Below are 125,993 nucleotides of genomic sequence, written 5' to 3'. Positions count from 1 at the left end.
CTATAGCTTCTTTCTAGAAAAGAGGCAAACATGCCTTGAAAAACCAGAGCTGCTCATAATAAAAGGAATGAGTTTAATACTTTAAGGAAAAAACTTGAGTTTAAATGAACCATGTGACCTCTGATAAGTCATCTGAACTTGTGCCTTGGTCAGACTCACTGATTGTAGGTCTATAACACATATGTGTATTGTACATAACTCACACACAGTTGTCATTCATGAGAACAGAACTTTATCGAGGGCTAGAGGAAGGATTTTTACCAAACATGCTGCCTTTAATTGATGTCCTGTTTCATGTGGCTTTAGCAGTACATCAGGTCTTTATCCACAGTGTTTATTTGTAGTCTCCTGCTCACAGTCTGATATTTTTAATAATGAAGCTAAAACTGTCAGTTTTATTTAGAGAATCATCCTTTATTTAACTTTATACATGACTAGTCTGGTAGCTTTAAAATATCTTTGGCTTAGTAAGGACCAAGTCCCACGCAAGTATGCCTATATAATATCTAGAAAATATCAAAATTCTTTATTTACCTTGATTGTATGATAAAAATTTTTGTCTATCAGTTGCCTTTTCCTTTGTTTATCATGGTGAATTGTTGTGGATTCTAAAGCTTCATACAACTTGCCTGCAAGTATTTATATAAGCATTCAGGTATATGAGCCTTAATTCTTAAGATAATTTTTTTTGTTGTGGGAGGGAGGTAGGGAGTTTTAGGCACATTCCGAGTGTAAGTTCTATATTCGTGAAATATGAATGGATGGTGGAAAAAAGTCTTTTCTAGTCTGTCATATCTTTATCAAAGAGTATTTTTCTTGACTATTTTAACACTTTACCACTCAAGTATTTTTATAAGTTTTGAATTAATTCTAAGTGTTTAATGTATTTTTCATATTTACATACCATCTGGCCCTGAAGTTCTTGCTATTTTTTTCAGTCATGGTTAAATTTTAGAAAAATTCCAACTAGTTCTAAAAACTGTTTACTTGCATATCAATAATACTTAGCTTTATTAAATTAAAACCTTAGTTTTGAAATTTTGGTGCATTTTCAGGTGGCCTGTCATCTTCCTGAAGATTAATACTTATTTGCTAAAGGCCTTACAGATGTTGACATACTTAGCTTTTAATGCACTGTGTAAGCATGTTTATAGATTTCAGAAGAGTTGTCTAGAATTATCCTACTTCTAATGATGAGAAAAGGATGCTGTTTAAAACTTACTTCAATACTAAAATACTAGATTTTTAAAAAATAAAAAAACAAGCAATCATGTATGATTTAATGAAACCTTAGAATTTAGTTACTGTTTAAATTCACCAAATTTCTGTTATGATCATAAAGGAATAACTTTGTTTAATTACCCTGGGGAAGCCTTTTTTTTTTTTTTGGTCTTACTTATTCTGCCTCTGGAAATTGTTTATAGTTTTCTCAGTGGGGATTTTTATGAGTTTCCTTTGGCCTCTTTTTTTTTTTTTTAAAGAGAATTGATGACTTTATATCAACTTTTCCAGTAAAAGGTGCATTCTCATTGCTGGCTGTAAGTAGTCCCGGGGAGGTTTATGACCAGGTTGCAAAGAATGCCTTTTTCCTCTTACCTCCCCTCAGCTGTTGGTTTGTGGGTCAGGGATGTTACTTAGGACCATGAGGTTTTCCTGGTGTTTGTTTCTCTGCCACTTTTGCCTTTCCATGCAAGCATTTTTAGTTGGCACATTCCTACTAACATATAAAAGGTTTTCAGAATTTTCTATGAAAAGAATTCGTTATCAGTTCAGTTCAGTTCAGTTCAGTTGCTCAGTCGTGTTGGACTCTTTGCGACCCCATGAATTGCAGCATGCCAGGCCTCCCTGTCTATCACCAACTCCCGGAGTTCACTCAGACCCTTGTCCGTCGAGTCAGTGATGCCATCCAGCCATCTCATCCTCTGTCGTCCCCTTCTCCTGCCCCCAATCCCTCCTAGCATCAGAGTCTTTTCCAATGAGTCAACCCTTCGCATGAGGTGGCCAAAGTATTGGAGCTTCAGCTTTAGCATCATTCCTTCCAAAGAAATCCCAGGGCTGATCTCCTTCAGAGTGGCCTGGTTGGATCTCCTTGCAGTCCAAGGGACTCTCAAGAGTCTTCTCCAACACCACAGTTCAAAAGCATCAATTCTTTGGCGCTCAGCTTTCGTCACAGTCCAACACTCACATCCATACATGACCACTTAGGAGAGGTTAAATGTTAAGTTGTTGTTTTTAATACTTCCAGTTAGCTTCTAAGTAAAAATAATAAAATTTCAGTTCTTTCACTGAGGACTCTTTCTAGATTGATGTGTAGACAGAATGAGGGAAAATGATCATGTAAGATGATGAAACAGCCTCAGAGTCATACCTTATTTTAGCAGTATCCCAAGAAAGCTGTCACGTGGAGATCTCTGTGGTTTCGCACTTGGTGGAGTTGCTTATGAGTATTGTCTTTGTTTTACCTGGTCTTTCCTTTTTTGCTCTTTCATGAAGTAAAATGCTTTAGGTGAACAAACAGACAAACTGCCTCGTACTGGCAGTGCATTTAACAGGCCATACCCAGCATTCCACCTGGCTTATGAAAATGGTGTCTTGGATAAGTATGTATGAGTTACAGAAAAATTACGTGGTTGATTTAAGTCCAGGCAGAAGTGATTAAAAAACAAATAGTTCTATTTTTCCCTGTTTTTTTAAACAAAAAAATGTAACTTGTATGGATATCTTAATAGAGCTATTTTGTTCCCCCATGGAACTATTGTATTGAAATGTAATTTAGGATTATTTAGAATGGCTGCCATCTAAGGTAGCCAACACAGGTTGCATCAGTTGGCTTAATGTTTAGATCCATCAAAATTTTAGTCAAGGAATAGGAGTATGGTGAAGAAAAGCTTCAGTTACTAACATACCAACTGTTTGTGTAGGTGGTGGTGTAAAATGACATTCCGAAGCCCATTTGTAAGAGACCGTTTGCAGTTGAATAGTTTTCCTTCTGTGAAGTCATATTGTAGCTGTGTTTTGAATGGTGGCTCTCTTCTATCTTGACCTGCATAAAACAACCCTGGGAGGCATTCAAATTGCTAGCTTTGTACCCAGGGATTGTCTCCGTGGATCTGGGTCTGGGTTGTGGCCCTGGAATCACCACTTTTAAAAACAGCATCACAGGTGGTTCAGAGAGCGCAGTGGGAAAGACTGCTCTGAGGGAAAGTGCAATTCAGTGCTGCCTGGAGGCAAGTGGGCCCCTTTTGCCTGAGATTCAGAATAGGTGGTCTCCTGCCAGATACAATCACTGAGAGTTTAGTGTTAGGAGTAATAAGGATGCGTTTGGTCCAGAGGATTACCCAAGCTCTATGAAAATGTTTCTCTAAATTAGAAAGACCTAGTGCCTTCTCTGAAAAATGAATGGACAAGTATCCTATTTACCAACAGGTGTACTTAGGATTAAAAAAAATAGTTTGAAAGTTGTTTTTCTTTGAAAAAGCAAAAATTTAGCACTGTGACTTGAACCTCTGAATCTTTTCATGCACAGAAAACCGTACGCCATAAGTAAAAATGAGCAAAAAGGACAGAGAGGGTCATCATTTTGAAAATTAGTGACAGAGTACCCCTTATGAGGGGCCTTCAAAATTAAGGGCAGAAAGATGTTAGAAGAAATGTTTCTTCTTGGGAAAGCAGTCTCACATGCCAGAACTAAAATTATAGTGTTCTTATGACCAGGGGAAGATGCATCTGATTCCCAAAATGTTCCAATTACATAAATGCTGTCATGGACTTAAGCCTTAAAGGAGTTAATACTAATTTTGAGCATATACAAAATTTCTTGTCTGATTTCTCTTTTCTTTAAGAAAATGATTTGTTAAAAGCACTTTCTTCCTCCTAGACTTTTTGAATGGCTTTAAAATTTAATATACTTTTTAAAAAGTGCAATGGATTAGATTATGCTATTAGTATATCAAAAGCATGTTTCTGTTTCTTAGTTTTAAGGTCATTTAATGAAATAAAGATCACAGCACCGTGTTACTTGTGTTTTTCCTTTCTCTTTAATACGGGAAGATGTGTTAAGTAGATTTGGGCTTGGTAAAGTGAATAGGGTTTCTATGGGAATGAAAAATTGGTGTCAAAGGTGGCAGTGAGTCAGCTTTCTCTGTCCTGCAAAATAATACCGCACTAGTATCTTAATCTCTAGCATAATGCCAGAGAAAGCTGTGCTGTTGACAGTATTGTGTAAAATGGAGCACAAATTTTACAGTTACATGGACTTGTGAGGACCTTTGAATTTGGAGCACTTTGATTTAGTTGCCCGATCTGGAGCCAGCTGGTTAAATGGTTCGTCTCTGGGAGTGGGGTGAGGTAAATACAGCTCTACTGAAAGCTGTCCCTTTTCACTGGCGACCTTGGAGGCAGTGAAGAAGTTGTTTGAACTCAAATATTGACTGATCACTTTACATAGCTCATTCAGCCCTACAATAAAAAGATTTCTTTCCTAGTTGGAAACATACACTGGGTGGGGTCAGTAGCCCGCCATCCCTGATCATACCAGGCTGGGTGTTGCACTGAGTTCACAGTTTAGTAGGAAAGGGGCAAACTCACAAGTTAATGTAATATGGAGTAAGCTGGGGGGGAAGAAAGGAGCAGGGTGGGGAAAGTGGTCATGGGTGAGTGAGAAGTCAAGTAAACTATGACTTCTCTGGTGCATTGATAGACACTTTGCCTTTGATTACTATAAACAGTTTGCCAAAGTTAAGTCCAATGCTGATTAGTTTAATAAGAGAATTTTTTAAATGAGGAAGCATTTGCTTGTAATTGGATGTCTAGAAGTTAGACTGGAATGAATTCAAATGTCAACAGGACTATTATTTCCTGTTTGCAGTGACAGGACTATTATTTCCTGTTTGCAGTGAACGTGAAGTTGCCTAGTCATGTCCGACTCTTCGCAACCCCACAGACTGTAGCCTACCAGGCTCCTCTGTCCATGGGATTTTCCAGGCTAGAGTACTGGAGTGGATTGCCATTCCCTTCTCCAAGGGATCTTCCCAACCCAGGGCTCGAACCTGGGTCTCCCACATCGTAGACAGACGCTTTACCGTCTGAGCCACCAGGGAAGTCCCTGTTTGCAGTGGCTGCATCGTTTGCTCTTGAATGTAGATTTCTTCCACGCTGCTGGGGAGGGCAGGAACAAAAGGTTCCAGGCTTACAGCATTCCAATTGACTGTCCCCAGAGGAAAGAGGCTTTTTGACCCATTGCCTATTACAAGGTTTGTGTTTATTTTATATACATACAAACCTCCATCCTAGAGGAAGATTCTGACTGGTCTGCCTTGGGTCATATGCTCCTTCCAGGGTCCCTGGCTGCCTTGAGGGCTGGGGCATGATAATGAGCCAGATGTAGGTCACGTGTGTCCCTCCTCAGGGTGATAGGGGGTAGTGTGACTTGTGGCTCCACCAGAACCAAGCAGAGTCACCAAATGAGAGAATGCGGGACAAAAGCAAACATCCTCTGCAATTGTCAGTTCCCCAGACTGGCCATTTAGTGGAATGAGAGCCTGGAACGTCCCGGGAATGTGCTTTTAAGGGGAAATAGAGGTGGTTATGCTGCACAGTTACTAGTGGAAGCTCTTCAGGGCCTCTCAATAGGGGTTTATTTTCACCTCTCCAGCAGGGCTTGAGGGGTTGCAGACCTAGGCAATTCACGAAGAAGTTACACTTCACCTTTCCTAAAAGCCTGATTTTTCTGGTCAAAACGAACTGTCAGTCAGTGTACTTACATCGCCTGCCCCGAGTGCCCTGGATACAGATCACAAGCCTATTCGCTTGGCTGGTGGGGTACCTTTCCCCTGAGGAGCGATCTGGTTTGGATTTGCCTCAGAGCTTTCAAGTCACATAACGCTCTGTAGATTCTGCTCCCTTACATGCGGTTTGTCTGCCCACACTTCCTCCCCTCCTGCTCTCCTCTTGCCCTGGCCTTGCTTCTCATACCTGCCCCATCTGCTCAGAATCCCTGCAGAGTCTTTTAGGTCTGCTCTGCCTGGCGGTCTGTAGTTGCCAAGTCATGTCCGACTCTGTGACCCCATGGACTGTACCCCACCAGGCTCTGTCCCTGGGATTTCCCAGGCAAGAATACTGGAGTGGGTTGCCATTTCCTCCTCCAGGGGATCTTCCCCACCCAGGGACTGAATGCGCATCTTCTGCTTTGCAGGTGGATTTTTGATCGCTGAATCACCAGGGAAGCCCTCTTGGCATGTAACCTTGTGCCATTTTCTCAGTTACTTCTTCCTCAGAGACAGCACAACAATGGATTCTCCTGGAGGAGAACCCTCAGAAGACAGAGAATGGAGAGATGGCAAAGAATGAAAAATTAATATTTCCCACCTGTCACACGAAGGATGCGCCTCCATAGCTGTGGCTGCAGAAAAGACTGGAAGAGGCTTTGTAGGCAGATAGCAGTTTAGTCCTGGCTGTTTTGAACTTGGCCGTCCACCCACATCATGGTGATGGACTTGGAATGGGGCTTCAGGACGGACTGCTTTGCTGATGATGGTGGTGGAAACACATGGTAGCTTCTCTTGGGGCCTTTCCTACAGAGCTCCACTTTTGAGAGCTGTGTGAAAGGTGAAACCACACTTCCTGACATCCCTGCCCCTTAGTGGGGATATTGTTTTTCCTGGCACAGTCGGTGGGGGGGTGGGAGGGGGGGAAAGAAAGTAAAAAAAAGTGACATCTGGGCTGATTGAAAGCAAAGATTAAGGAGAGGCAGGAATAGGTGTGGTTTCCTCAAAACCAAAACTTTCCATTCTGAGTTTGGATGGCCTTTCAGATAATCTCTTGCTCAGTACACATAATATGATTTGTTAGGTGAGTAGTATGCCCATAAAACTTTGGTGTTTATTTCAGTGCTTCTGACCTCCCTGCTGGGAAGCTGGTTTGTGGATAAGCATCTACCTTTACTCCTGTTAACAACAGCCAACAGGTCCCCAGTGAGGACTTGCCCCAGGCCAGACATCAGGCTCCCACTTTATAAGCCTGGCTTCATCTGTTGCTCTCCGTTTGGGGAACATATTTTTATTGTTACATTGTGTACATGCTCAGTCCTGTCAGACTCTTTGCAACCCCATGGACTGTAGCCCCCCAGGCTCCTCTGTCCATGGAATTTTCCGGGTAAGAATGGGAGTGGGTAGCCATTCCCTACTCCAGGGGACCCAGGTATCAAACCTGTATCTCCTGCATCGGCAGGTGGATTCTTTACCACTTGAGCCACCTGAGAAGCCTGTCTGAGAGCAATGCTGTGTATATTTTTATACATTATCTTACATATTGTACAATATCATCAGCACTCCAGTTTGCAGATGAACAAACTGAGGCTCAGAGAGGGAAGGGTGCTCTTGACCCTGTAGGTAGCCAGGTTCAGGATTTGGCCTGATTCCAAGCTCAGTGCCAGCAGCGAAGGGTCAGAAAGTAGTGGTATACCAGAACTACTTTTACCCCTGCAGAGTCACAGCCCAGTGCACAAGAAGGGCCTGTGTTTGGTCATTCATTCCTTCATTCATGAAATGCCTACCATGTGCCAGGTTGGTGCCAGATTTGAGGGACATCTGATGGCTTCGGACCCAATAGTTAAAAATACTTTCTCTCTGCTAGGCCCTTGCCTTTAAATGGCCTTAAAATTTAATATACAGTGCCCCCTTATCCTAAGAGGATGTGTTCCCAGATCCCCAGGGAATGCCCCAAACCGGAAGTCCGGAACCCTAAAATAATCTTAGCTTATCCATAGTTCTGTCTCTCCTTGTTTTTTTTTACCCAGCAGAGGGCAGATAGAGAACTCGTGGATAACGGAGGTCTGCGGTAGTTTTAAACTACAGGATAAGCCCACTTGAGGGGATGAGCAAACTGATTATTCTGCAGTGTGATATGTATAGATAGGTATGCTGCTGCTGCTGCTAAGTTGCTTCAGTCGTGTCTGACTCTGTGCGACCCCATAGACGGCAGCCCACGAGGCTCCCCCATCCCTAGGATTCTCCAGGCAAGAACACTGGAGTGGGTTGCCATTTCCTTTTCCAATGCATGAAAGTGAAAAATGAAAGGAAGTCACTCAGTCGTGTCCGACTCTTCGCGACCCCATGGACTGCAGCCTACCAGGCTCCTCCGTCCATGGGATTCTCCAGGCAAGAGTACTGGAGTGGGGTGCCATCGCCTTCTCTATAGATAGGTATACGAGATCTTAAAATATTGCGCGGGGGTGGCCCGGAGCTGGGTTCTCGGGGCTCCTCTTCTCAGGGTAGTGTGTGTGGAGAGGGTTCGCGGTGAGCGGAAAGCATCCTGGCCTGTCTGCCCCAGAGGCCGGAGCAGGCTGTCCCTGTCACCCTGGGCGTGAGCTCTGCGAGGCTCGAATCAGCCACACGGGGAGGGGCCGAGTGACCTCATGCGGGCCTGAACTCTGCGGCCATTTAACTGGTTCCCTTCCTGGTGGAGGCCGCTACTGCCTTCTAAGTTCGCGAGGTGGGTGGAGCAGTAATCCCAGCTCGTAAGGAGGGTGAGACGCTTGGGGTGGCTCTCCCGGTGTCCCAGGCTGTGTAGGGGATGGAGGACTTGTGTGAGACCGGAGTAAACAAGTTAGTTCGGTTTAGCTGAGCGCAGCGGCAGGGAGGAAGGGCCGCGCGGGCGCGGCGCCGCGGACTTTCTGGGGCGCTGCCGCCCGAGCAGGTGACACCGATCGCGCTCCCCGCCGCTGCACCGCCAGCCTCTCCGGTATCAGGTGAACCTTCCTGCCCGCCCTGCGAGGGTTCATGGCCAGGTGCAGGGGCTGGGAGGGGACCGGCAAGGAGCTGGAATGCAGTGAGCCGGTCGTTGCGCGAGAATTTGGAGATCAACTGGGCACGGTCTCCTCCGCCAGAAGTCACTGGCCCCTGGGGTCTTGGGGAGGCGGTTTCTTGTTACTGACGGTGACTCCCCGCTCCCTCCTGCCTCAGGCATTTACACAGCTGATAAAGTCAACTCCAGCCTGAAATCGAGGGCCGCCATCACCCAAGAAGATGCGTGCACCCTTTGTAAGTAATCCGGGTGTGCGTGGGCTGGGGGTGGGGGCCGTGTCTGGGTCGGTCTGAGTCATCAGAGAACGGGTCCTTGAAGATGTGCGGGCCACACCTCCATTGGCCGGTGGGGTGGGCATCAGGCGTGAGACGGTCAGTGGTTAGAATTGTCTTAGTGTGAGTACTTGTATGGGCAGGTCCTGTTTGCCTGAAACAGGAGCCGGGGAAGGCAGGGCCAACCGGAGCTGGGAGGCAGCAAGGAGAGACTTGCTCCGCCAAGGTCCTGTCTGCCTTCCTGAGTCAGACCAGAGCACCTGGAGGGGCTCCTGGGGCAGGATGTCTGGGCTGCACCTGCTGCACCCCACCCCGCCCCCACTGCCTGGGTTTGACCACAGGGGCGTTTTTCTGGCCTCAGCTGAGACGCTTCATGGCGCCCTGCTAGCAGTTTCCCAACTTTCACTTTTCCTACCTCTAATCTATGATGTGGTTCAGAAATCATAAAGGGGCTTAGTACATGCTTCCTTTCAACCTATCAGGACCCTCTGCGGAGAGGTTCTGAGCCCGGCTTTTGAGGAAGACACCCCTGGGATCATGTTCACCATCCTGTTCCCTAGCTGTGGCACGTTGATCACGTTTCCAGTCCCAGAGTGACGATTATGTGACTTAATACTTCTGAAGGGCTCAGAACGTGCTTTGCACACATATTAAGTGCTCACCTGTAATTCATTGTTCTGATTATGATTATGGTTTAATCCGTGTAAAGAGCTTAAGGCATGCGTGGTATTAGGGTGTATCTGGCATATTTGATGCCGGGAGTGGTCATTTAAAAACATCCCTCTTCCTTATCTAACAACATTATTTTCAATAATAATCATGAAATAAATATTTAGTAATGGCTGGAAAAGAAACACAGTAAAGTTGCTTCTGTTGAGCTTTGTATATGAAATCATGCCAGTGAAAAAATAAAAATTGAAAAGTAGGGTAGATGTTATAGAGAAAAATAGAAGTAATGGGTTAATAGTTTTTAGTTGCATTAATGTAGTTTAGAAGAAAACTTGTTCTTATAGTTAGGTTGGTTATGGTCATGAATAATGACAACGTTATAGTTTCTGTTTTGGAACTTCTTCTGAAAAGTTGTCCTTGACTTTGAGAAAACTGATCTTCTTTGCATATGCAGCTCTCAGTAGAGGCAGACTTGTCAATCTGTCTTGGCTCACAGTTGACTGAAGAACACTTTTTATTAATTTCAAAAGCTTCTCTCATATGAAACAACAGATATACAAATAGGAAAAGCCTTAAACATTAGAATCGGTTTGTCAGAGATTAATAAAAATCCCATTTTGTAATAAATTCCAGAAACTGCAATGCTGCCTATGTCTTAAAAAATTAATTCTAGTGGCTTTTATTTTTAATTTATGTTTGTTGATCTCTAGGTTTTTGGTTTGTTTTGTTTTTTGTCTGTGCCATTCAGCTTGCGGGATTCAGTTCCCTGACCAGGGGTAGAACTCAGGCTTTAGGCAGTGAGATCGGAGAGTCCTAAGCACTGGACTGCTAGAGAATTTCTGATTTTTTATTTTTAAAATTGATTTTATTGGAGTATAGTTGATTTATAATGTGTTAATTTCTGTTGTACAACACAGTGATTCAGTTATATATATATACACACATATATTCTTTTTAATGTTCTTTTCCATTATAACTTATCACAGGATATTAACTATAGTTCCCTGTGCTATACAGTAGGACTTCGTTGTTTATCCATTCTAGTGGCTTTTAAATATATCCACATTTAAAACATTTTGACTAAAACATCTTCACCAGAAAATCCATCATAAGTTTTTATTTGGTAAAATTCTCCCAAGTTTTTCTTCTTTGGCAAAAATCAGAGAAAATGGCTGAATGATGGCGAACTTTGACATTTATTTAATCCATTGCTTTAGAATGAGAGTTTAGTTCCCAGTGAAATTGATTCAGACTTTCAGACACTTCTCTTTTAGTCTCTTTTCTTCTGGTGCTGGGAGCGCAGACGCTTGTCTTCTGTTTAAACACAGGAAAATGTAGGGAGGGATTGGTAGCCCAAACTGTCCTGAAAGTGAACTTGAACCATTCTGAGCCATTCAGAACTTACTGTTGGAGCAGACACATGGAGCTGAGTCTGTGTGTGCTGGAGGTTCATTGTATAGCTAGGTGTTCTCTGATTAGACTTCCACATAGAAAACTAAGCTTTTCAAAGAATAGGAATGTATGCTTACTTAAAGCTCGCATGCATGTTATTAAATCTTGGCAGGAACTGCATGAGTTAGAACTTAGACCATTATCACTGATACTGTTTAAAAGTGTCAGCATATGGTGATAATAAACAGCAGACTGACTCTTGGTAGGTCTTATTGATTTAAAATTCTCTATGGACAACTCGTCTATTTGTCTGCACCCAGAGGATGGGTGTACTTTCCTACTCTATGTATGCCACTGCCTGGCTCTTGTGTGTGTGTGTACATGTGTGTGTGTGTGTGTGTGCTTTGTCGTGTCCGACGCTTTGCAACTCCATGGATTATAGACTGCCAGGCTCCTCTGTCCATGGGATTTCCCAGGCAAGAATACTGGAGTGGGTTGCCATTCTCTTCTCCAAGGGATCTTCCCAACCCAGGAATCAAACCTACATCTCCTGTATGGCAGGCAGATTCTTTGCCACGGAGCCACCTGGGAAGCCTGGCTTTTAGGACTTGACAATTGTTAGTTATTCTGATAGAAGCTCTCTGAATCTCCCTGGGTTGGAGAGGCTGCATGTCTACCATATGGGCCCACATTTCTCCAAGCCCTTCAGTCCAGTCCTGAGGCCTCCAGGTCAGTGCCACTGTGTTCTATTAATACATTTGCTTAGGAGGCGTGGTCCAAGAGCTTTGCCTTCTCTTCTCCATGCACCCTGTCCTTAAACCCGTGGCTTGTTGAGCAGCTGCTGCTGGGTAAGTGAAGATCCAAAGGGCCTCTGAGGCTCCAGATATGGAGAAATTAAAAAAAAAATTATTTCAAGCTGGAGGATAATTGCTTTACAGTGTTGTGTTGGTTTCTGCTGTACAACACGAATCAGCTATAAGTATACACACATCCCCTCCCTCTGGAGCCTCTCTCCCACCCCGACTCCCATTCCACCTTCTAGGTCATCACAGAGCCCTGAGCTGAGTTCCATGCACTACAAAACTGCTTCCCGCTAGCTTTCTATTTTACACATGGCAGTATACGTAAGCCAGTGGCACTCTCTCAATTCATCCCACCCTCCCTTCCCCTCCTGTGTCCACAAGTCTGTTCTCTACATCTGCATCTCTATTCCTGCCTGCAGATATGCAGAAATTGATGAGCCTGCTCTGGGCTCTGACTTGAGACTCTCTTATGGACCTCTTCACGACCCTCTAGGTTTGCCTGACATCCTGACAGATCTCTGTGGAGCTAGTTAAGGTGCAAAGGGGAGGAGGGAGAAGTGGATGCTTCAGGCAGGGCAAGGGTTCATCTGTACCGTGGAGGGGGCTTGAGCAGGAAGCAGAGTGTTCCTCTAGCCCACAAACCTCTGCTGAGAACATTGTATGTGCCTGGCTGGCTGCCCAGTGCAGCTGGTGGGCTGGGCAGGGAAACTGATTGCTCCTTTCCCCGGGGCTCAGCCTGACAATTATAGTCATCATTATAGACAAAACGGGCTGTGGCTGATAAACCCTCTCTACAGGGAAGTCAGGGGAAGGCACTGAGGAGGCAGAGACATGAAGGATGAGTGGGGATTTGCTAGAAAACAGTCAAGGGCCTTGTGAAGCAGTGGCAAAACTCACCATGGGGGTGGTGAGCAAATGTCAGAAGCTTCGTGTGAATTACTGGGTGCAGCGGAAAGAACTTGGCCTTTGGGTTCAGGAGGACCTGTAGTGTAATCCTGGCATCACTTCTTTTTAAAAATAATTTAGTTAATGAATTTATTTTTGGCTGTGCTGGGTCTTCATTGCCGCGGGGGCTTTTCTCTAGCTGTGGCGAGTGGGGCCTGGTGTCCAGTGGCAGTTTGCGGGCTCCTTGCTGCTGTGGCTTCTCTTGTCGCAGAGCGCAGGCTCTAGGGCAGGCGGGCTTCAGTAGTTCAGCCTGGCAGGCTCCCGGGTTCTAGAGCACAGGCTCAGTAGCTGTGGGCACGGGCTTAGTTGCTCTATGGCATACAGGATCTTCCCGGATCAGGGATTGGTCCCATGTCTCCTGCATTAGCAGGTGGATTCTTTACCACTGAGCCAGCAGGGAAGCCCCCTGGCACCACTTCTCAGGAGTTCTCTTGGGCAAGTTACTTTCCATCTTTGAGCTGTTTTCTGGTGGTTAAAATAGGGCTGCTGTAAGGATTCCAAGTAACTTGTGAAAACTCCGAGGGGTGCCCGGTGGCAGCGGTGGTGGTTCCCAGATGAGTTCAGGGGAAGTCCTGGTTCCTGTGGGCTGAGGTTCAACATGTGGAACAGGTCTGGAGTTTGTGGGGGTCAAGAGCCTGGGAAGGCAGATGAGTTTTGCCTCCTTTTTCAGAATACCCATGACCTTTGGGCTGCTGGGGCTGGACTGGTGCCCGATTGGAGCTGCTACTGTCCCTCTCCCAGAGGCTGGGAGGGAAGAGGTGATGAGTCAACCCAGGCCCTCCTCTACCTTCTTGCTGGGCCTGAAGCTGGGGAGTCTGGCCTCCCCCTTCACCCAGTTCCCTGCACCCACCCAGCCTGGGGCATGAGTTTGGGACTCTCTAACAGGTGTTAAGTGGTTTTTAGAGTTCTCACCCCCATTATCCCATTATTCCTAACACAAACTCTGCTGGAGAAGCTCAGAGAGGTTAAGTGATTCCTGAAGGTCACACAGCAATGGAGCAAAGGGGCCTCAGTCTTAGGTGGACTGGGTTCTGCTTCTGAAAATGCAGTCTCAGACAGACAGTATTGAGGGTGGGCTCCTCCGGGGTTTCTTTTCTTCCTAAAGTCTTTGCATTAAAACTCCCAACTCTCTGCCGGCAAAATACGTTCTCAGCACCCTCCCCAGACTTCAGGGTTTTGCTTTTGTTTTGAATTACATGCCTCTCGAGGGTTTCCCCAGAGTATTGGAAATGGAGTGGGTGAGATGAGGGGTTTCCACACTCACCACAGCATGTGATTTGGGAACAAAGAGGGTTTCACAACCTCCAGAGTGTCTCCAGTTGGTCCTGGAGCTGTCTGTGAACCTTCCAAATTAAGAATAATAAAACATCCCCAAGAACAGTGGCAGCAAAAACTGACATTTACAGAATGCCACCTATTTGCCAGGGCTTCCCAGGTGGCGCTAGTGGGAAAGAACCCACCTGCCAATGTAGGAGACACATGTTCTATCCCTGAGTCAGGAGATCCCCTGGAGGAGGGCATCGCAACCCGCTCCAGTATTCTTTGTTAAAAAATTAATTTGTTTATTTTAATTGGAGGCTAGTTCCTTTACAATATTGCGGTGTTTTTTGCCATACATTGGCATGAATCAGTCATGGGTGTACATCCAAAACCCCCTCCCACCTCCTCCCCATCCCATCCCTCAGGGTTGTCCCAGTGTACTGGTTTTGAGTGCCCTGCTTCATGCATCAAACTTGGACTGGTCATCTATTTCACATATGATAATATACATGTTTCAGTGCTAGTCTCTCAGATCATCCCACCCTCGCCTTCTCCCACAGAGTTGAAAAGTTTGTCCTTTATATCTGTGTCTCTTTTGCTGTTGTGCATATAGGGTCATCGTTACCATCTTTCTAAATTCCATATATATGCATTAATATACTGTATTGGTGTTTTTCTTTCTGACTTACTTCACTCTGTATAATAGGCTCCAGTTTCATCCACCTCATTAGAACTGACTCAAATGCATTCTTTTTATTAGCTGAGTAATATCCCATTGTGTACATGTACCACAGCTTTCTTATCCATTCGTCTGCCGATGGACATCTAGGTTGCTTCCATGTCCTAGCTATTGTAAACAGTGCTGTGATGAATGTTGGGGTACACGTGTCTCTTTCAATTCCCACTCCAGCAGTCTTGCCTGGAGAATCCCATGGACAGAGGAGGCTGGTGGGGTACAGTCCATGGGGTCGCAAAGAGTCAGACTCTACTGCAGTGACTGAGGATGCACCTGTGTACCAGGTAGTGTTTGCTTTACAGTACTAACTAATGTCCTCAGGACAGTCTTCTGAATTGTGTGCTGTAATTACCCTTATCTTAGAGCTGAGGGAACTGAGGCTGGGAGTTAGGTAACGGTGACCACGGCTATTCAGCTAATAAGTAGTACAGCTGGAATTTGAACGAAGGCTGTAATCAGTATGCAGTTTCTAAAAACCAAATGCATCCTGCTTTAAACACAGCAGTCATGCTCACTAGCCTACTTTCTGTGTTTTTTGTACTCCTGAAATATTTCATTAAAAAAAATCAACATTGACTGCCACTTCAATAAATGGCGCTGGGAAAACTGGACCGCTACATGTAAAAGAATGAAATTAGAACACTTCCTAACACCATACACAAAGATAAACTCAAAATGGATTAAAGACCTAAATGTAAGACCAGAAACTATAAAGCTCTTAGAGGAAAACATAGGCAGAACACTCGATGACATAAAGCAAGATCCTCTAGGACCCACCTCCTAGAGTAATGGAAATAAAAACAAAAGTAAATAACTGGGGCCTGATTAAACTTAAAAGCTTTTGCACAGCAAAGGAAACTATAAGCAAGGTGAAAATTCAACCCTCAAATGGGAGAAAATAATAGCAAATGAATCAACTGACAAAGGATTAACTTCCAAAATATACCAACAACTCATACAACTCAACACCAGAAAAAAAAAACCCAATCAAAAAGTGGGAGAAAGACTTAAACAGACGTTTCTCCAAAGAAGACATACAGATGGCTAACACATGAAAAATACATGAAAAATGCTCAACATCACTCATTATTAGAGAAATGCAAATCAAAAGTACAATGAGATAATCACCTCACACTGGTCAGAATGGCCATCATCAAAAAGTCTACAAACAATAAATGCTGGAGAGGGTGTGGAGAGAAGGGAACGCTCATGCACTGTTGGTGGGAATGTAAATTGATACAGCCACTATGGAAGACAGTATGGAGATTCCTTATAAAACTAGGAATAAAACCACCGTATGACCCAGCAATCCCACTCCTAGGCATATTCCCTGAAGAAACCAAAACTGAGAGACACATGTATCCCATTGTTCACTGCAGCACTATTTACAACAGCTAGAACATGGAAGCAACCTAGATGTCCATCGACAGATGAATGGATAAAGAAGTTGTGGTACATATGCACAATGGAATATTGCTCAGCCATAGAAAGGAACGCATTTGAGTCAGTTCTGGTGGGGTGGATGAACTTAGAACCTATTATACAGAGTGAAGTGAGTCAGAAAGAGAAAGATAAATACTGTATTCTAACACATATATTGGAATCTAGAAAAATGGTACTGAAGAATTTATTTACAGGGCAACAGTGAAGAAACAGACATAGAGGATAGACTTATGGACACGGGGAGAGGGGAGGAGAAGGTGAGATGTATGAAAAGAGTAACATGGAAACTTACACTACCATATGTAAAATAGATAGCCAATGGGAATTTGCTGTGTGGCTCAGGAGACTCAAATGGGGGCTCTGTGTCAACCTGGAGGGGTGGGATGGGGAGGGAGACGGGAGGGAGGTTCGAAAAGAAGGGGATATATGTATATCTATGGCTGATTCATGTTGAGGTTTGACAGAAAAGAGCAAAATTCTGTAAAGCAATTATTCTTCAATAAAAATAAATTAATTAAAAAAAAACAGATTGCAAACTTCTGACAAGGGGGCTAAATGGGGCTGAGCGTGGGTGGACTGGAATGCTTCCTAGTGGTCTTGAATGAAAGAAAAACATTGCTTTTGCTTTGTTTCAATCCTTGGGTTAAAAATTCTTCTGGAAGTGCCTTTCCTGTGCAGTGCCCGCACCTGAGGGTCTCACACTGGCTCTGAGTTGCAGGAGTGAATGTTGGTTATCATTCAGGGGCAGATGGCGAAATCTGCTAGAGGGCTGGGTGGTGTCCCTCCTCCTTGTGGTGGGGACGAGGTGGGGTTCAGGTTCCTGATTGGCTACTTGCAGGCTGACCCTGGGTAAGTGACCTCATCTTAGTCTCGGTTTCCCCAACTGCAAAATGAGGTACGACTGCCCCTCTCTGTCTAGCCTTCTCTGCCCTACGGACACCCTCTCCTGTGGTTCTTCCTCTGGGCTGCACAGTAGAATCACCTGGAGGCTTAAAAAAACCCCCAAAACACCAGGCCTGGGTCCACCCCAGGGATCCTGCTTCGGACCCAACCCTAAGATCGCCCTGAGATGCCCGCACTGCTGTGCTTTGGCTCCTGTCTGGCCCCACCCCTGTTCACCTGTCTCCATCTGTCTGCTCTCCATCTATTTGCTTTTCTGCCTCCTCTGATTGCAGCGGAGTGTGAGAGTTAAGAGTGAAGGATTTGGGGGACTTCTCTGGCAGTCCAGCGGTTAAGACTCAGCGCTTCCACTGCAGAGGACACAGGTTTGATTCCTGGTCAGGAAATCCCATCTGCCACATGGTGTGGCCAAAAAAAAAAAAAGGGCAGGATTTGGGTTTGAATACATGCTCCCCCTCATTTTTCAAGACTTCAACAAAAATCTCTGATGCTGCCTTTCCCAGGAGGAGGTCCTCTCCTCCTGGTCTCTCTTATACCCATTTCAGCCAGATTTTTACCTCCAACTCCCAATAGGAGCTGTTCTAAAGATCAGCAGTGACCTTCACCCCAGACCGCTCCTCTGACCTCCAGACTCACACATGCAGCTGCCCCGTTCCAGGTGGACATTTCACCCCAGTGTACCCTCCCCGCCAGCAGCCTGCCCATTCAGCCTCCTGGAAACCTTGAAGTCACATTTCACTCCTCTCTCCTTCAAATCTTCCCTCATTGCAAATCTTGTTGAGTCCACCTTCAAAGAAGTTCAGAATCCATTATTTCTCATGCCCTGCTCGCCCCATCTTGTCTGAGCCATCAGCTTCTCTCTCCATCTTCCATCCTACCCTCTCCTCCTCCCCCCGCACTCCAGCCACGCTGGCCTCCAGGATGTTCCTCAAACACACGCCTACCTGGGGCCTTTGCTCAGGTTGTCCCCTTGGCCTGAATGTTCCCGGTATCTGCGGGGCCCACTCTCTGCCTTCCCTGACACCCTTAGACTGTTGCAGCCTGTGTTCCAACCCACCCCCCCCCCCACCACATTGTGCTTCAGACCACTTAATCCTGTTTTACCTTTTCTTTCTTTTTGTTCTTATTTGATATCTCTTCTATTTGATAACATCATTTACTGGGGCTTCCCTGGTGGCTCAAACGATAAAGAATCCTCCTGCAATGCAGGAGATCCGAGTTCGATCCCTGGATCAGGAAGATTCCTTGGAGAAGGGAATGGCCACCCACTCCAGTATCCTTGCCTGGAGAATCCCATGGACAGAGGAGGCTGGCGGGCTACAGTCCATGGGGTCACAAAGAGTCGCACATGACCGAGCAACTAAGCACACCGACACTGAGGCTTTAAATGCATTTGAAGAATTTCTTTCTCTCTCTCTGATACTGAACAAGAGCTCTATGAAGACGGGTATCTTGGCTTTGTTCATGGGCGTAGCCCAGGTACCTGGCTCTGTGAGCCTCTGTTGAGGGAATGAGCAAACGAATGAGTCCTTTGACCCTCCCAGGCAGAGGCGAGCATCCCCAAGGGGAAAGAATTCTCAAGGGGTATCGTTGACCAGTTACACCGCTTCCCTGAGGTGGGAGAGAGTGTTTGTTAAGGGCAGGGTGATTCTGCATGCATGCTGGCAGCCTCCTCCCCTGTAATTTGGGCAAGGCTCGGGTCTGAGACCACAGCTCGGGGTAAAGGCTGGAGGCTTGGGGTCAGGAACCCAGTGAGTTCTGGAGCCCGTCAGCGGGAGAGCACGTCACATGCTTGTTTTGCTGCTGTTGTCACTGTTGCCATTGTCCTGGGCGCCCCAGTGCTTTATGTCTGCCTTTCACAGACGTTTAAAAGGAGTGTAAAGATACATACAGTTGGAATGAATAGGTGGACATATTTGTGATAAAGTACATACAGTAACACAATGGTAGAATCTAGGTGGTGGGTATATGTTCATGAAAAAAAGCTTTCAATTTTGAGCATTTGAAAAATTTTCATAATAAAGTGGAGAAATAATAAAGTTGGAAAGTATGCTATAAACTTACAAATGCTCATTGCAGAAAAGCTGCAAAATGCAGAAAAATAGAAGGAAACAAAATAATCACAACAACCACCCTTAGCCTGAGCACCTGGAGGGAATCTGTTAGGATGTTGGTATATATCTTTCTAGTCTTTTGTGTATTTCTTTTGTTACATAATAGTAATTGTAGGGATTACCCCAGATTGAGCACACTGATGTTTATCAAACCTTACATTGTTTTCTGATTCTAAAGCAAATATATATGTATTTACACTTTTGGAAAACTAGAAAATAATTAAAAAGAAAATTAATATCCCAAATTCCACCACCTAGTAATAAACACTGTTTACATTTTGGTGTACTTCCACAATTTTTTTTAATGTGTTGGTTTTCCTTTTGAAACAAAGTTTTAAAAAAATACCATTTTGTGTAAAGGTTTTTTTCTTTAACTTAAAAAATTGAGTTATCCTTGATTGTAAAGCTTTTTTATTAACCATTATGTTATGGTTATTTCTTGTCCTTAAGTATTCTTTTAAAATATAACTGTACAGTATACTATATAAATATGGCAGAATTTAACTAATATCTTTATGTAGAATATTTAGGTATCTAATGTTTTGTCATTAGATGTGAGTTTGTGACATCTTTTATATGCGTTTCAGGTTATTATTAAGAGCTGGTCTATAAAGATGTGAGCCAGAGAATACGAATATATTTAAGATTGTGTGCAGGCGTGCATACTAAGCTGCTTCAGTTGTGTCCGACTCTTTGCGACCCTGTGAATCATAGCTTGCCAGACTCCTCTGTCCAAAGGATTCTCTAGGTTGCCATGCCCTCCTCCAGGGGATCTTCCTGACCTAGGGATCCAACCCACCTCTCTTATGTCTCCAGCATTGGCAGGCAGGTTCTTTACCACTGGAAGCCCATTTTTAAGGTTAGTGATACAAATTGCCAAATTGACCTTCAGAAAAGAGTTGTATTGATTTATACTCCTATCAACAGTGACTGAAGGTATCTGTTTACCTGCATCTTTTCTTATATTTAGTATTAGTATTTCCCCTGAACCATTTTTTAAATTTGCTTTAATTTGATTACTATTGAGATAGAATAAGTTTTCTTGTGTTAGTGGTAATATATATTTCTCTTTTAAAAATTAGTTATTATACTCTGTCTCCATTTTTTCTGTTTCAGTGTTTTTTTCTTGATTCATGAAAATTCTTTATATATTAAGGCTGTCATTTTCTTCCAGTTAGTCATGGTAGTTTGTCTGTGGTGTTTTTTCAGTGCACAGAATTTTCTGGCCTGGTTCTTTTGATTACAAGCAGCCCACTTAAGCTAGCTCAAGTAAAGAAGGTTTATTCTAAGGACATATGTAGAGGCGTAAGGGGAAAACTTAAGTACAGGAGCTCTAATAAAGCTGGGCCTCCCAGGGGCTGGGAGACAGTTCAGGATCATGGTGATTCCAGGCACTCCGAAGCTGAAATTTGTGCATCTCTAATGGCACCCCACTCCAGGACTCTTGTCTGGAAAATCCCATGGACGGAGGAGCCTGGTAGGCTGCAGTCCATGGGGTCGCTAAGAGTCGGACACGACTGAGCGACTTCACTTTCACTTTTCATTTTCATGCATTGGAGAAGGAAATGGCAAGCCCACTCCAGCAATCTTGCCTTGAAAGTCCCATGGATGGAGGAGCTTGGTGCAGACTATTACCCATGGGGTCACAAAGAGTCGGGCATGACTGGACGACTTCATTTTCACTTTCAGTGCTCCACCCGTGGCGTGACTGAGCTAGCTGTTCTTGATGAGCCTGCTTCCTTCTCTCCCACTGTCCACAGGGGTCTTCTGCTTGGTCAGAGTGGGTGTGAGAACTCCACCCCTTGGTTTGGCCTGTGCTTCACTGGGGTCTCTCTTGTCTCCTCCATGTCATGATTTTTCAATTTAGGCTCTCGTGTCAAAAGCTAGTTTTAAAAATTACTTGATTCAAATTTTTGAGAGTGAGAGAGAGGACCATGGAGGATCACAGGACACTGACCTGCTTGGGGTCCGTGCCTTTTTCTAGTCCAGCTGGTGGAGGCTGAGATGCCGTGGTCACGTGGCATAAAATATGGCTGCCGGGGCAGTCGGGATTGTGGGTGGTCATTTTCTCTTAAGAGGGAGTGTGAACATAATAGGCAATGATAGAAAGTTGAAATAAGAAGAACTTTAACATTTTTTTTTTCAATCATAAAAACTTTCCCCCCCAAATGTTTATTATTTATTTATTTATGTTTGACTGCTGGGTTTTCATTGTTGCGAGGGTTTCCCTCTAGTTGCGATGAGCGAGGTCTACTCTGTAGTTGCAGAGGCTTGTCTTGTTGCTGAGCCCGGGCTCTAGGGTGCGTGGGCTTCAGTAGTTGCGGTGCCTGGGCTGTAGAGTTCAGGCTCAATAGTTTTGGCACACAGGTTTAATTGTTCCAAGGCGTGTGGGATCTTCCTGGATCAGGGATCAAACTTGTGTCTTCTGCATTGGTAGCTGGATTCTTCACCACTGAGCCACCACGGAAACCGATAAAAACTTTCAATCTTTTACTTTATGCCTTTTTCTTTGGACTTTATCTTTAGAATGTCCATCTCTATTCTAAGATCTGACGTGTATCCACCTATATTATTTTAGGTTTTATTTTGTGGTTTTATGTGTTATTGACATATTTAAATGTTAATGATTTTTAAGCATTATTAACATGGTAATATTTACAGGATTCAAATGAAAGATGGTTTTAGGAGGTTTTGGTGACAGAGAATATTCACCTTTTCCAATTAAAAAACTGCAAGGTCATCAGTATGAAGGATTTTTTCCCATCTAAAATTATTAAAAATTTTTTTTATCATAAAAGTAATTCACATTGATTAAAAACAATAGAATAATATAACATAAAATGTAAAAGTCTCTGAATCCCAGTCCCCCACTGTATATAGTATATAACAATTTGATGTATTTTCTGTAGCTCGTACATAGTGTATAATATGTTTTGCTTATATGTGTACAATGTTTTTTTTAAAATAATTTTTATAGGGGTATATTTGATTTACAATGTTGTGTTAGCTTCAGCTATACAGCAAAGTGAGTGTGTTATACGTATACATACACCCACTCTTTTAGATTCTTTTCCCATATAAGCCATTACAGAGTATTGAGTAGAATTCCCTGCATTATACAGTAGGTTCTTATTAGTTATTTATTTTATATGTAGTGATGTGTATGTGCCAATAAATTCTTCCAATTTATCTTTCACTACTCCCCTCCCCCCAGAGCCATAAGTTTATTTTCTACATCTGTAACTCTATTTCTGTTTTGCAGATAAGTTTATTTGTAGCCTAGTTTTAGATTTCACATAAAAGCAATATCATGTATTTGTCACAATGATGTTTTTTAAACAAAAGTGGGGTAATGTTTTCCAACTTATCTTTTCGATTGCTTCTGTGTCTGCTCATGTAAAACCAACCTGTTCTCTCTATTGGCTGTATATACATACACATATAAGATAATTTATTTCACTGGTGCTTATTAGTGGTTGTCTAGGTTGTTTTTCCCATATGAATTGTGGAGGCCAGACACGGTTCCCCATTTGCTTGCTAAGGAAAATGGCTGTTACACAGCTCAGTATAAGCTGTGCTTTTGTGGAGAGGATAAAGACCTTTTGTTCTGAAATCCCGTGGGGGCAGAGTCTCAGCTTTGCCATTGTCATTGCCTGCGTTGTGTGGGAGAGCCCTGGTTACTGCGCTCGGGAGAATTGCTGGCTTCCTGCTGGCTCCCCTGTTCCAGGGGGAAGATCACCTGGCATAGCATACCACTAGATTTTGGAGCTGGGGATCAAGCTGAGTGAGGGATGGATCACTTTCAATCCAAACTTAAGGGCCAGAGAGGGAACATTTTACTATGTCTGGTCTCTGTTGCCATAGAGAGAAAACACCATTGGCCACAACGTAAATGATGGGGATGCCAATAAAACTTTATAGATGCTGGAGTTTGAATTTCATATAATTTCTTGTGTCACAATATATTCTTCTTTTGACTGTCCCCCCAACCATTAAAAAATGTAAACATTACTCTTTGCCAGCAGACAAAAATAAGCAGAGGCACACAACGGGCCCAAGGACTGTAGTTCCCATATTTCTAAATTTATAACACGATTTCTTGAGTTTTTAATTTTGATTGAGCAGAGTTGGCTGTGTGTATCATTGAGCAGTTGTTTCTCCAGTTAGAGTTTAGTGAAAGAGGGTGCATTATTCATGTGTGTGTTCATGGCAACCTGTCCTCACTGGTCCTTGCAAGACCCCTTGTCTTCTGTTTACTTTTAAGTTCCATTATATCATCATTTTTCTCTCCATCTTCCCAATGGTTAGCTAGCATCCTAATATGTTTAATATATGTTCTTTAATTTCTAAAATGATGTGTGTGTTTTTGAGATTCTTTTGTTGTTGCTTTTTAAAAATAACTTTTTGGGGTATGGTTCTGATAAGACGTGTATTATTGGTTTGTGTGTGGGCGTCTTTAATTTATATAAGTGGTATTTTGCAGAGCTCAGTCTTCATTTTTCCACTCAGCATTGTAGCTAAGATAGCCTGTGTTGTCACGTGAACATCGAGTCCTTGCTTCTAACTAGTGCACAGGGCCCCACGGCTGAATCCATCACCTTCAGATCATTTTTAAAAAGAAATTTCCTTGAGTGGTGACATGTTTTAAGCTAGTTCATATTTGGAAATATGTACCTTTTGCCGTTTATAAGAGAGGCAATATGATTGAATATTTAAAAAATCACAGCTTTTTTGCTTTCAAACTGTAGAAATCCATTTTTCAAAGTTAAAAAAATTTATTAATTAAAAAATTAAGGTCGAATTTACTCCATTTGGTGTTCAGTTCAGTGGGTTTTGATAAACACATACAATTGAGTAACCATTCACCATGATCAAATACAGAATAGTACAGAAACTTTCATTGCTCCAAAATTCCCTCATACCCCTTTCTTGCCCACCCCTTGTAGCCCCTGGCAATCATGGATTACTTTTCTGTCCTATAGGGATGGCTGTTCTGGAATGACAAATAAATGGAATCACACAGTATGTAGATTTTTACTGTAGGTAGGTTTTTGGTATGGCTTTTTTCACTTAGCATCAGTATTCAGTGTTACAGAGCTCGAGTTTCTTCGTACATATTTTTGTTGCTGTGTGTGTGTGTGTGTGTGTGTGTGTATCTATAGTAAACATGTTTCTCTGCATTGGTCTTCTTTCATTGTGATTTGCTTGGGACACAGTGAGCTCCTTGGGTCTGCGTACCTACTGGCTGCTTATTACTTGACAGCATATTAAGTGAAAATGTTAGTTGCTCAGTTGTGTCTGACTTTTTGCGACACCATGGACTGTAGCCCACTAGGCTCCTCTGTCCATGGAAATCTCAGGCAAGAATACTTGAGTGAGCTGCCATTCCCTTCTCCAGGGGATCTTCCTGACTGAGGGATCGAACCTGTGTCTCCTTCATTGCAGGCAGACTCTTTAATGTATGAGCCACCAGGGAGGCCCTCATATTACTCAAGTCCAAAATGTCTCCTTTTCTCATCTTTAGGCTCCCTGAGGGCTGGGTCTCTGCTTTGCCTTTATGTCCCGGCTTATTCATGGAAATGCCCACTTAATTTCCCTTCTGGGGATCCTTGAAGACCTCCTAACTCTTACCCAACAATTAATAAACATTTTTTCCCTTTGTTTTGGAAAACAAATGGGATTTGTAAGTTGTAACCATTGTCCAGTGTTCTGAAATAGATTCTCAGTAAGGCTGAGTGCCTTTTTCTGGGAAGATAAATTATAATTGCTGCAATAAGACAACATGATTTGTCTGTATACTTCCTGCCACATGGGGTGCTTCTTGGCAGTTTTAATACTTCTATAAATAGAAATGAACTGCCCTTGATCCTGCTTCACAGCCATTGTAGAGTGGTGATGGGCTATTCCCACTGCCCATCATTGCTACCCCAGGGGAGTCCATACTCCCTACTCATCTTTGATGGAATCTCTCAGTCAGGCCAGAGTTTGGAGGTGGGATGTGGACAGACCCCTATGGGTCTGTCCCTGAAGAGCAAGGGGTGAGCAGGAAAGGACAGAGGGCTGGAACAGCCTCTGAGGAGCTCTGTCTCCAGGTGTCCCAAAGAGATTTATGGTTGGTTTGGATGAGAGAGGCTCATTACCCCAATTCTGGCCCAGAGCGGAGTGCCCCCACCTACAGCTCTTAGCACAGTGTCTGGTACTGGGACCTCAATACATTGAAGACAGTGATCTTGAAGCTCTCCTGACTGTTCTCATGCTCTGGGCCACTGCTCTCATCACAGGGCGGGGCTCTGAGGAGCGTTTCAGCATCCTTCCCACCTTTCCCTGCAGATGCACGCACACCCTCACTCCCACACATGCTCACTGTGATGTAATGAGAAATGTATATTTAGTCTTGGTCCCAGGTTCCTGCCACAGAGCTTGTAAAACCCGAGTAACTTCCTGAGCGGTGGGGGTGAGAGGAATGCATTTCATCATTCAGAAGCCTCTTTCAACTGACCAGCTGATCAAAGAGCTGGAGGTAGCATTAATCACCAGTGGGCAAAGTTCTCATCAACAGAGCTCACATAATGAAGCCTCCATAAAGGCCCTAACATGGGGTGTTGGTGAGAGCATGGAGGTGCTGGAGAGCAGTGGTCCCCAGAGGGAGCAAGGAAGCTCCGAATCCCTCCCCCTACAGCTTGTCTTCTGCATTCCTGGCCATTCCTGAGTTGCATATTTTCTAGTGAACGGGTCTTCTAGCAAGTAAACTGTTTTCCTGAGTTCTATGAGCTGTTCCGGCAATCCATTGAACCCAAGGAAGGGGGCTGTGGGAACCATCAATTTACAGCCAGTTGTTTAAAGCGCAGGTATCAACTTCAACCTGCACCTGGCATCTGAAGCTCAGTCTCCTGGGACTAAGCCTGTGGGGTCTGCACTGACTCTGGGCTGTGAGTGTCAGAACTGAGTTAAACTGTGGGACACCCAGTCAGTGTGCACCGAGGACTGAACTGGTTAGTGTGGGAAACCCACACATCCGGTGTCAGAAGTAGAGGAGTGAGCACAGTGCAGAGAGAGTTTTCTTTGCTTGTCACACACACATGCATGCACTCTCACCCTCAGGAGGAGCAGCCAGGAGCACATTACTGCCAGAAGCTGACTCCACCTGTCTGCCAGGCTCTGGGTCAGGGAGGGGCGTGTCTGTGGAATACCGCACCCCCCCCCCCCCCAAGATTTGGCGGCCTCTGCAGGGCCCCCAGGTGGGCAGCTCTAGTCAGATAACCCTTGTGCTTGCCTGATGGTCACTATGGCGGTCAAGATGATGGCCTGGGAATCAGGAGGCCTAGCGCTGAGTCCTGGTCACATCACTCAGGGGATGCGAAGTTTTGCAAAAATTTCTTTCCATCTCTGAGCCTTAATTTCCTCTTTCATCACACGGGGTTCACAACAGTGCCCACCTCATAGGAGGGTTGTGTGAATTTATTGAGCTGCACCTGTGAGACACTTAGCAGAGTGCTTGACTCAGAGTTCAAGTTCAGTAAATAATATAAAGGGTAACAAGAAGATAGACGCCCCAGCAAATGAAGAAACCCTTTAGGAGTGCACTTTGCAAGTCATAAAGACAGATGGGCAGGCCCGTAGTCCCTGCAGTTCTGGGACACAAGCGTGTGAAGTGGGCTGGGCACTGGTGTGGCCGGGCAGGCTCGGGAGGACGTCCTGGAGAGCTGTGAGATGAAGGCCGCTGAGCTGCTCCCTCTGGGCTGAGCGCCGCCCTGGTTCCCAGCTCTTCCATCACCTCTAACAGCCTTCTTCTTGGTTTTGCAGCCTGAACCCCAGCCTGGAGACCTGATTGAGATTTTCCGCCCTTTCTACAGACACTGGGCTGTCTACATTGGCAACGGATATGTGATCCACCTGGCTCCACCAAGTAAGGGCACCCAAGGCCTCCACCATGCTGAGGCTGGAAGCAGAGGGGATGGGGGAGGTGTGGGTAACCAGGGACCCCAACATTCTTCTTGCTCCCCAACAAGACTTCGGCCACACTTTTGCTCTCCCTTCTGCTTGTGATGCTCTTTCCTGGCTCTCAGCACAGCTGCCTCCCTTTCATCATTCAAGTCTCAACTCAAATGGCCATTCCTGGGCGTGGCCCTCCCTAGCCTGAGCGAGGGCAGCCTTCCCTGGTCATCGTCTCCTGGGTGACTTCACTTAATCTTCCCCACAGCCTTTTCAAACCCTGAAAGTATCTTATTTTTTCTATTTGTTCATTGTCAGTGTCCTTTCACCAGAGCATAAACTAGATGAGGGCAGGTGGGCTGTCTAGTTCATGTTCCTCTTCAGCACCTTGGACAAGGCCTAGAACATAGTAGGGCTTCAGTATTGAGTGACTGTGCTGAGTGGGTGTAACTGCTGGACAGGAGACAGGGAAGGCATGACAGGGATCTGGGTGGACAGTGTGACAACCGTCACTGGGTGAGCAATGCTCGTTAAAGGGAAAAGATGCTTCTATCTACATCTTCTCATTGGAGCTTCACAGGAATCTTGCAAAATAGGTGAGGCAAGGGGGACTGACCTCATACTACTGAGAAATGGTGCAAGTCAGAGCTGGAAGGGAACTTAGAGAACAACCGAGTACCAACGAGAGCAGACACTTGCTGGGCACTAACCCTGTTCCAGGCACTGAGGGAGGCACCTTACTGAGTCAGTTTCTTAAATCCTTATAGCTCCCTGGCCACAGCTGTAGGCACAGGTGGAACTTATTGGGCATTTTCTGCAGGGAATGGGGTGCAGAGAAGCTAAGCAACTTGTCCAAGATCACATGGCAGGAAAGTCCTGGAGGTGGGACTCAAACCCTGCCTCTGACTCTCTATTTGCTGCCTTTAAACCTGATGCTCTGCTGTCAAGTCTGAGGTTCCCCCCAATTCAGTCATCGAGTGTTTGCCTCATCCAGGTGCCCTTTCTCCAATTGTTTAATTAGTATTTTGTTTAATAGACTAACTTTAAAAAGTAAAATAATTCTTTTAAAAGGAACTTTTACATTCCTACATTGATGTGTGTTCATGAATCCATCTTAGCTTGTATTTGTGGATTCCCAGCACTGGGTCAGCTAAGTGACATGTCAAGACTATGCGGTGATGGAACCCGAATCAGCACCCATTGCTTCTGCCTCTGAGCCTGTGCTCACTCTCACCAGGGTGGCACCCAGCGTGTGGAGTGTAAGGAAGCCCTCACTGTTGGGTGTTGACTCTGAACTTGCACTTCTGGGGCTGGAACCTCCTGAACCTCTGGGCTGGAACCTCTGGGCTGGAACTTCTGTGCCCTAGGCACCTAGCTTGCCTCTCCCTAGTCCCAGCCCCCTACTGCCCACCAAGGGGCTGAAAGTAGATGGGCCTCTGGAGCTCCCCTGATCCAGTCCCCACGCTGACCCTCTCCACAGACTCAGGGCTCAAACACAGCACCTTCTTATTTATTTCACTGAACCCGTTAAGCACCTCCTGCCCTACTAGGAGGAAATCTGAATTCCTCTGATTTTCCAAGTCTCATAGTTGTTCTCTGGGCAGAGGGGTTCAGTCCTCTTTGGAAAGCCAAGCAGAACAGGACCTGCACTCTGATCAGACCCTCTGGCCATTGCTTGTTGCTGTCACATGGCGTCACAGCGCAAGATGTGTCCTGCCCCATGTAATGGGATGCTTCCCCTTCTGGGAGAGACCTGGGGGCTCCTGATCATGGCAGGGCCACAGAGGCTCTCTGAGGGACATGAGTCGCCTCTGTGATGTTCCCTGGGGCCCACCTCTTAAATGCAAGCCCAGTTTTCAGTCATCATACCCTCCCTACATGATATAAACTGGTGACCTCAACAGGGATCTCTGTGTGGGCACCAGCTTTTGCTCCACATCATCCTGGCCCCTGTATTGGCCCCAAATCCCTTTCTTCCAGGCAGTTTCGCTTCTGGAAATCTGTTGCACCTTCCAGCCCTTCAGCATTGGCCAGGGCTGTGCCAGTGTACCCCTTGAATCTCCCTGGTGTCATACCTGTAGGAGCAGCTGTGGGGTTTTGGTCCCTTTGCTCCAAGGGGAATGGGATCCGTTCCCCAAATCCATCCACCTTTTCTGCAGTAATCAACTTTGTGTGTGTCAGGGAAGTGGAGTCTTGGCAGGATGACAAAAAATGCACATTTTATTCTCCCAGGGAGGTGGGTGTACTCAGAGTCTGTATTTGCGCAATTAAGAGGGCCACTGGGGTGTCACAGGGTGTGTAAGGCCAGCTTCTCTAGGTTAAAAAAATCACAACAAATTATGGAACTTCACTCCTCATTTCAGGTAAGGAAACCAGGGACCAGAGACCACAAGGGTCTTATCCAAAGCCACACAGCTCTGACCCTGACTCATCTGCTTATCCCCTTGTGGATGTGGTGGATGCTAGGCTGGGGGCGGGCCCAGGACCAATCGTGTTCCTCATCCTGAATCCACAGGCGAAATCCCAGGAGCTGGTGTGGCTAGTGTCATGTCTGCACTGACCGACAAGGCCTTAGTGAAGAAGGAGCGGCTGTGCGACGTGGTTGGGAGAGACAGGTACCACGTCAACAACAAGCACGATGGCAGATACTCGCCATTGCCTCCCAGCAAAATCGTCCAGCGAGCAGAGGAGCTGGTGGGCCAGGAGGTTCTCTACAAGCTGACCAGCGAGAACTGTGAGCACTTCGTCAATGAGCTGCGCTACGGGGTCCCCCGCAGCGACCAGGTGGGTCCTCAGTGTGCCCCCATCTCCGTCTTCTCAGCTGACGCGGGCATCGGTGTGGACTTGGCTGGGGTGGAGACAGGCGCACAAACACGACAGGATAGCAAAGACAGAACTCTCCTCAAGAACATCATAGTCAGGCTGGGGACAGGGGTGAGGTGATGGGCACCGCAGACAGTTGGGAGTAGGGGATGCTGGCTGAAGGCTTGAGCACAGGCATCACAGTCAGCCCGGTTGCCCAGCCCTCCCTGGCCGCCTGGCCCTGACATGGACCCTTCCCACAGCCCCAGAGGCAGGTTTCATTGTCCTGCTTTACAGATGCAGAAACAGCCCCAGAGCACTTATTGGTGGCCTTTCATGTCATCAAATAAATCTGTGTTATCTCTTTTCCTGACCTGTTTCCAGCTGTGCTGATAAGTAGCAGAGGTGAGATTTGAATCCCAGGTCTTTTTGACACAGCTTTTCCTGCTTATAAAAAGCACTGTGCCCAGTCCTGCTGTAACCCAAGGGGCACTCCAGGGGCCCCCAGGGGATGTTTATTTCCTTAGTTGACTTTAGCTATGCTGCTGCTAAGTCGCTTCAATCATGTCCGACTCTGTGCTACCCCATAGACGGCAGCCCACCAGGGTCTCCCGTCCCTGGGATTCTCCAGGCGAGAGCACTGGAGTGGGTTGCTATTTCCTGCTCCAATGCATGAAAGTGAAAAATGAAAGTGAAGTTGCTCAGTTGTGTCTGACTCTCAGTGACCCCATGGACTGCAGCCCACCAGGCTCCTCCGTCCATGGGATTTTCTAGGCAAGAGCACTGGAGTAGGGTGCCATTGCCTTCTCCGACTTTAGCCATGGCCACTCTCTTTTTTGAATCACTTCTCCTGGGAAACTAACTTCCTCCTCATTTTCTCTCACTTCCTCCCCTCCTTTTCTGGCCCTCCCCCTCCTTTTGTATGTGTGTGTGTGAGACAACATTATTTTTTAAAGTTCTTAGATACCAGTTGATGCAAAGGAGTATGATTTTTCTTTTTCTTTTGAGGAAAGGTGAGGTTAAGATCCATCAGGTTGTTGATATTCATTACTTTTTAGCTTTTTGAGATTTGGTCTCTTCGTGGTTGTGTGGAGGTCAAGAGTGTAGCCTTCTGGAGTCAGGCAGACCCGGGCTGGATGTGAGCTCTGCCTTTTGTCAGCTTTATGACCTTGGGGATTGATTCAAGTTCTCTCAGGTTAAATACCACTCTTGGCGGTTTAGCCTCTCAGTCGTGTCAGACTCTTGTGACCGCATGGGCTGTAGCCCACTAGGCTCCTCTGTCGATGGGATTTTCCAGGCAAGAATACTTGAGTGGGTCACCATTTGGTAAAATACAAGTGATGATATTGATCCTGGAGGGTTATTGTGTGAATTAGGTAAGAGCATCCTTTTGCTTAGCATAGTGGCAACTAAGAAAATTCTCTTAATAAATCGTGGCAGTTGAAGTAGTCATAATGGCCCTCATTTTCATTCTTTCTCTTGGTTCACCCAGTGTCTTGTCCACTGGCCTGTCTGGGCCACAGTGACATCCTTAGGAGGCATTCACCAGCAAGGATCATGCTCAGCCTTCTTCCTCATACTGCTGATAAACAGCGGTGTTTACTACACTGACCTGTATGCTGATTAGTTCATCCCTATATATGTACATATATACAATAAATATATAAGTATGTATATGTGAATGTGAAAGACGATTCATATAAAAATCGAGGAATATCAAGTACACCCCTACCTAGGTATGGACAGGGTAATACTGCCAATGTTTGGTGAAGAGTTCCAGAATCTCTGGGTCACAGTCTGGTGTCAACTTCTCTGACAGTTTATAAGAGCCTCCTTCTGGGAAAGTCATTGGGCAGGTCCATGAGGGGAACCTCGTTAGGTTACAAAGGTGATGCAAACAGAAGGGATCTGGGGGATTATGGCATCAGCACATGTGTCTGTTGGGGAAAATGACCTTCGCAACCTTTGTCCTGAGCCACATTCGATGCATACTGTCATCCTAGTGTCTGTCTTTACTAGCAGCCTTTAGAGACACCCTTCAGTTTTCTCCTGTATTAATGCTTTTACCCTCTGTAGCTCACATCTTTCCCATTCTTAGATTACTCTCTAGTTTTGGTGGAATACCACTTTGAATAGGTTCTGAGAAAGAGTGCATTTTAAAAAGGCTGCGTGCCTGAAAATATCTTCATTGTCTCCATTTGATTGATAGTTTGACTGGGGATGGAATTTTAGGCTGAAAAAAAATGTTGCCCCAAATTTGAAGGTATTGCTCCATTGTTATGTCATTTAAGCTATTCTTGTTGAGAAGTCTGAATTCGTTGTGATTTTTGAGCCTTTGTATGTGACCAATTTTATCTTTCTGGAAGCTTATAGACTCTTCTCCTTATCTTCAGTGTTCTGAAAATTATCTATGATAAACCTTGCATGGATCTGTGTTTATGAATTGTATTGGGAACTTGATGACTCTTTTCAGTCTGGAAACCCCAGTTCTCCAGTTCTGGGAAGTTTTCCATTTTCCCTTTTTTTAAAATTCCAGAGGTTGTATCCCTAGACTGCTCCTCTGTTTTTCTGTTTTTTTAACTTTTATTTATTCATTTCTGACTGTGCTGGGTCTTCGCTGCTGTGTGGGCTTCTGATTGCGATGGCTTCTCTTGTTGTGGAGCATGGCTCTCGGGCACGTGGACTTGAGTAGCTGCCGCAGGGGGGCTCAGCAGCCGCGGCTCCCGGCTCGCAGCACAGGCTCAATAGCTGCGGTGCACGGGCTTAGTTGCTCTTGGCAGGTGGGATCTTCCCAGGTCAGGAATGGGACCCGGATCTCCTGTACTGGCAGGCAGATTCTTTGTTATTGAGCCACCAGGGAAGCCCTCCTCTGATTTCCTAATCTTCTCCCTCCTGTTCTCCAATTATTTATCTTTTTAAATGAGAAAACTAACATTTACTGGTATATTTAGTATAATAGAAGTTTTTTAAAAGTAGCAGTGATGATGTCAGAATAAAGAGAAACTTACGCTAAAATAAATCTGATTTCGTAATTTGTGGTACTGCATAACAATTGAGGTCCCAGTTAGACCTGGGCTTCAACTTCAGGTAAATGTCCACCCTCCTATGCAGCAATAAAATGAAAAAAGAGATTACTGTACACATGTGGGAAGTAATGCATTAAGGGTGTTGTATTAGGAAGATTTGGGAGATTTATAAAATATCTCTCAATCATGTCAGTTTTAATTTCCTTTAGTGGTTATTAATAGACTGAAGGACAAATTCATAAGTTTATACAAGTAGAACATTTGATTTCAACACAGTATTGTTACGTAATCTAGTAAAATACATTTGTCAGTACACAAAAATAATATTTAGAGCATTTAAATACAATTCCAAATCTTGAGACAGTAAAAGAACCAAGAAATATTTGTTTATTGTTCATTCTTTCTACAAACATCTTCTTGAAAAATGAAGCAACACTAACTAGACACACGCCATTTCTCTTCCTGAGCCTTTAGCCTGATGCACCACTCATACACCTGAAAAAGGCAAAAAGCATCAGCAGTTCTCCTGGACCCCCTTCAGAGAACACGAAAGCAGGATCCAGAGCAAGAGGAGGCGCCATGTGAACTGTTCCCAAAGATTTCCTCTTTCACTTCTTGGCCTAGATGAGGGTTTCTCAGCCTCAGCACTGTTAACGTTTTGGGCCATTAACGATGAAGTGAAGCCTTCCTTGTCCTGACTTGCTCTGTGCATTGCAGGATGTTTAGCGGCATCTGTGGCTTCTACCCTCTAGATGCCAGTAGCCTTCCCACCCCCAGGTGTAACAGCCAGAATGTCTATAGATATTGACAAATATCTCCCAGAGGCCAAGCCCGTCCCCTCCTTGAGAATCACTGGCCAAGGCAAGCAACGATCATAATACACGGTGTGGCCAAATTAAAATGCAGCTTCCGCACTTGTGCCATCTCACCAGAGAGGGTGAAGTAGCGGGTGCTGGACAATGTCCAGCAGTAGTTTTCTTTGTAATCGCTGTCAAAGCAGCAACTCTCTTTCATTGAACTCATGAGGACATTTGTGTTTGTGTTAAAAGAATCTGATTGGTCATTATGTTTATTTGTGTTCAGCTCTTTAAAGCAGACTAGATTTTCCTTCAACAGACTACATGTGACTCGTCTAACTTTCCAGTTAGAAAGGGAAGCAATGGATTAAACCTAAAATGTAGTCTGTGCTTTCCATGCCCGAGTATTCTAAAACAGATTCTCCTATTTTCCATCTACCTACCTAAAAATACTCAGGTTTCAAGAAATGTATACTTAGTAAGCTTTTGTAAACAAGCCTTCACATTGAATAGTGCGTTTTAAAAGAAGCAGCTAGGAGCTACACACTCAGGCTGAAGTCTATTCTGTGTCAGATAAAATTTTAAGATAAGTAGAAATTGAAGATTTGGCCAATGGTAATATGTATATTTCACAAACCTGGATAAATTGCAGGGCATTATTTAAAAATTACTGTAAATATTAAAGCCAACTTGCTGTCAAATATTTGATAAACATTCTTAGTTTGTAACCACTCATAGTCTAAATTCAATTGCTCTCTGAGTAATATTACCCTTCTTATATCTACTTACAACATCGCTGAAAGTAAAGAAAGCACATTCAAACTGTCTTTTTCCTAGAAACAATTCCAGGGCTTAACTCAGAGTGGACATTTCAGCATAAGCAGCTAGTTGTCTGCAATCTGTTATAATTACAGTTTGCCCGCTTTGAAAAAAAAGATAATGAAGGAGAATTTTTCTCTTTCATAATATTCTGATTGAAGACCTCTGATGCACACCATGTAGCCTATTTTCATGTTCAGAACTCCTGCAATTTCAGCGCAGTGGCTGGGCTGGACCCAGCAGCCTTGCAACAAGAAAATCATCAATGGCATATGAAGGGAGCACTGTTTCTCCCAGGAAGATTATTCTTTCTGTAAAATTTGCACCCTTAGAACTAACTATTTACTACTTTTGTATTTAATGACATACTTTGTACAAAGCATGAGCACAAACAATGAGGCTATTGTTGTTTTCCTTGACCAAGTACCTTCTGTATGAACTGGCTCCATCAGCATTTCTTCTCACACTATGAGGTTTTGTAAAGAACTGGGGGCTTATTGTTCTTACTCCACTATCTGCAAACCATTTCTCCCACCCTAATGCCTAGCTTAGCAAGGAAAACACTGGATACAAGTGGTTATATGCAGGTTCCCTAGCAAGAGCGAAACAGAGCCACGGGTGCCATAAAGCCAGCCTAATTACCTTTCACAGGAAGCTCTAAAGACTGACGGACTGCTGCTGCTAAGTCACTTCAGTCGTGTCTGACTCTGTGCGACCCCATAGATGGCAGCCCACCAGGCTCCCCCGCCCCTGGGATTCTCCAGGCAAGAACATTGGAGTGGGTTGCCATTTCCTTCTCCAATGCATGAAAGTGAAAAGTGAAAGGGAAGTCACTCAGTCGTGTCTGACTCTTCACGACCCCATGGACTGCGGCCTACCAGGCTCCTCTGCCCATGGGATTTTCCAGGCAAGAGTACTGGAGTGGGGTGCCATTGCCTTCTCCAGACGGACAGTGCAACTTAGGTCAGTTACTTCATTCAGACTTCTGTCCTCATGTGTTCTGCTGCCAAGTATGCCAGTTCTGGGTACCTTGTGATGTTAGTTACACTGGTATATTTCCTGGAATTTCGTATAGCTTTGCTGGACACATTTATGACTCAGATAAGCCTGGACAGGGCCAAGATACATATTTTTTAACCACTGAAGCTTTCCAAATTGTCCTTCATGTTGGGCATGTGTGAGTATTGCAGCCACAAAATATACAACCTAAACAAGCTTTGTGCTTTGGGTACCAAGGGCAGAGTTTGCGGGTCATGTAAGTATGTGGATTTTGGGTTCCAGGTCCACATTTTCACCCTTTATATTATTGAGATTTCTGATAGATTGTCTCATTGGATTTCTTGGCATCAAACCATTAAGAAAATCTTTTCCTTTTTGAATCTTGATTCTGCTTAAATGCCTGGTTTGGTTTCAGGGGAGATTTCTTGATCCATGTTTATGATGCTCTTTTAGTTGGGAGAAGTACAGTTTTGCTGATTGGGGCATTGTGCCTTCATTGCCATGAGTGTTCTCTAAGTCCTAGTGAAATTATGCCTAAAACTAATGATTTACTGTATTTTCAGTTGGAGTTCAGGAAAGAGTGAAATTTGACATATGTTCAGTTTTTACCATGGAACTTACTCTTACTTTTGCCTCAGTGTGTTTTTTTTTCTATTATAAGCAATACAAGTCAGATATCTTAATAGTTTATAACATCACTACTCTTTTTCATAGTTGAGTCATATTTTAAGAGCATGCAAAGGTCAATGGTTGGCTGGACTGCGCTCTGGGGATTCAGCAAGGGTGAAGATAAGTGAGGGATTTGTAGGACAGAGGTCAGAGTTTCTTGAGGATTCAATAGCAATTCCTCTTCAACTTTACACTTATTTCAAGAGCTCCCCGTTGGCCAGCCAGGATTTCAACCATCTGGCTTCGTCTCCCTCGTCCTTTCTGCAGCCACCCTCTGGGGCTCTGTCTGCTTTGAAAACTCACAGGGTCAAAGGAGTTTCCCTCTTCATGCCTGTGTACTTTGTTGGCAGCTGGCCCCACCCACCAATTGCTTTCCCATCCTGCCCTTCTCTCCCCATTTCCCTGCCAATATTTGTTGACTCCTGAGTTTGTCAGGGAAGCTAAGGGGCATGTCCAGCTCCCTGAGCTGGATGTCCTTGTTGAATATACAGTCTGTTCTCAGCTTCCTGACACAGAGTCTGACTCACTGTCCTCTCTCTTGCAGGTGAGAGATGCCATCATGGCAGTTGGCATCGCGGGAGTGGGCCTTGCAGCCATGGGCCTCATTGGAGTCATGTTCTCAAGAAACAAGAAACAAAAGCAGTGACTTTATACAGTCCTGTCTGCAGTGACTTTATACATTGAGAAGGTCTTGTTTGCCTAGTGGGTTTCTGCTTTGGATTGTAGTTTTCATTCTATTTTACAATAAGGTTTATTTTCACAAGAATAAAATGAAGCCCAGTAAGGAAAGATTTAATTGGGATTAATGCATCAAGAAGTGCCTGGCATGAAGTCTGTTCAGGGTGCAGCAAGGCTCTGTTCCTGTGCCTTGGCTCTTAGGTGATTTTCTCTCACTTTCGATTTGTGGGCTATGTTCTTTACCTGCAGGAAACAAAGTCCAGCTCTGATTATCTCCATAATGGGTGTTTCCAGGTGTGTAGGTACGGGTGGGCAGCAAGAGAGACAGATAAACTTGACTGATATGCAAGAACAAGAACCAAGGGAAACCAGGACCCTTGACCTGGAACTAGACCCAGGCTGGCTTCCAGGAGTCAGCAGCTGGAGTCTGTAGATATCCAGTGGGGCTCAAATCAAACCAAACCACAGCCAAAATGAAAATTATATGCTCTGGCCAGTCTTGTTTAAAACTTCCCCTGCTCTCCACAGCTTTTCTCTGCCTTATCACTTCCACCCTGCAGTGATCCTGCGTCTTCTCCTCTTGGGGCTTGTTATGATCCCCAAGTCTCTGACCCCACACCCACTTCTGTGGCTTCTCTTCCCATATCTGTTCCGCTTCATCCCTCTCAGTGGCCTGCAAGGGGCTCCTAGCACAAGTTCCTGAGAGAGAATCTGATTGGCTCAGTCACCACACTGAGCTGTCTACTGGTTGGTTGATAGCATTGACCCACTAGACCAATCAGCTCTGCCCAGTGCTGCCAGGTCACCTGGTACAAAGGCTGCCTCAGACCTTATGGAGTGTGGGTGTGGATGGTCTTAGTCCCTGACCTGCCTGCTGCTGAGGCCTCTGGGGAGGGCTTAGGGAAGGAGGTATGACCATTCGTGATTGGTCCCTTGGGGTCTGCCTCTGTTACTAGCTGGGCTTGGCAGATGTTCAAAGTGACCAGTTTCCTGAAACGGGCTTTTGTGGGCTCCTCGGAAGCTCCTTTCTGGGGCCAATTGTCCTTCCCTCCACAAGGCAAGTCATCTCCTCCATCTGGTTGCCATTGTTTCCCTTGGCAGCCTTGGTTGTCTGGGGACCATCTGTCTGTGGAATCCCGGACAGGACTTGTAAACGGCTCCTTTCTCGTTCCCTCCTGCTTGGATCATACCTGGTCTAGGAAAAGCTCATGCTCATTCTTTCCCCAGTGTTGACATAAGCATAGTTTTCTCCCAGTTAGTTTCTTTTAGTTTTATCTTAACTCTATTGATATAACATCTCATGCCTGTTTTCAAGTTTGCCAAGCTCAAGGGGCACAGGCCAGAATTAAAGGGGAGTCTTTGAAGGCCCTTCTCTGACATTGGGCAGAATGTGATGTGGACCCATGGAGTATTGATCTTTAAATTAATCATGGAATAAAAAGGAATGAGGTAGACTAAATATAAGAAAGCAAAAGCACCCCGTTCAATTACAAAATAATGAAACATTACATATAGAAAGTGAGATTTGTGGAAATGATCAGATAAGATGGAAGAACTAATTCCAACTATATTGATAGTGACCATAAATATAAATGAACTAAACTTGCCAAGTAAAAGACAAACATTATACTGGATTAGAAAAGGAATCCAGGGAATACTGTTACAGCAGATACCATTGAAATATAAGGACATAAAGGCTGAAGTTAGTAAGATGGACAGTTTATGTGACCAGTCGTTTGACATCTTGAAAACATTAATGTTGTCAAGGAAAAATATTGAGGGTATGTGTAAACTGTCCTAGACTGAAAGGCATGTTGGAGACCAAGTAACTAAATGTGAGAAAGGACTATGCAAGCAATTTGGGTTTACTGGGGAAATTGGAATGTGAACTGGATAATGAAGAATATTACGGAATCATGAATCTTATTAAGTGTGATAAAGGTATGAGGCTTATGTAAAACACATGGCATAAAAAATAGATGCAGATAAAGCCAAATGACAATCAGATTTTAACCCATGCATTAGGTATATGAGCGGCCATTTTACTACTACTTTTGTATATTAAAACATTTCTATAGTAAATACCTTATAAATAGCTGCAACTTGAAAATTTAAACAAAATAAACTTTCAAAGTTATTTCAATACATTTTACAGTAATATTTTTAATAAAAAGATATACTAGGCAACTACTAACTGAAAACTGGTGAATTCATTGATATGAATTAACTGAAAGCTGGCATAACTATATTGATATCAGAAAATATAAGCTTTAAACCAAAAATGATTACTAGACAGAAAGGCTGAAAAGTGTGGCATAATAAGAAATACACTTGGTCTTTGTCCTTGGTTCTGGGCCAGAGCTCCTAAAACCCTCAGAATTTCCTTGTTGATAGGCTTTATGTTTTGCTATTTCTAAGGAGACCCCTTTGATCAACCTGAGTTTGTACTAATGGGGTGACTTAGACCCTTAGATAGCCTTAGGATGGGGCTGGTCATCAGAAAGCCCCAGTGATCAGAGGGTTGGAAATTTCAGGCTACTGATCTCTAAGAAGGGAACGTGGGAGGGGGTGCTGAAGATTAAGCTCTATAAAAACTGTTCAGCGAGGAGACTTGATGAACTTCCTGGGCGGTGAATATACCAAGGTATCGAGAGAGTGGCTGCCTGAAGAGGACAGGGAAGCTCCTTGCCTCCTCTGCCCCCACGCCTTGCCCTCCACCTCTCTTGCATTTGGTTGCTTCTGAATTGTATCCATCCCAATAAATTGGTAAACATTTAAGGTGCCTTTCTGAGTTCTGTGAGCCTTTCTGGAAAACTACTGAAACGTAGGAGGGGTTTTGACAAAAGGACAGGTGAGTGGTGAAGGACATCTGATGTGAAGGAAGACAGTCTTGGGGGACTGCGCACATAGGCTGTGAAGTCTGTGTTTAGTGTCAAAATTGAACCGATTCAGTGAGCACCCAGTTGATGTCTGGAAACTCAGAGAATTGACTGCTGGTGTCGAGAAACACTCCACAAAGATTCTGATAAAACTTTCAACTCCCTAGGAAGATATGATATTAGTAATTCTAAAATTGTTCGCATCTAATAAAAATCCTAAAAGAGATATTAAAACTTTTGGTCTGTTGTAAGGAGAAAATGACCAGTTCACCCCAGTGAGTGATCGACCTACGCCTCTGTCAGGATCTGATAAATCAGGGGACACAAAAGTCAGTTAAGACACAGAAACTTTGCACAATGTACTGACAAGCTGATTCAGTGAGCACATAGACTGTGAGATACAGAGTCTTTCTGACCACACGCAAAGGAATGCTTACGAAAATTGCCCATGCCTGGGTAGGAGGCGGGTGGCCCTTTAGGAGGCATATCAGACCTCCTGGGAGTCAGGACTCACTCTCTGACACACACATACTCTGCACATACAGTGCACTCACACCCAGCTTGTGTACATCACTCTGACTCACTGCCCTGCTGCATGTCCACCCACACTGCCTTCCGGACCCCCTCTCCGTCTCGCCTTTGTCCTCTAAAGAGCGCCTTTCCAGCCCAGTCATCCCAGTAAAGAGAGGGACTTCTCACCAGTGCAAGAAGGACTCCCAACTGTTGACTGGAGGTGATGAACAGAGGGAGTCTGCAGGCTGGACTGGGGCTCTTTGAGGGTCAGGTTCTAGGACGTTCCCTGCCAGGGCTGCCCTCTGCCTGTCTCTGGTTTTCGTGTCTCAGGCCAAGCCAAGACTGAGACTTGGAGACCTGACTGAGACTCCTGCCTCTGGCTGTGAACACTGGGCCTTCTCTGTGAGCAGGGGCTGTGTGAGCCATCTGGCTCCCTCAAGCAAGGACGGGTTTTCTGTTTAAGCCCCAGGGTTGAGGTGGAGAGGGGGAACAGTTGCACCAACATGCACTGGTTCTCCCTTCAGTGCCTGGCACAACAGGCACTCAAGGGCCATTTGCTGACTTCATCATGCTCCCCACCCCCACAGTGTACCAAGGGCTCGTCTTCATTAGAAGTGAGTTCATGGGCAGACTGTTGACTTTATTCCATTGGAGAGTGGGGTTCAGTTCAAGCCAACCCCCGGTTCTTGGGAAGCATCTCATCTTGGGTCCAGTTGCCTACATATTAGTTGTTTTGGAGGGATGAACAGGAATAAGACACAGTTACTTCCTTTCAATAGTTTACAACTGGCTGCACAGTGTAAGGAAAGGAGCTTGGGCCTCCCAACTGGAGAGAAGCAGTTGGGGATCCTTGGTTTCCTGTCCCTGAGTGTGCAACTTGCACACGTGACTTCCCCCACCCCCCTGCTGAGTTCAGCTGCACTTCCTGCAGAGCAGATAATAATCCCTAACCTCTGGGCTGTATAGGGATGGAGTGAAAGCATGCTTGGGAGGCACTGGCGCAGGCTTGCCCGAGTCCTGGACCAACTCCTTACTGCCTTCCATAGCATCAAAGCATTAAAGAGAATGTTCAAACCCTTGAAACCGCTCCAGGTACCGGCCAAATAAAATAGGTGTCTGCATTTAATGGCATGTTATTCAACCATTAAAACAGATGGACAGCATGTGTGTGTATACACATGTAGGCATATGTGTTTATATATATATGTTTATATTCAAAATAAGTATAAAAGTTAGACTTATTGAGGAACATTTACTAATAGTAAATTGACCCTATTTAGTATATAGTTCTTTGATGTTGACACACTCACATACCCATGTGACCACCAGGAGAATGCAGATCACAGGAGAGTCACTTGCCCCTAAATCTCCCCCACGCCCCTTTGTTGTCAGCCAGACGCTCCCCCCAGCTCCACACCTCAGCTCCTGTGATCTCTTTTCTCTCCCTATAGCTTTGCCTTTTCTAGAATGTCAGAGAAATGGAATCATACAGAAGCTTGCTTTTTGTGTCTGGGTTCTTTAACTTAGGAGAATGTGTCTGATGTTCACTTATGTTGTAGCACGTGACGGGCTTTGTTCCTTGTTACTGCTGAGTGGTATCATGTGCCAGCCTTTCTTTATTCACCAGCTGAAGGACATTTGTGAACTTTTTGATATTTGACAATAATTATTACAGCCACTATAGACCTTCCCATACAGGTTTGTTTGTTTGCATGAACATGGATTTTAAATTCTCTTGGGTAAACACTAGGTGTAGGATTGCAGAATCATAAACTAAGATTATGGCATCCAGTCCCATCACTTCATGGCAAACAGAAGGTGAAAAAGTGGAAGCAGCAGCAGATTTTATTTTCTTGGGCTCCAAAATCCCTGCAGACTGTGACTGCATCCATGAAATTAAAAGTCACTTGTTCCTTGGATGGAAAGCTATGACCAACCTAGACAATATATATATTAAAAAGCAAAGACATCACATTGCTGACCAAGGTCCATATAGTCAAGGCTATGGTTTTTCCAGTAGTCATGTACGGATGTGAGAGTCAGACCATAAAGAAGGCTGAGTGCTAAAGAATTGATGGTTTCTAACTGTGGTGCTGGAGAAGACACTTGAGAGTCCCTTGGGCTGCAAAGGAGATCAAACCAGTCAATCCTAAAGGAAATCAATGAACATTCCAGTGACTATTCATTGGAAGGACTGATGCTGAAGCAGAAGCTCCAATACTTTGGCCACCTGATGCGAAGGGCCAACTCATTGGAAAAGACTCTGATGCTGGGGAAGATTGAGGGCAAAAGGAGATAGGGTGGCAGAGAATGAGATGTTTAGATAGCATCACTGACTCAGTGGACATGAATTTGGACAAACTCCAGGAGTGGTGAAGGACAAGGAAGCCTGGCATGCTGCCGTCCATGGGGTCACAAAAAGTTGGATGGTACTTAGATACTGAACAACAGCAACAATGGTAAGTGAATGTTTATTACAAGAAATGACCCAGTTGTTGTCCAAGTACCTCACAGCACTACAGGAGCGCACACCCCTCTACTGGGGAAGGAAGAGGCCCTCGAGATTGCAGGAGGCACTCTGGGGTGTGTGTGGTCCCTTCATCTGTTCGTTTTCCCTGGCCCTGGCAGGGAACTCTTTCCACTGAAGGTAACTCACTAACTTGCCTTTCTTTCTCCCCCTCACCCCTCCCTTCTCATCACACTGTTTCTCTAGAAAGACTCTCCTCTGTCTCCTTCTCTCTAGGTAAGAACGTGGGCCTGTGAGAACAGTGGAACTCGAGCCACAGAACACGCATCCAGACTTTTGCACCAAAGGGACCGTCAAACTCCAGCAGGGTTTCTGGCAACAGGAGGCTGTGTCTGCAGGATGACCCCTCAGATGCCGGCCTGAGAAAGCTCAGCGCTGCCAGGACCTGAAGCCATCCCTTTGAACGTGGTTCCCAGGAAGGGTGGGGCCGCTGTCTCCAAGTCTCTGTTGGGTATAGAAGCCCAGCTTCCAATCTTACCAGCTGTCCACCCCTGTCCATGTCACCGTGTCGGTGAGCAGAGTGGAGCTGGGCTGAGTACACTGCTCTTCGGGGATCATCCTCACATATCTACTGCATCCTTCTGTGTTTCCCGAGTATCCACGTCTTTATCTAGAACCGTTTTCTGACCAGCACTGTTGGGACTTGGGGTGGACTACTCCCAAATAGATTACAATGGAACATTGCTTATTTTGAATTAAAGTTAAGAAATGGCCAAGGCAAGAGGGATGCTCTGACTCTCCTTTCTGATCCCCTGAAAGCAGGCAATACACCCCTCATGTGAAAGGTGCCCTCGCTGCACCTGGAGGTAGAAGGACATCCTTATTGCCAGGGACAGGGCATCCGGGGGAAGAAGCCTGGATAAACACCTTGGTACTTCTTTTGTTTACCACCACAAGTGCGAACTCTGCTTAGATTTCTCCCTAATTGAACACTCAATACCTAAGTTTTGGGACTTCTTTGGTGGTCCAGTGGTTAAGAATCCATCTTCCAATGCATGGGACTCGGGTCTGATCCCTGGTCAGAATACTAAGATCCCACCTGCCTCAGGGCAACAAAACCCGCGCAGTGCAATGAAAGAAAGCCTGCAAGCAGAGCAAGCCTTCAGTCAGAGAAAACCTGTGCACTACAACCAGGAGCCCTTGCTCTGCAACAAAGACCCAGGGCAGCCAAACAAACAAACAGGCAAACAGCCACAATAACAGCAACAACAAACCACCCCATACTCAGAACACATTTGTTTCTTTGTCATGTCAATTTCTCACAAATGTATTGTTTTCTGTCTAAAATGTCTAAAAGCTGCCTGCTTTGGCTACTTCTTAGGGACCATTTCCACGAGGCTCTGTGTGTATGCATTAAAATGGTTTTCTTTTTCTCGATGAGTCTATCTTGAGTCGATTTTATCACTCAGTTCAGTTCAGTCGCTCAGTCATGTCCGATGCTTCACGACCCCATGTACTGCAGCATGCCAGGCTTCCCTGTCCATCACCAACTCCCGGACCCTACTCACACTCATGTCCATCCAGTCAGTCATGCCATCCAACCATCTCATCCTCTGTCATCCCCTTCTCCTCCCGCCTTCAGTCTTTCTCAGCATCAGGGTCTTTTCCAATGAGCTGGTTCTTCACATTAGGTGGCCAAAGTATTGGAGTTTCAGCTTCAGCATCAGTCCTTCCAATGAATATTCGGGACTGATTTCCTTTAGGATGAACTGATTTGATCTCCTTGCAGTCCAAGGAACTCTCAAGAGTCTTCTCCAGCACCACAGTTCAAAAGCAACAATTCTTCAGTGCTCAGCTTTCTTAGGTAGTCCAACTCTCACATCCATACATGAACTACTGGAAAAACCATGGCTTTGACTAGACAGAACTTTGTCGGCAAAGTACTGTGTCTGCTTTGTAATAGGCTGTCTAGGTTGGTCATAGCTTTTCTTCCAAGGAGCAAGCGTCTTTTAATTTCATGGCTGCAGTCACCATCTGTAGTGATTTTGGAGCCCAAGCAAATGAAGTCTGTCACTGTTTCCATTTGTTGTTTCATTTTATCATTAGTTTTATCATTAGTTCAGCCACAGTAACCCAAGGGGCACAGAGGGGGAAATTTCCTCTCCCCAACAGTACACAACTGAGAGAATATTATTTCATAAAAGCAGAACCTCAGTGCTACCCAGAGTTCAGACATTTGTTCAACAGGTCAATCACAAGCCTGCTATGTGCCTGGAGGTGGCCAGGCACCTGGGACACAGGGCCATCCAGGCGAGCTTCCTGGCCACAAACTCTGGGCAGCGAGAGGCCACGGGGTGGTTTCCTCCGCTTTACACTAGCTTCCAGGCTCCCAGTTGGTCAGCCCTGACCTATGTCATCTAGGCACCCACGCCCTCCAGGGGTATTACACCCACAGTGCCGTTGAGTTTCCGTCCTCTGATCCCTCCCTTCTCTGCATTTCATACCTGCGGCTCCTCCTCCCACTTACTCTTTCCCCTCTGGCCAGCCAGTTTCTCCTCCTGGGTGGCCTGCTTTCTCTGGATGTCCCCTCTCATGGCTGTATTTATTCCTGCTGGGGTTGCTTTGAAGAGGACCAGACCAGATGGGTCTTCCCTGAGCTGAAGGTTCTTGGTGTTCTGTGTATCCGTGGTCAGACCCCTGGTATTGAGCGCTACCCCACTTCTCTTGCTGCAGGTCACTGATGTGCTCATGACACAAGGTGTGACAGCAGGTGTCATCGGAGAAGTGGGCCCGGCCCCTGCCGCACTGCCATCCTGCAGAAGCAAGAGGGAAAAGCAGTAAGTTCAAGGAGTTGTCATGAAGGCAGCCAGTTACTATAGGGGAATCTTGCTTAGCTAGCAGGCATGGAGTTTAGTTTATTGATTTCCCTGTTTTGTGATCATTTAGGTTTATTTTAATGGAACTAAATATAAGCAGAGGAAGATTTTATTTGGGGAAATGCAGACTAGCATCATTCTATTAAAGACACAGTTGAGGACTTCCCTGGTGGTCCAGTGGTTAAGAATTTGCCTTCCAAAGCAGGGGGCACAGGTTCAGTCCCTAGGTGGGGAAATAAGATCCCACATGCCTCGGGGCAAGTAAATCTGAGTGGGACAACTACTGAGCCCATGCCCTCTGGAGCCCGCATGCTGCAACTGGAGAGTCCATAGTGAAAGTCAAAGTCGCTCAGTTGTGTCCGACTTTTGTGATCCCATGGACTGCACACTCCATGGAATTCTCCAGGCGAGAAATCTGGAGTGGTTAGCCTTTCTCTTCTCCAGGGGATCTTCCCAACCCGGTGATTGAACCCAGGTCTCCCACATTGCAGGCAGATTCTTTTCCAGCCGAGCTACAAGGGAAGCCCAACAAGAGAGTCCGTGCACCGCATTAAAATATTTTGTATGTTGCAACTAAGACTCGATGCAGTTAAAAAAAAAAAAAAAAGACAATTGAACTCAGTTCTGGACTGCTCTTTTGTCTTGTTTATGCCTCTCTCTCCATGCCAGCCACTGTCAATTGAGGTTCCTGGCTCATTTGCTGTGTGGTTCCAGATAGTCCTCCTCTTCTCACTGCCTTTATTATTATTATTTTTAATGTATTTATTTAGTTTTGGCTGTGCTGGGTCTTTGTTGCTGCACAACCCTTTCTCTCGTTGAGGAAAGTGGAGATTGGCCTCTAGCTGTGGTGCACTCGGTTCTCATCGTGGTGGCTTGTTTGGTTGCAGAACACGGGCTCTAGGGCGCCTGGGCTCAGTAGCTGCAGCTCCTGGGCTCTATAGCACAGACTCAGTAGCTGTGGTGCCCAGGCTTATTTGCCCCGCAGCATGTGGGATCTACCCAGACCAAGGATTGAACCCATGTCTCCTGCATTGGTAGGCACATTCTTTACCACTGAGCCACCAGGGAAGCCCTCACCTGCTTTTATCATGTGTAAATGGAAAGCACTTGGCCTGGTGTTGTGCACATTCTCCCAGCTCTAAATTCTCTGATTCACCTCTAAAGGCTGGCTGCCGGCCTCACCCACTTTTTTTCAGTCTTCAAATATTTCTCTCTTGGAAGGCCATGCGTTGCCTTCATTTATTGGATTTCGAATCACAGTACGTCTACTTTGGTGAAACATGCCTGCATTTTCTAGTACAAAAAAGCTTTAAAAATTGTTTCAGGCATGAAAAGAAATATCCAACTTGTGAAAAAGCGCACTATATTTACTGCTGCCCTGCAGTCATTTCTGCATTCCCCATGTTTCTTAAGTAACTATTGTCTGATTGCACACAATGTGAAGAGCAAGTATGAAAATCAGACATTTACATATACTTCTAAAGTCCTCTTGAGAATATCCTGTTGGCATTAAAGGCTCAGCTGCGGTGGCAGGATATGCATATGCCTGTTGGAAAGCTGGAATGATCTCCCAGTGATGCGCCTGGAACCGTCAGGGAGGAGCCGCTGGACCTGCAAGGACGCAGCGGGGCTCACCGGAAGACTGCGGAGGAATGTCCGTCTCTGAACAGCTGAGTTATCGAATGACCAGCTTCCAAATTCACTCGAGTGTGTTTTTAGCTCACCTGTTTTATTTTGTTTCAAAACGCCATTTAAAAAAAGTCCCTGCCCCAGCTCGCTCCAGCTATAGGAGCAGGGATGGAAGTAGAGAAAGAGGCTCTGCTGAGTCAGTACCAGGATGGGCAGTGCTTAAGTTTTGGCAGGGTTGCCGATCCCAACGAGAAGAGGAAGGTGGAGGAAACAAGGTTAATATAGGCATGGATATACGTCGCCAAGAACTGATTCTTTTTCATGAGAAAAGCACATTGTCTCCTCTGTCTCTACCCCCGAGAATCCCCCAACCTGGAGTCTCTCCTGGGTTCATTCTCCTTTTTCTGCCTCCCAGACTGGGCATCTCCGCGATGGGCTTCTTCCTTTCCCCAGTAGAGGGCGCCCTCTCCTATGTTGCTGAGGGGAACTTGAACAACAGCATTTTGTTTCGTTTTTTTGAGGGGGTGGGTAGGCAGTTTCTTAAGATTAACCATTGACTTACCGGTAACTCCACAACCCTACTTGTGTTTACCCAAAAGAAATAAAAATATACGTTCATGCATACAAACAAACCTGTATGGTAACGTCCATCAGTTCACTTCACTTCAGTTCAATCGCTCCGTCGTGTCCGACTCTTTGCGACCCCATGGATTGCAGCACCCCAGGCTTCCTTGGAGCCTACTCAAACTCACGTCCATCGTGTCTGTGATGCCATCCAACCAACTCATCCTCCGTCGTCCCCTTCTCCTCTCGCCTTCAATCTTTCCCAGCATCAGGGTCTTTTCCAGTGAGTCAGTTTTTTTGCATCAGGTGACCAAAGTATTGGAGTTTCAGCTTCAACATCAGTCCTCCCAATGACTATTCAGGACTGATTTCCTTTAGGATTGACTGGTTTGATCTCCTTGCAGTTTAACGGACTCTCAAGAGTCTTCTCCAACACCACAGTTCAAAAGCATCAATTCTTTGGTGCTCAGCTTTCTTCACAGTCCAACTTTCACATCCATACATGACCACTGGAAAAACCACAGGTTTGAGTTTTGTTGGCTAAATGATGTCTCTGCTTTTTAATATGCTCTTTAGGTTGGTCATTGCTTTGCTTCCAAGGAGCAAGCGTCTTTTAATTTCACGGCTGCAGTCACCATCTGCAGGGATTTTGGAGCCCCTCAAAATAAAGTCTGTCACTGTTTCCACTGTTTCCCCATCTATTTGCCATGAAGTGATGGGACCAGATGCCATGATCTTAGTTTTCTGAATGTTGAGTTTAAGCCAACTTTTTCACTCCTCTTTCACTTTCATCGAGAGGCTCTTCAGTTCTTCGCTTTCTGTCATAAGGGTGGTGTCATCTGCATATCTGAGGTTATTGATATTCTCCTGGCAATCAAATATCAAAAGTCACAAAGATGTCCTTCAGCTGGGATAAGCAAACGCTGGGACATGCATGAAACAATACACCACTCAGCAGTAACAAGGAACAAGTCCATTTTTGCTGAAACATAAGTGAGTGTCAGACATTCGTTAAGTCAGCATTCTGCTAAGTTAAAGAACCAGACACAAAAAGCAAGCTTCTGTATGATTCCATTTCTATGACATTCTAGAAAAGGCAAAGCTATAGGGAGAGAAAAGAGATCACAGGAGCTGAGGGGGGGAGCTGGGGGTGAGGGGCTGGCTGACAACAGTGGGGCACGGGGGAGCTTTAGGGGTGAGTGACTCTCCTGTGATCTGGTTTCTGCTGATGGTCACGTGGATATGCAAGTTTGTCAGCAGTCAAAGAACTATATACAAAAGGGTCAATTTACTATTAGTAAATGTTCTTCACTAAGTCTACTTTATATATTTATTTTGAAGATAAACATCTATATATACAAATACATGCACACCTATGTATATGCATACGTGCTGTAAAGCTCTTTTAATGGTTGCATAACATGCCATTCATACAAGGGCTTCCCTTGTAGCTCAGCTGGTAAAGAATCCACCTGCAATGCAGGAGACCCGGTTCTATTCTTGGGTAGGAAAGATCCGCTGGAGAAGGGACAGGCTACCCACTCCAGTATTCTCAGGTTTCCCTGTTGGCTCAGCTGATGAAGAATCCGACTGCAATGTAGGAGACTTGGGTTCAATCCATGGGTTGGAAAGACACCTTGGAGAAGGGAACGACTACCCACTCCAGTGTTCTTGCCTGGAGAATTCCATGGACTGTATATCTATGGCGTCGCAAAGAGTTGCACATGACTGAATGACTTTCACTTTCACTTAACATGCCATTACCTGCAGGTATCTATTTTATTTGGCCAATTCCCTGCTGTTTCCAGGGTTTGGGCATTCTCTTTAATGCTGTGATGCTGTGGAAGGAAGCAGGGAGTTGGTCCAGGACCTATCCAAGCCTGCCCCAGTGCCTCCACACACGCCTTCACTCCATCCCTACACAGCCCAGAGGTAGGGATTATTATCTGCTCTACAGAGGGTGCAGCTGAACTCAGCAGGGGGGTGGGGGAAGTCACGTGTGCAAACTGCACACTCAGCGAGCAGGAGACCGAGGATCCCCAACTGCTTCTGTCCAGTTGGGAGGCCCACGCTCCTCTCCTTACACTGTGCGGCCAGTTGTTAATGATTGGGAGGAAATAGCTATTTCTTCCTCTTGTTTGTCCCTCCAGAACAACAAATATATAGGAGACTGGACCCAAGATGAGATGCTTCCCAAGAACTGGGCGTTGGTTGGAACTGAACCCCACTCTCCAATGGAATAAAGCCAACAGTCTGCCCATGAACTCACTTCTAATGAAGACGAGCCCTTGGCACGCTGTGGGGTGGGGAGCGTGCTGAAGTCAGCAAATGGCCCTCGAGTGCCTGTTGTGCCAGGCACTGAAGGGGAACCAGTGCCTGCTGGTGCAACTGCTCCCCCTCCACCTCGACCCTGGGGCTTAAACAGAGAACCCGTCCTTGCTTGAGGGAGCCAGATGGCTCACACAGCCCTGCTCACAGAGAAGGCCAGTGTTCACAGCCAGAGGCAGGAGTCTCAGTCAGGTCTCCAAGTCTCGGTCTTGGCTTGGCCTGAGACATGAAAACCAGAGACAGGCAGAGGGCAGCCCTGGCAGGGAACAGTCTAGAACCTGACCCTCAAGGAGGCCCAGTCCAGCCTGCAGGCTCCCTCAGTTCATCACCCGCAGTCAACAGTTGGGAGCCCTTCTTGCACTGGTGAGAAGTCCCTCCCTTTACTGGGATGACTGGGCTGGAAAGGCGCTCTTTAGAGGACAAGGCGAGATGGAGAGGGGGTCCAGAAGGCCGTGTGGGTGCACATGCAGCAGGGCAGTGAGTCAGAGTGATGCACACAAGCTGGGTGTGAGTGCACTGTATGTGCAGAGTATGTGTGTGTCAGAGAGTGAGTCCTGACTCCCAGGAGGTCTGATATGCCTCCTAAGGGCCACCCGCCTCCTACCCAGGCATGGGCAATTTTCATAAGCATTCCTTTGCGTGTGGTCAGAAAGACTCTGTATCTCACAGTCTATGTGCTCATTGAATCAGCTTGTCAGTACATTGTGCAAAGTTTCTGTGTCTTAACTGACTTTTGTGTCCCCTGATTTATCAGATCCTGACAGAGGCATAGGTCGATCGCCCACTGGGGTGAACTGGTCATTTTCTCCTTACAACAGACCAAAATTTTTAATATCTCTTTTAGGATTTTTATTAGATGCAAACAGTTTTAGAATTATTAATATCATACCTTCCTAGGGAGTTGAAAGTTTTATCAGAATCTTTGTGGAGTGTTTCTCGACACCACCAGTCAATTCTCTGAGTTTCCAGACATCAACTGGGTGCTCACTGAATCGGTTCGATTTTGACACTAAACACAGACTTCACAGCCTATGTGCGCAGTCCCCTAAGACTGTCTTCCTTCACATCAGAGGTCCTTCACCATTCACCTGTCCTTTTGTCAAAACCCCTCCTACGTTTCAGTAGTTTTCCAGAAAGGCTCACAGAACTCAGAAAGGCACCTTAAATGTTTACCAATTTATTGGGATGGATACAATTCAGAAGCAACCAAATGGAAGAGAGGTGGAGGGCAAGGCGTGGGGACAGAGGAGGCAAGGAGCTTCCCTGTCCTCTTCAGGCAGCCACTCTCCGGATACCTTGGTATGTTCACCACCCAGGAAGTTCATCAAGTCTCCTCGCTGAACAGTTTTTATAGAGCTTAATCTTCAGCACCCCCTCCCACGTTCCCTTCTTAGAGATCAGTAACCTGAAATTTCCAACCCTCTGATCACTGGGGCTTTCTGATGACCAGCCCCATCCTAAGGCTATCTAAGGGTCTAAGTCACCCCATTAGTACAAACTCAGGTTGATCAAAGGGGTCTCCTTAGAAATAGCAAAACATAAAGCCTATCAACAAGGAAATTCTGATGGTTTTAGGAGCTCTGGCCAAGAACCAAGGACAAAGACCAAGTGTATTTCTTATTATGCCACACTTTTCAGCCTTTCTGTCTAGTAATCATTTTTGGTTTAAAGCTTATATTTTCTGATATCAATATAGTTATGCCAGCTTTCAGTTAATTCATATCAATGAATTCACCAGTTTTTAGTTAGTAGTTGCCTAGTATATCTTTTTATTAAAAATATTACTATAAAATTTATTGAAATAATTTTGCAAGTTTATTTTGTTTAAATTTTCAAGTTTCAGCTATTTATAAGGTATTTACTATGGAAATGTTTTAATATACAAAAGTAGTAGTAAAATGGCTGCTCATATGCCTAATGCATGGGTTAAAATCTGATTGTCATTTGGCTTTATCTGCATCTATTTTTCATACCATGTGTTTTACATAAGCCTCATACCTTTATCACACTTAATAAGATTCATGATTCCGTAATATTCTTCATTATCCAGTTCACATTCCAATTTCCCCAGTAAACCCAAATTGCTTGCATAGTCCTTTCTCACATTTAGTTACTTTGTCTCCAACATGCCTTTCAGTCTAGGACAGTTTACACATACCCTCAATGTTTTCCCTTGACATTAACGTTTTCAAGATGTCAAACGACTTGTCACATAAACTGTCCATCTTACTAACTTCAGTCTTTATGTCCTTATATTTCAATGGTATCTGCTGTAAACAGTATTCCCTGGATTCCTTTTCTAATCCAGTATAATGTTTGTCTTTTACTTGGCAAGTTTAGTTCACTTATATTTATGGTCACTATCAATATATTTGGAATTAGTTCTTCCATCTTATCTGATCATTTCCACAAATCTCACTTTTTATATGTAATGTCTCATTATTTTGTAATTGAACGGGGTGCTTTTGCTTTCTTATATTTAGTCTACCTCATTCCGTTTTATTCCATGATTAATTTAGAGATCTATACTCCATGGGTCCACATCACATTCTGCCCAATGTCAGAGAAGGGCCTTCAAAGACTCCCCTTTAATTCTGGCCTGTGCCCCTTGAGCTTGGCAAACTTGAAAACAGGCATGAGATGTTATATCAATAGAGCTAAGATAAAACTAAAAGAAACTAACTGGGAGAAAACTATGCTTATGTCAACACTGGGGAAAGAATGAGCATGAGCTTTTCCTAGACCAGGTACGGTCCAAGCAGGAGGGAACGAGAAAGGAGCCGTTTACAAGCCCTGTCCGGGATTACACTGACAGAAGGTCCCCAGACAACCAAGGCCGCGGAGGGAAACAATAGCAACCAAATGGAGGAGATGACTTGCCTTGTGGAGGGAAGGACAATTGGCCCCAGAAGGGTGCTTCCGAGGAGCCCACAAAAGCCCGTTTCAGGAAACTGGTCACTTTGAACATCTGCCAAGCCCAGCTAGTAACAGAGGCAGACCCCAAGGGACCAATCACGAATGGTCATACCTCCTTCCCTAAGCCCTCCCCAGAGGCCTCAGCAGCAGGCTGGTCAGGTGTAAGACCATCCACACCCACACTCCATAAGGTCTGAGGCAGCCTTTGAACCAGGTGACCTGGCAGCACTGGGCAGAGCTGATTGGTCTAGTGGGCCAGTGCTATCAACCAACCAGTAGACAGCTCAGTGTGGTGACTGAGCCAATCAGATTCTCTCTCAGGACCTTGGCCTAGGAGCCCCTCGCAGGCCACCGGGACGGATGAAGCGGAACGGATATGGAAGAGAAGCCACAGAAGTGGGTGTGGGGTCAGAGACTTGGGGATCATAACAAGCCCCAAGAGGAGAGGACGCAGGATCACTGCAGGGTGGAAGTGATAAGGCAGAGAAAAGCTGTGGAGAGCCGGGGAGGTTTTAAACAAGATTGGCCAGAGCATATAATTTTCATTTTGGCTGTAGTTCGGTTTGGTTTGAGCCCCACTGGACATCTACAGACTCCAGCTGCTGACTCCTGGAAGCCAGCCTGGGTCTAGTTTCAGGTCAAGGGTCCTGGTTTCCCTTGGTTCCTGTTCTTGCATATCAGTCAAGTTTGTCTGTCTCTCTTGCTGCCCACCCGTACCTAACACCTGGAAACACCCATTATGGAGATAATCAGAGCTGGACTTTGTTTCCTGCAGGTAAAGAACACAGCCCACAAATCGAAAGTGAGAGAAAATCACCTAAGAGCCAGAGCACAGGCTGGCATCAGCAGGAACAGAGCCTCGCTGCACCCTGAACAGACTTCATGCCAGGCACTTCTTGATGCATTAATCCCAATTAAATCTTTCCTTACTGGGCTTCATTTTATTCTTGTGAAAATAAACCTTATTGTAAAATAGAGAAAACTACAATCCAAAGCAGAAACCCACTAGGCAAACAAGACCCTCTCAATGTATAAAGTCACTGCAGACAGGACTGTATAAAGTCACTGCTTTTGTTTCTTGTTTCTTGAGAACATGACTCCAATGAGGCCCATGGCTGCAAGGCCCACTCCCGCGATGCCAACTGCCATGATGGCATCTCTCACCTGCAAGAGAGAGGACAGTGAGTCAGACTCTGTGTCAGGAAGCTGAGAGCAGACTGCATATTCAACAAGGACAATATTCCCCTTAGCTTCCCTGACAAACTCGGGAGTCAACAAATATTGGCAGGGAAATGGGGAGAGAAGGGCAGGATGGGAAAGCAATTGGTGGGTGGGGCCAGCTGCCAACAAAGTACACAGGCAGGAAGAGGGAAACTCCTTTGACCCCGTGAGTTTTCAAAGCAGACAGAGCCCCAGAGGGTGGCTGCAGAAAGGACGAGGGCGACGAAGCCAGATGGGTGAAATCCTGGCTGGCCAACGGGGAGCTCTTGAAATAAGTGTAAAGTTGAAGAGGAATTGCTATTGAATCCTCAAGAAACTCTGACCTCTGTCCTACAAATCCCTCGCTTGTCTTCACCCTTGCTGAATCCCCAGAGCGCAGTCCAGCCAACCATTGACCTTTGCATGCTCTTAAATATATGACTCAACTATGAAAAAGAGTAGTGATGTTATAAACTATTAAGATATCTGACTTGTATTGCTTATAATAGAAAAAAAAACACACACACTGAGGCAAAAGTAAGAGTAAGTTCCATGGTAAAAATTGAGCATATGTCAAATTTCACTCTTTCCTGAACTCTAACTAAAAGTACAGTAAGTCATTAGTTTTAGGCATAATTTCACTAGGACTTAGAGAACACTCACTGCAATGAAGGCACAATGCCCCAATCAGCAAAACTGTACTTCTCCCAACTAAAAGAGCATCATAAACATGGATCAAGAAATCTCCCCTGAAACCAAACCAGGCATTTAAGCAGAATCAAGATTCAAAAAGGAAAAGATTTTCTTAATGGTTTGATGCCAAGAAATCCAATGAGACAATCTATCAGAAATCTCAATAATATAAAGGGTGAAAATGTGGACCTGGAACCCAAAATCCACATCCTTACATGACCCGCCAACTCTGCCCTTGGTACCCGAAGCACAAAGCTTGTTTAGGTTGTATATTTTGTGGCTGCAATACTCACACATGCCCAACATGAAGGACAATTTGGAAAGCTTCAGTGGTTAAAAAATATGTATCTTGGCCCTGTCCAGGCTTATCTGAGTCATAAATGTGTCCAGCAAAGCTATACGAAATTCCAGGAAATATACCAGTGTAACTAACATCACAAGGTACCCAGAACTGGCATACTTGGCAGCAGAACACATGAGGACAGAAGTCTGAATGAAGTAACTGACCTAAGTTGCACTGTCCGTCCGGAGAAGGCAATGGCACCCCACTCCAGTACTCTTGCCTGGAAAATCCCATGGGCGGAGGAGCCTGGTAGGCCGCAGTCCATGGGGTCGTGAAGAGTCGGACACGACTGAGTGACTTCCCTTTCACTTTTCACTTTAATGCATTGGAGAAGGAAATGGCAACCCACTCCAGTGTTCTTGCCTGGAGAATCCCAGGGGCGGGGGAGCCTGGTGGGCTGCCGTCTATGGGGTCGCACAGAGTCAGACACGACTGAAGTGACTTAGCAGCAGCAGTCCGTCAGTCTTTAGAGCTTCCTGTGAAAGGTAATTAGGCTGGCTTTATGGCACCCGTGGCTCTGTTTCGCTCTTGCTACGGAACCTGCATATAACCACTTGTATCCAGTGTTTTCCTTGCTAAGCTAGGCATTAGGGTGGGAGAAATGGTTTGCAGATAGTGGAGTAAGAACAATAAGCCCCCAGTTCTTTACAGAACCTCATAGTGTGAGAAGAAATGCTGATGGAGCCAGTTCATACAAAAGGTACTTGGTCAAGGAAAACAACAATAGCCTCATTGTTTGTGCTCATGCTTTGTACAAAGTATGTCATTAAATACAAAAGTAGTAAATAGTTAGTTCTAAGGGTGCAAATTTTACAGAAAGAATAATCTTCCTGGGAGAAACAGTGCTCCCTTCAAATGCCATTGATAATTTTCTTGTTGCAAGGCTGCTGGGTCCAGCCCAGCCACTGCGCTGAAATCGCAGGAGTTCTGAACATGAAAATAGGCTACATGGTGTGCATCAGAGGTCTTCAATCAGAATATTATGAAAGAGAAAAATTCTCCTTCATTACCTTTTTTTTCAAAGCGGGCAAACTGTAATTCTATCAGATTGCAGACAACAAGCTGCTTATGCTGAAACGTCCACTCTGAGTTAAGCCCTGGAATTGTTTCTAGGAAAAAGACAGTTTGAATGTGCTTTCTTTACTTTCAGCAATGTTGTAAGTAGATATAAGAAGGGTAATATTACTCAGAGAGCAATTGAATTTAGACTATGAGTGGTTGCAAACTAAGAATGCTTATTAAATATTTGACAGCAAGTTGGCTTTAATATTTACAGTAATTTTTAAATAATGCCCTGCAATTTATCCAGGTTTGTGAAATATACATATTACCATTGGCCAAATCTTCAATTTCTACTTATCTTAAAATTTTATCTGACGCAGAACAGACTTCAGCCTGAGTGTGTAGCTCCTAGCTGCTTCTTTTAAAATGTACTATTCAATGTGAAGGCTTATTTACAAAAGCTTAGTAAATATACATTTCTTGAAACCTGAGTATTTTTAGGTAGGTAGATGGAAAATAGGAGAATCTGTTTTAGAATACTCGGGCATGGAAAGCACAGACTACATTTTAGGTTTAATCTATTGCTTCCCTTTCTAACTGGAAAGTTAGACGAGTCACATGTAGGCTGTTGAAGGAAAATCTAGTCTGCTTTAAAGAGCTGAACACAAATAAACATAATGACCAATCAGATTCTTTTAACACAAACACAAATGTCCTCATGAGTTCAATGAAAGAGAGTTGCTGCTTTGACAGCGATTACAAAGAAAACTACTGCTGGACATTGTCCAGCACCCGCTACTTCCACCCTCTCTGGTGAGATGGCACAAGTGCGGAAGCTGCATTTTAATTTGGCCACACCGTGTATTATGATCGTTGCTTGCCTTGGCCAGTGATTCTCAAGGAGGGGACGGGCTTGGCCTCTGGGAGATATTTGTCAATATCTATAGACATTCTGGCTCTTACACCTGGGGGTGGGAAGGCTACTGGCATCTAGAGGGTAGAAGCCACAGATGCTGCTAAACATCCTGCAATGCACAGAGCAAGTCAGGACAAGGAAGGCTTCACTTCATCGTCAATGGCCCAAAATGTTAACAGTGCTGAGGCAGAGAAACCCTCATCTAGGCCAAGAAGTGAAAGAGGAAATCTTTGGGAACAGTTCACATGGCGCCTCCTCGTGCTCTGGATCCTGCTTTCGTGTTCTCTGAAGGGGGTCCAGGAGAACTGCTGAAGCTTTTTGCCTTTTTCAGGTGTGTAAGTGGTGCATCAGGCTAAAGGCTCAGGAGGAGAAATGGCGTGTGTCTAGTTAGTGTTGCTTCATTTTTCAGGAAGATGTTTGTAGAAAGAATGAACAATAAACAAATATTTCTTGGTTCTTTTACTATCTCAAGATTTGGAATTGTATTTAAATGCTCTAAATATTATTTTTGTGTACTGACAAATGTATTTTACTAGATTACATAACAATACTGTGTTGAAATCAAATGTTCTACTTGTATAAACTTATGAATTTGTCCTTCAGTCTATTAATAACCACGAAAGGAAACTAAAACTGACATGATTGAGAGATATTTTATAAATCTCCCAAATCTTCCTAATACGACACCCTTAATGCATTACTTCCCACATGTGTACAGTAATCTCTTTTTTCATTTTATTGCTGCATAGGAGGGTGGACATTTACCTGAAGTTGAAGCCCAGGTCTAACTGGGACCTCAATTGTTATGCAGTACCACAAATTACGAAATCAGATTTATTTTAGCGTAAGTTTCTCTTTATTCTGACATCATCACTGCTACTTTTAAAAAACTTCTATTATACTAAATATACCAGTAAATGTTAGTTTTCTCATTTAAAAAGATAAATAATTGGAGAACAGGAGGGAGAAGATTAGGAAATCAGAGGAGGGCTTCCCTGGTGGCTCAATAACAAAGAATCTGCCTGCCAGTACAGGAGATCCGGGTCCCATTCCTGACCTGGGAAGATCCCACCTGCCAAGAGCAACTAAGCCCGTGCACCGCAGCTATTGAGCCTGTGCTGCGAGCTGGGAGCCGCGGCTGCTGAGCCCCCCTGCGGCAGCTACTCAAGTCCACGTGCCCGAGAGCCATGCTCCACAACAAGAGAAGCCATTGCAATCAGAAGCCCACACAGCAGCGAAGACCCAGCACAGTCAGAAATGATAAATAAAAGTTAAAAAAAAAAAAAACAGAAAAACAGAGGAGCAGTCTAGGGATACAACCTCTGGAATTAAAAGAAACGGGAAAATGGAAAACTTCCCAGAACTGAAGAACTGGGGTTTCCAGACTGAAAAGAGTCATCAAGTTCCCAATACAATTCATAAACACAGATCCATGCAAGGTTTATCATAGATAATTTTCAGAACACTGAAGATAAGGAGAAGAGTCTATAAGCTTCCAGAAAGATAAAATTGGTCACATACAAAGGCTCAAAAATCACAACGAATTCAGACTTCTCAACAAGAATAGCTTAAATGACATAACAATGGAGCAATACCTTCAAATTTGGGGCAAATTTTTTTTCAGCCTAAAATTCCATCCCCAGTCAAACTATCAATCAAATGGATACAATGAAGATATTTTCAGGCACGCAGTCTTTTTAAAATGCACTCTTTCTCAGAACCTATTCAAAGTGGTATTCCACCATAACTAAAGAGTAATCCAAGAATGAGAAAGATGTGAGCTACAGAGGGTAAAAGTATTAATACAGGAGAAAACTGAAGGGTGTCTCTAAAGGCTGCTAGTAAAGACAGATACTAGGATGACAGTATGCATCAAATGTGGCTCAGGACAAAGGTTGCGAAGGTCATTTTCCCCAACAGACACATGTGCTGATGCCATAATCCCCCAGATCCCTTCTGTTTGCATCACCTTTGTAACCTAATGAGGTTCCCCTCATGGACCTGCCCAATGACTTTCCCAGAAGGAGGCTCTTATAAACTGTCAGAGAAGTTGAAACCAGACTGTGACCCAGAGATTCTGGAACTCTTCACCAACCATTGGCAGTATTACCCTGTCCATACCTAGGTAGGGGTGTACTTGATATGCCTCGATTTTTATATGAATCGTCTTTCACATTCACATATACATACTTATATTTATTGCATATATGTACATATATAGGGATGAACTAATCAGCGTGCAGATCAGTGTAGTAAACACCGCTGGTTATCAGCAGTATGAGGAAGAAGGCTGAGCATGATCCTTGCTGGTGAATGCCTCCTAAGGATGTCACTGTGGCCCAGACAGGCCAGTGGACAAGACACTGGGTGAACCAAGAGAAAGAATGAAAATGAGGGCCATTATGACTACTTCAACTGCCACGATTTATTAAGAGAATTTTCTTAGTTGCCACTATGCTAAGCAAAAGGATGCTCTTACCTAATTCACATAGTAACCCTCCAAGATCAATACCATCACTTGTACTTTACCAAATGGCAACCCACTTGAGTATTCTTGCCTGGAAAATCCCATCGACAGAGGAGCCTAATGGGCTACAGCCCATGCGGTCACAAGAGTCTGACACGACTGAGAGGCTAAACCGCCAAGAGTGGTATTTAACCTGAGAGAACTTGAATCAATCCCCAAGGTCATAAAGCTGACAAAGGCAGAGCTCACATCCAGCCTGGGTCTGCCTGACTCCAGAAGGCCACACTCCTGACCACCACACAACCACGAAGAGACCAAATCTCAAAAAGTTAAAAAGTAATGAATATCAACAACCTGATGGATCACCTTTCCTCAAAAGAAAAAGAAAAATCGTACTCTTTTCCATCAACTGATATCTGACCCAGTGACAGTCAACCAATAGGTAGACAGCTCAGTGTGATGAGCGAGCCAATCAGATTCTCTCTCAGGAGCTTGTGCTAGGAGCTCCTCTCAGACCAGGGGTAAGGCTGGAGCTGAGCAGATATGGGAAGAGATGCCACAGGAGTGGGTGTGGGATCAGAGACTTGGGGGCCGTGACAAGCCCCAAAAGGAGAGGACGCAGGATCACTGCAGGGTGGAAGTGATAAGGCAGAGAAAAGCTGTGGAGAGCAGGGGAGGATTTAAACAAGACTGGCCAGAGCATATAATTTTCATTTTGGCTGTGGTTTTGTTTGGTTTCAGCCCCCCTGGACATCTACAGACTACAGCTGCTGACTCCTAGAAGCTGGCCTGGGTCTAGTTCCAGGTCCAAGGGTCCTGATTGCCCTTGGTTCCTGTTCTTGCATATCAGTCGGGTTTGTCTGTCTCTCTTGCTGCCCACCTGTACCGACACGACTGGAAACACCCATTACTTGAGATAACCAGAGCTGGACTTTGTGTCCTGCAGGCAAAGAACACTGCCCACAAATCGAAAGTGAGAGAAAATCACCAAAGAGCCAGACACAGCCTGGCATCAGCAGGAACAGAGCCTCACTGCAATCTCAACAGACTCCAGCCAGGCAGTTCTTGATGCATGTCCCCCAGTAAAATCCTCCCTTATTGGGTTTTGTTTTTATTATTATAAGAAAAAATGAAATCCACAAACCATACCAGAAACTGATAGCTTATGGTGTTTGGTGTCAAATTTGTGGTCTTCAAAGGAGATTTAACTCCAGGAGCAAAGATGCAGTCTCAGTCACTCAGAGCTTTGTGTAGCAAAGATTTTTATTTAACATAAAAGGACAGAGAAAGCTTCTGACATAGATGTCAGAAGGGGGTAGAAAGAGTACCCACCTCACTAGTTTAAGCAGGGCATTATATACTTTTCAACTGGCTGCTGAGAATAGATAAAAACAATGTCTCAAGATTGGGAAAGTTTTATCCAGACCCTCTCCCACAGCCTGATAGCCCTATTCGCTATCAGATAACATTGGCCCAAGACTAGTCTGGTAGAATGGGTTTCAAGCACTCTGTCCCTGGGAGAGATGTATTATGGTTGTGTAAGCAGTGAGGAAACAGTTTCCCAGGCACCATTTGGTACAGTTATAATGACTGACATAGAGACATAGAGTCTGAGAAAAGCATACCCAGGAGTAAGATATGTTATGCTTAAAAGGCCAGTTTTCAAATGAAATAGATTGTTGCAAAATGAGCACAGAGCTTTTAAAAATAGCCCATCCTTGGAAAGATATATCATAGCTCACAGGGCCTACGAGACTGAGACAAAAGAATAAGAAAGAGAAGGAAAGTTTACTTCCTCCTTAAAGGGGCCTTGGACTGCCTATCAACCTGCCTGTTAACTCTCTCAAAACTGTCTAGCAAAACAAGACGCCCCTCAGTGTCTAAAGCCACTGCTGACAAGACAGTCCCTTCAGGTCATTGATTTTGCTTCTTGTTTCTTGAGAACATGACTCCAGCGAAAAGGGCTATCAGGCCCACTCCTGAGATGGTAGCTGCTGTGACAGCATCTCTGGCCTGCAAGAGAGAGGAGAGTGAGTCAGACTCTGTGTCAGTAAGCTGAGTACAGACTGTACATTCAACAAGGATGTCCAGCTCAGGGAGCTTCATGTGCCTCATAGCCTCCTTGACAAACTCAGGAGTCAACAAATATTGGCAGGGAAACGCAGAGAGGAGGGCAGCATGAGGAAGGAATCTGTGAATGGGGCAGCTGGCCAATGACAATACACAGGCCTGAAGAGGGAGACTCCCTTCAGCCTGAGGGTTTTTAAAGCAGACAGATCCCCAGAGGGTGACTGTGGACAGGACAGGGAGATGAGGCCAGATGGTTGAAATCCTGGCTGATCAACAGGGAGCTCTTGAGATCCGTGTAAATTTGAAGAGGAATTTCTATTGAATCCTCAGGGAACTCTGACCTGGGTCCTAACAGAACCCTTACTTGTCTTGATCTTTGCTGTATCCCCAGTGCCCAGACCTGCCAGGCGCCAAGTGCTCTCTGCACGTTCTTCAATAAATGACTCAACTATGAAAGAGAGTGGTGATGTTACACTTTAAATTATTAAGATATCTTACTTATATTGCTTGTTCTAGAAAAAAAGAAACCCGCAAAAGAAAGAGTAAGTTTCAGGGTAAAAACAGAACACATATCAAATTTCACTCCTTCCTGAACTCCAAACAAAAATAAAGTAAGACGTTAGTTTTAGGCATAATTCCACTAGGACTCAGAGAACACTAAAGGCTAAGGCAGCTGTGGAAAAAGCTGAATATTAATCCTAAATACAGTAAGTCCCCTACATACTAACCTGGTCAGTTCTGAGAGCACGTTCTTAAGTCCCATTTGTTTGTAAGTCCAACAAAGTTAGCTTAGGTCCCCAAGTAACACAATCAACTATACAGCGCTGTACTGTAAAAGATTTATAGTACTTTTCATACAAAAAATACATAAAAAACAAAAAGAATAAAGAACACATTCTTTTTTTACTTCAACTTAAATTCTTTATTATCACACTCAAAGATGCTTATTGAAAGTGAAAGCATTAGCTGATCAGTTGTGTCTGATTCTTTGCGACCTCATGGACTTCAGCCTGCCAGGCTTCTCTATCCATGAAATTCTCCAGGCAAGAATACTGGAGTAGGTTGCCACTCCCTTCTCAAGGGAGACTTTCTAACCCAGGGATTGAACGTCAGTGTCCAGCATTGAATGCAGATCCTTTACCATCTGAGCCATCCTTTTAATAGGGTTCTCATATATTTTTTTTTAAAAAAGATTTACTCATTGATTTTTGGCTCACTGGGTCTTCACTGCTGTGTTCAGCCTTTCTTGAGTTGCAGGAAGTGGGGGCTCCCTTTGTTGTGGAGCATAGGCTCTAGAACTTGGACTCAGTAGTTTTGGGCTCAGCAGTTGTGGCACAAGGGCTTAGTTACCTCACCTCAAGTGGGATCCACTTGGACCAGGTTTCAAACCTGTGTCCCTTGCATTGGCATGTGTATTCTTTACTGCTGGAACCACCAGGGATGTCCCTCTGATATATTTTTAATCTTACAGTATAGTACTTTGAAAAGTACAGTAGTGAAGAACAACAGCTGGCCTCCAGGGGCTTGTGTCACGTGAACAAGCAAGAAGAGTTACTGACTGGAGGAGGGAGAGGAGGTGGGAGATGGTGGAACTGAAGGATCGTCAGCAATAGGAGATGGAGGGCAAGCTTCAATGTCACTCCTTCCTGACTTTGCTGGAGCACAAGTTTGCATTTTGAAAGTTCAAAACTCTAATGTTTATATGTCAGGGGCTAACTGTGTACATCACTTCATGGGAAATAGATGGGGAAACAGTGGAAACAGTGTCAGACTTTATTTTTTGGGCCCCAAAATCACTGCAGTTGGTGACTGCAGCCATGAAATTAAAAGACACTTACTCCTTGGAAGGAAAGTTATGACCAACCTAGATGGCATATTAAAAAGCAGGGACATTACTTAGCTAACAAGGGTCCATCTAGTGAAGACTATGGTTTTTCCAGTAGTCGTGTATGGATGTGAATTGGACTGTGGAGAAATCTGAGCACCGAAGAATTGATGCTTTTGAACTGTGGTGTTGGAGAAGACTCTTGAGAGTCCCTTGGACTGCAAGGAGATCCAACCAGTCCATCCTAAAGGAGATCAGCCCTGGGATTTCTTTGGAAGGAATGATGCTAAAGCTGAAAGTCCAGTACTTTGGCCACCTCGTGCGAAAAGTTGACTCATTGGAAAAGACTCTGATGCTGGGAGGGACTGGGGGCAGGGGGAGAAGGGGACGACCGAGGATGAGATGGCTGGAAGGCATCACGGACTCAATGGACATGAGTTTGAGTGAACTCCGGGAGTTGGTGATGGACAGGGAGGCCTGGCGTGCTGCGATTCATGGGGTCACCAAGAGTCGGACACGACTGAGCGACTGAACTGAACTGAACTGAACTGTGTACAACAGATACCTGTACTTCCAGGTACTTCTGGAAGTGAGTGAAAGAGAGAGAGCTGAGGCCCCTCCCTAACTGCAATGAAAATCAGAAGACTTGGGGGTCTGAAAACAAAAGCACAAGTGAGGGTGTGGGTATCATACCTCCAAAAAGGGATTGAGAGGCCATACATATGCAAAATGGAGGCTCGTGGCCTTCCTGTCCCCTCTGCTCCCAGTACTTTACCCTCTGCATAAGAGTCAGGAAAACTGTTCTGGGGAATCGGACTGGCCCAAGTGGAAACAATGAAGGGTACCAATATGAGGGTTCCCACTCTACTCTGAAGTGAACCTCAAAGTCAACAAGCCACTGCCCTCTCTGAGCTCACTCCTCAAGCCCCCTACTCTTGATCATGAGCCCACAATCCAGATGTACCAGACATCTAGCTGCTGCTGCTGCTACTGCTGCTACTGCTAAGTCACTTCAGTCGTGTCCAACTCTGTGCGACCCCATAGACGGAAGCCCGCCAGGCTCCGCCATCCCTGGGATGTTCCAGGCAAGATCACTGGAGTGGGTTGCCATTTCCTTCTCCAAGGCATGAAAGTGAAAATGAAAGTGAAGTCGCTCAGTCATGTCCAACGCTTTGCGACCCCATGGACTGCAGCTTACCAGGCTCCTCTGCCCATGGGATTTTCCAGGCAAGAGTACTGGAATGGAGTGCCATTGCCTTCTCCAAGACATCTAGCAGGACCTTTGAAATAGAAGACAGAGAGCAAAACAAAAAGGAAAAAGCAATCTGGAGAAAGAAAAGATAACATCTTTTTAAAAACTGTCTTTAGAGAATAGAATGTATACAGTAAAGAAGAGGGACTTCCTGGTGGCCCAGTGGTAAAGAATCCACCTGGCAATTCAGGATCCCTAGGTTGGGAAGATCCACTGGAGAAGGCACTCCAGGATTCTTGCCTGGGAAATCCCACGGACAGAGGCACCTGGTGGGCTATGGCCCATGGGGCTGCAAAAGAATCAAATATGACTTAGTGACTAAACAACAACATATATAAAGAAGAACACAGTGCTATTAAAAATAATGGAATGTTGAGAGAAAAAAGCAATTCTCAGAAAATAAAAATATGCTGGAAATTACAAACTCGATAGACATTTTAGAGATAAAGTTGGGAAATCTCTCAGAAGGAACAGCAGAAAAGATGAAGCTATAGAAAACAGCTTCCAAAGGTAAAAATGAAGGAAAATCCAGTCAGTATAACATTTGAATAATAAACTTTCCAGAAAGAGGGACTAGAGGAAACTCAGAGGGGAAGCAAGAGTGAAATAACTCATGAAAATTTACTAGGACCAAAGGGTATATGTTTTCAGATTGAAATGGTGCTTTGAGGATAAAAGCAGACCTATGCCAAGGCACGTTAGTGTGAGATTTTAGAACACTGGGTAAAGACAAGACATTACGTCCTCTAGAGCAGGAGAGAAAAACAGGAAACCGAGAAAAGATCAGGAATTAGAATTACTTTACATTTCATCATAGCAATGCTGGAAGCAAGAAGACAACAGAAGAATGCCCTCAAACTCTTAAAGTAAAACAATTTCTAACCTAGAATTACATACCTATGTGCTTAGTGGTTCAGTCATGTCCAACTCTTTGCGACCCTATGGACTATAGCCCAACAGGCTCCTCTGTCCATGGAGAATCTCCAAGCAAGAATACTAGAGTGGGTTGCCATGCCCTTCTCCTCCAGGGGATCTTCCCAACCTAGGGATTGAACCCAGGCTTCCCACATTGCAGGCAGATTCTTTACTGTCTGAGCCACCAGGGAAGCCCAAGAATACTACAGTAGGTAGTCTATCCCTTTTCCAGAGGATCTTCCTGACCCAGGAATCAAACCAGGGTCTCCTGCATTTCAGGAGGATTCTTTACTAGTTGAGCTACCAGGGAAGCCCTGGAATTCTATACTTATACAGACTATTATTTCAAGTGGGAAGGTGAACTGAAAAATAATTCAGACATATAGGATCTCAAAAAAAATTCTCCTTCCATGCATCCTTTTTTAAGAAGCTGCTGAAGGAGTTTCCACCACAAGAAATGCGTAAACCAAGACAGGGCTTCCCAGGTGACCCATTGGTAAAGAATCCATCTGCCAAAGCAGGAGACATGGGTTTGGTCCCTGGATTGGGAAGATCCTCTGGAGAAGGAAATGGAACCCCCTCCAGTATTCTTGCCTGGGAAATCTCATGGGCAGAGGGGCCTGGAGGGCTGAAGTCCATGGCATTGGAAAAGAGTCAGACACAATTTAGCTATTCAACAATAACAACAAACCAAGAAAGAGGACATGAAATTTGGAAGATGGTGCTCTAGTACAGGAGACAATAGAGGGAAATCTTTCTAGAATAACAGCAAGAGGAGCTCCCAGGACAATAACTGTACCCAGTGTAAAGAGTAACTGGTAGGCAGAAAAATAGCCCCCAAAGATGTCTAGGTCTTAATTCCATAATATGTCCTCATTCCTAATACTTGTAAATACATTATGCTACATGGAGAGAGAGGATTGAGATTGCAGATAGAATTAAGGTTGCTAATCAATTTACCTTAGAATAGAAAGATTATTCTGGATTTCCAGGTAAGCCCAATGTAATCACAAAGTTTCTGATGGAAGCGGGAAGGAGTAGAGTCAGTATCGCAGTGATACAATGGGAGAGAGACTCAACCAGCCATTTCTAACTTTGGAGATGAAAGGGAGCCACAAGCCAAGGACTGCAGGCAGCCTCTTGAAGCTGGAAAAGACTAGAAGACAGGTTCTCTGTGAGAGCCTCTAGAAAAGAACACAGCCTTGTTGACACCTGGATTTTAGCTCAGTGAGACCTGTTTCAGACTTCTGACCTCCAGAACTATAAGGCAATACATTTGTGTTGTGTTAAGCCACTGAATTTCTGGCCATTTGTTACAGCAGCCACAGGAACTCATACAGCAACCAATTCAAGTTCGAGCCTGGCATGTAGAGTGAACTGTTGTCACCATTATCCTACATATCTTAAGGCAACTTCTGGAGGATGTGGCCTAGCTGAATAAGAGAAACAGCAGAGAAATAAGAAACTAAGAGACCACGGAGCTAGGAACATGCTGAGGACCCACCTGGTCACTGCGGGGGACCCCATAGCAGAGCTCATTGACGAAATGCTCACAGTTCTGGCTGGTCAGGCTGTAGCACAACTCCCAGCCCACCAGCTTCTCCACCCGCTGGATGATTTTGCTGGGAGGAAATGGCTTGTACTTGTCATCATGCTTGTTGTTGACCCTGTACGGATCTCCCCCAACCACGTCACACAGCCGCTTCTTCTTTACTATGGCCCTGTCAGCCACTGAAGACATGATACTGGACCAACCAGCTCCTAAGATTCTGCCTGTGGATACAGGATGAGGAACATGATTGGTCCTGGGCTGGCCCCCAGCCTAGCATCCACCACATCCACAAGGGGATGAGCAGATGAGTCAGGGTCAGACCTATGTGACTTTGGATAAGACCCTTGTGGTCTCTGGTCCACGGTCTTATCTGAAATGAGGAATGAAGTTCCATAATTTGTTGTGATTTTTTTAACCTAGAGAAGTTGGCCTTGCACATCCTGTGACACCCCAGTGGCCCTCTTGATTGTGCAAATACAGGCTCTGAGCACACCCACCTCCCTGGGAGAATAGAGTGTGAGTTTTTTGTGATCCCGCCAAGACTCCACTTCCCTGACATACACAAAGCTGATTGCTGCAGAAGGTGGATGGCTTTGGGGAACGGATCCCATTCTTGATGTGTCAAGGTATCTCATTGTGGTTTCATTTGTATTTCCCTAGGCAGCTTAAGATGTTGAGCATCTTTTCATGTGCTAATTTTCCATCTGTTTGTTCTCTCAGAAGTGCTGTCCCCTTCTCTATTTTCTGGAATTTTATAAAAATTGGGACTCTTTCTTTAAACTGTTCGTGAAATTTGCTGGGGAAGCTATCTAGACCTGGATATTTCCATTTGGAAGACTTTTTAATTAAAAATTCAATTCCCCTAACTGGACATAGAAATAGACCATATATCTATTTTTTCTTGGGTTGCTTTTGAGAGTTTGTGTTTTTCAAAACATTGGTCCATTTAATCTGGATTTCATATATATGCACAACTATGCTATATTTGTTTTGCTCTTTCTGACTACCTTACTCTGTAAAACAGGTTCTAGGTTCATCCACCTCACTACAACTGACTCAAATTCATTCCTTTTCATGGCTGAGTAATCTTCCATTGTACCTATGTGCCCTATCTTCTTCATCCATTCATCTATCGATCAATATCGAGGTTGCTTCCATGTCCTGGCTATTATAAATAGTGCTGCAATGAACACTGGGGTGCATGTGTCTTTTTGAATTGTGGTTTTCTCAGAGCATGTGCCCAGTAGTGGGGTTGTTGGGTCATATGGTAATTTTATTCCTAATTTGGTAAGGAATCTTCATACTGTTCTCCATAGTGGCTGTACCAATCTACATTTAATCTTAGTCCTCAAATGTAATACATACATAGAGTGCATAATATGATTTTCTTATCTCTTCAATGTGTGTGGGGTCTTTAGTGAAAACCCTTCTTTCATTTCTGATATTGGTCATTTGAATCTTGTTCCCTTTTTTTCTTTGTCAGTCTCACTAGAGTTTTACCAATTTTTCAGAAAAACATTTTTGACTGTATTGATTTTCTCTGCTGTTTTCTGTTTCCAACTTTATAGATTTCTGCCCTTATGTTTTTTAATTCCTTCTTTTTACTTGCTTTGGTTTATTTTGCACTTTTTTTCTAATTTCTTCAGTTGAAAGCTCAGAGTACTGATTTTAAACTTTTCTTCCTTTCTAGTATAAGCATTTAAGACAATACATTTTTGTCTCAGCACTTTACCTATACCACACAAAATTTGATATTTTATGTTTGCATTTTTGTTCCTTTTAAAATATTTGCTAATGTCCATTGAGACTTCCTGCCAGAAGAGCCTAGCAGGCTATAGGGCACGGGATCGGAAAGCGTCGGACACGACCAAGAGTTGGACAGGACTGACATTTAGACAGAAAATCCTTCCTTGCTTTCAGGGACCAGATGGACCGCATTCTTGTCTAATAGCCGCTTTGAAAACATCTCAGCCAGATCTCCAGGTATAGCATTTGGCCTGCCTGCTCTAGAAAAACCAGATGAACATGAACCTAAGCCATCTGTCTCGCATAGAGTGGCTTCTTTGGGGAGAAGGGGTGATGCTTAATCTTCATCACGTGATGGGCAACCAAGCACTTGTCTTGGGCACCAGCCCTCACCCCTGCTGAGACATGGGAAAGGAGGGAGGGTCCTGGGACTGTGTTGGCTGAGTCCGTGTTCACTCAGGTGTACCTTCAAATGCCTGGGGCTGTGCAGATGTGTTTCTGCACGTGTGTACTCATGACACAGCATGCACAGCATCTCCCCAACATGTCCCAGCACCAGGCCCACCCAGGGCAATGCTGGCAGTCAGTCTGTGGACAGACCCTCAAGCCCACCACCCTGTGCTCATGCTGTCCGTGGCCTCACTGAGCCCCATCTTTGGGTCCCCTCCTGCCCTCAGGATGCCCTTCTCTCATAGCTGATGTCTTGAGAGATGCAAGGTGGAGAGATCTTAATGTGACCCAACAGGTAGTTCGGCCAGGGACCAGAATCTTGTGGGATCACACAGCTGTCAGCAATGGGGTGGACACCTGCCACGTGGCCCTTCCGCCCACACAACAACCTGACAAGGGAGCATCATCCCATCGTGGAGACGCAGGAACCAGGGTTCCCAGAGGGCGATGCCCTGCTCAAGGTCACTTGTGCCAAGAGGCCAAGCCGGGCCTTTGCCCACATCTCCCACTAGGCACCCCACAGTCCTGCCTGACTCCCTTTCTGCACCCCATTCCTCATGGCCTGTGTTCAACCCCAGGGCACCCCAGCTGCAAAAATGAATCATTTTTCTGTTCCTGCTACATTCCTGATCTAGGGAATGATGTCCCCTGTTCCAACCCCTCTTCCAGCTTTCCTAGTCCCCAGAGAGGGCCACCCTAAGTCCTTCATCTCCCTAACACATCCTTTCCTTCTGCCCTACCCTCACACCCACCCCTGCCACCTGCATCCAACCACAAAGTCCAGTCACTGATGAGAAACATCTTCCTTTAGTGCATTTGGACATCACCAGGAAAAAATGTGCCCCTTGAGGCTGCTGCAGCCATGGTGACCAGGTAGGCTGTCACTGGGGACACAGCACCAGCACGATGGAAAAGCCTAGGTCCTTAGTGGCCTCGACGAGCTACTGAAATGGATCTGAATCGCCGGCCTCTGTCTTCCTGTTACAGAGTCAGTGGCTGCCCAGGCTGTCATAACCTGTTTTAGTTACGTTCTGCTTCTTGCAGCCAAACACATCCTACAGGAGCATCGAGGTCCTGGGTCCCACATGCCATGAGGCACCCACCTCCTGAAGGCTTGTCCCATGCAGTGCAACACCCCATCTGGCCCACCCCATGGCTTCTGACCCAGTATTTCCTAGAGTCATTACAATGGCCTAGAAGGTGTTAGGGGGTTGGCACCTCTGAGCCTCTAAATAACCCTCTTCCTGGAGTAGGAACAGTCGTCCAGGATTTTGTTGGAAGAGACCTTGGATTTCTCAAGCAAGGCCAGATGATAGTATCGGCCTCCTACTCTACTTTCAGGAGGCTTTAAAGTCCCCACGACTTTACGTTTTGAGGTAGGTAATCATTGACCTTTCCACTTAAAGGAAATCATAGTCTCCCTTTAAAAAGAAAAAGCTTACACCTTCGTATTTTTTTAGAAGAAAAGCGAAAGTGAAATTCTTAGCTTTGACATAAAAGCTGGTGTGAGAGCAGCAAGATTGCAGTACTGCTCTGGCTTGCGATGGCTTCGGTAAGTCCCCTGAAACTCCCCACCACTGACTCCAAATGAAAGGGCAGCTCCCCTCCTGTAAAGGCCGGGTCTTGCTCTTCCCAGAGCCCGTCTGGAGAAGGCTTTCATAGGAAAATATATTGGTTGTTTAAAACTCCCTTTTCCTGCTGGAACCCCGAGGTCTTGGGGCAGAGTGAGCTTCCTGTCTGCACCCAGCGCAGTGGGGGGTAGGGACTTCCATGGGGAGGAGTGGTGGGTTGTTCTGGGGGCCATGGGGAAGAAGCTGGGGTGGCAGCGGAGGGGGTAACCCTGGGACAAGGGAGATGAGTGCATCCCACCTCCTCTGCCTCCTCCATCACCCAAGGCATCAGTCCTGCTGCAGAGAATGCACTTGCATTTCAGCGATCTGTTCCTGAAATGCTCTCTCCCAAGCAGCCAGAGTTTCTGAATGAGAGAAGTTGCAGTGGTGGGGCAGGCTCCTTTCCTAGTGCGCAGCTGGAAAGGAACAAGCCAGATTCCTGCCATTACTGAAAATCAACCAATTCTGGGAAGAGGTGTCATATTTCTCAAGAGAGGAGGCATCAAGCCTCACTCTGAGCTGCTCCATGCCTGGCTCCTGCCCCATTTCCTTTCCAAGTAGAGACACAGCTGATGTTCTGCCTTTTCCCTGTCTGCTGTTGCCAGTACCCCGGCCGTGGTCTTAGATATCTGAGATTACTTAGGGATGGAGTGAACAGTCCATCTATATGTTTGCCAGATGGAGACAGGAAGTGGGCTGGGGCTGGGTGTTCAAGGGTCAGAGGGAGTCACAGAAGCAGGGATGGGGCTGCCCCGGACCAAGTCAGTGGATGGGAGATGAGGAGGCACTGGATTCAGAGACAAATTTTAGGGTCAGCGTTTTCAGCTGGACATGAACTTGAGAAAGAAAGGGGAGGTGAGATGAGTCCAAGTATCTCTGTCGATAATTTTGCTGCTGGGTACATATACATATATATATATATATGTATATGTATATGTATATTTTTGCAAGCTTGTTTCTCTTTATAGTTCTCTTTTCATTGGTTATTCAGAAGTGTGTTGTTCAGCCTCCATATGTTGGAATTATTAATAGTTTTTCTCCTGTATTTGAGACCTAATCTTAATGCATTATGGTCAGAAAAGATGCTTGGGATGATTTCGATTTTTTTGAATTTGTCAAGGTCAGCCCATCCCCTTTTATTGGTATTTGCCTGGGACACAGTGAACTCCTCGAGTCTGTGTACCTACTGGCCGCTTATTCTTGACTACATAGTTCACTTCAATTCAGTTCAGTCGCTCAGTCATGTCCGACTCTTTGTGACCACATGAATCGCAAAACGCCAGGCCTCCATGATCATCACCAACTCCCGGATTTCATTCAAACTCACGTCCATCAAGTCTGTGATGCCATCCAGCCATCTCATTCTCTGTCGTCCCCTTCTCCTCCTGCCCCCAGTCCCTCCCAGCATCAAAGTCTTTTCCAATGAATCAACTCTTCACATGAGGTGGCCAAAGTACTGTAGTTTCAGCTTTAGCACCATTCCTTCCAAAGAACACCCAGGGCTGATCTCCTTCAGAATGGACTGGTTGGATCTCCTTGCAGTCCAAGGGACTCTCAAGAGTCTTCTCCAACACCACAGTTCAAAAGCATCAAATCTTCAGGGCTTAGCTGTCTTCACAGTCCAACTCTCACATCCATACATGACTACTGGAAAAACGATAGCCTTGACTAGAGGGACCTTTGTTGGCAAAGTAATGACTCTGCTTTTTAGATGCTATCTAAGTTGGTCATAACTTTCCTTCCGGGCATAAGTGTCTTTTAATTTCATGGCTGCAATCACCATCTATAGTGATTTGGGAGCCCAAAAAAATAAAGTCTGACACTGTTTCCACTGTTTCCCCATCTGTTTGACATGAAGTGATGGGACCGGATGCCATGATCTTCATTTTCTGAATGTTGAGATTTAAGCCAACTTTTTCACTCTCCTCTTTCACTTTCATCAAGAGGCTCTTTAGTTCCTCTTCACTTTCTGCCGTAAGGGTGATGTCATCTGCATATCTGAGGTGATTGATATTTCTCCCGGCAATCTTGATTCCAGTTTGTGCTTCTTCCAGCCCAGAGTGTCTCATGATGTACTCTGCATATAGGTTAAGCAGGGTGATAATATACAGCCTTGACGTACTCCTTTTCCTATTTGGAACCAGTCTGTTGTTCCATGTCCAGTTCTAACTATTGCTTCCTGACCTGCATATAGGTTTCTCAAGAAGCAGGTCAGGTGGTCTGGTATTCCCATCTCTTTCAGGATTTTCCACAGTGATCCACACAGAAAAAGGCTTTGGCATAGTCAGTAAAGCCGAAATAGATGTTATTCTGGAACTCTCTTGCTTTTTCCATGATCCAGCGGATGTTGGCAATTTGATCTCTGGTTCCTCTGCCTTTTCTAAAACCAGCTTGAACATCTGGAACTTCACGGTTCACATATTGCTGAAGCCTGGCTTAGAGAATTATCAGCATTACTTTACTAGCGTGTGAGATGAGTGCAATTGTGTGGTAGTTTGAGGATTCTTTGTCAGTGCCTTTCTTTGGGATTGGAATGAAAACTGACCTTTTCCAGTCCTGTGGCCACTGCTGAGTTTTCCAAATTTGCTGGCATACTGAGTGCAGCACTTTCACAGCATCATCTTTCAGGATTTGAAATAGCTCAACTGGAATTCCATCACCTCCATTAGCTTTGTTCATACTGTTGTCCAAAACGTCTCTTTTCTAATCCATAAACTCCTTGAGGGCTGGGTCTCTGCCTTGCCTTTACATCCTGGATTATTCATGGAAAAGCCCAGTTAAATTCCCCTTTGGGGATCCGTGTGCTCAGTCACTCAGTTGTGTCTGACTCTTGGCAACCCCATGAGCAGTAGCCTGCCAGACTCCTCTGTTCATAGGATTCTCCAGGCAAAAATAACTGGAGTGAGTTGTTATTTCCTTCTCCACTGGGGATCCCTGACAACCTCCTAACTCTCATCCAACAATTAATGTACTTTTTTTTTCTTCTATTCTGGAAAACAAATGAGATTCATAAGTTGTGACCATTGTCCAGTGTTCTGAAATCGGTTCTCAGTAAGGTCGGGTGACTTCTTGTAGGAAGATAAATTATACTTACTGCAGTAAGACAGCATGATTTGTCTGTAAAGTTCCAGCAAAAAAAGATGTTTGTCCTGCCACATGGGGTGCTTCTTGGCAGTTTTAGTGCTTCTATAAATAGAAATGAGCTGCCCTTGACCCTGCTTCACAGCCACTGTAGAGTGGTGATGGGCTATTCCCACTGCCCATCGTTGCTATCCTAGGGGAGTCCACACTCCCGACTCATCCTTTGATGGAATCTCTCAGTCAGGCCAGAGTTTGGAGGTGGGATGTGAGCAGGCCCCTATGGGTCTGTCCCCGAACAGCAAGGGGTCAGTGGGAAAAGACAGAGGGCTGGAACAACCTTTGAGGAGCTCTGTCTCCAGGTGTCCCAAAGAGATTTATGGTTGGTTTGGATGAGGGAAGTCCAGATCGGAGTGCCTCCACCTGCAGCACTTAGCACAGTGTCTGGTACTGGGACCACAGTACATTGAATGACGGTGATCTTGAAGCTCTCCTGAGTGCTCTCAGGCTCTGGGCCACTACTCTCATCACAGGGTGGGGCTCTGAGGAGCGTTTCAGCATCCTTCCCACCTTCCCCTGCGCAGGCATGCACACTCTCACTTCCACACACTCCCACTGTGATGTAATGAGAAATGTATATTTAGTCTTGGTCCCAGGTTCCTGCCACAGAGTTTCTAAAACCTGAATAATTCCTGAGCAGTGGGGGAGGGAGGAATGTATTTCATCATTCAGAAGAAGCTCCTTTCAAACAACCGGGTGATCAAAGAGCTGGAAGTAGCATTAATCTGAGCCCGCATAATAAAGCCTCCATAAAACTGCTAAGCTGGGGTGTTGGTGAGAGCATGGAGGTGCTGGAGAGCAGAGTTCCTTGGAGTGGGCAAGGATGCTCTGAATCCCCACCCCACCCCCCCGACCGCCTCACAGCTTGCCCCCTGAATTCCTGAGTTGCATATTTTCTAGTAAACGGTTGTTCTAGCAAGTACACTGTTTTCCTGAGTTCTATGAGCTGTTCCAGCAATCCAATGAACCCAAGGAAGGGGTCTGTGGAAATCATCAATTAACAGCCAGTTGTTCAGAGTGCAGGTATCAACTTCAGCTTGCACCTGGCATCTGAAGCTCAGTCTCTGGGAGTAAGCCTGTGGAGTCTGTGCTGTCTCTGGGCCGTCAGTGTCAGAACTGAGTTAAACTGTGGGACACCCAGTCAGTGTGCACCGAGGATTGAACTGCTTAGTGTGGGAAACCCACACATCCAGTGTCAGAAGTAGAGAAGTGAGCACAGTGCAGAAGAGAGTTTTCTTTGCTTGTCACACATGCATGCACTCAGTCTTACCCTCTTGATGAGCAGCCAGGGGGACATTACTGCCAGAGGCTGACTCCATCTGTCTGCCAGATTCTGGGTCAGGGAGGGGAGTGTCTGTGGAATACCGCGCCCCCCGCCCCCAAATTTGGCGGCCTTTGCAGGTCTCCCAGGTGGGCAGTTCTAGTCAGATAACCCATGTGCTTGCCTGACTCCTGGGAGCCACCACAGGAGATCCCACCCATGACAAAGGTCATGCGGAGAAGACCTGACAGGCAAAGGCAGATCAGGATTCGAGAGACTCCTTGGACCTGCTTGAGCATCTACCCCAAAACCAGAATCTGTCTGTCTTACTATTTTGTGCCTTTCACCAACTCTTCTGACATTAACAGGGGGCTATCCCCGACCACCTTTCTCTGGAAAAATTCAACTTAGGGCTAGTTGATAAGTCTCTTGGGCATGAGCGGAATATTTCAAATCAAACCCCTCTGATGGCTCTCTAGCTTCTCTGACAGGTTTATCCAGACTCTTGCAGCTACGCATGTGATTATTCATAGCCTCCCAACTGTGAGAGGCACGGAAAGCCTAAAACATTCTAAAACTATAGAGCCATTCAAAGAGTTAAAAACTATTAGAATAGTGCTGGTGTAGGATTTCATTGTTGAAAAGAACGCATTGTTCCAATGCTTGCTGCTAAGTTCCCATATCTCTTATCCACTGTGCACCTGGGAGTGCATTAGTTAACATAGTTGGAATGTAAGAAAAACAAGAAGTAGCCTTGGAATTAACCACATCAGACCTTTGAGCTAATTGGTTCTTTCTTTGTTGTAACTCACTGCACCTTTGCTCTGTGAGAATGTAACTCTGTTTAATACTTTCTGAGGCTGACATAGATTAGAAATATAAAGAAAAAACACTTCAGGGGAAAATAAGTTTTCTGGTTGAGCAGCCTTTGTCAAAAGAGGGTCATAAAATGTCCACAGGCCTCCAAGGCCAGAAGATAATGTACACAACATTGTTTATGGGAAAGGTATGCAGAAAAAATCCTGGTTTCAATAAAGACAAAACAGATGTAATGTTTCGGCTGACTCTGTATGACTTTGCATCTTTTATTTCCCTCTATGTACAAGTCAAGGTACAAAAGTTCCTTTTGAAAATAAAGTTATGGGCCTCGCTCACCAAACCTTGGTCACCCGTGTCAATCATTCTTTCTCCCTTTCTCCTTCTCCCTCTCTCTCTTTTTCAGGCTGATCCCTTGGGGCACAGAGGCTCTCGGCATTCACTTTCTTGTCTGAGCTTCTAAGACCCAATCAAGAAGGTGTTCTGCATCTTCACTCCAGTGAGAGGGCACCTGTGGCCTCCATGAACAGAGCAAGTCCCTTGTCTGGGGCTTTATTGGTTTTCTGTGTAAACCAAGGAATATCAGCTTCTATTTTTTCCTCTCTCATTCATTCATTCATTCATTCGCCGACACTGTCTCACCTGATGGTGCCCCTGGATCCTGTGGGGGCTGGACCCCAGCACCTGACAGTCACTGTGGTGGTCAAGATGATGGCCTGGGAATCAGGCTGCCTAGCACTGAGTCTTGCTCCCGTCACTCAGGGGTTGTGCGGTTTTGCAAAACCTCGTTTCCATCTCTGAGCCTTGATTTCCTCTTTCACCACATGGGGTTCGCAACAGTGCCACCTCATAGACGGGTTGTGTGAATTTATTGAACTATTCCTGTACAACTGGTCAGCAGAGTCCTTGGCTCAGAGTAAGCATTCAGTAAATAATATACTAGAAAGAGTAACAATAAGGTAGAAGTCCCAGCAAGGTGTGCACTTTGCAAGTAGTGATGACAGGTGGGCAGGCCCATAGTCCCTGGCAGACATGTCAAGTGGGCCGGCACCAGCATGGCCAGGCAGCATTGGGAGGACATCGAGGAGAGCTGTGAGATGAAGGCTGCTGAGCTGCTCCCGCTGGGCTGAGCCCCACCCTTGGTTCCCAGCTATCCCATCACCTCTAACAGCCTTCTTCTTGGTTTTGCAGCCCAAACCCCAGCTTGGAGACCTGATTGAGATTTTCCGCCCTCCCATCAGTCACTGGGCTATCTACGTTGGCAGCGGATATGTGGTCCACCTGGTACCCACAGGTAAGGGCACCATGGGCTTCCACCGTGCTGAGGCTGGAAGCAGAGGGGATGGGGGAGCTGTGGGTAACTGGGGACCCCAACATTCCTCTTGCTCCACAACTGGCATTTGGTTCCTGAGTGCTACAAGAAGACATCTTAGTGTAGGGCCATGGTTTTCAAACTCTACTCCTTGGAACCCAAGGGGTATGCAGAGAGACTGAGGTGGAATTCCAATGGGGCAGTTCTACTATAATGCATTTTATATATTATGACCTTGAATCAAATGCATTCACTTTTAAGTTGAATCTTAATTAAATAAATCACTTGGAAAGAGCACAGGTGTTTGGGCAGCAGAGGTGACTATGGATCCAGTTTCATTCTCCACCCTCAGTTTCCTCATCTGTAAACTGACGCTGAGAATTCATAACTTGGGGTATTGTTGTGAGGAATCCCACTCCTTTTTCCTAAATTATTTAACTGTGGACAAACTTAAATGCAGTAAAGTGCACAATATAGTCAAGTGTATCAGTTCAGTTCACTTCAGTCGCTCAGTCGTGTCCGACTCTTTGCAACCCCAGGAATTGCAGCACTCCAGGCCTCCCTGTCCATCACCATCTCCTGGAGTTCACTCAAACTCACGTCCATCGAGTCGGTGATGCCATCCAGCCATCTCATCATCTGTCATCCCCTTCTTCTGCCCCCAATCCCTCCCATCATCAGAGTCTTTTCCAATCAAGTGTAGAGTCAATGAATTTTTTAAAATGTATCCATCCATGTGATGATGAAAAGATCAAGGCCTAGGACATTTCCACGGCCCTTAAAAGCCCCTCATGCCTCTTCAGGACCCTCTCTCCCTCCTGAGAGGCAGCCACTCCTCTAGGTCCTCCTGCTTTCTTTGCCTGTTCTAGAACTTCAGGGCAACTCTTGTCTCCAGCTCTTTCACTGGCCCTGTGAAGTCCCCCATGCTGTCCTTACTTCTCCATTGCTGTGTATCCTCGGACAATGGGAATCCCTCAATTTGTTAACCACTCTTCTGCTGGTTGGCACTGGATGTTTCCAGGTGCAGGCTGCTCTGCGTGCAGCTGCTGTGGACATTCTTGGGTGTGTCTTCTGCTGACCTAGGATGGTAGCGAAATCAGTGACCTCATGCTGCATTTACAGAGAAATCAAAGAAACCAGGGTAGAAGTCACTGTCCCCACCCTGATCAACCAAACCACCAATCTCGACATCCACAGAATCTGCCTTTGCCCTTATTTATAAAGCAGCCCTGGGTTGGACTAGGGCCCTGGACTCCTCCTTTTACTTTCACAAGCATTTTGCCCTCAAATTTCCCCCTGCCTTCTGTGTTGTTCCTCTTGGCTTTGAAAACACTGGAATATCTCTCACTGTTAAACAAAGACACCCTTGACCACGCATTCTCTCTAACTACCTTCCCATGGGGTAGATCTCTTGTCTGCCATGGCCATTGCTGGCTCCTCACTTCCCATCCTCTCTTCTGTTCCACCAGGGTGTATTTATGCCCCTCCTGGAGCAGCTCTTATCAAGGATTCATCAATATCCTGGTTCTGGCCTCCTTGCTTCTCTGCAGCATTTCGTACAAGTGACCTCTCTCTATGCTTCCCCTGGCACTGCCTTTCTTCCTTTCCCACTGGGCCCTTCCTTGTGGCCTCCTGTGGGAGGGGAGTGGGGTAGGTTCCTCCTCATCTCCCATATCTCTCATTTTCACTCCTCCCTCACCTGCGCCCTGGATTCTAATACTTCCTACTTGTTGATATCTCCCTAAGACCACAACCTTAACATAGCCTTCATCCTGCTCAGCTTCAGACTTGTATAACCTCTTGACTACTTAGCATCTTCACTTAGGTGTCTAACTGGCATGTTGAACTTGACACTCCTCAGATGGAGGGCTCCAGATGACAACACCATTCAGTTGCTTAGACCAAAATTCTACACATCATCCTTGATCCTTTTCACCCTCTATCTAATCCATCAGGAAATCCTATTGGCTTTATCTCCAAAGCAGACCGCAATCTGATCATTTCTCAGCATCTCCACTGATATGCCTGCGGTAAGATACCATGCTGTCTCACCTGATGCTACTGCAGTTCTGCTTGGTCTCTCTGCCTCTTGTCTACGATTGTCAGTCCTTCCTTCACTGGGCAGCCAGCATGATCATTCTAAAATATAAATCTGATTATGTCACTCCTCTCCTTAACATTTCAACTGGCATTTCCGTCACATGTAGAAAAAGTTTCAAATCTGTGCTGTGGCCTCTGAGCCTGGCATGGTCTGGCCCAGGCTCCCTATCTGATCTTCCTCTTCTTCTTCTCTCCTCTTGGGTCTCCGGACCTCACTGGCCTCCTTGCAGCCTTCCTTCCTGAGGTCCTTGCTTTTGCTCTCCCTTCTGCTTGTGATGCTCTTTCTTGGCTCAGCACAGCTGCCTCCCTTTCAGCATTCAAGTCTCAACTCAAATGAACATTCCTGGGTGTGGCCCTCCCAGTCTGAGCAGGGGCAGCCTTCCCTGGTTATCCTCTCCTATGTGACTTCACTTAATCTTCCCCATAGCCTTTGCAAAACCTGAAAGTATCTTATTTTCTCTATTTGTTCACTATCAGTGTCCTTTCACTATCAGTGTCCTTTCACTATACTAGTTGAGGGCAGGTACGCTGTCAAGTTCATGGAGGGCTTCAGCACCTTTGACAAGGCCTGGCACATAGTAGGGCCTCAGTATTGAATGACTGTGCTGAGTGGGTGTAACTGCTGGACAGGAGACAGGGAAGGCATGGCAGAGGTCTTGGTGGATAGTGTGACACCCATCACTGGGTGAGCAATGCTCCTTAAAGGGAAAAGATGCTTCTATCTGCATCTTCTCATTAGAGCTTCACAGGAATCTTGTGAATTAGGTGAGGCAAGGGGGACTGACCTCATGCTACTGAGAAAATGGTGGAAGTTAGAGCTGGAAGGAAACTTAGAGAACAGCCCAGTACTAATGAGAGCGAACACTTGCTGGGCTCTAACCCTGTTCCAGGCACTGGGGGAGGCACCTTACCTAATCTGTTTCTTAAATCCTTGCAGCTCCTCGTCCACAGCTGTAGGCACAGGTGGAAATTATTGGACCTGTTCTACAAGGAACTGGGGACTCAGAGAAGTTAAGCAACCTGTCCACAGTCATATAGCAGAAAGTCGCAGGGTGGGACTCAAACCCTGGCTCTGACTCTATCACCTGCCTTTAAACCTGATGCTCTGCTGTGAAGTCTGAGGTTCCCCAAATTTCAGTCATTGATCATTTGCCATATTCATCTGGCCTTTCTCCAATAGTTTAATTGGTATTTCCTTTAATGTTGTTGTTCAATTGCTCGGTTGTGTCCAACTCATTGTGACCCCATGGACTGCAGCATACAAGGCTTCCCTGTCCTTCACCATCTCCCAGAGTTGGCTCAAACTCATGTCCATTGAGTCCGCGATACCATCCATCCATCTCATCCTCTGTCATCCCCTTCTCCTGCCTTCAGTCTTCCCCAGCATCAGGGTCCTTTCCAATGAGTCAGATCTTTGAGCCAGGTGGCCAAAATGTTGGAGCATCAGCTTTAACATCAGTCCTTCCAGTGGATATTCAGGATTGATTTCCTTTAGGATTGACTGGTTTCATCTCCTTGCAGTCCAGGGAATTCTCAAGGGTCTTCTCCAACACCAAGTGCAAAAGCATCAATTCTTTGGCACTCAGCCTTTTTTATTGTCCAGCTCTCACATCCATACAGGACCACATGGACCTTTGTCAGTAAAGTAATGTCTCTGCTTTTTAATATGCTGTCTAGGTTTGTCCTAGCTTTTCTTCCAAAGAGCAACCGTCTTTTAATTTCATGGCTGCAGTCACCGTCCACAGTGATTTTGGAGCCCAAGACAATAGTCTCTCACAACTAACTTTAAAAAGAAAAATAATTCTTTGAAAAGGAGCCTTAAATTCCTAAATTGATGTGTGTTCATGAATCCATCTTAGCTTGTCTTTGTGGATTCCCAGCGTTGGCTCACTTAAGTTAAGTGACATGTCAAGACCATGCAGTGATGGAACCACAATCAGCACCCATTGCTTCTGCCTCTGAGCCTGTGCAACTCTCACCAGAGTGGCACCCAGTGTGTGGAGTGTAAGGAAGCCCTCACTGTTGGGTGTTGACTTTGAACTTGCACCTCTGGAGCTGGAACCTCCTGAAATTCTGTGTCCCAGGCAACTTGCTTGCCTATCCCCAGTCCCAGCCTCCAACCTGCCCATCAAGGGGCTGAAGGTCGATGGGTCTCCAGAGCTCCCCTGACCCAGTCCCCACACTGACCCTTTCAATAGACTCGGGGCTGAAACACAGAATCATCTTCTCTTTACCTCACTGAATCCGTTAAGCACCTCCTGCCCTACTAGGAGGAAATCTGAATTCCTTGATTTTCTAAACCTCAGAGTTATTCTCAGGGCAGAGGGGTTCAGTCCTCTTTGGAAAGCCAAGCAGAACAGGACCTGCACTCTGATCAAACCCTCTGGCCATTGCTTGTTGCTGTCACATGGCGTCACAGTGCAAGATGGGTCCTGCCCCATGTAATGGGACGCTTCCCCTACTGGGAGAGACCTTGGGGTTCCTGATCATGGCAAGGCCACAGAGGCTCTCTGAGGGACATGAGTCTCCTCTGTGATGTTCCCTGGCGTCCACCTCTTTAATGCAAGCCCAGTTTTCAGTCATCATACCCATCTTACATGATATAAGATGGTGACCTCAAGAGGGATCTCTGTGTGGGCACCAGCTTTTGCTCCACATCATCCTGTCCCCTGTATTGATCCCAAATCCCTTTCTTCAAGGCAGTTTCACTTCTGGAAATCTGTTGCACCATCCAGCCCCTCAGCATTGACCAGGACTGTGGGAATATACCCTTTCTTGACCTCCCTGGTTTCACTCCTCTGGGAACAGCTGTGAGATTTTGGTCCCTTTGTTCCCAGAAGGATGGAATCCCCTTCTGCAAACCCATTTAACTTTTCTGCAGAAATCAGCTTTGTGTGTGTCAGGGAAGTGGAGCCTTGGCAGGATCACAAAAAAATTCACACTCTATTCCCCTAGGGATGTGGGTGTGCTCAGGGCCCATATTGCACAATCAAGAGGGCCACTGGGGTGTCACAGGGTGTGCAAGGCCAGCTTCTCTATGTTAAAGAAGAAAATCACAGCAAATAATAGGATTTTACTTCTCCTTATTTCAGATAAGAAAACCAGAGACCAGAGACCACAAGGGTCTTATCCAAAGCCACATAGCTCTGACCCTGACTCATCTGCTCATCCCCTTGTGAATGTGGTGGATGCTAGGCTGGGGGCCAGCCCAGGACCAATTGTGTTCCTCTCCTGAATCCACAGGTGGAATCTCGGGAGATGGTGAATCTGGTATCAAGCTTGCAGTGGCCGACAGGGCCATAGTAAAGAAAGAGCGGCTGTGTGACGTGGTTGGGAAAGATCTGTACAGGGTCAACAACAAGCACGATAACAAGTACAAGCCACTCCCTCCCAGCAAAATCGTCCAGCAGGCGGAGAAGCTGGTGGGCCAGGTGATGAGCTACAGTGTGACCAGCCAGAACTGCGAGCATTTTGTCAACGAGCTGCGCTATGGGGTCCCCCGCAGCGACCAGGTGGGTCCTCAGTGTGTCCCTAGCTCCATGGTCTCTTAGTTTCTTATTTCTCTGCTGTTTCTCTTACTCAGCTAGGCCACAACCCCCAGAAGTTGCCTTGGATATATAGGATAATGGTGACAACAGTTCACTCTACATGCCAGGCTTGAACTTGAATTGGTTGCTGTATGAGTTTCTGTGGCTGCTGTAACACATGGCCGGAAATTCAGTGGCTTAACAACACAAATGTATTGTCTTATAGTTCTGGAGGTCAGAAGTCTGAAACAGGTCTCACTGGGCTAAAATCAAGGTGTCAGCAAGGCTGTGTTCTTTTCTAGAGGCTCTCACAGAGAACCTGTCTTCTAGTCTTTTCCAGCTTCAAGAGGCTGCCTGCATTCCTTGGCTTGTGGCTCCCTTTCATCTCCAAAGTTAGAAATGGCTGGATGAGTCTCTCTCCCATTGCATTACTATGATACTGACTCTACTCCTTCCCGCTTCCATCAGAAACTTTGTGATTACATTGGGCTTACCTAGATATCCAGAATAATCTTTCTATTCTAAGGTAAATTGATTAGCAACCTTAATTCTATCTGAAATCTTAATTCTCTCTCTCCATGTAGCATAATGTATTTACAAGTATTAGGAATGAGGACATATTATGGAATTAAGACCTAGACATCTTTGGGGACTATTTTTCTGCCTACCAGTTACTCTTTACACTGGGTACAGTTATTGTCCTGGGAGCTCCTCTTGCTGTTATTCTAGAAAGATTTCCCTCTATTGTCTCCTGCACCAGAGCACCATCTTCCAAATTTCATGTCCTCTTTCTTGGTTTGTTGTTATTGTTGAATAACTAAATTGTGTCTGACACTTTTCCAACACCATGGACTTTAGCCCTCCAGGCTCCTCTGCCCATGAGATTTCCCAGGCAAGAATACTGGAGGGGGTTCCATTTCCTTCTCCAGAGGATCTTCCCAATCTAGGGACCAAACCCATGTCTCCTGCTTTGGTAGGTGGAGTCTTTACCAATGAATAACCTGGGAAGCCCTGTCTTGGTTTACACATTTCTTGTGGTGGAAACTCCTTCAGCAGCTTCCTAAAAACAGATGCATGGAAAAAGATTTTTTTTGAGATCCTATATGTCTGAATTATTTTTCAATTTACCCTCCCACTTGATTTATTTTTTAATATAAATTTATTTATTTTAATTGGAGGCTAATTACTTTACAATATTGTATTGGTTTTGTCATACATCAACATGAATCCACCACGGGTATACACGTGTTCCCCATACTGAATCCCCCTCCCACCTCCCTGCCCGTACCATCCCTCTGGGTCGTCTCAGTGCACCAACCCCAAGCATCCAGTATCATGCATTGAACCTGGACTGGTGATTCGTTTCATATATGATATTATACATGTTTCAATGCCATTCTCCCAAATTATCCCACCCTCTCCCTCTCCCACATAGTCGATAAGACTGTTCTGTACATTTGTGTCTCTTTTGCTGTCTCACATTCAGGATTATCGTTACCATCTTTCTGAAATCCATATATATGCGTTAGTGTACTGTACTGGTGTTTTTCTTTCTGGCTTAGATCACTCTGTATAATAGGCTCCAGTTTCATCCACCTCACTACAACTGATTCAAATGTATTCTTTTTAATGGCTGAGTAATACTTCATTGTGTGTATGTACTGCTGCTTTCTTATCCATTCATCTGCTGATGGACATCTAGGTTGCTTCCATGTCCTGGCTTATAAACAGTGCTGCAATGAACATTGGGGTACATGTGTCTCTTTCAATTCTGGTTTCCTCAGTGTGTATGCCCAGAAGTGGGATTGCTGGGTCGTATGACAGTTCTATTTCCAATTTTCTAAGGAATCTCCACACTGTTCTCCATAGTGGCTGTACTAGTTTGCATTCCCACCAACAGGGTAAGAGGGTTCCCTTTCCTCCACACCCTCTCCAGCATTTATTGCTTGTAGACTTTTGGATCGCAGCCATTCTGACTGGTGTGAAATGGTACCTCATTGTGGTTTTGATTTGCATTTCTCTGATAATGAGTGATGTTGAGCATCTTTTCATGTGTTTGTTAGCCATCCGTATGTCTTCCTTGAAGAAATGTCTATTTAGTAGTTTGGCCCATTTTTTGATTGGGTCGTTTATTTTTCTGGAATTGAGCTGCAGGTGTTGATTGTATATTTTTGAGATTAGTTGTTTGTCAGTTGCTTCATTTGCTATTATCTTCTCCCATTCTGAAGGCTGTCTTTTCACCTTGCTTATAGTTTCCTTTGTTGCGCAGAAGCTTTTAATTTTAATTAGGTCCCATTTGTTTATTTTTGCCTTTATTTCCAATATTCTGGGAGGTGGGTCATAGAGGATCCTGCTGTGATGTATGTTGGAGAGTGTTTTGCCTGTTCTCCTCTAGGAGTTTTATAGTTTCTGGTCTTACATTTAGATCTTTAATCCATTTTGAATTTATTTTTGTGTATGGTGTTAGTGTTCTAGTTGCATTCTTTTATTGTTTGCATTCTTTGCATTGTTTTAATCCATTGTATATTCTTGCCTCCTTTGTCAAAGATAAGGTGTCCATAGGTGGGTTTACCTCTGGGCTTTCTATTGTGTTCCATTGTGTTCAAGCTGGTTTTAGAAAAGGCAGAGGAACCAGAGATCAAATTGCCAACATCCGCTGGATCATCGAAAAAGCAAGAGAGTTCCAGAAAAACATCTATTTCGGCTTTATTGACTATGCTAAAGCGTTTGGCTGTGTGAATCACAATAAACTGTGGAAAATTCTGAAAGAGATGGGAATACCAGACCACCTGGCCTGCCTCTTGAGAAATCTGTATGAAGGTCAGGAAACAACAGTTAGAAATGGACATGGGACTACAGACTGGTTCCAAATAGGAAAAGCAGTACATCAAGGCTGTATATTGTCACCCTGCTTATTTAACTTATATGCAGAGTACATCATGAGAAATGCTGGGCTGGAAGAAGCACAAGCTGGAATCAAGATGGCCGGGAGAAATATCAATAATCTCAGATATGCAGACGACATCACCTTTATGGCAGAAAGTGAAGAGGAACTAAAAAGCCTCTTGATGAAAGTGAAATAGGAGAGTGAAAAAGTTGGCTTAAAGCTCAACATTCGAAAAACGAAGGTCATGGCATCTGGTCCCATCACTTCATGGCAAATAGATGGGGAAACAGTGGAAACAGTGTCAGACTTTATTTTGGGGGGCTCCAAAATCACTGCAGATGGTGGCTGCAGCCATGAAATTAAAAGACGCTTACTCCTTGGAAGGAAAGTGATGACCAACCTAGAGAGCATATTCAGAAGCAGAGACATTACTTTGCCAACAAAGGTCCGTCTAGTCAAGGCTATGGTTTTTCCAGTGGCCATGTATGGATGTGAGAGTTGGACTGTGAAGACAGCTGAGCGCCAAAGAATTGATGCTTTTGAACTGTGGTATTGGAGAAGACTCTTGAGAGTCCCTTGGACTGCAAGGAGATCCAGCCAGTACATTCTGAAGGAGATCAGCCCTGGGATTTCTTTGGAGGGAATGAAGCTGAAACTCCAGTACTTTGGCCACCTCATGCGAAGAGTTGACTCATTGGAAAAGACTCTGATGCTAGGAGAGATTCGGGTCAGGAGAAGGGGATGACAGAGGAAGAGATGGCTGGATGGCATCACTGACTCAATGGACGTGAGTCTGAGTGAACTCCGTGAGTTGGTGATGGACAGGGAGGCCTGGCGTGCTGCTATTCATGAGGTCGCAAAGAGTCGGACACGACTGAGCCACTGAATTGAACTGAACTGAAAGGAACTGTTCTATATTTCTGTCTTTGTGCCAGTACCATACTGTTTTGATGACTGTGGCTTTGTAGTAGAGCCTGAAGTCAGGCAGGTTGATTCCTCCAGTTCCATTCTTCTTTCTCAAGATTGCTTTGGCTATTCGAGGTTTTTTGTATTTCCATATCAATTGTGAAAGTATTTGCTCTAGTTCTGTGAAAAATACCGCTGGTAGGTTGATAGGGATTGCATTGAATCTGTAGATTGCTTTGGGTAGTATACTCATTTTCACTATATTGATTCTTCTGATCCATGAACGTGGTATATTTCTCCATCTTTTAGTGTCCTCTTTGATTTCTTTCACCAGTGTTTTATAGTTTTCTATATATAGGTCTTTAGTTTCTTAGGTAGATATATATTCCTAAGTATTTTATTCTTTTCGCTGCAATGGTGAATGGAATTGTTTCCTTAACTTCTCTTTCTATTTCCTCATTACTAGTGTATAGGAATGCAAGGGATTTCTGTGTGTTGATTTTATATCCTGCAACTTTACTATATTCATTGATTAGCTCTACTAAGTTCCTGGTGGAGTCTTTAGGCTTTTCTATGTAGAGGATCATGTCATCTGCAAACAGTGAGAGTTTTACTTCTTCTTTTCCAATTTGGATTCCTTTTATTTCTTTTTCTGCTCTGATTGCTGTGGCCAAAACTTCCAAAACTATGTTGAATAGTAGTGGTGAAAGTGGGCACCCTTGTCTTGTTCCTGACTTTAGGGGAAATGCTTTCAGTTTTTCATCATTGAGGATAACGTTTGCTGTGGTTTGTCATATATAGCTTTTATTATGTTGAGGTATGTTCCTTCTAGTCCTGCTTTCTGGGGAGCTTTTATCATAAGTGGGTGTTGAATTTTGTCAAAGGCATTCTCTGCATCTATTGAGATAATCATATGATTTTATTTTTCAATTTGTTAATATGGTGTATTACATTGATTGATTTGCAGATGTTGAAGAATCCTTGCATCCCTGGGATAAAGCCCACTTGGTCATGATCTATAATCTTTTTAATGTGTTGTTGGATTCTGATTGCTAGAATTTTGTTAAGGATTTTTGCATCTATGTTCATCAGTGATATTGGCCTGTAGTTTTCTTTTTTTGTGGCATCTTTGTCAGGTTTTGGTATTGGGGTGATGGTGGAGCCTCATAGAATGAGTTTGGAAGTTTACCTTCCTGTGCAATTTTCTGGAAGAGTTTGAGGAGGATAGGTGTTAGCTCTTCTCTACAGTTTTGGTAGAATTCAGCTGTGAAGCCGTCTGGACCTGGGCTTTTGTTTGCTGGGAGATTTCTGATTACAGCTTCAATTTCCATGCTTGTGATGGGTCTGTTAAGATTTTCATTTCTTCCTGGTTTAGTTTTGGAAAGTTGTACTTTTCTAAGACTTTGTCCATTTCTTCCATGTTGTCCATTTTATTGGCATATAATTGCTGATAGTAGTCTCTATGATCCTTTGTATTTCTGTGTCATCTGTTGTGATCTCTCCATTTTCATTTCTAATTTTATTGATTTGATTTCTCTCCCTTTGTTTCTTGATGAGTCTGGCTAATGGTTTGTTCATTTTATTTATCCTGTCAAAGAACCAGCTTTTGGCTTTGTTGATTTTTGCTATGGTCTCTTTTGTTTCTTTTGCATTTATTTCTGCCTGAATTTTACAGATTTCTTTCCTTCTACTAACCTGGGGTCCTCCATTTCTTCCTTTTCTAGTTGCTTTAGGTGTAGAGTTAGGTTATTTATTTGACTTTTTTCTTGTTTCTTGAGGTATGCCTCTATTGCTATGAACCTTCCCCTTAGCACTGCTTTTACAGTGTCTCACAGGTTTGGGGTTGTTGTGTTTTCATTTTCACTCGTTTCTATGCATATTTTGATTTATTCTTTTATTTCTTCTGTGATTTGTTGGTTATTCAGCAGCTTGTTGTTCAGCCTCCAATGTTGGAATTTTTAATAGTTTTTCTCCTGTAATTGAGATCTAATCTTACTGCATGGTGGGCAGAAAAGATGCTTGGAATGATTTCAATTGTTTTGAATTTACCAAGGCTAGATTTATGGCCCAGGATGTGATCTATCCTGGAGAAGGTTCCGTGTGCACTTGAGAAAAAGGTGAAATTCATTGTTTTGGGGTGAAATGTCCTATAGATATCAATTAGCTCTAACTGGCCTATTGTATCTTTTAAAATTTGTGTTTCCTTGTTAATTTTCTGTTTAGTTGATCTATCCATAGGTGTGAGTGGGGTATTAAAGTCTCCCACTATTATTGTGTTATTGTTAATTTCCCCTTTCATACTTGTTAGCATTTGTCTTACGTATTGCAGTGCTCCAATGTTGGGTGCAAATATATTTATAATTGGTATATCTTCTTCTTAGATTGATCCTTTGATCATTATGTAGTGTCGTTCTTTGTCTCTTTTCACAGCCTTTGTTTTAAAGTCTATTTTATCTGATATGAGTATGGCTACTCCTGCTTTCTTTTGATCTCTATTTGCGTGGAATATCTTTTTCCAGCCCTTCAGTTTCAGTCTGTATGTGTCCCTTGTTTTGAGTGAGTCTCTTGTAGACAACATATATAAGGGTCTTGTTTCTGTATCCATTCAGACAGTCTTTGTCTTTTGGTTGGGGCATTCAACCCATTTACGTTTAAGGTAATTATTGATAAGTATGATCTCATTGCCATTTACTTTATCATTTTGGGTTCGAGTTTATACACCCTTTTGTGTTTCCTGTCTAGAGAAGATCCTTTAGCATTTGTTGGAGAGCTGGTTTGGTGGTGCTGAATTCTCTCAGCTTTTGCTTGTCTGTAAAGCTTTTGATTTCTCCTTCATAGTTGAATGAGATCCTTGCTGGGTACAGTAATCTGGGCTGTAGGTTATTTTCTTTCATCACTTTAAGTATGTCTTGCCATTCCCTCCTAGCCTGAAGAGTTTCTATTGCTAGATCAGCTGTTATCCTTATGGGAATCCCCTTGTGTGTTATTTGTTGTTTTTTCCTTGCTGCTTTTAATATTTGTTCTTTGTGTTTGATCTTTGTTAATTTGATTAATGTGTGTCTTGGGGTGTTTCACCTTGGGTTTATCCTATTTGGGACTCTCTGGGTTTCTTGGACTTGGGTGATTATTTCCTGCCCCATTTTAGGGAAGTTTTCAATTATTATGTCCTCAAGTGTTTTCTCATGGTCTTTCTTTTTGTCTTCTTCTTCTGGGACTCTTATGATTCGAATGTTGGGGCCTTTAACACTGTCCTGGAGGTCTCTGAGATTGTCCTCATTTCTTTTATTTCGTTTTTCTTTTTTCCTCTCTGATTCATTTATTTCTACCATTCTATCTTCTACTTCACTAATCTTATCTTCTGCCGCCGATATTCTATTTGTTGCCTCCAGAGTGTTTTTGATCTCATTTATTGTGTTATATATTGACTCTTTTTTATTTCTTCTAGGTCCTTGTTAAACCTTTCTTGCATCTTCTCAATCCTTGTCTTCAGGCTATTTATCTGTGATTCCTTTTTGATTTCAAGATTTTGGATCATTTTCACTATCATTATTTGGAGTTCTTTATCAGGTAGATTCCCTATATCTTCCTCTTTTGTTTGGTTTGGTGGGCATTTATCCTATTCGTTTACCTGCTGGGTATTCCTCTGTCTCTTCATCTTGTTTATATTGCTGAGTTTGGGGTGGCCTTTCTATATTCTGGCAGTTTGTGGAGTTCTCTTTATTGTGGAGTTTCCTCACTGTGAGTGGGGTCGTATGGGTGGCTTGTCGAGGTTTCTTGTTTAGGGAATCTTGTGTCGGAGTTCTGCTGGGTGGAGCTGCATTTCTTCTCTCTGGAGTGCAATGAAGTGTCCAGTAATGAGTTATGAGATGTCAATGGTTTTGGAGTAACTTTGCGCAGCCTGTATATTGAAGCTCAGGGCTGTGTTCCTGTGTTGCTGGAGAATTTGTGTGATATGTCTTGCTCTGGAACGTGTTTGTCCTTGGGTGATGCTTGGTTTCAGTGTAGGTATGGAAGCGTTTGATGAGCTCCTCTCAATTAATGTTCCCTGGAGTCAGGAGTTCTCTGGTGTTCTCAGGATTTGGACTTAAGCCTCCTGCTTCTGGTTTTCAGTCTTATTTTTACAGTAGTCTCAAGACTTCTCCTTCTATACAGCACCGTTGATAAAACATCGAGGTTAAAGATGAAAAGTTTCTCCACAGTGAAGGACACCCAGAGAGGATCACAGAGTTACATGGAGAAGAGAAGAGGGAGGAGGGAGTTAGAGGTGACCCGAATGAGATGAGGTGGAATCAAAAGAGGAGAGAGCAAGCTAGCCAGTAATTACTTCCTTATGTGCACTCCACAACTGGGCTGCTCAGAGATGTTCACAGAGTTATACAAAGAAGAGAAGAGAGAGGAAGGAGACAGAGGTGGCCAGGAGGATAAAAGGGGGGACTCAAAAGGAGAGAGACAGATCCAGCCAGTAATCAGTTCCCTAAGTGTTCTCCACCGTCTGGAACACACAGAGATTCACAGAGTTGGGTAGAGAAGAGAAGGGGGAGGGAGGAGACAGAGGTGACCTGGTAGAGAAAAAGGAGACTCCAAAGGGGGAGAGAGCAGTCAAGCCAGTAGTCTCGCTCCCAAGTGAAAATGGGTACTGAAGATTGGGTTCTTAAAGGTACAAAATTGATAACAAATACCAAAAAGCAAAGATTAAAAATCTAGAGTAGAGGTTGGAATTTCAAAAATACAATATTAAAGAAAAGAAAAAAGTGACAAAAATAATAAAAATATATATATATATATATGAAGTTTGCTTTTAAAAATAGGGTTTCTTTTTTTTTGCAAAGCAATAATAGTAGGTTATAAAAGTGAAAATTAAAGGAGTAATAGAGGACTTAATTTTTTTTAATTAAAAAGAAAGAATGATCTTAAAAATAGTAAAAATATATCTGGGACTTTCTCTGGTGTTGTTGTGGGTATTGTGGGGTCAGTTCATTTTCGGATAGTTCCTTGGTCCGGCTTATATTTCTCAAGATCTATAGGCCCCTTCTTATGTAGACAGTACTAACGACAGGGTTTTAATCTATTGCACCTGTCACTTGCAAGGCGATTCCTTCTGTTTTAGCTTCTTCTGTTTGCTGGTCTCTTCAGTGTCTGATTTCTGCCCTGACACAAAAGGGGCAGTGGTGGACACTTTTTTTTTAGGCTCATTTGTTCAGTCGCACTGTTGTGGGGAGGGACACTGCAAACAAATAACACTGGCGTGTGCTTGCAGTGTCTCAGCCACACTGGGCCTGCCCCCACTCACGGCGCGTGTACCCTCCCTGCCCACACTGCTCAGGCTCTAGGTTGCTCCGCTGGGAACCGTCCAAGGCCAGCCCTGGTCTGCATGCACCATCCAGGTCTAAGCCGCTCAGGTTCAGTCACTCAGGTAGTCCTCAGAGGCACAGACTCGGTTTGGCCTGCGTTCTGTGCCCTTCCCAGCTCAGGTGATGAGGTGTTTGGAGAGTGCAGTCACTGACTTATTGCCTCCCCCATCCCTGACGCTCAGTTTTCTGGGTGTACAACCGGCGCACCTTCTCAGGCGGATGTTGACTGTCCAGAACCCCAAGAAGTCTTAGCAATGAAGCCTGCTTGCAGTTTGGTAGATAATGTCTCTCTGGGGCTGCGATTGCCCCCTCTGGCTCTGGCTGCCTGTCACCGGAGGGGGATGGTCTGTAGCCGGCTAGTTCTGTTCAGTCCTTTGTTCTGTGCGTGGGCCTGGAAGTGTCTTAGGTTAGGGCTTTGTGCGTGGTAGCTGTCCCACAGCCTGGTTTGCTAGCCCAAGTTAGTTCGCTCAGATTTCCCTTGGGGCATTCAGGCCCGGTCCTTACTCTAATCAATGCAGCCCCTGCCTCCCTGCCCAGCAGGTGCTAGTGGCAAGTGCAGGCGTCTGCGCTGCTTCTCTGCTAGGGGGTTACCGTTGGGCCCATAATCTGTAGGTTTTAATTATTTATTTTTCCTCCCTGTTATGTTACCTTCTGTGCTTCCAAGGCTCGCCACAGACTCAGCAGTGAGAGTGTTTCCTGGTGTTTGGAAACTTCTCTCTTTTTAAGACTCCCTTCCTGGGATGAAGCTCTGTCCCTACCATTTTGTCTCTTTTTTTAATATATATATATTTTTTTCCTACCTCCTTTCAAAGACAATGGGCTGCTTTTCTGGGTGCCTGATGTCCTCTCCCGGCATTCAGAAGTTGTTCTGTGGAATTTACTCAGCGTTGAAATATTCTTTTGATGAATTTGTAGGGGCGAAAGTGGTCTCCCAGTCCTATTCCTCCGCCGTCAAAGGACAGTCCCTCCCACTTGATTTAATAGTCTGTATAGGAGTAGACTGAGAACCCTCATATTGGCACCTTTCACTGTTTCCACTTGGGCCAGTCCGATTCCCCAGAAGAGTTTTCCTGACTCTTATGTAGAGGGTAAAATACTGGGAGGAGAGGGAACAGGAAGGCCAAGAGTCTCCTTTTCACATATGTATGGCCCCTCAATCCTTTTTTGGAGGTATGATACCCACACCCTCACATGTGCTTCTGTTTACAGACCCCAAATCTTCTGATTTTCATTGCGGTGAGGGAGGGGCCTCAGCTCTCTCTCTCTTTCACCCACTTCCAGAAGTACCTGGTGATGTCAATATGTGATCTTTTTCAGGGATTCTATTGTACACAGTTAGCCCCCAACATATAAATATTCAAGTTTTGAACTTTCAAAGATGTGAACTTGTGTTCCAGCAAAGTCAGGAAGGAGTGACACTGAAGCTTGCCCTCCATCTCCTATTGCTGACGATCCTTCAGGTCCACCATCTCCCACCTCCTCTCCCTCCTCCAGTCAGTAACTCTTCTTGCTTGTTCACGTGACACCAGCCCCTGGATGCCAGCTGTTGTTCTCCACTACTGTACTTTTCAAAGTACTATACTGTGAGATTAAAAATATATGAGAGGGACATCCCTGGTGGTCCCAGCAGTAAAGAATACACCTGCCAATGCAGGCGACACAGGTTCGATCCCTGGTCCAGGAGCAACCAGTGTGCCACAACTGCTGAGCCCAAAACTACTGAGGCCAAGCTTAGAGCCTATGCTCCACGACAGAGAGGAGCCCCCACTTCCTGCAACTCGAGAAAGTCTGAACAGAGCAATGAAGACCCAGTGAGCCAAAAATCAATGAGGAAATCTTTTTTTTTAAAATGTATATGAGAACCCTATTAAAAGGATGGCGCAGATAGTAAAGAATCTGCGTTCATGCAGAACACTGGGGTACAACCCCTGGGTTAGGAAATCTCCCTTGAGAAGGGAGTGGCAACCTACTCCAGTATTCTTGCCTGGAGAATTCCATGGGCAGAGAAGCCTGGCAGGCTGCAGTCCATGAGGTCACAAAGAATCAGACACAACTGAACAGCTAATGCTTTCACTTTCAATAAGTATCTTTGAGTGTCATAATAAAGAATTTAAGTTGAAGTAAAGAAAAAAAATGTATTCTTTATTCTTTGTTTTTGTTTTTTAGTATTTTTTGTATGAAAACTATTATAAATCTTTTACAGTACAGTACTGTATAGTTGATTGTGTTACTTGGGTACCCAAGCTAACTTTGTTGAACTTACAAACAAACTGGACTTAAGAACGTGCTCTCAGAACTGACCAGGTTAGTATGTATGGGACTTACTGTATTTAGGATTAATATTCAGCTTTTTCCACAGCTGCCTTAGCCTTTACTGTTCTCTGAGTCCTAGTGGAATTATGCCTAAAACTAATGTCTTACTTTATTTTTATTTGGAGTTCAGGAAGCATTGAAATTTGATACATGTTCTGTTTTTACCCTGAAACTTACTTTTACTTTTGCAGGTTTCTTTTTTTTCTAGTACAAGCAATATAAGTAAGATATCTTTATAATTTAAAGTATAACATCACCACTCTCTTTCATAGTTGAGTCATTTATTGAAGAACATGCAGAGAGCACTTGGCGCCTGGCAGGTCTGGGCACTGGGGATACAGGAAAGATGAAGACAAGTGAGGGTTCTGTTAGGACCCAGGTCAGAGTTCACTGAGGATTCAATAGCAATTCCTCATCAACTTTATATGTATCTCAAGAGCTCCCTGTTGATCAGCCAGGATGTCAACCATCTGGCTTCATCTCCCTGTCCTTTCCACAGTCACCCTTTAGGGATATGTCTGCTTTAAAAACCCACAGGCTGAAGGGAATTTCCCTCTTCAGGCCTGTGTATGTCATTGGCCAGCTGCCCCATTCACAAATTCCTTCCCCATGCTGCCCTCCTCTCTGCGTTTCCCTGCCAATATTTGTTGACTCCTGAGTTTGTCAAAGAGGCTATGAGGCACATGAAGCACCCTGAGCTGAACATCTTTGTTGAATGTACATGTCTGTACTCAGCTTACTGACACAGAGTCTGACTCACTCTCCTCTCTCTTGCAGGCCAGACGTTTTGCAGCAATCACCATGGCACTGGGTGTGATAGCCGTATTCGCTGGAGCCGTATTCTCAAGAAACTAGCAAAATCAATGACCCGAAGGGAGTGTCTTGTCAGCAGTGGCATTAGACATTCAGGGAGTCTTGTTTTGCTAGACAGTTTTGAGAGAATTAATAGGTAGGTTGATAGGCAGTCCAAGGCCCCTTTAAGGAGGAAGTAAACTTTCCTTCTTTTTCATATTCTTTTGCCTTAGTCTCATAGGCCCTGTGAGCTCTGATATGTCTTGCTGAAGGACATGCTTATTTTAAAGTTCTGTGTTAATTTGCAACAATCTATTTCATTTCAAAACTGGCCTTTTTAGCATAATATATCTTACTCCTGGGTATGGTTTTCTCAGATTCTGTGTCTCTATGTTAGTCATTAAAATTGTAACAAATGTTGCCTGGGAGTCTGTTTCCTCACTGCTTACACAATAATAATACATCTCTCCCAGGGACAGAGTGCTTGAAACGCATTCTTCCACACTAGCCTTGGGCCAATGTTATCTCAATATGTATGTTGCGGGAAAGGGGGTGGATAAAACTTTCTCAGTCTTGAGGTTTTCTTTTTATCTATTCTCAGCAGCCAGTTGAAAAATATATAATGCCTTGCTTAAATTAGTAAGATGGGCCCTCTTTCTACCCCCTTCCGATATCTATGTCAGAAGCTTTCTCTATCCTTTTACATTAAATTAAAATCTTTGCTGCACAAAGCTCTGAGTGACTGAGACTGCATCTTTGGTCCTGGAGTTAAATCTTCTCCTTTGCAGACCGCAAATTCGACACCAAACACCATAAGCTATCAGTTTCTGGTTTGGTTTGTGGATTTCATTTTTTCTTACAATAATAAAAACAAAACCCAATAAGGGAAGATTTTATAGAGGACATGCATCAAGATCTGCCTGGCATGAAGTCTGTTGAGATTGCAGTGAGGCTCTGTTCCTGCTGATGCCAGGCTGTGCTCTGGTTCTTTGGTGATTTTCTCTCACTTTTTTTTGTGGGCTGTGTTCTTTACCTGTGGGAAACAAAGTCCAGCACTGGTTATCTCAAGTAATGGGTGTTTCCAGTTGTGTAGGTACTGGTCACCAGCAAGGAAAACAGACAAACCTGACTGATATGCAAGAACAAGAACCAAGGGCAATCAGGACCCTTGACCTGGAACTAGACCCAGGCCGGCTTCTAGGAGTCAGCAGCTGGAGTCTGTAGATGTCCAGTGGGGTTCAAACCAAACCAAACCACAGGCAAAATGAAAATTATATGCTCCGGCCAGTCTTGTTTAAAACCTCCCCTGCTCTCCACAGCTTTTCTCTGCTTTATCACTTCCATCCCCACAGTGATCCTGCATCCTCTCCTCTTGGGGCTTGTCACAACCCCAAGTCTCTGATCCCACACCCACTCCTGCGGCTTCTCTTCCCATATCCACTCAGCTTCATCCCTACCCTTGGCCTGAGAGGAGCTCCTAGCACAAGCTCCTGAGAGAGAATCTGATTGGCTCATTCACCACACTGAGCTGTCTACCAATTGGTTGACTGCCATTGGGTCAGGTGGCCCCACTAGGCCAATCAGCTCTGGCCAGTGGAGCCAGGTCATATGGTACAAGGCTGCCTCAGACCTTATGGAGTGTGGGTGTGGATGGTCCTATAGCTGACCTGCCTGCTGCTGAGGCCTCTGGAGAGGGCTTAGGGAAAGAGGTACGACCATTCCTGGTTGGACCCTTGAGATTTGCTGCTATCACTCACTGGGCTTGGCAGATGTTCAAAGCGACCATTTTCCTGAAAAAAGCTTTCATGCATTCCTCAGAAGCACCCTGATGGGGCAAATTTGTCCTTCAGTCCACAGGAAAAGTCTTCTCCTACATCTAGTAGCCAGTGTTTCCTTGATCAGCTCCGGTTGTATGGGGACCATCTGTCTGTGGAATCCTGGACAGAGCTTATAAATGGCTCCCTGCCAGCTCCCTCCTGCTTGGACCATATCTGGTCTAGGATAAGCTTGTGCCCTTTTATGCCCCAGTGTTGATAAAGGATAATTTTCTCCCAGTGTAGTTTTTTTTTTTCTCTCTCTCTCTTTCGGTTCAGCCCTATTGATGTAACATGTCATGCCAGCTCTCAAGCTCCCCAAACCTAAGAGACACAGGCCAAACATAGAAGGGTGTGTATCTTAGAGCCCCTTCTCTTACATGGGGCAGAATGTGATGTGGACAGATAGACTATAAACCTCCAAACTAACTATATGGGAAAAAAAGAATGAGAAAAATAAACACAAGAAAGCAAATCAAAACACCCAGTTCAGAAAGAAAGAAAAATACAAAAAGTGTGCTGTGTAGAAACAACCAGATAAGATGGAAGAACTAATTCCAAATGTATTAGTAATGACCATAAATAGAAATGAACTAAACTTGCCAAGTAAAAGCAACCATTACACTGGATTAGAAAACTAACCAGGGAATACTGCTTACAGCAGATAAAATGAATTATAAGAACACAAATACATGTTCAAATGATGGACATTTTACATGACAACTCATCTCATTTCTTTAAAATGTTAATGTTATCAAGAAGAAAAATTGAGGGTGTGTATAAATTGTTTTAGACTGAAAAACATGTTGGAAGCAAAACAATTAAATGAGAAAAATGATTATAAAAGCAATCTGGAATAACTGGGAAATTTTAAATATAGAAAGTATTTTACAAAACTAAGAAATTATGAATTTTATTAAATGTGATAGGCATGAAATTTTATGTAAAGCACATGATCCAGTTTAAAAATAGATGCAGATAAAGCAACTATGACCAATATAAATTTGTAATCTATACACTGGATATATGAATGGTCATTGTACTAGTCTTTCTAGTACTTTTTGTATATTAAAGTTTTCACATAAAACATCTTAAATTTTTCTGAAATTTGAACTTAATAATTTAAATAAAATAAAACTTTCAAAATTGTTTCTATAAATTATATAATTATTTTTAATTAAAAGAAGATATGCTAGGCCAGTGCTAACTAAAAATTGGTTAATTAGTAGTACTAATTAACTAAAAGCTTGTATAGCATTTTCATATTCTATAATATAGGCTTTAAAGCAAAAATGTTTACAAGACAGAAAGAAGATAAAAAGTGGGGCATAATAAGAAATACACTTGGTCTTTGTCCTTGGTTCTGGGCCAGAGCACCTAAAATCCTCAGAATTTCCCGAGTGATACGCTTGTCTTTGCTATTTTTAAGGAACCCCTTTGATCAACCTGAGTTTGTGCTAATGGGGTGACTTAGACCCTAAGATAGCCTTAGGATGGGGCTGGTCATCGGAAAGACTCAATGATTAGAGGGTTGGAAATTTCAGGCTACAGATCTCTAAGAAGAGAACATGGGAGAGGTTGCTGAAGATTAAGCTCTATAAAAACTGTTCAGGAGGAGACTTGAACTTCCTGGTGGTGAACATACCAAGGTATCCGGAGAGTGGCTGCCTGAAGAGGACAGGGAAGCTCCTTGCCTCCTCTGCTGCCACGCCTTGCTCTATGCATCTCTTCCACTTAGTGGTTCCTGAGTTGTATCCATTACAATAAATCACTAAACATAATCCAAGTGCTTTCCTGAGTTCTGTGAGCTTCTCTAGCAAATTATTGAACCATCAGAGGGGTTGTGGGAACCTGTGATTTTTAGCCCATTGACAGAAATACACGTGGCCTGGGACTTGCAAGTGGTGAACAGCATCTGAAAGTGAAGGAGGGCAGTCAGGGTGCTGAGCACTGACGTTGCAACGTCTGTGTTTAGTATCAAAATTGAACTGACTTGTTGAGCAACCAGTTGGTGTCTGGAACTCGGAGAATTAGTGGCTGGTGTTAAAAAATACTCCACAACAATTCTGATAAAAGTTGCAACTCAGTAGGAAACTATGATATTCTAAAATTGTTTGCATCTCATAAAAGTCCTCAAATAGGTACTGAAAATGTTAGCTTGTTGCAAGGGGAAACTAACAAATTGACCATGACAGTGGGAGATCTACAGACACCTCTCTCAGGAACTGATAAATTAAGGGTACACAAAAACCAGTAAAGATACAGAAGCTTTGAAGAAGTTACCTACAAGCGGGTTTAATGAACAAATACAGTACAATTGTGGAATACAGATTCTTTTGCACCACACACAAAGGAATGCTTATGAAACTGACCATGTCCTTGACCTTGAAGCAAGTCTGAACAAATTTCAAGGGACTGGTAAGACAAACATCATTTTTTCTAAACGTAATGCAATTAAGTTAGAAATCAATAACAAAGAGATAGCCAGAAAAATCCTATACTTTAAGACATTTTAGAACACACTATTCGATAAATTATGAGTCAGAGAAGGAAGCCCAATGGAAACTAGACAATATTTAGAACTAGACAATTACAAAAATATTAAGATATCAGTGTTTGAGTCATTCCACTAAAGAGATACCTAGAGAGGAATTTATACTATGAATTCTTACATTAAGAAAGAAAAAGGTGCAAATTAATGAGTTAATCAATGCAAAGATATAGAGGGAAGCAATACAACAGGAAAGACTAAAGATCTCTTCAAGAAAATTAGAGATATCAAGGAAATATTTCATGCAAAGATGAGCTCAATAAAGGACAGACATGGTATAGACCTAACAGAAGCAGAAGATGTTAAGAAGAGGTGACAAGAATACACAGAAGGACTGTGCATAAAAGATCTTCATGATGCAGATAATCACGATGGTGTGATGACTCACCTAGAGCCAGACATCCTGGAATATGAAGTCAAGTGGGCCTTAGAAAGCATCATTACAAACAAAGCTAGTGGAGGTGATGGAATTCTAGTTGAGCTATTCCAAATCCTGAAAGATGATGCTCTGAAACTGCTGCACTCATATGCCAGCAAATTTGGAAAACTCAGCAGTGGCCACAGGACTGGAAAAGGTCAGTTTTCATTCCAGTTCCAAAGAAAGGCAATGCCAAAGAATCCTCAAATTACCACGCAGTTGCACTCATCTCACACGATAGTAAAGTATTGCTCAAAATACTCGAAGCCAGGCTTCAGCAATACGTGAACTGTGAACTTCCAGATGTTCAAGTTGAAAATTAGAGAAGGCAGAGGAACCAGAGATCAAATTGCCAACATCTGTTCGATCATAGAAAAGGCAAGAGAATAACAGAAAACAATCTATTTTTGCTTTATTGACTATGCCAAAAGCTTCGACTGTGTGGATCACAATAACCTGAAAAATTCTGAAAGAGATGGGAATACCAGACCACATGACCTGCCTCTTGAGAAATCTGAATGCAGGTCAGGAAGCCACAGTTAGAACCGGACATGGAACAGCAGACTGGTTCAAAGTAGGAAAAGGATGTCAAGGCTGTATATTGTCACCCTGCCTATTTAACTTATATGCAGAGTACATCATGAGACACGCTGGGCTGGAGGAGGCACAAGCTGGAATCAAGATTGCCAGGAGAAAGATCAATAACCTCATATATGCAGATGACACCATGCTTATGGCAGAAGGTGAAGAGGAACTAAAGAGCCTCTTGATGAAAGTGAAAGAGGAGAGTAAAAGAGTTGGCTTAAAGCTCAACATTCAGAAAACGAAGATCATGGCATCTGGTCCCATCACTTCATGGCAAATAGATGGGGAAACAGTGGAAACAGTGGCTGATTTATTTTTCTGGGCTCCAAAATCACTGCAGATGGTAACTGAAGCCATGAAACTAAAAGACGCTGACTCCTTGGAAGGAAAATTACGATCAATCTAGACAGCATATTAAAAACCAGAGACATTACTTTGCCAACTAAGGTCCGTCTAGTCAAGGCTATGGTTTTTCAAGTGGTCATGTATGGATGTGAGAGTTGGACTATAAAGAAAGCTGAGCACTGAAGAATTGATGCTTTTGGACTGTGGTATTGGAGAAGACTCTTGAGAGTCCCTTGGACTGCAAGGAGATCCAACCAATCCATCCCAAAGGAGATCAGTCCTGGGTGTTCATTGGAAGGACTGATGTTGAAGCTGAAACTCCAATATTTTGGCCACCTCATGTGAAGAGCTGACTCATTGGAAAAGACTCTGACGCTGGGAAAGTTTGAGGGCAGGAGGAAAGGGGACGACAGAGGATAAAATGGTTGTATGGCATCACCAACTTGATGGACATGAGTTTGGGTGGACTCCGGGAGTTGGTGATGGACAGGGAGGCCTGGCGTGCTGTGGTTCATGGGGTCTCAAAGAGTTGGATACGATTGAGCGACTGAACTGAACTGAACTGAATGAGTTAATCATCTAATTTAAGAAGATAATAACAGAAAGAATCATATAGATGGCCAATGAAGAGAAGGGAAGTGAAAATCATTCAGTCATGTCCCACTCTTTGTGACCCTATGGACTATACAGTCCAAGGAATTCTCCAGGCCAGAATACTGGAGTGGGTAGCCTTTCCCTTCTCCAGGGGATCTTCCTAACCCAGGGATCGGACCCAGGTCTCCTGCACCGGGCATATTCTTTACCAGCTGAGCCACAAGGGAAGCCCAGATGGCCAATAGGTAAATGAAAAAATGCTTAACAGTAATAATCATCAGGGAAATGCAAATCAAATCGACAATGAGATATCAGTGCATGGCTATTATCATAAAGGCAAGAAATAACAAATGTTGGTGAGAATGTGGAGAAAAGACAAGCCCTGTCCCCTGTTGGAGGGAATGTAAATGGGTGGGACCACTATGGAAAACAGTAAGAAGGTTCTTCAAACAATTAAAAATAGAACTACCATATGATCCAGGAATTCCCCATCCTGGTATTTATCCAAAGAAAAGAAAAAATTTAATTTGAAAAGATATGCGCACTCCAATGTTTGTCCCAGCATTATTCACAACATCCAAGATACAGAGAAAACCCAAGTGTCCATCAGTCGATAAATGGATGAAGAAACTGTAGTATACAAAATGTTTTTGGTGGTTAAAAAAATTTTTTTTAATTTAAAAAAGGTGTTGATTCACTGCAAACTAAAAAGTGAAAAAAATTGTGGTATATACATATGGAACAGGACAGTATTCAGTCATAGGAAAGAATGAAATCTTGCCACTTGTAACAGTATAAATTGACCTTGAGGGCATTATGCTAAGTGAAATAAGTCAGATAAATGCAAATACTGTATGATCTCACTTATATATTGGATCTTTAAAAAGACTCATGCTTATTGACACAAAGACCAGACGGTGGTTGGCAGAGGTGGGGCTTGGGGGGTGGTCAAAGCGGGTGAGGGAGGTCAAAATGTACAAACTTACAGTTATAAGATAAATAAGTTATGAGGATGTAATTTACATGGTTCAGTTCAGTTCAGTTCAGTCGCTCAGTCCTGTCCGACTCTTTGCGACCCAATCAATCGCAGCACACCAGGCCTCCCTGTCCCTCACCAACTCCCGGAGTTCACTCAAACTCACGTCCATCGAGTCGGTGATGCCATCCAGCCATCTCATCCTCTGTCGTCCCCTTCTCCTCCTGCCTGCAATCCCTCCCAGCATCAGAGTCTTTTCCAATGAGTCAACTCTTCACATGAGGTGGCTAAAGTATTGGAGTTTCAGCTTTAGCATCAGTCCTTCCAAAGAACACCCAGACCTGATCTTCATCAGAAGGACTGGTTGGATCTCCTTGCAGTCCAAGGGACTCTCAAGAGTCTTCTCCAACACCACAGTTCAAAAGCATCAATTCTTCTGCACTCAGCCTTCTTCACAATCCAACTCTCACATCCATATATAACTACTGGAAAAACCATAGCCTTGAATAGATGGACCTTAGTTGGCAAAGTAATGTCACTGCTTTTGAATAAGCTATCTAGGTTGGTCATAATTTTTCTCCCAAGGAGTAAGCGTCTTTTAAATTCATGGCTGCAGTCACCATCTGCAGTGATTTTGGAGCCCAAAAAAATAAAGTCTGACACTGTTTCCACTGTTTCCCCATCTATTTCCATGAAGTGATGGGACCAGATGCCATGATCTTCGTTTTCTGAATGTTGAGCTTTAAGCCAACTTTTTCACTCTCCTCTTTCACTTTCATCAAGAGGCTTTTTAGTTCCTCTTCACTTTCTGCCATAAGAGTGGTGTCATCTGCCTATCTGAGGTTATTGATATTTCTCCCAGCAATCTTGATTCCAGCTTGTGCTTCTTCCAGTCCAGTGTTTCTCATGATGTACTCTGCATATGAGTTAAATAAGCAGGGTGACAATATACAGCCTTGACGGACTCCTTTTCCTATTTGGAACCAGTCTGTTGTTCCATGTCCAGTTCTAACTTTTGCTTCCTGACCTGCATACATGTTTCTCAAGAGGCAGGTCAGGTGGTCTTGTATTTCCATCTCTCTCAGAATTTTCCACAGTTTATTGTGATCCACACAGTCAAAGGCTTTGGTATAGTCAATAAAGCAGAAATCGATTTTTTTCTGGAACTCTCTTGCTTTTTCCATGATCCAGCAGATGTTGGCAATTTGATCTCTGGTTCCTCTGCCTTTTCTAAAACCAGCTTGAACATCAGGAAGTTCATGGTTCACGTATTGCTGAAGCCTGGCTTGGAGAATTTTGAGCATTACTTTCCTAGCATGTGAGACAAGTGCAATTGTGTGGTAGTTTGAGCATTCTTTGGCATTGCCTTTCTTTGGGATTGCAATGAAAACTGACCTTTTCCAGTCCTGTGGCCACTGCTGAGTTTTCCAAATTTGCTGGCATATTGAGTGCAGCACTTTCATGCTGGGGTCCAGCCCCGGTGGATCCAGGGAATTCGAAGGTGGGGACAGCGTTGGCGTCTTTGGAAATAACTTACTTAATTACAGATAGAGAGGGATTAGAAGATTAGCAGAGAAAAAGAGGCTGAATAACTTGGTTCACATGGAATACCAATCACCACCTATGCAGGCAGCAGGCGTCTTCCCATTCTCCCAAAGGAGAGGAAGCACTGAGGCGCCCCCCCCCCCCAGTCCAATCTTAGAAGCCCAGGCAAAATAAACAGGCTTGGTGGGTACCCATGCACCAGATGGGAATTCAGACAGAAAATAGTAGGAGAGAAAAAGGGGCTGAATAATTTGGTTTACGTGGGATATCAATAAAATTCCAAGACAAGGAATTTGCACCATCTACGTTGGGCCACCGGTGCCACTTGAATATCAGAAGGTACCCCTCCTTAGGCTCCTTCTCGCGTGGGCTTGAAAACTGGGGCAAAAAATGTAGACTTGGAGGGCACCCACGCTCCAGATGGGAATTCAGCCAGAAAAACGGGGAGCAGAAAAGAACAACATGAGGGAATCAGTCTTTCCGGAAACTGATCTGATTTCTTTATTTTGGGGTTTGCTTATATACCTTTTGCTACACATAGGGATGAATACAGAGTCACGTGGGGGTTAGCAGTCCTGACCTTTAGCAAAATCAGGTGCTTCACATAAATGTATAAAAAAAAGGTCTTAGGAATATTACATCATCTTCTGGCCATGAGACCCGCTGACATTTTATGATCCTTTTCTTCTGATAACCAAAAAACTTATTTCTTCCAAGAGTGTTTTTTCTTAAACCAGGCACCACCCTCCAAATAAAGTTACATTCCTATAGGGTGAGGGTGTAGTGAGTTACAATCAAGAAAGGAATTTATTTAACCCAAGATTAACATGATTAATCTTAAAGGTTAATGCTTATTTCTCCTATATGCTTAAAGGTTAATACTTACTTCTTCCTATATGCTAGTTGTATTCATTATAAGGGTAGGGAACATGGAGATTTAGCAGCAAACATCAGCCCAACAAATGAAAATCCTTTCACCAATGCTCCCCTTAAGATCTATTTAGTCTTAAGATAGCAATGAAGTTACATTTTTACATAGCAAGGACACAGTGATTTATAACAAAGTACGGTGATCTATTACAAAAGAGAAAATTTATTAACTCAAAAAGTTTAGTATTGTTAACCTTAAAAACTACTATATTTCCTTTTCTATAGTCCAAATACATTGATTAATATATTCCCAGGTGCCTAAGGATATGGAGGCCTGGTGGCAATCATTGACTCAACAAGAAGAAAAAGCCGTATGCTAATTAAGACTCTCAAAATACTCCAAAACTCTCTGTGCTGTTTATGGTTGAGAGGTAGTAAACAATCATGTGGCAGGAGTATGGATAATCCTGTCACACAAGCTAGTCTATCGGCAGAGAGGTTTGACCTGAAACATCCTTGTCCCACCCAGGGGAGGGAATTAGCAGCAATTATTGACACAACAAGTGAAAAACCCTTCACCAATATAATTCCTAACCAACCCACTATACTAATAATTTTCAACTCCCCAAAAGAGTTTGCCTTTAGTAAGTCTAAATCATCTCGTGCCTGTCAGGTTGGGAGGCTATAAACAATCACATGTGGCCAGACGAACCTATACAGGTGGGCTAGATAACCTTCAGAGGAGTCCGTAAGCTGAAACACTCTTGTCATGCCCAGGAATTTTTACTGCCTTGGAGCTGCACGTTTACTCCTTCTCTGAGAGAAACGGTTATGGGGGAGAGCCCCCCGTAAAGTCAGAGGTGTAGGTGAGAGCATAAAACAGACTCTGGTTTGGGGGTTAGATGCTCAGGAACAGGGGGTTTCCTGAGGCTTAATCACGCTTTTGCGTATGCCAAGCCTCCTTCCTCATGACATTTGCCATGAGCAGAGTTCCTCACGCTGGCCCCTGGCACTTTCACAGCATCATCTTTCAGAATTTGAAATAGCTCAACTGGAATTCCATCACCTCCACTAGCTTTGTTCATACTGATGCTTTCTAAGGCCCACTTGACTTCACATTCCAGGATGTCTGGCTCTAGATGAGTGATCACAGCATCATGATTATCTGGGTCGTGAAGATCTTTTTTGTACAGTTCTTCTGTGTATTCTTGCCACCTCTTCTTAATATCTTCTGCTTCTGTTAGGTCCATACCATTTCTGTCCTTTATCGAGCCCATCTTTGCATGAAATGTTCCCTTGGTATCTCTAATTTTCCTGAAGAGATCTCTAGTCTTTCCCATTCTGTTCTTTTCCTCGATTTCTTTGCATTGATTGCTGAAGAAGGCTTTCTTATCTCTTCTTGCTATTCTTTAGAACTCTGCATTTAGATGCTTATATCTTTCCTCTTCTCCTTTGCTTTTCACTTCTCTTCTTTCCACAGCTATTTGTAAGGCTTCCCCAGACAGCCATTTTGCTTTTTTGCATTTCTTTTCCATGGGGATGGTCTTGATCCCTGTCTCCTGCACAATGTCACGAACCTCATTCCATAGTTCATCAGGCACTCTATCTATCAGATCTAGGCCCTTAAATCTATTTCTCACTTCCACTGTAAAATCATAAGGGATTTGATTTAGGTCATACCTGAATAGTCTAGTGGTTTTCCCTACTTTCTTCCATTTAAGACTGAATTTGGTAATAAGGAGTTCATGATCTGAGCCACAGTCAGCTCCTGGTCTTGTTTTTGTTGACTGTATAGAGCTTCTCCATCTTTGGCTGCAAAGAATATAATCACTCTGATTTCGGTGTTGACCATCCAGTGATGTCCATGTGTAGAGTCTTCTCTTGTGTTGTTGGAAGAGGGTGTTTGCTATGACCAGTGCATTTTCTTGGCAAAACTCTATTAACCTTTGCCCTGCTTCATTCCACATTCCAAGGCCAAATTTGCCTCTTACTCCAGGTGTTTCTTGACTTCCTACTTTTGCCTTCCAGTCCCCTATAATGAAAAGGACATCTTTTTGAGGTGTTAGTTGTAAAAGGTCTTGTAGGTCTTCATAGACCCATTCAACTTCAGCTTCTTCAGGGTTAATGGTTGGGGCATAGACTTGGATTACTATGATATTGAATGGTTTGCCTTGGAAATGAACAGAGATCATTCTGTCGTTTTTGAGATTGCATCCAAGTACTGCATTTTGGACTCTTTTGTTGATTATGATGGCTACTCCATTTCTTCTGAGGGATTCCTGCCCGCAGTAGTAGATAAAATGGTCATCTGAGTTAAATTCACCCATTCTGGTCCATTTTAGTTCACTGATTCCTAGAATGTCGACACAGTGGTGACTATAGCTAAAATACTGCGTTGCATATTTGAAAGTTTCTAGGAGAGTACCTCTTAAAAGTGCTCATCACAAGAAAAAGAAAAGTTTGTAACTATGTATGATGACAGATGTTAACCAGATTTGTTCTAGTGATCATTTGCAATATATCCAAATATCAAATCATTATGTTGTGCTTCTGAAACTAAGATAAACTAAGACAATGTTGTATGTTAATTATACCTTTTAAAGACTGAAAAAATAAAAGAAGATAGAAAGAGGCAGAAGGGAAAAATAGGAAGAAAGTAAAAAGATATGAACCAAAAGAAATGAATCAAAATAAGCAACAAAAGAGAATGCACAAGTTAATGTTTTAGGGGAAAATGGAGATATAACTACAGATGCTAAGGAGATCAAACAACAAGAAATCAATAAATACCTTGAAGACAATAAATTAGTAAATTTGGATGTAATTAATACATTCTAAGGAAAAGGAAAGGAAAGTGAAGTCGCTCAGTAGTGTCCGACTCTTTGCGACCCCACGGACTGAAGCCTACCAGGTTTCTCCATCCAAGGGATTTTCCAGGCAAGAATACTGGAGTGGGTTGCCATTTCCTTCTCCAGATCTTCCCGACCCAGGGATTGAAACTGGGTCTCCCGCATTGTAGGCAGATGCTTTACCATCTGAGCCACCATTCTAAGGAAAACATGTTATCAAAATTGAATCCAAGATGAATCCAAATAAAAAAATCTAATCATCTCTATTACCATTAAAGGAATTAAATCAGTAGTTAAAAATTGTCCCACAAAAAAAGGCAGACCTGGATTGTTTTACAGATGAGTCTTACCAAACATTCAAGCAATATATGGATGACATCTCTGTGGAAAAAGTATTTAAGGACATCAAAGGAAATCTAGTGATTGGAGAGAGATACAGTATTCATGGATAGGAAACCTCAATATCATACATGTCGGTTTTTCTCCAAGTTTCATCTCTAGATTCAATGCAATTCCAAACCAAATTCCAGCAGGGTCTTTGCTGAAATTTGCTGCCAGATTCTCAAGTGGACCTCCAAAAAGTAAAGAGGCAAGATTAGCTTTTTCATTGCCAAGAAGAAATACCAGACAGGGAGACTTGCACTATCAAATATCAAGATTTATTATAAATTATTGTTGTGATCAAAACGGAGCAGGGGTATATAGATAGATGCAAGAAAAGGCTTATTATAGGAATTGGTTCACATGGCTACAAAGGCTGAGAAGTCCCACGATCCACCATCTGCAAGCAGAGAACAGAAAGCTAGTGTTATAACGGAGTCCAAGCCCAAAGGCCTGAGAACCAAGGGAGCTGATGGTCCAAGTCCCAGTTCCTGGCCTGAGAACTTGCAGCGTGGGGTGCTAGCGTAAGCTCTGGAGTCTGAAGGTCAGAGAACCAGGAAATCTGATATCAGAAAGCTGGAAAAGGTGGACCTCCCATCTTAAGAAGAGAGAGAGTTCTTCCTTCACCTTCTTTATTCTATTTGGGCCATCAGTAGATGGGATGATGCTCATTGTCAACCTAAATAAACCTGACTCTTTGCAACTCCATGGACTGTAGCCTGCCAGGCTCCTCTGTCCATAGAATTTCCTGGGAAGAATACTGGAGTGGGTTGTCATTTCCTTCTCCAGGGGATCTTCCCAGCTCAGGGATCAAACACAGGTCTTCTGCATCGCAGGCAGATTCTTTACCATCTGAACCACCATGGAAGCCTAGAAGGTGATAATGAGGTAGAAAGCTCTTATTTGGGATCAGAAAACTACAATGCAGAGCACACAGATGTGAGTAGCAACCTAAACTGTGTCCTACTAGGGAGTAACAGTCATGGGCTTTTAAAGACAAAGAAGGGAGGCTTGTATGGCAAAGAATTTTAATTGGTGCCAGATGCAGAAGCCAGTCCTGGCTGAACAGGATTACTAAAGCTATGACTAGAGCAAGGTGAAAACCTGTTGCTATGACAAGTTTTGGGGATTACCCAGGTGGCACAGTGGTAAAGAATAGGTTGGCCAGTACAGGAGACACAAGAGACATGGGTTCAGTCCCTGGGTAAGGAAGATCTCCTGGAGAAGGAAATGGCAACCCACCTCAATATTCTTGCCTGGAGAACTGAGCACACACACACACCAAGTTTTAGGTGTTTTTTCAGAGTCATCGGGATTTGTGGTTTCACGCAGTCCAAAAGCTGAGGTTCCATCCAAGTAGCATGTGGGAAAGGTCCACCTATTTAATGGCCTTCTGGTTCCATTAAAAAAAACTTGACCTTTGTGATTCCATTTTGTGTCACATTTCTCATTGCCCACAGGTGAGAGCAGATCTTTGCTTAGTCTACTAATTCAAACACTTCATCTCACCTGGAAACACCCTTACAGATACACCCAGAAGTAATGTTTCATCAGCTACCAGAGCATACCTTAGCCCAGTCATGTTGACTCAAAATTAACCATCACAGGCAAAAGTATAAAATTTTTAGAAGAAAATGCAGGAGAACATCTTTATGACCTTTCTGTAATTCTGTAGCACTAAATAATACAGAAAATATTATAAAGCACAAAAAGGTAAATTTGATTCCATCAAATAAGAATAATAAAATAAATGAAAAGATAAGCAACATCTGGGAGAAGATATTTGTAACACAAAAACTGACAAAGAATTGGTATATTCAGTATGCATAAAGAAATCAATAACAGAAAGACAACCCAACAGAAAAGTGGACAAATACATTAATGGGCTTTTCACAGAGGAATGAATACAAACGTCTCACAAACACATGACAAAATGAAGCACTTCATAAGCAATTATAGAAATGTTAATTGAAAGACCCTGATTGCTGCAGCAACCATGCTGGCAAATATTTAAATACTGAGCCGTTACACCTCTGGTATTCTGCCAGTGAAAAGCTTCATCTTCCATTCTTTTTCTAACAAAGCCAAAGGTCATACCCTACAATCCAGCAACTCTGGTTTGTGACCCTTTAGCAAGTGATAACTTTTTTTTAATATAAATTTTTTAATTTTAATTGGGGATTAATTACTTCACAATACTGTATTGGTTCTGCCATACATCAACATGAATCCACCACAGGTATACACATGTTCCCCATTCTGAACCCCCTTCCCTCCCCCCTCCCCATACCACCCCTCTGGGTCATCCCAGTGCACCAGCCCCAAGCATCCAGTATCATGCATCGAACCTGGACTGGTGATTTGCTTCATATATGATATTATACATCTTTCAATGCCATTCTCCCAAATCATCCCACCCTCTCCCTCTCCCACAGAGCCCAAAAGACTGTTCTGTACATCTGTGTCTCTTTTGCTGTCTCACATACAGGGTTATCACGACCATCTTTCTAAATTCCATATATATGCATTAGTATACTGTATTGGTGTTTCTCCTTCTGGCTTACTTCACTCTGTATAATAGGCTCCAGTTTCATCCACCTCATTAGAACTGATTCAAATCTATTCTTTTTAATGGCTGAGTAATACTCCATTGTGTATATGTACCACTGCTTTCTTATCCATTCATCTGCTGATGGACATCTGGGTTGCTTCCATGTCCTGGCTATTATAAACAGTGCTGTGATGAACACTGGGGTACATGTGTCCCTTTCAGTGCTGGTTTCCTCAGTGTGTATGCCCAGCAGTGGGATTGCTGGGTCATAACGCAATTCTATTTCCAGTTTTTAAAGGAATCTCCACACTGTTCTCCATAGTGGCTGTACTAGTTTGCATTCCCACCAACAGTGTAAGAGGGTTCCCATTTCTGCACACCCTCTCCAGCGTTTATTGCTTGTAGACTTTTGGATCACAGCCATTCTGACTGGCATGAAATGGTACCTCATTGTGGTTTTGATTTGCATTTCTCTGATAATGAGTGATGTTGAGCATCTTTTCATGTGTTTGTTAGCCATCTGTATGTCTTCTTTGGAGAAATGTCTGTTTAGTTCTTTGGCCCATTTTTTGATTGGGTCGTTTATTTTTCTGGAATTGAGCTGCAGGAGTTGCTTGTATATTTTTGAGATTAGTTGTTTGTCAGTTGCTTCATTTGCTATTATTTTCTCCCATTCTGAAAGCTGTCTTTTCACCTTGCTTATAGTTTCCTTTGTTGTGCAGAAGCTTTTAAGATTAATTAGGTCCCAGTTGTTTATTTTTGCTTTTATTTCCAATATTCTGGGAGAGGGGTCATAGAGGATCCTGCTGCGATGTATGTCAGAGAGTGTTTTCCCTCTGTTCTCCTCTAGTTTTATAGTTTCTGGTCTTACATTTAGATCTTTAATCCATTTTGAGTTTATTTTTGTGTATGGTGTTAGAAAGTGTTCTAGTTTCATTCTTCTACAAGTGGTTGACCAGTTTTCCCAGCATCACTTGTTAAAGAGATTGTCTTTAATCCATTGTATTGGATTAAAGTGATAACTTTTATTTAATGGGACACAGTCAGTATTTTAAAAATCATTCAATAAAGCAGAATGTTCAGTTCAGTTCAACTCAGTCACTCAGTCGTGTCCAACTTTTGCGACCCCATGGACTGCAACAGGCCTCCCTGTCCATCACCAGCTCTTCCCCTCTCCTCTCTGCCCTAAAACTTGGTGAGTGTTGACCATGACCTTGACCTCACCAGCTCCTTCTGAACCTATATCTCAAACTCTGATGGCTCTTCTTCAGGGCCTTCTTGTCTACCCAGCACGTAGCCTGGCTCCGCTTAAAGACAGAGCAATTCTCATGTGAAATCTGATTCACGTCTCTAAAGATTTGTATGCCTGGGCAGCATCAGAGGAAAAACCAAACTCTTAAAACAATACAGGCTGGACGTCCAGGCAACAAAACAGACAGACATCATCGTGACAAAAAGATGGCCTTGGTCAGTCTAAACTGCAGATAAGCTTTTATTTTAAAAACAAACAAACAAACAAACTCTGTTGGTGGTGCTTTCCTTGTTGGTCTGCAGCTCTGGCTCAGAGGGGCACAGGTACAAGCTGAGACCTGAGGGTCCAGGTTGGGCGGCGAGCACTCCTGCGGGCAGTCCTCAGAAGGCAGGGATGGAGGGCTCGGGGAGCCCAGCACCACCTCCTCAGTCACGCTGTCCATATCAGTGGGACCAGGAGCATGGTTCACAGAAGTGGGCCTGGGTGGGCTGTCAGAAAGCATCCTTGTCCCCCCTCATCTTCCATTGCAGCAGCCCCTCTGCTTTCCCTCCATCCCTTTATCCTCCTCCACGTGTTCCTTCTCCCTTCTGGCTCAAAAATATCCACACTCCCTGAGTGCTCACCACAGCCAGCAGTGTGAGAAAGGCTTTTATTTAGCTTTCGAAACAACCCTGTGATGTAGGAATGGGTGCGTGCGTGCTCAGTTGCTCAGTCGTGACAACTCTTTGTAACCTGAGGGATTGTAGCCCACCAGACTCCTCTGTACATGGGATTCTCCAGGCAAGAATACTGGAATGGGTATACATTTCCTCCTCCAAGGGATCGAACCCAGGGATCAAACCCTCGTCTCTTGTGTCTCCTGCATTGAAGGCAGATTCTTTACCGCCGAGCCACCAGGGAAGCTGTGAAGCAGGACTAATTACTTCCAAGTTCACACTCAAGGGCACAAATGCTGTGGTAAAGGAACTTCTCCAAGAGGCAGAGCGGGAATCTGACCCTAGGAGACTCTGACTCCAAAGCCTGAACTTAAAAAACAATTAATTTCTTTAATTGCACAAGTAACATGTAAACACATTTTCTTTGTTAACAATAACAACACCACAACAAAACCAAACTAAAGCCCAATCAAAACTGTCAGCATTAAGGCTAAAATCTCTTTCCACCATCGTCTCCTATATAGACAGTTTTTCCTTTAGACAGCTGGGTGTGTGCCCTTCCAGATAACTTTTCTACTCATTTGCAGACATAAGTATGGCTACCTTTTCAGTATTGTGTTGTGACTTTAGATTTTGGTGCAGTTTTTCATCTGGTTCCCAAAGTATAGCTCATTTAACAAATGATCGATTGGATCTTTTCCTTTATCAGTCTTTGAAATGATATGGTGAGTCTTTCATACCTTCCAAAGGTAACAAATAAATTTGAAAATATCATTATGAGCACATAGATTTCAATATATTGGATACTTTTCAATCTCTGTGTATTCTTTTTAATGTGTAAACTGTCACATCGTTGGCCAAGTTGAGTCTTGACTCCTATAATCAAAGACTTTGCTCTCAGCCATGTCTCCCCACTATCAGCTGGCATCCTCTGCCCACAGCAGTCGCTCAGCCCCCTGGTCAGGGTGTGGCTGGCTCAGCCAGGTCCCAGGGAGCTGCGGTGCTGGCTGACCTCAGAGCATTCCTGAGATAAAACTCCTGTGGGAGGGGCGTATCTTGGATTCTGAGTGTGACCAGGGCAACATACCTCTTGTTCCGGCAAATTCCAGAAAGGCACTGCCCATCGCCAACCCCAACCACACTCTGTGATCCCCAGCCGGCTCAAGGCCTGGAGCCCAGACTTGAGCTGTCCCAGGGTGGCCTTGATGTCCTAGGTTCATGAAGGGCATAACATTGGAAACATTTAGAACTAGGTTTTGGTCTTGCTCTTCTACCTACAGGTGAGAAAGGCCATCTAATCTCCATGAGCCTCAGTCTTCCCATCTGTCATGTGGGGCAGTGACAGGTCTTACTCGCGGGAATGATGATAATGCGGCTCCATGTTGAGCACCATGTCTGGCATGTTGGGCTTTGCAGGTTGGAGCTCCATCACTCATATCACTCGCCCAGGGAACAAGGCGGGTGGCCTTTAGGAGGCATATCAGACCTCCTGGGAGTCAGGACTCACTCTCTGACACACACACACTCTGCACATACAGTGCACTCACACCCAGCTTGTGTGCATCACTCTGACTCACTGCCCTGCTGCATGTCCACCCACACTGCCTTCTGGACCCCCTCTCCGTCTCACCTTGTCCTCTAAAGAGCACCTTTCCAGCCCAGTCATCCCAGTAAAGGGAGGGACTTCTCACCAGTGCAAGAAGGGCTCCCAACTGTTGACTGCGGGTGATGAACAGAGGGAGCCTGCAGGCTGGACTGGGGCTCCTTGAGGGTCAGGTTCTAGACTGTTCCTTGCCAGGGCTGCCCTCTGCCTGTCTCTGGTTTTCCTGTCTCAGGCCAAGCCAAGACTGAGACTTGGAGACCTAACTGAGACTCCTGCCTCTGGCTGTGAACACTGGCCTTCTCTGTGAGCAGGGCTGTGTGAGCCATCTGGCTCCCTCAAGCAAGGACGGGTTCTCTGTTTAAGCCCCAGGGTCGAGGTGGAGGGGGGAGCAGTTGCACCAGCAGGCACTGGTTCCCCTTCAGTGCCTGGCACAACAGGCACTCGAGGGCCATTTGCTGACTTCAGCACGCTCCCCACCCCACAGCATGCCAAGGGCTCGTCTTCATTAGAAGTGAGTTCATGGGCAGACTGTTGGCTTTATTCCATTAGAGAGTGGGGTTCAGTTTCAACCAACCCCTGGTTCTTGGGAAGCATCTCATCTTGGGTCCAGCCTCCTATATATTAGTTGTTTTGGAGGGACGAACAGGAATAAGACACAGTTACTTCCTTACAGTGTAAGGAAAGGAGCTTGGGCCTCCCTACTGGACAGAAGCAGTTGGGGATCCTTGGTCTCCTGTCCCTGAGTGTGCAACTTGCACACGTGACTCCCCCCACCCCCCTGCTGAGTTCAGCTGCACTTCCTTCAGAACAGATAATAATCCCTACCTCCTGCTGTGTAGGGATGGAGTGAGGGAATGCGTGGGGAGGCACTGGGGCAGGCTTGGCTGAGTCCTGGACCAACTCCTTACTTTCTTCCATAGCATCAAAGCATTAAAAAGAATGTCCAAACCCTTGAAACCACTCAAGGTACTGGCCAAATAAAATAGATGTCTGCATTTAATGGTGTGTTATTCAAGCATTAAAACAGATGAACAGCATATGCGCATATACACTTGTAGGCTTATGTGTTTATATATATATATATATTCAAAATAAGTATAAAAGTTAGACCTATTGAAGAATATTTACAAATAGTAAATATACCCTTTTTAGTATATAGTTCTTTGATGTTGACACACTCACATATCCATGTGACCATCAGGAGAATGCAGATCACAGGAGAGTCACTTGCCCCTAAAGCTCCCCCACTCCCCTTGGTTGTCAGCCAGCCCCTCCCCCCAGCTCCACCCCTCAGCTCCTGAGATCTCTTTTCTCTCCCTATAGCTTTGCCTTTTCTAGAATGTCATAGAAATGGAATCATACAGAAGCTTGCTTTTTGTGTCTGAGTTCTTTAACTTAGGAGAATGCGTCTAATGTTCATTTATGTTGTAGCACGTGACGGGCTTTGTTCCTTGTTACTGCTGAGTGGTATCATGTGCCAGCCTTTCTTTATTCACCAGCTGAAGGACATTTGTGAACTTTTTGATATTTGACAATAATTATTACAGCCACTATAGACCTTCCCATACAGGTTTGTTTGTGTGCATGAACATGGATTATAAATTCTCTTGGGTAAACACTAGGTGTAGGATTGCAGAATCATAAACTAAGATTATGGAATCCGGTCCCATCACTTCATGGCAAACAGAAGGTGAAAAAGTGGAAGCAGCGGCAGATTTTAATTTCCTGGGCTCCAAAATCCCTGCGGACTGTGACTACATCCATGAAATTAAAAGTCACTTGTTCCTTGGATGGAAAGCTATGACCAACCTAGACAATATATATATATTAAAAAGCAAAGACATCACTTTGTTGACCAAGGTCCATATAGTCAAGGTTATGGTTTTTCCAGTAGTCATGTACGGATGTGAGAGTCAGACCATAAAGAAGGCTGAGTGCTAAAGAATTGATGGTTTCTAACTGTGGTGCTGGAGAAGACACTTGAGAGTCCCTTGGACTGCAAAGGAGATCAAACCAGTTAATCCTAAAGGAAATCAATAAACATTCCAATGAATATTCATTGGAAGGACTGATGCTGAAGCAGAAGCCCCAATACTTTGGCCACTTGAATCGAAGGGCCAACTCATTGGAAAAGACTCTGATTCTGGGGAAGATTGAGGGCAAAAGGAGAAGAGGGTGGCAGAGAATGAGATGTTTAGATAGCATCACTGACTCAATGGACATGAATTTGGACAAACTCCAGGAGGTGGTGAAGGACAAGGAAGCCTGGCATGCTGCTGTCCATGGGGTCACAAAAAGTTGGATTGTACTTAGATACTGAAAAACAGCAACAATGGTAAGTGAATGTTTATTATAAGAAATGACTCAGTTGTTGTCCAAGTACCTCAGAGCACTACAGGAGTGCACGCCCCTCTACTGGGGAAGGAAGAGGCCCTCGAGATTGCAGGAGGCACTTGGGGGTGTGTGTGTGGTCCCTTCGTCTGTTTGTTTCCCCTGGCCCTGGCAGGGAACTCTTTCCATTGAAGGTAACTCACTAACTTGCCTTTCTTTCTCCCCCTCACCCCTCCCTTCTCATCACACTGTTTCTCTAGAAAGACTCTCCTCTGTCTCCTTCTCTCTAGGTAAGAACGTGGGCCTGTGAGAACAGTGGAACTTGAGCCAAAGAACAAACATATCCAGACTTTTGTACCAAGGGACCGTCAAACTCCAGCAGGGCTTCTGGCAACAGGAGGCCATGTCTGCAGGATGACCCCTCAGATGCCTGCCTGAGAAAGCTCAATGCTTCCAGGACCCGAAGCCATCCCTGTGAATGTGGTCCCCAGGAAGGATGTCTCCAAGTCTCTGTTGAGTATAGAAGCCCAGCTTCCAATCTTGCCAGCTGTCCACCCCTGTCCATGTCACCGTGTCGGTGAGCTCAGTGGAGCTGGGCTGAGTACACTGGTCTTCGGGGATCATCCTCACATATCTGCTGCATCCTTCTGTGTTTCCCGAGTATCCATGTCTTTGTCTAGAACTGTTTTCTGACCAGCGCTGTTGAGACTTGAGGTGGACTACTCCCAAATAGATTACAATGGAACATTGCTTATTTTGAATTAAAGTTAAGAAATGGCCAAGGCAAGAGGGATGCTCTGACTCTCCTTTCTGATCCCCTGAAAGCAGGCAATACACCCCTCATGTGAAAGGTGCCCTCGCTGCACCTGGAGGTAGAAGGACATCCTTATTGCCAGGAACAGGGCATCCGGGGGAAGAAGCCTGGATAAACACCTCGGTACTTCTTTTGTTTACCACCCCAAGCACGAACTCTGCTTAGATTCCTCCCTAATTGAACACTCAATACCTAAGTTTTGGGACTTCCCTGGTGGTCCAGTGGTTAAGAATCCATCTTCCAATGCATGGGACTCGGGTCTGATCCCTGGTCAGAATACTAAGATCCCACCTGCCTCAGGGCAACAAAACCCGCGCAGTGCAATGAAAGAAAGCCTGCAAGCAGAGCAAGCCTTCAGTCAGAGAAAACCTGTGCACTACAACCAGGAGCCCTTGCTCTGCAACAAAGACCCAGGGCAGCCAAACAAACAAACAGGCAAACAGCCACAATAACAGCAACAACAAACCACCCCATACTCAGAACACATTCGTTTCTTTGTCATGTCAATTTCTCACAAATGTATTGTTTTCTGTCTAAAATGTCTAAAAGCTGCCTGCTTTGGCTACTTCTTAGGGACCATTTCCACGAGGCTCTGTGTGTATGCATTAAAATGGTTTTCTTTTTCTCGATGAGTCTATCTTGAGTCGATTTTATCATTCAGTTCAGTTCAGTCGCTCAATCATGTCCGACGCTTCACGACCCCATGTACTGCAGCATGCCAGGCTTCCCTGTCCATCACCAACTCCCGGACCCTACTCAATCTCATGTCCATCCAGTCAGTCATGCCATCCAACCATCTCATCCTCTGTCATCCCCTTCTCCTCCCACCTTCAGTCTTTCTCAGCATCAGGGTCTTTTCCAATGAGCTGGTTCTTCACATTAGGTGGCCAAAGTATTGGAGTTTCAGCTTCAGCATCAGTCCTTCCAATGAATATTCGGGACTGATTTCCTTTAGGATGAACTGATTTGATCTCCTTGCAGTCCAAGGAACTCTCAAGAGTCTTCTCCAGCACCACAGTTCAAAAGCAACAATTCTTCAGTGCTCAGCTTTCTTAGGTAGTCCAACTCTCACATCCATACATGAACTACTGGAAAAACCATAGCTTTGACTAGACAGAACTTTGTCGGCAAAGTAATGTGTCTGCTTTGTAATATGCTGTCTAGCTTGGTAATAGTTTTCCTTTCAAGGAGCAAGCGTCTTTTAATTGCATGGCTGCAGTCACCATCTGTAGTGATTTTGGAGCCCAAGCAAATGAAGTCTGTCACTGTTTCCATTTGTTGTTTCATTTTATCATTAGTTTTATCATTAGTTCAGCCACAGTAACCCAAGGGGCACAGAGGGGGAAACTTCCCCTCCCCAACAGTACACAACTGAGAGAATATTATTTCATAAAAGGAGAACCTCAGTGCTACCCAGAGTTCAGACATTTGTTCAACAGGTCAGTCACAAGCCTGCTATGTGCCTGGAGGTGGCCAGGCACCTGGGACACAGGGCCATCCAGGCAAGCTTCCTGGCCACAAACTCTGGGCAGCGAGAGGCCACGGGGTGGTTTCCTCCACTTCACACCGGCTTCCAGGCTCCCAGTTGGTCAGCCATGACCTACGTCCTCTAGGCACCTACGCCCTCCAGGGGTATTACACCCACAGAGCTATTGAGTTTCCGTCCTTTGATCCCTCCCTTCTCTGCATTTCATACCTGTGGCTCCTCCTCCCACTTTCTCTTTCCCCTCTGGCCGGCCACTCTCTCCTCTCCTCCCTGGGTGGCCGGCTTTCTCTGGATGTCCCCTCTCATGGCTGTATTTATTCCTGCTGGGGTTGCTTTGACGAGGACCAGACCAGATGGGTCTTCCCTGAGCTGAAGGTTCTTGGTGTTCTGTGTATCCGCGGTCAGACCCCTGGTATTGAGCGCTACCCCACTTCTCTTGCTGCAGGTCACTGATGTGCTCATGACACAAGGTGTGACAGCAGGTGTCATCGGAGAAGTGGGCCCGGCCCCTGCCGCACTGTCATCCTGCAGAAGCAAGAGGGAAAAGCAGTAAGTGCAAGGAATTGTCATGAAGGCAGCCAGTTACTATAGGGGAATCTTGCTTAGCTAGCAGGCATGGAGTTTAGTTTATTGATTTCCCTGTTTTGTGATCATTTAGGTTTATTTTAATGGAACTAAATATAAGCAGAGGAAGATTTTATTTGGGGAAATGCAGACTAGCATGATTCTATTAAAGACACGGTTGAGGACTTCCCTGGTGGTCCAGTGGTTAAGAATTTGCCTTCCAAAGCAGGGGCCACAGGTTCAGTCCCTAGGTGGGGAACTAAGATCCCACATGCCTCGGGGCAAGTAAATCTGAGTGGGGCAACTACTGAGCCCATGTTCTCTGGAGCCCACATGCTGCAACTGGAGAGTCCATAGTGAAAGTCAAAGTCTCTCAGCTGTGTCCGACTTTTGTGATCCCATGGACTGCACACTTCATGGAATTCTCCAGGTGAGAAATCTGGAGTGGTTAGCTTTTCTCTTCTCCAGGGGATCGTCCCAACCTAGGGATCGAACCCAGGTCTTCCACATTGCAGGCAGATTCTTTACCAGCCAAGCTACAAGGGAAGCCCAACAAGAGAGTCCATGCACCGCAGTAAAAGATTTTGTATGTTGCAACTAAGACAGTTAAAAAACAACAACAAAAAAAGACAATTGAACTCTGTTCCAGACTGCTATTTTGTCTTGTTTATGCCTCTCTCTCCATGCCAGCCACTGTCAGTTGAGGTTCCTGGCTCTTTTGCTGTGTGGTTCCAGATAGTCCTCCTCTTCTCACTGCTTTTATTACTATTATTTTAAATGTATTTATTTAGTTTTGGCTGTGCTTGGTCTTTGTTGCTGCACAACCCTTTCTCTGGTTGTGGAAAGTGGAGATTGACCTCTAGTTGTGTTGCACTCGGTTCTCATTGTGGTGGCTTTTTTTGGTTGCAGAACACGGGCTCTAGGGTGCCTGGGCTCAGTAGCTGCAGCTCCTGGGCTCTATAGCACAGACTCAGTAGTTGTGGTGCCCGGGCTTATTTGCCCCGCAGCATGTGGGATCTACCCAGACCAGGGATTGAACCCATGTCTCCTGCATTGGTAGGCACATTCTTTACCATTGAGCCACCAGGGTGGCTCACCTGCTTTTATCATGTGTAAATGGAAAGCACTTGGCCTGGTGTTGTGCACATTCTCCCAGCTCTAAATTCTCTGATTCACCTCTAAAGGCTGGCTGCCGGCCTCACCCACTTTTTTTCAGTCTTCAAATATTTCTCTATTGGAAAGCCACGCGTTGCCTTCATTTATTGGATTTCAAATCACTGTATGTCTACTTTGGTGAAACATGCCTGCATTTTCTAGTATAAAAAGCTTTAAAAATTGTTTCAGGCATGTAAAGAAATATCCAATTTAAATTGCAAAAAAGTGCACCATGCTTACTGCTGCCCTGCAGTCATTTCTGCATTCCCCATGTTTCTTTAAAAAAAAAAAAATTTATTTTAACTGGAGGTTAATTACTTTACAATATTGTATTGGTTTTGCCAAACATCAACATGAATCTGCCACAGGTATACACGTGTTCCCCATCCTGAACCCTCCTCCCTCCTTCCTCCCTGTAACATCCCTCTGGGTCATCTCAGTGCACCAGCCCCAAGCATCCAGTATCATGCATCGAACCTGGATTGGTGATTCGTTTCATGTATGATATTATACATGTTTCAATGCCATTCTCCCAAATCATCCCACCCTCTCCCTCTCCCACAGAGCCCAAAAGTCTGTTTATTATATCTGTGTCTCTTTTTCTGTCTCACATACAGGGTTATTGTTACCATCTTTCTAAATTCCATATATATGCATTAGTATACTGTATTGATGTTTTTCTTTCTGGCTTACTTCACTCTGTATAATAGGCTCCAGTTTCATCCACCTCATTACAACTGATTCAAATGTATTCTTTTTAATGGCTGAGTAATACTCCATTGTGTATATGTACCACTGCTTTCTTATCCATTCATCTGCTGATGGACATCTAGGTTGCTTCCATGTCCTGGCTATTATAAACAGCACTGCAATGAACATTGGGGTACACGTGTCTCTTTCAATTCTGGTTTCCTCGGTGTGTATGCCCAGAAGTGGGATGCTGGGTCATCAGGCAGTTCTATTTCCAGTTTTTTAAGGAACCTCCACACTGTTCTCCATAGTGGCTGTACTAGTTTGCATTTCCACCAACAGTGTAAGAGGGTTCCCTTTCCTCCACACCCTCTCCAGCATTTATTGTTTGTAGACTATTGGATCACAGCCATTCTGACTAGCGTGAAATGGTACCTCATTGTGGTTTTGATTTGCTTTTCTCTGATAATGAGTGATGTTGAGCATCTTTTCATGTGTTTGTTAGCCATCTGTATGTTTTCTTTGGAGAAATGTCTATTTAGTAGTTTGGCCCATTTTTTGATTGGGTCCTTTATTTTTTCTGGACTTGATCTGCAGGAGTTGCTTGTATATTTTTGAGATTAATTGTCTGTCAGCTGCTTCATTTGCTATTATTTTCTCCCATTCTGAAGGCTGTCTTTTCACCTTGCTTATAGTTTCCTTTGTTGTGCAGAAGCTTTTAAGTTTAATTAGGTCCCATTTGTTTATTTTTGCTTTTATTTCCAATATTCTGGGAGGTGGGTCATAGAGGATCCTGCTGTGATGTATGTCGAAGAGTGTTTTGCCTATGTTCTCCTCTAGGAGTTTTATAGTTTCTGGTCTTATGCTTAGACCTTTAATCCATTTTGAGTTTATTTTTGTGTATGGTGTTAGAAAGTGTTCTAGTTTCATTCTTTTACAAGCAGTTGACCAGTTTCCCCAGCACCACTTGTTAAAGAGATTTTATGCGTAGCATTTATGCAGAACCTTAAAAAGAGTGGGCAAGAGTTTGGATGAGTCAAATCAGAAGAAGCTTTTTTTTCTTTGACAGAACATATTCTTGCCTCCTCTGTCAAAGATAAGGTGTCCATAGGTGTGTGGATTTATTTCTGGGCTTTCTATTTTGTTCCATTGATTTATATTTCTGTCTTTGTGCCAGTACCATACTGTCTTGATGACTGTGGCTTTGTAGTAGAGCCTGAAGTCAGGCAGGTTGATTCCTCCAGTTCCATTCTTCTTTCTCAAGGTTGCTTTGGCTATTCGAGGCTTTTTGTATTTCCATACAAATTGTGAAATTATTTGCTCTAGCTCTGTGAAAAATACCGTTGGTAGGTTGATAGGGATTGCATTGAATCTGTAGATTGCTTTGGGTAGTATACTCATTTTCACTATATTTATTCTTCTGATCTATGAACACGGTATATTTCTTCACCTATTAGTGTCCTCTTTGAATTCTTTCATCAGTGTTTTATAGTTTTCTATATATAGGTCTTTAGTTTCTTTAGGTAGATATATTCCTAAGTATTTAATTCTTTTTGTTGCAATGGTGGATGGAATTGTTTCCTTAATTTATCTATTTTCTCATTACTAGTGTATAGGAATGCAAGGAATTTCTGTGTGTTGATTTTATATCCTGCAACTTTACTATATTCATTGATTAGCTCTACTAAGTTCCTGATGGAGTCTTTAGGCTTTTCTATGTAGAGGTTCATGTCATGTGCAAACAGTGAGAGTTTTACTTCTTCTTTTTCAATTTGGATTCCTGTTATTTCTTATTCTGCTCTGATTGCTGTGGCCAAAACTTCCAAAACTATGTTGAATAGTAGTGGTGAAAGTGGGCACCCTTGTCTTGTTCCTGACTTTAGGGGAATTGCTTTCAATTTTTCACCACTGAGGATAATGTTTGCTGTGGGTTTGTCATATACAGCTTTTATTATGTTGAGGTATGTTCCTTCTATTCCTGCTTTCTGGAGAGTTTTTTATCATAAGTGGGTGTTGAATTTCATCAAAGGCTTTCTCTGCATCTATTGAGATAATCATATGGCTTTTATTTTCAATTTGTTAATGTGGTGTATTACATTGATTGATTTGCGGGTATTGAAGAATCCTTGCATCCCTGGGATAAAGCCCACTTGGTCATGGTGTATGCTCTTTTTCATGTGTTGTCGGATTCTGATTGCTAGAATTTTGTTAAGGATTTTTGCATCTATGTTCATCAGTGATATTGGCCTGTAGTTTTCTTTTTTTGTGGCATCTTTGTCAGGTTTTGGTATTAGGGTGATGGTGGCCTCATAGAATGAGTTTGGAAGTTTACCTTCCTCTGCAATTTTCTGGAAGTTTTTAGTAGGATAGATATTAGCTCTTCTCTAAATTTTTGGTAGAATTCAGCTGTGAAGCCGTCTGGACCTGGGCTTTGTTTGCTGGGAGATTTCTGATTACAGTTTCAATTTCCGTGCTTGTGATGGGTCTGTTAAGATTTTCTATTTCTTCCTGGTTCAGTTTTAGAAAGTTGTACTTTTCTAAGAATTTGTCCATTTCTTACACATTGTCCATTTTATTGTCATATTCTTGCTGATAGTAGTCTCTTATGATCCTTTGTATTTCTGTGTTGTCTGTTGTGATTTCTCCATTTTCATATATAATTTTAGTTTTGATTTTTCTCCCTTTGTTTCTTGATGAGTCTGGCTAATGGTTTGTCAATTTTATTTATCCTCTCAAAGAACCAGGCTCTAGGTTGCTCCACCAGGAGCCGTCCGAGGCCGGCCCTCGGCTGTACGCACCTCCCAGGTCTAAGCCGCTCAGGTTCAGGCACTCGGGTAGTCCTCAGAGGCACAGATTCAGTTGGGCCTGCGTTTTGTGCCCTTCCCAGGTCCAAGTAGCTCAAGTGATGAGGTGTTTGGGGAGCGCAGTTGCTGCGACTTATTGCCTCCCCTGTCCCTTCTCAGGCTGATGTTGACCATCCAGAACCCAAGAAGTCTTAGTTAGCAAAGAAGCCTGCTTACAGTTTGGTAGGTAATGTCTCTCTGGGCCTGTGATTGCCCCCTTCCGGCTCTGGCTGCCTGTCACCAAAGGAGGATGGTCTGCAGCCGGCTCTCTATGTTCAGTCCTTTGTTCTATGCATGGGCCTGGTGGTGTATTAGGTTAGGGGTGGCTTTTCGTGTGGTAGCTATCCCACAGCCTGGTTTGCTAGCCCAAGTTAGTATGCTCAGATTGTCCTCAGGGCATTCAGGCCATATCCTTACTCTAAGCAATGCAGCCCAGGCCTCTCTGCCTAGCCCCCACTTGCTAGTGGTGGGTGCAGGCATCTGCGCTGCTTCTCCGCTGGGGGAGTTACCCTTGGGCTCTTAATCTGTGGGTTTTAATTATTTCTTTATTTTTCCTCCCTGTTATGTTACCCTCTGTGCTTCCAAGGCTCGCCACAGACTTGGCAGTGAGAATGTTTCATGGTGTTTGAAAACTTCTCTCTTCTTAAGACTGCCTTCCCAGGACGGAGCTCCGTCCCTACCTCTTTTGTCTCTTTTTTTGTCTTTTTTTTTTTTTCCTACCTCCTTTTGAAGACAATGGGCTGTTTTTCTGGGTGCCTGACATCCTTTGCCAGCATTCACAAGTTGTTTTGTAGAATTTACTCAGCGTTCAAATGTTCTTTCGATGAATTTGTCAGGGAGAAAGTGGTCTCCCCTTCCTATTCCTCTGCCATTTTAGGATCGCTTCCCCCATGTTTCTTAAATAACTGTTGTCTGATTGCACACAATGTGAAGAGCAAGTATGAAAATCAGACATTTACATATACTTCTAAAGTCCTCTTTAGAAGAGAATATCCTGTTGGCATTAAAGGCTCAGCTGCGGTGGCAGGATATGCATATGCCTGTTGGAAAGCTGGAATGACCACCCAGTGATGCGCCTGGAACCGTCAGGGAGGGGCTGCTGGACCTGCAGGACGCAGTGGGTCTCACAGGAAGCCTGAGGAGGAATGTCCGTCTCTGAACAGCCCAGCTTCTAAATTCACTCGTGTGTGTTTCCCCTTTAGCTCACCTGTTTTATTTTGTTTCAAAATGCCATTTAAGAAAAGTCCCTGCCCCAGCTCCCTCCAGCTATAGGAGCAGGGATGGAGGTAGAGAAAGAGACTCTGCTGAGTCAGTACCAGGATGGGCAGCGCTTAAGTTTTGGCAGGGTTGCCGATCCCAACGAGAAGAGGAAGGTTGAGGAAACAAGGTTAATATAGGCATGGATATACGTTGCCAAGAACTGATTCTTTTTCATGAGAAAAGCTC

General features: G+C 44.3%; 3 protein-coding genes across 6 annotated transcripts; 2 read left to right on the top strand and 1 right to left on the bottom strand.

Annotated features, from left to right (window-relative positions):
- Window positions 8,400-44,354, top strand: LOC102176672 (HRAS-like suppressor 3). 4 transcript variants are annotated; one of them, XM_018043373.1, is made up of 5 exons: window positions 8,400-8,490; window positions 8,961-9,038; window positions 27,140-27,242; window positions 29,784-30,052; window positions 43,194-44,354. In XM_018043373.1, exons 2-5 carry the CDS (start codon window positions 9,024-9,026, stop codon window positions 43,338-43,340), a joined length of 534 nt encoding a protein of 177 aa, XP_017898862.1. In that variant the 5' UTR covers window positions 8,400-8,490; window positions 8,961-9,023; the 3' UTR covers window positions 43,341-44,354. The 4 variants fall into 4 exon arrangements, with proteins under 4 accessions (XP_017898862.1, XP_017898865.1, XP_017898864.1 ...); XM_018043376.1 differs by lacking the exon at window positions 43,194-44,354 and adding an exon at window positions 36,925-39,840; XM_018043375.1 differs by having other exon boundaries at window positions 8,418-8,524.
- LOC108634205 (HRAS-like suppressor 3) lies at window positions 51,472-69,864 on the bottom strand. Its single transcript, XM_018042754.1, has 3 exons — window positions 69,855-69,864; window positions 67,418-67,686; window positions 51,472-54,394 (listed from the first exon to the last, which is right to left on the bottom strand). Exons 1-3 carry the CDS (start codon window positions 69,862-69,864, stop codon window positions 54,293-54,295), a joined length of 381 nt encoding a protein of 126 aa, XP_017898243.1. The 3' UTR covers window positions 51,472-54,292.
- LOC102189031 (HRAS-like suppressor 3) lies at window positions 71,138-96,095 on the top strand. Its single transcript, XM_018043598.1, has 4 exons — window positions 71,138-71,213; window positions 77,678-77,780; window positions 83,142-83,410; window positions 95,660-96,095. The coding sequence occupies exons 1-4, from the start codon at window positions 71,205-71,207 to the stop codon at window positions 95,735-95,737; spliced, it is 459 nt and encodes a 152-aa protein (XP_017899087.1). The 5' UTR covers window positions 71,138-71,204; the 3' UTR covers window positions 95,738-96,095.

Source organism: Capra hircus, chromosome 29 (genome assembly GCF_001704415.2).
Source record: "Capra hircus breed San Clemente chromosome 29, ASM170441v1, whole genome shotgun sequence".
Classification (NCBI taxonomy): Eukaryota; Metazoa; Chordata; class Mammalia; order Artiodactyla; family Bovidae; genus Capra; species Capra hircus.
The sequence above is the reverse complement of the archived record's forward strand: the minus strand, read 5'-3'. Positions and strand labels throughout refer to the sequence as shown.

Excerpts from the sequence above, each read along its gene's own strand:
- LOC102176672 (XM_018043373.1), top strand. Across the intron at positions 27,243-29,783 it reads GATCCACCTGGCTCCACCAA|GCGAAATCCCAGGAGCTGGT; the intron begins GTAAGGGCACCC and ends CTGAATCCACAG. Across the intron at positions 30,053-43,193 it reads GGGTCCCCCGCAGCGACCAG|GTAAGAACGTGGGCCTGTGA; the intron begins GTGGGTCCTCAG and ends CCTTCTCTCTAG.
- LOC108634205 (XM_018042754.1), bottom strand. Across the intron at positions 54,395-67,417 it reads GGGTCCCCCGCAGTGACCAG|GTGAGAGATGCCATCATGGC; the intron begins GTGGGTCCTCAG and ends TCTCTCTTGCAG.
- LOC102189031 (XM_018043598.1), top strand. Across the intron at positions 77,781-83,141 it reads GGTCCACCTGGTACCCACAG|GTGGAATCTCGGGAGATGGT; the intron begins GTAAGGGCACCA and ends CTGAATCCACAG. Across the intron at positions 83,411-95,659 it reads GGGTCCCCCGCAGCGACCAG|GCCAGACGTTTTGCAGCAAT; the intron begins GTGGGTCCTCAG and ends TCTCTCTTGCAG.